At 40.3% G+C, this 108,204-nt stretch overlaps 6 protein-coding genes across 12 annotated transcripts; 3 read left to right on the forward strand and 3 right to left on the reverse strand.

The window, feature by feature from the left end:
- Positions 1-16,631: 16,631 nt before the first annotated feature.
- cpsf2 (cleavage and polyadenylation specific factor 2) lies at positions 16,632-27,109 on the reverse strand. Of its 2 annotated transcripts, none has more exons than XM_037751371.1 (15): positions 26,923-27,109; positions 25,512-25,679; positions 24,536-24,695; positions 24,327-24,432; positions 23,791-23,920; positions 23,584-23,699; positions 23,025-23,212; positions 21,920-22,210; positions 21,645-21,745; positions 21,147-21,350; positions 20,910-21,062; positions 19,928-20,150; positions 19,364-19,684; positions 18,534-18,668; positions 16,632-17,129 (listed from the first exon to the last, which is right to left on the reverse strand). In XM_037751371.1, the coding sequence occupies exons 2-15, from the start codon at positions 25,658-25,660 to the stop codon at positions 17,037-17,039; spliced, it is 2,370 nt and encodes a 789-aa protein (XP_037607299.1). In that variant the 5' UTR covers positions 25,661-25,679; positions 26,923-27,109; the 3' UTR covers positions 16,632-17,036. The 2 variants fall into 2 exon arrangements, with proteins under 2 accessions (XP_037607299.1, XP_037607300.1); XM_037751372.1 differs by lacking the exon at positions 26,923-27,109 and adding an exon at positions 26,652-26,799.
- A 1,325-nt stretch (positions 27,110-28,434) lies between these two features.
- On the forward strand, positions 28,435-30,253 carry LOC119477351 (NADH dehydrogenase [ubiquinone] 1 beta subcomplex subunit 1-like). Its single transcript, XM_037751399.1, has 3 exons — positions 28,435-28,516; positions 29,484-29,628; positions 30,090-30,253. The coding sequence occupies exons 2-3, from the start codon at positions 29,489-29,491 to the stop codon at positions 30,124-30,126; spliced, it is 177 nt and encodes a 58-aa protein (XP_037607327.1). The 5' UTR covers positions 28,435-28,516; positions 29,484-29,488; the 3' UTR covers positions 30,127-30,253.
- Positions 30,254-30,297: 44 nt separating this feature from the next.
- Positions 30,298-36,306, reverse strand: riox1 (ribosomal oxygenase 1). The gene is made up of 15 exons (XM_037751397.1): positions 36,128-36,306; positions 34,985-35,134; positions 34,596-34,735; positions 34,254-34,353; positions 33,783-33,896; positions 33,356-33,462; positions 33,157-33,264; positions 32,839-32,873; positions 32,237-32,415; positions 31,804-31,908; positions 31,542-31,683; positions 31,281-31,401; positions 31,087-31,186; positions 30,815-30,901; positions 30,298-30,552 (listed from the first exon to the last, which is right to left on the reverse strand). Exons 1-15 carry the CDS (start codon positions 36,212-36,214, stop codon positions 30,493-30,495), a joined length of 1,635 nt encoding a protein of 544 aa, XP_037607325.1. The 5' UTR covers positions 36,215-36,306; the 3' UTR covers positions 30,298-30,492.
- Positions 36,307-37,965: 1,659 nt separating this feature from the next.
- Positions 37,966-74,289, forward strand: extl3 (exostosin-like glycosyltransferase 3). 3 transcript variants are annotated; one of them, XM_037750983.1, is made up of 6 exons: positions 37,966-38,189; positions 65,378-68,002; positions 68,741-68,868; positions 71,147-71,291; positions 71,405-71,533; positions 73,371-74,289. In XM_037750983.1, exons 2-6 carry the CDS (start codon positions 65,867-65,869, stop codon positions 73,578-73,580), a joined length of 2,748 nt encoding a protein of 915 aa, XP_037606911.1. In that variant the 5' UTR covers positions 37,966-38,189; positions 65,378-65,866; the 3' UTR covers positions 73,581-74,289. The 3 variants fall into 3 exon arrangements, with proteins under 3 accessions (XP_037606911.1, XP_037606913.1, XP_037606914.1); XM_037750985.1 differs by lacking the exon at positions 37,966-38,189 and adding an exon at positions 62,165-62,416; XM_037750986.1 differs by lacking the exon at positions 37,966-38,189 and adding an exon at positions 64,119-64,129.
- Positions 74,290-79,068: 4,779 nt separating this feature from the next.
- syt14b (synaptotagmin XIVb) lies at positions 79,069-96,082 on the reverse strand. Of its 4 annotated transcripts, none has more exons than XM_037750955.1 (10): positions 95,927-96,082; positions 92,592-92,639; positions 87,980-88,047; positions 86,400-87,314; positions 86,039-86,179; positions 84,725-84,993; positions 82,827-83,264; positions 82,468-82,648; positions 82,057-82,113; positions 79,069-80,567 (listed from the first exon to the last, which is right to left on the reverse strand). In XM_037750955.1, the coding sequence occupies exons 4-10, from the start codon at positions 87,256-87,258 to the stop codon at positions 80,251-80,253; spliced, it is 2,262 nt and encodes a 753-aa protein (XP_037606883.1). In that variant the 5' UTR covers positions 87,259-87,314; positions 87,980-88,047; positions 92,592-92,639; positions 95,927-96,082; the 3' UTR covers positions 79,069-80,250. The 4 variants fall into 4 exon arrangements, with proteins under 4 accessions (XP_037606883.1, XP_037606882.1, XP_037606885.1 ...); XM_037750954.1 differs by having other exon boundaries at positions 87,980-88,126; XM_037750957.1 differs by lacking the exon at positions 82,057-82,113 and having other exon boundaries at positions 87,980-88,126; positions 95,927-96,078.
- A 1,291-nt stretch (positions 96,083-97,373) lies between these two features.
- On the forward strand, positions 97,374-105,377 carry LOC119477086 (cytosolic 5'-nucleotidase 1A-like). Its single transcript, XM_037750948.1, has 6 exons — positions 97,374-97,600; positions 97,692-97,859; positions 99,642-99,771; positions 99,960-100,082; positions 102,401-102,585; positions 102,960-105,377. The coding sequence occupies exons 1-6, from the start codon at positions 97,496-97,498 to the stop codon at positions 103,320-103,322; spliced, it is 1,074 nt and encodes a 357-aa protein (XP_037606876.1). The 5' UTR covers positions 97,374-97,495; the 3' UTR covers positions 103,323-105,377.
- Positions 105,378-108,204: the final 2,827 nt, after the last annotated feature.

A 108,204-nucleotide genomic window follows, 5' to 3' on the forward strand; every position in this document is an offset into this window, starting at 1 on the left:
AAAATCTGCTATCTCTCCACTGTCCACCTTAAACAAATCTGCTATCTTAAAAAAATCTGCTATCTCTCTCCACTGTCCACCTTAAAAAAGTCCACCTTAAAACAATCTGCTATCTCTCTCCACTGTCCACCTTAAAAAAATCTGCTATCTCTCTCCACTGTCCACCTTAAAAAAGTCCACCTTAAAACAATCTGCTATCTCTCTCCACTGTCCACCTTTAAAAAATCTGCTATCTCTCTCCACTGTCCACTTTTAAAAAAGTCCACCTTAAACAAATCTGCTATCTCTCTCCACTATCCACCTTAAAAAAATCTGCTATCTCTCTCCACTGTCCACCTTAAAAAAATCTGCTATCTCTCTCCACTGTCCACCTTAAAAAAGTCCACCTTAAAACAATCTGCTATCTCTCTCCACTGTCCACCTTAAAAAAATCTGCTATCTCTCTCCACTGTCCACCTTAAAAAAGTCCACCTTAAAACAATCTGCTATCTCTCTCCACTGTCCACCTTTAAAAAATCTGCTATCTCTCTCCACTGTCCACTTTTAAAAAAGTCCACCTTAAACAAATCTGCTATCTCTCTCCACTATCCACCTTAAAAAAATCTGCTATCTCTCCACTGTCCACCTTAAACAAATCTGCTATCTTAAAAAAAATCTACTATCTCTCTCCACTGTCCACCTTAAAAAAATCTGCCATCTCTCTCCACTGTCCACCTTAAAAAAGTCCACCTTAAAACAATCTGCTATCTCTCTCCACTGTCCACCTTAAACAAATCTGCTATCTGTCTCCACTATCCACCTTAAAAAAAAATCTGCTATCTCTCCACTGTCCACCTTAAACAAATCTGCTATCTTAAAACAATCTGCTATCTCTCCACACTGTCCACCTTTAAAAAATCTGCTATCTCTCCACTGTCCACCTTAAACAAATCTGCTATCTTAAAACAATCTGCTATCTCTCCACACTGTCCACCTTTAAAAAATCTGCTATCTCTCTCCACTGTCCACCGTAAGGTGGACTTTTTTCATTGGTGGGGCTGTGCCACATCCAATCAATTTCAGCAAACATCCCGGTATGATTTAATGCAAAAAAAAGTGAAGGTATCAAAAACACATTACTACTTTGCAGTTAAATAATTAACAATTATTTTATTCCAACAGGAAGAGTAAACAATGCTTTTAAAAAACACAACAGTATAAAATGTACTCAGTGGTGGAATGTAACTAAGTACTTAAATACAATTTTGAGGTACTTCTACTTTACTTGAGTATTTCCATGTTCTGCTACTTTCTACTTTCTACTCAACTACATCTCAGAGGGAAATATTAGACTTTTTTACTCCACTACATTTATCTGACAACTTTAGTTACTTTACAGATTCAGATTATTAATACAAAATATAATCACATTACAATCAAATTACACATATTACTGGGTGCATTCCATATTTAAAACACAAATATTGACAATTTATATAATTTTTATTATTATTATTAGTAGTAGTAGTAGTAGTAATGTTTTTTTGTGTGTGACTCCCTAGCGCCCTCTATTGGCCGGCCGCCACTGCCTACGAGACAGGGCCCCTTTAACTTTCCCGAGGACTGCATGTGCACAAAAAAAATAATCTGCTATATCTCTCCACACTGTCCACCTTGAACCCCCCTCCACAGTGCACATCGATCACCTCCTGAAATCTTATTTGCGCGTCACCGTGAGATCACAGGTTGGATGGTTGCACCATCTCACCACCATCTCTGCTGCTGCTGCTGCTGCAACTGCTGTTATGAAATCCAATATCTTTCTGGGTCCCTTTAATAACTGGCCTCCAACTCACCTGCCCTCCTCATTTTGATATCAAGCTGAATAATTGAGGTCATAGATCTTCAAGCTCACAGGCATCTCCTCCTTTCCAAACCACGGAATAATCCCTCTTTGCCTAAAGGTTTATTATAATGGTCCTTCCAGAAAATAGCTTCACACAAACAGCTGCACATAATGTAATGGGGAACTAATATTAATACACTGAATGTAAAATACATTTGTCTGTGCAATATATCGTTGATGCAATATACACCTCAAGTGCAACTACCTTTGTTTACATTTATTTATTTATTACATCTATCCTACCTGTTTTACAATTACCTCTGTTTACATTACATCTATTTTTATATGTTATACTTCTAGTGTAACACTTCTGTTTATATTTATTTATTACATCTACTTTTCTGTTTTTATGTGCTTTATAACTGTGTGTGTTTTACCTGTTATATGTTTTATCTGCCTCGTTTAGTCTTGTCAAGTATTTGTTTTAAAGCACTGACCAGAAGTGGCAACTGTGAATCTCGCTGTATTTAATACGATGACAAAAAAACTTTCTATTCTATTTATGTCAGTGTGGTAAATTAAATGAGGGTAAAATCAGATCAAACAATTATTATATGGAAGAAAAAAAATCAATTCTGCTGTGTATTGAGAAAAAAGCCTCACTTTTTATGTGCCATGAATTTTCCACAAATGTATATGTCAGCTTAAAAATGCTGAGTGGAGCTGGCTTTAGCCGCCACTACACCCCTAATTAGTGTTTCATAGTTGGCAGCCCAGCAAATGTGTCACCCATACAGGGCCAGACGAGGACTCGGTGGAGTCCTGGAGGCTCCGTGTGATTGCTGAAGCTCAGGTGTCGTTGCTCACCTATTATTTGGTGTTATAGCTGTTGTCACCTGGAGCTGTCACTTCCAGTTACACAAAATAATTGGACACCCTGTGGACTCCAAAAAATCTGTGGAAAGATCCAGTATGGACTTTGATACAAGTTATTATGATAATTTAGGAAAATGCACCACAAACAGACTGGGTATTCCCAAGATATTATCTCTTTTATCCACAGTTTCCTCCCTCAACACACAGACGGGAGAGATCCACAGTTGTTTGTTTGTAAAATTTTGTGTTGGTAAGAAAAGCCCCGCCGCCGCCGCCGCCGCCGCCGCCGCCCCGCTGTTTGCTCTAATGCAGATCTCCTCTGTTATTACCCAGCTGTATTTATAGACCGCTCACGGAATAATTAAGTCGCTTCCCCATTACTGAACTTTTATTAGTTTGGCCCGTGCAATTAAAAGCAGATGATGTTTCCACTTGCAAGAACTTTAATGAAATGGTTCCACATTTTGGGAAATAGGCTTAGAGAGTTACCGAGAGTTAGATGAGAAGACGCTCGTGTCTGTCACTTTAAATGTAAAGTCGGTTAGCGTAGCTTAGCATAAAGACTGGAAACAGAGGGAAACAGCTAGCCTGGCTCTGTCCGGAGGTAACAAAATACACCTACCCAGCCCGTTCTCATTCCCAGGGCGTCAAATACCGAGGCTTTGTCACGGCCGTCGGCGTTAGATACCAACGATTAAAGCACCCTTTAGCGTCGGCTAGTTTTTTGTTTAATTCACCACATTAAGCTTGAGTTTACTGCGACCAAAAAGTGACGCCAAGGGGTCTGATAAAGCGTCAGTATGACGAGTTAGGATGAGAACGCGTTGATCTACCAGTACTTCTAAAGCTTATTTGTTTAATCCGTACAAAACCCAGTGTAAAAATGACAATTTGTTGTTTTACGGGGGGTCATGTGCTGGACTATTTCTTGGCCGGTCTTTATAATATAATAATGTGTTTATTAGGGCGCTTTAGAGGGGCTTGTAGGTCGACGTCGGCATCCTTTTGCCGACTCTGGTAAAGACAAAGCTAAAGTAAATGATCAAAACGATAGAAAGGTAAGAAATTAGACTTTAGTTTTACACCATTAAATTAACAGAAACCGTTACACAATCATTTATATTTATATATATATATATTTATATGCCAAAAAGTCTCTGAACCAGGAAACAGTTCCGTTAATTCTCAGCAAGAACGTGAATAAGCATATTTCCCAAAATGTCAAACTATTCCTTTAACACTTAAATGCGATCTGTCTTGAAATTACAAACATCACACACACACGTGTCGGGCTGCAGAGCAGAAGCTGCTCTCGCTGCCTCCAGGCCGGCTGCGGGTCACCTTAACTGTCCATCTACACACACACACACAGGTTGACAAGGCTGAAACAGCATGTCAACTTTCACAGCCGCCGCCGCCGCTGCCCACTTAAGCAAAAAGCGAGCAGCATGTAAGGGTCAAAGGCCTCGCGCTCCGACGCAATCTCCCGCAGACCGAGGTTATGTAAGATCAGGGCTGTCCCTGTCGGTACAGTACCGAGGCAGACCTCCAAAAACCCGTCATCTCCGAGGAGCGTCCAAGACTTTGTGTGAAGGCTGCTAGTTTAAGGCGTTGCAGGTTATTAGTCGGGGCTTTCTGCTGAATCTGTCGCCAGGTCTTCATCCTGCAGCTTGGGTCACACACACACACACACATACACAGACATACACATCAACATGTGTGACCCATGCCCATGCCAAGGGATTAGTCCCCTCCAGGCCCCGGCCCACACAGCAGGCAGGCAATTGGGGAGCATTGCCAGGGCCTGCTTACAGAGATTTAGCCACTGCTTTACACTCCCTGGCTCGGTCAAACATACATACATGGCCTCCTTTGCCTCCTGCAGGACCCGGTGAATGCAGCCGAGATGACAACGTGTGTGTGAACTGTGGTTTTAAGCTGCCGGGAGACGGCAAAAGATTGGCATTGTGGGAGTGTTTTGAATGTGGGCAGATGTAAAAAGGAGCAGTCGGTGTAATGTAAATGTGTTGTTTGATATAAATGCCAAGCATGTGTCACGTCCTCGCGCCGCAGATCACTAATGACTTGATGTCAAGGGTGTTAACAATGAACCGTGTGAGTGTTGCACAACAATTGACTCAGCGCCGCTCGTGTCGGCTTCCAACTCCATTATTGCTGCGATGATTCATGTGGTTTACTCACTGGTTTAACGCAGCGATTAAGATCCGGCAGAAACGTGGCACAGTTTAGATCGTGTTTTTGTTATTGTGGAGATAATTTTTTTCAATGCAACATCTACTGTGTAGGCTTTTGAATCAAGTGCTGACAATATGTTAAACAATGCACTGTAGATGGGTTTTCTCAATGCTGTCAGAGGTTTGTGTACAATGGTTATATACAGAATGAAGCCGAGTCTATGCCACCAGATAGTGAATGATTATCAACTGCTATAACACACAACTACATTTTAAATGCTTTCGATCACATCACCTATCTTCATCTTCCATCAGCAAATGTATTTTTTCCAGTTGTCATGAAATTGCAGATGTTGAAATTTCCATTTTTCTGAGCACTTTAAAAAAAGACTATGTAACATTTGATAGATGACATAATACAACCTCCGAGATTTTGACGTCATTTGGTGCCAGAGTCTGCACAGTAGTAATCGGGGGGGCTGGAGGGCCGCGGTATCCAGGTCTCGCCCACACACCTGCCTGAGCCAATCACGAGCTGAGCATGGCTGCAGCTTGCTAGTGTATGCCACCTAGCTGCTACGTTAGCACCAGTAACCATAATATCTCCATAATATCTCTATAACTACATTTATGATCGAATTGACACATGTTATATTAAACAGTCAGAGTCTTGACGGTTATGGAAAGTTAAAGTTACATCTCCTCTCTCGTTCAATTCCCGAGGATCTGGCTCCGCGACTACTTCACTCAGAGCAGCTGCCAATCATGACGTTTCACCCTTTTTATAGCATCAAATAACTAATTAAACCAAACTTATCATGAAAATGAACCCTTGAACACACATCAACGTGATAAGAACTACCTAAAATGACAGAAAACCATTTTTGGGAAAAAATATGTGACATGTATTTTGACTTTTGAGTTTGACCCATGTCCCATCTGCTAACATGGAGGAGGCGGGATTTATGACCTATACTGCAGCCAGCCACCACGGGGCGATCCAGATGTTTTGTCTTCACCTTTGGGGAGCTGTCATGTCATCATCTTTACATACAGTCTATGGTCTGGTATGACCTGTATCCTTTGGTCGCTAATGGTCGCAAACTTTAGATAAACATAGCTGCTGTGCAAGTCACATTACTCAGTCAACGTTGCTGTCTTTATGACTCTTCTCTATTTGTGTTACTGTTACACAACATCTCAGCATGTCACAGGTTTTAACGTTACAGTGGTTTTATTACGAAAGAAAAACAGGAAGTTGTGGTGTCATCATTCTCATTTAGGTCGCCTGATGATGATGTCTTCAAAGTGACTGACTCATGAGTGTCTTGGGAAAAGACAGCTGTTCATTTCCCGTTTCTAACCGACAGACAAATGATGTTGTCGTATGTCTTTTTGTTTAATTTGAAGGATTTGTACTAAATGGGCCTCGTGACAAGATTGTTTTGTCTCTCATATCAAAAAAGATATTTTACCTCAAGCCTTCAAGGACTTTGTAATTAAAATAACATTTTGAAAACTCTGATGTAACTCTGAATACAGCTTTATTTTTTTCTCTCTGTTTTTCTGTTGATATGATACAAAGGGGAGAAAAGGGCAACTGGAATACAGTATGCCCTTTCGCAGTGTTTGCATGTATTAGTTGGGGCTGATTGTGCTGAGGTGTGTTTGTGGTGGATAGAGGTGACACCGAGCCAAAGAGGGAAGCGTGACACCTTCAATTAATGCACTGCTGGCATTGTAACTCATATTTTACTAATTATCTGAAGTAAACAGATGGAGGGAGAGCTCTGAACCACTTTTTTTTTCTCTCAACATGCCAGCTATTGCAGGGCCTACTTCAGCCACCGGCTGGTACTAATAGTACAGTACAGGCTCGGTGTACATGCACACACACACACGCACACACAGGAAGTGTCTCTGGAGACCTGCTGATTTTTTACTCCTTGCATAAGCTCCTCAGTCGGCTGCAGGAAAAATAAAATATTAATAGTGAATGTTGAGCATTCTGTGGCAGCACTGCAGGTTTATTTGTATGCCTGCTCAGGTGTGAAGAGTAAACAGGGCTGAGAGGAGCAGCAACACGGAGTCTAATCTGTGTGTTCTGGAGGCATCTCCTGTACCGCTCTCTTCATCTTCCAGGACATGAAAACTCACCCATACAGCTGTCGTCAACATAAGGCAACTCAGTCAAGCCGAGGAAGCCGGCATCTGTACCAAACATTATGATTCATACGACTGAGATACAGGTTTTATATGCTTCAGAAAACAGCACATCTGTATACGTGTGTTTCATTCACTCTGATTTATGTCTTTATCTCTCATAACACATGATAAGTGACAGAGTGGTGACCAGTAGGTGACTGCCTTTACTAGAGGGGGAAAAAACTTGGTGTGCATGATGCAACCCAATACAGTAGCCATGCAATTAATGTTACCTTTTTGTCCTATCTGCTGAGGAGGTCCGTGAGGTGTGGGTTGAAAGCTCCAGAAACAGCAAGTAAGTGGACCTTGATTTAACGTTTTGTCTAACTACCGTTTCAAGGGTAAGAATGTACTTCCATGTTCAATCTGAGGCTGTAGTTTGTGGTGTTGCATTGGACCGCTTTATACTGCAGGGTGTTCATGTTTTTTGTCCACCCTCTTTACATGACAAATGCTAATGCGGACCTTATATATAAATATGCTTTTGCTACTGTAGAAGAAATGTCTCTGATGAAATATCTCAGCATGTCACTCGTTATTTACTTTACGTTAGTAACTTTTATGTTAAAGTAATAATCTCAAAGATTTTCATTTAAAGAGGACCTTTTATTATGTTTTTTTGTGCTTTTTCCCTTTCTTTTAGTGTGTTGTATAGTTTTTTGTGCATGTAAAAGATCTGAAAAGTTACAAAGCCCAAAGTCCACGCCAAAGTTAGTTACTATCCCCCACAGAAACACTGAAACACTGCTCCTGAATTGCCTGAAACGCCTCGCTTGAAGTCCCGCCTTTTCTTCCGTAATGTGGTGATGTCACCAAGTAACACATTTGCATAATACCTGCCTAGTGGCTAGTTTGGCACGCCCTCAAACAAAGCTAGTTAGAGTCAACACGTTCTCATCCCAACTCATCCCACACCTCCGTCCTTGGCGTCACTTTAGGATTAGGTAACAAAACCACTGTAGTTAGGTTTAGGGAAGAACTACATGGTTGGGCTTAAAACTACTACGTTTGTACAGTGAAAATGACACTGAACGCTGTGAACACGGGACACGAACAAACAGCTGATTGTAACGTGACGCACGGGACATGAACAGCGGTCTCCTGCCTGCCTATTGTGTGTCTTTAAACTACGTCACCACACTCCAGGCGCACTTTCTCAGAGTGTTCACTGTTGCCGCGGATGAGTTTACATTATAGTTAACGGAACGCCCGGTGCGTTTCACACCAGCACTAAAGCGTGCCGTGTGCAGCGGTACTGAACGCTGGCGGCCGTGACCGTTTTTGAACATTAAATGAACATTAAAGCATGTAAACATGTTCAAGTAGAAACCCATAGTACAAGAATTCAACTGAAAATTAGCATAATATGTCCTCTTTAAATAAATGTCTGTTAAGTTACTATCTATCGCCGACTGAGGTAACACAACGGTGACTGAGCCTATGGCTGCACTTACTGGGTGTCTGTGGCGACAATAAGGCAACACTGTTTGGATCTCTGGAAAATTAGATCGAAAAACACACCTGCAATTATTGGTAATCGCCAGAGGTGCCGCCAAGGAGAACGAAACAGAGATCTTCAAGACTGCAACTTTAAACTGTGACTTCTTTGTCATTATTCTGGTGACAGACCATTAAAAGTTCTGCCAAACCTGCTTATTCTCCACTTTTCTTACTTCCCTTCTACAAAACTGCAGTTCACCTATCAAAAGCTCACCGTCATCCACTGGGCCCAAGACTTCTGTTTGACTTTTTGAGAATGGTTTTATTCATTTGAGCATGATGAGCATCAGGACTGTGTGAAATTGGATGAAGGTTTTACTGTTTGTTGCGCTCCGCTGCCTAACAACGGGCACTGGCTTTGAGGAAAACGAGTGGCTGTATCTGAGAGAGCCTTTTGTAATGAGCTGCACATAAATAACTTCATTATTCTTTTGTCTGAGCAGAAAAGGAAGTGAAGGCAAGCAAAGAGCAACCTTTTCCCCACCTCGCAAAGAACCGGAGGAGAGTCCCATTCAAACTGACCACAGAGGTTATGCCAGCAGAAACATGCAGCCCATTCATTCTGGGAAGATAGCATCAGAGTTGGAGACGCAGCCTACAAAGTCTATATTAATGCAGTGCTGTGAAACAGAGGGCAAGTGAGGGTGAGTTCATTCAGTTGGAGCTGGAGGTGGAGGGGTGTGCAATAAAGCCAGCGAGCCAGTAGATTTCCCTGCTGTGTGATTTCATCACCCTGCACACCTCCATACTGGACACAAAAGTTATAGGCACTGTGTAGTAGTAGGAGGAGGACGAGTAGGAGTTGTTAATGTCATAGTCTAATTATTCATAAGCAGGCACGAGGACTGGAACGTGATTTTTGATGGAGAAGTGATCAGAAATGTTTGTTAAAGTGGCACTCCATCATTTTTACACGTGAAGATGAGTAAGCTTGTCATGAAGAGTAGCAGATGGTTCATTTCTTCTGTGGCTCTGAAGGGAGTTAAACCAATTTGTGCACAAAGACTATATGATAAGTTAACGCCATAATAACACTTTAACAAATTAACACAACTTGAGATTTTTAGGGGGTGTAGCGGGCTCAGTTTTAAAACTAGAGGGAAGATACTGGAATCATTTGAAAGGAATCCATTGGTACCAACCATGTCATACTAGCTTGTCGCAAAGGAGGCTAAATAACGCTCCAAAGTTATGCTAAATTCTGGCGAGGAGAAACTGATATTTGATATTCAACTTGTTATGAGTTCATAGATACCAAATACTTGATCGTGCTCCTTGTAGTTTCTGAGATACAGACATTTTCTTACCATAATGTATCTAGTATATGGGAACATGGGACTTCTGTTTTTTTCCTAAAATATAATGATGTCTATTGCAAAAACATTATTCCCATCATGTGCCCGAAGAGGATAAGAAAATCTCACTTTTCAGCTAAACGATTTGATCGATTTTTAAAATGTCTTCACATTTGTGCTTAAACAAGAGAACTCTTCCACGAAAAGTTGCGGGCACAAATGGGTTGAAGTAGAGAAAAAAAACCTGACGTAGAGCGAGACGTAAGCAAGACACAAGCTGTTGTTTAATTGATTTTATTTCCCCGTCCACCGTGGCGAGTTAGGGGAATCCATGATCAATCAATGTAGATACGGTTAATAAGTTTAAAACACACATACAGCATACAGAAGGATATTTAATTGATTTAAACAGCTGTCAATACATATTGTGCTTCACTAAAGGCGAGAAAAATAGATTTTGAAGCGTCTCCGTCAGACGCACGTCTCACAGAAAAATGGAAGTGTATCTGTTCCTGGAAACACACGAGTGACGGACGTCAAAAACGCTTCTAAAAACGGGAACATTTTTAAAAGAAGAGTTACAGATTTGGGGAAGGAATTTGAAAGATTTGTGCATTTACCAGAACTACAGGGTCAAACCAAAGATGCTACTGAATTGTGGGAATTGTAGGAACCAGTGGTTTTGAAGTTTGACCCAAACTAGACACTAAAGGTCTCAAGTTAATCAAGACACGTCCAATTCATGTGTTAAAGGAACAGTGTGTTAGATCTGAAGGTATCTGGCGGTGAGGTTGCAGATTAGAACTTCTTCCGTGTGCGAAGCGTGTAGGAGAGCTACGGTGGCAGACGCGAAAATGCAAAAGCCCCTCTCTAGAGCCAGTTGTTGTAATGGTACGTGTCCACAGCCTCCGTCCATTCCTCGCTTCCCGTTCATTGCAATGCCATGCAATGCATTCTGGTAGCGTGGCATCTACTGTAGAAACATGGCGGACTCCGTGAAGGGGGAACCCGCTCTCTATGTAGATATAAACGTCTCATTCTAAGGTAACGAAAACACAACGACTCTTATTTTCAGGTGATTATACACTAAAGAAAACACACTTATTAATATTATATTCCATTTTTATTCCAAGTCTTAAGTCAAAAGTCACAAGTCTGTCATGTGAATAATTGCCATTAAAGTCATACAGCATTCGATCATGTTCCCTTCAGAGCTGTGTTATTAGCATGTGTGGCAAGGTAATCTCAACTCAATGGTCCTTTTATGCTTCATCTCATGGCCGTCATCAGTGAATGGAGCTGACTCAGGTTTCATCAAGTGACCGAAGGGAAGAACAAAGGCTGGATTAACAGCCATCACTGGGGCCTAAACTCAGGGGGTCTGAAGGCTCCGGGGTCACCATGTGATGTCTGTGGTAGTTTGAATGATTGCAAATGTGTTTGGTAATACAGTAGTGCAGCACTAAAAGCACCCCTCAAGGGTTAATAGGGCCCTGATTGGAGCCGTGGTCGTATATGGGAGGGGAGGATCATAGCGACTGTCTGGGTTCTGCATTTGCTGATCAAGACTGTGAGATGTGGTTCAAAACAAAGCTAATAGTTGAATCTTTAAATTTATATTATTTTATCACATATACGCTCTTGTTCCGGCGTTAAAACGGAGCGTTTCAGACAGAGGGTGAATACAGGTATAATCAGACAGATAGCATGAGAAAAATAATGTGTTTTTTGAACATTAAAACATATAAACATGTTCTAGTAGAAACCCAAAATACAAGTATGAACCTGAAAATGAGCATGATATGTCCTCTTTAAGTCACTGTTTTGTGACCTAAATCTGACTCAAGTCTCAGGTCTACAGCTCTTGAACTTATCAGCATGAGATGGCTTGCGTCAAAAGAGAAAGTGAGTGACAGAAAGCATTGAAAGAAAACTTCCATGTGATTGGACACTATGATATGATTGTCGGGTGCAGCTCACTTATGTTGCGCTGCAAGTTAAAGCAAGCAGAATAATTTGGACGTCCTGTTTGACCGAGGTCTGCAGGCCTCGCGTAAAACTGAACTGCACGAAGATAAACAGTTGTAGTTGCTGAGTCACTTCTCTGGATTCACACTCCTCGGCCAGGCCTCCGCTCGTTCTCACATCGACATCATTCACCGCGGATGATTCAGCCTTATCACACGGGCCCGTGTCATGACAGGGAGTCATGCTGAGTTTAGGAGAGACGTCTGCAGGGGTAAACACAGGGAGCGAATCCTCATCGCGAGCTTGAATTAATCATCGGGAGGGTCTCTTCGTAGCTCTCAAGGTGGTGTCAGCCATGCCACATCAGATAAGGCCGGCTCCCTCTGATGTGCTGAGCAGAAAGAGCCGGCCGGCCGGGGTGCATTCTGCTGACTGGCTGGAACCACATGTCGGCCTGAATGCAGTTTGCTAAGAGGCCGACACTGCCCTCATCCAAGAACGTGTCTCCTGATCCTACTGCCCATGCATCGCCTCAAGTTACGGACAGCCAACTGGTCAGGTTTGTTTTGCTCCGGGAGGAGAAGAATGCGCTGTTTGCACACAAGCCAAGCAAAACAATCTCATGTGATCTGTCCTAAATATCCAGTCACATACACATGATCGCTAAGTCATCCAAACGTCTCTGCCAGAGAGCCGGCCGGGATGAGTCCCAGCCCTGAATGCGCCCCAACAAAACGCATTGTTTCATCAAAAAGGAGACATGGCAGCTGCAGTATTGTGGACTGTGGATAATCTGGCAGCAAGTGCCTTTCGTGGATTTGTGCTCGTGAGCATCCCCGCTTTGTGGACGGGTGTGAAGAGCAGGTTGCATAAGAGGATCACCTCCGTAATGTTGTAATTCAGGATTCCTGCTCAACACATCCCTTTTTTATGTGTGTCTTAAAGAGAGGGTGGTTCTCTTTACTGAGGGACCATTACCACGGCAAGATGCTGGCACATGGGGATTACCCGCAGAGGCAGGAATTAGGGAAGAGATGGAGGAAAAGGCAAGCGAGGGCCTAGAGGGGAATTAAGATGTGTGGAGTGGGAAAGAAAATGAACAGACTGATAACAGGAAGGGGAACGAATAGTATACAAAAACCTTCTAAAAACTACTTTTAGCTTCTAAATATTGTTTACAGGGCAGTTCCACATAAACAGATTTTAAGAGAAATAGTCGCCAGTGACATTATATTTAGCTGCAACTGCCAACGATGGTGGCTATGCAACCGCTGCACCCGATTCAACTGTTATCAGCTCATTAAATCTGCGTTATCAGTCGTCATAAGCCTCATAGATGTGGGTCAGTAGGGGCCTACTACACCTACTATGTTGTAAAAGTGAAAGCGAAACTTTAAAGCAACACGTTCTAATACGTAAAATCAACCCAGCATCGGATACCGACGCACAGAGGCGCCTTTTAGTGACTATATGTGACAAACCAGGCTTTCAACTAGTCTAATGTAAATCCACTCGCACCTTTATTCGACGTAGTATTTATAGCGGGAGAGTCCAGCTAAGGGCAGACAAGGAGGGGTGGATGGGTCAAACAAACTCAAGACTTTTAACCAGGAGACTGCTGTTTGTGTACCGTGTGAAACTAAAAGTAACGTGGAAGTGATGTTTGAAGCCTCGAGTTTGGCATTTTGGCCGTCACCATCTTGGTTATTTGCAATCAGAAGTGACACGAGAGAGTTTAGGTGACCAAAAATGTTACAATTAACTTTCATGAAGTGAAAACACACTGTGAAAGGGTTAAAGTTGTAAGATGAAAACACAGACAACTCCCAGACCAGACAACGCCGTGGTAGCGACCTGTCAATCACAAGGTAGCCACGCCCTAAAGCATCCCCTGCTTTATGGTCTATTTGACTCTAAATGGGACCATAATTTACTAAATGAACATCATGCTGTATTGAAGAAGACTTGAAACTAGCGATTGAGACCATAAACTCATGTTTATAATGTTTACTGAGGTAATAAATCAAGTGAGAAGTAGGCTCATTTTCTCATAGACTTCTTTACAACCAGACTTCTTTTTGCAACCAGAGGAGTCGCCCCCTGCTGGCTGTTAGAGAGAATGCAAGTTTAAGGCACTTCAGCTTTGGCTTCACTTTTCAGACCCGGAGATGCCCACGTTTAATGACCTGATAACAGTCTAACCGGCTGACAATTTACAGATTGTTGACAATTCTGTAGTTCTTATAAATTCCAGATATTTCAGACTCGAAATTACAACTAAGAGGCATGAATGTTGACATCTTCTCTAATTTGATTGTTAAACTATTGCATAGTCGTATGATGTAATTATTTTTGCATTTTGAGATAAAAGCATGACAATGGTATAACGTTTTACAAAAGTGTGGAGGCACGGCTCTAAACATTTAGCAACTGTCATCCTGTCAAAAGAACTGCTTTGTATTCATTTACAACCTGCGCTTAAGCTCGTAAAACAACCGTAATAAAGCTTTCAACGTGATGTCCATTTGGGCAGAGTGACAAGTTCCATTTTTAGAGCAGGGTATCATGGGATTTTCGTGCCTTATGCTATGTTTGAATATTGCAAGGTTTCATAGAAACTCGTCCCCTTTTCACATTATTACATTGATGTCATTGGCATTAAGTGGTCTGCTTAGTGAGTGAGTAGACCGGGAATTCAAAAGGGATTAAATTCATTCATCCTCCAATCCATGCAGATGAATGGATGTTCAAGACCAAGATGGTCTTTTTTTTTTTATTTGAGTACAGCTTGCTGCCAGGGAGTACAGGGGTGGTCGGCGCCTGGAGCCAGGGTTTTATGAATTTGACGAGGTCTGACAGATCGGCAGGGCACTTGTTGAGTTGAGGGCAGATCTCTCGCCGGCCTCCAGGCGGCAGAGCGGGCCTCAGCGCCCCAGAGAGAGAGTCTGTGCTCTGGGCTTAGCTGCTCGTTACATTAAAACAGGGGCTTCTGTGACAGAGTCAGCATTATGAAAGCTAAGAGGATTAGCTGATGGACATTTCTGGCGTTGCCGGTCAATTATCAAAATGAAAAGCAGTGACTGGGCAGGGCTGGCATGCTCTGTGGCACAGAAGAGCTCCTCTCTCTCTCTCCTCCTCATCTCTAACCCTCTACTCAGCTGCTGTCTGTCACAGGTTACTGAGGTTCAGAGAGGGGAGGGAGGGTTGGGGGGGAAGAAATAAATAAAAGGCACCATTGATGCGTTTCTGAACATGAAAGTTTTGTGTGTGAGCCACGGATTAAAAAAGAGCATTTAAATTTTAATGTTTCTAAAGTGCAAAACTGTATGTTATGCAACTGTGTAAAAAACAGGCCTGCACGTCAGCCAGCCATCCGTGCTCAAGTCTAACTCCTCCAGCCGTGTGCATGATCTCCCCCCCCCACCGCCACACTGCTTGTGTGCGTGCCCCCCCCTGTGATTGCTTAACAGCGTAGGAGGAGTCTCCACCACTATGATGCATTCTGGCTGATGAAGAGGAGTTGTGGGGAGGCAGGGAGCAGAATGAGGAGGAGGAGGAGGAGGAGGGTGTTGTGGTATATCCATAAAAGTGGCATTCCACAGCTGCCTGTGTTAAAGATCGACCCCGGGGATTCACACAACGCTGCAAACGTAATCAGCCGACTCAATGTGCCACCACGAGCTGCGGCGAACACATCTCCCCGGCAATGACACCCTCCCTCCCTCCATCCTCGACACCCCCTCTTATCACCCCCAACTTTCTAATACACCGGTTAGACCTCACTGGAGCACAGCAGAGGTGAGGCTGTGTATATATATATATATATATATATATATATATATATCCATGTGTGCCCGAAAAAGATAAGAAAACAAACTGCTGAACCGTTTCATTAGTTTTTACCCTGTCACAGGGAGGTAAACAGGGTTTTTTTTTGCAGCAAGAGACATGTTGCGAAGAGAAAAGCAGTAATCCTGGCTCACTATACGTAGCAGGATGAATTATATTCAATCCCAGTTATCACTTCTGGGACAATGTCATCTCACCACTGTATTATAGATGGTCCTGCTGCATGGGCACATTTGATATGGGCATTCAGAGGCCGGTTAGATGCAGCTGCAAAATGTCTCCATCTGGTGTTACTGCAGTAACTAGTTCACCTAATAGGCAGTAAATGGTGTGTGGTGATAATACAAAAAGCACATGCAAAAATCCCATCTAATATGGATATCTAGCTTGGTATCATTTTGGTACAGTTTCAGCACCAAAATGTGTACTGTTCAATACATTAACTTTTGGGAATATTCACTTTTCATTCAGCAAAATGCACCAGTTTTACACATGAAGATTGGTTTACTTGTCATGAGGACTATTTAGCCTCAGTTGTCTCCTGTGGGTCTGGAGGAAATTTGTTAATTTTTAAGAAAATGACTCTGATGATGTCATAAGGATTAGCTCAGTTTGGTCTTGAGCACAGACTGTATATAAGACGTAGTCACAGTGACGTCACCCATTGGTTTGTGGACTGCTGTTTTGAAGCCATTTTTGGCCGTCGCCATCTTGGTATCTTTGCAACCAAACGTGACACGAGAGGGTGGCGCTAAGTACAACCGAACGCTGAATAAGACATGTTTTAGGCGGTGTTTAATAATATAGAGCCAGGAATAAGATTTTTGATACCTGATGCTTCGGTCATATTTTACTCAAAGAGTATTGAGGTTTAATACTCGGCCCTAACTGTGGACGAACATTTAACAGTGAACCATATTTGAAAAAAAAAAAGAAGACTGTTTTTAATGACAGAATCAGAGGGGAAACACATCCTTTAGTCCATCCAGTGCATCAGGATGTTACTGTACAGAGGGAGTCTGTTCACACACAGAGAGGTCAGTCCGTGGGGGAAAGCATCCACTTCTCTTTTTGTTGAGGTAAACTAACAATTACAAAAAACACTATCTGGAAAACAAAATTATAAAAGGGGGAAATGTACAACAGGATTCGCAGTGAAACAGCTGTAGCTGCCCATGAAGGAGAGTGTTGTGCACTCTTCTCCTCTGGGTAAAGTCCTTGTAAAGGATTGTCTCTGTATTGCCGTGGTATGCTCTTCTGCAGCGTGTCCTCCTCCTCCTCCTCCTCCTCCTCCTCCTCTTCCTCCTGCTGCTGCTGCTGCTGCTATACGACGGCGTACTGCTGATACAGCAGCTCCCGGATCTTATAGTAGTCGTCACACAGGCAGCCTTCCAGGCCGATGCGTCCGGTCTCCGTCTGGACAAAGAGTACAGAGATGCACAGGTCATACGGGTCCATTCATTAACACTCTGCACAACATGGTTTCAACTTTAAACAGAGATGTACGGTCCCACAGACGTTCACAGACTCGGGATTTGAATGTCTAATGAAGCGATCCACTTCAAGTTTTCCCATTTAAACAGCACACACAGTCCTTTAAAAGTCTCATTTCTCTTTGATCTCATTTTCTGGGTTGAGTCTATTTTAGGTTCTTGACAATTATGCGTTTTGTTGTTGGTATCCTGGCTCACTCCTACTTTTCCTTCAGTTGTTAAAAGTCCTGCCTGTGATTCTTTTTCTTGTGCGTTTCTTCTGAGATGAGATGTTTTCATATGCCACTGGGGGTTTTATATCCTACTCACACCTCGGCTGTGTTTGTTTCTCTTTGTGTTTAATGTGCCAGCACTGCTATCTTATTTTATAGTGTGTAATAGGGCTGGGCGTTATTGCCAAAAAATATCACGATACAACGATATATATCGCATTATTTTCAAATATCCTCAAAGCACTTCATAAATGCTCGATTTAACCCTTTGATGCATACAACTTACGGCGTTGCGATGTACTGTAGGTGTTTACAGCGGCCGTGATTTCTTTGCATTTTGCACTATTTTTGTCATATGGGATTGCTTTGGAAAGCGAGGAAGCCAGAGTCATTTGCTTCTGGGCCGGTTCTGGTTGCTTTGGTCGTGTTCTCTCTACCCTACTCGCTATAATATATAAATCAATGCACCGGCGTTGGGAATAATACCAGTTAACACATAGAAATACATTCTTATACAATATCCACCTCTACCCTTGTTTTTCTAGACTCCAGACTCACCTGCTGTATTTCTTACACCATCTAAAACAACTTGTACTGATCAGCGCTGCGTGATCACGTCAACCAATCATCAAACAAAAGGGAGAAGTGCCTCACTGCTTTACAACAATATTATTTCTTATGGGGACAATTTTCAGGGTGCATCGCTACTTCTGCTGGCTCACAGTCAACAGAATCTAAGGCAATAAATACAGAAGTTTTTGAAGGTTACAAACAGGAGATGTGAAAGGATATATTTTTTGCGACGAGCCAAAAACCTTTTAAGTTCTTTAAATTTGTTGGACACTTAATTATTTTAAGTGTTTTGTACAGTTCCTTTAATTCTACAAGCTTTTCATTTCATTAAAATACTGGCTATATATCAACCAGGCAACTCCTTTTCAGATCTAAATATGAATCAATTTGGAATAAAAGCTCAACATTTTCATTGCGTGCTTTTGGGTGAAAAACAGGCCTGTGTCATATGTCTTGTGTGCTCGCCACTTTCCCTGTTGGGGGCTCGTGGTGACTATCTGATGGATAGCACACTCGCTGTGCCGGTGGGAAGGACAACTCACCCTGCGGACGGCCACCATGTTGTTGCACACCAGCACTCCTCCCACAAACTCGGCCTGGATGCCCTCTCTCAGCAGGACCTGCTTGAAGTCAGACAGGCGAGGCTCGTTGATGAACACCGACTGATGCCCTGGAATCTGGAGGGAGGACGGGAGAGAGAGCGCCAATCAGACGGAGGGCTGTCTGAATTGCTTATATGCCCTTGTGGACAAACACTAGTGGAATATCATTATAATGCCTTCTCAATCAGAGTCCCATGGCTATCTGTTCAGTGATTAACTCGTCTCTGCCGACTCACCTTGGGCAAACTGTCTCCAGACGTCTTTCCTGACAACATGAAAATAACGAGTTTTTGTCCACTGGCTGCAGCAGCTGATGGAACCTAAAAGTCATCTGTTGCTTGCACTATTTCATTAGCCATTAGTCATAAGGTGATCTGTTTTGTTCGCTGTTGCGTCATTTAGATGTTTGACCTTCGCTCTGTAGAATGATTTATATGCACAGTTTGACACTAGAAGGCTGCTTTCACATTCATCTACTGAAGGGGAAAGTTTCTCTGTGCTCACCTTAAATCTGACTTTAAAGGGATAGTTTGGGTGTTTTGAAGTGGGTTTGTACGAGGTACTTATTGATAGTCAGTGTATTACCTACAGTAGACGGTCGGCACGCCCCCAGTTTGGAGAAGCAGACAGGAGTTACCGTAGGGCAGTAAAGCAATGTGTTGCCAGCCTTAAATTATTATTCCAAACACGGTGGATAGAATCTTTAAGCAAGAAACATTTCTCAAAACCCTTAAACTCATATTCAGAAATATTGAAAATAAAGATCTTACCTCGAATGGAGGCAGTGGCTCCAGCGTGGGAATGACATCACTCTCCTCAGACACCTCCTTCTCGTCCTCCCCGAACAGGCTCTTCAAGGCGCGCTGCGCTGCCACCGCCGTGGCGTTAACGTCGACCTCGGGTTCAGGGGCGACCTCCATGGCCTGCTCGGTGTCCTCGACCTCCTCTTTCTCTTTCGCGCCCTCCTCAAGCATCACGCCCGTGTCCACCTTCACTACGCGCATGTCCAGCACGCCGTCGATCCAGGCGAGCTCCGTGTCCTTGGCCTTGCAGAACTGCAGGGAGCTCACCAACGAGTCTTTCAACCGTACCTTCGCCACGAGAAGATGAGACATGAGTCATGCAAGGTTGCTTTTATGCTTTTCTAAAGAAATCAACCCTGGAGCAGTTAACTTCTTGGCTCAATTTTACTATTTCACAGCAGAATACTTTAGCTTTATGAATCTATTAAACACATTTAAGGGACAACATGAAAGACGTACATACAACAATTCTGTATATCCAATCAGAACAATATTCCCTCTAATAAGAAGCAGGCGTTTACTGAGGCTGACCTGGTAGATGTGTGTTTCACTGGTGGCGTCTATAGTCTCCTGCAGTTTGGGCGTATAGACTTTGATGTCCTTGCTGAACGCCTTACAGAACTTTGCCAGGTCCAGACTGGCTTCTGGCGGCCCGTGAACGATCACCAGCTGTCTGGGCTTCATCTGTTTAATAATCTTCTTGATGGAGTCACCATCGGATCGACCTTCATAGTCTATGTACGTTATCCTCGCTCTGTAAGAAGAAGAATGGAGGCAGGATGAAGCTTTTTAAGACCGCTGAGTTGTCAAACATTATTTCATACCGGCACAGATAAGATTTCTTGATAGACTTGTTATTTATCCAGGAGAGGTTTGCTGAGTAGACGTAACAGTTTTTTTCCAACAACACTGAGCCTAAACAGTAACATTCCATCACAATCACAGCTGGAGGCCATCCAGCGAGCACAACACAGCAGTACCGCTGGCAACTTATCAGCTCTAGTGGTAGTTTAAAAGGGAGATGAGAAACATCGGGTAACTTTGGTATTTTTCAACCCTATTTTCTCCATGTTTTTGTGTCTTGGGGCTTTTCCGCTCTGAGTTGAATTTCTTTAACTCGAGGCGTTTCCCTGTGCTCCTGTAAAAACACGAGGCGCACAGAGTGGATAAACGCGAGGCGCTCGGCAACGCAAAAGCAGTGCGCAAAACGCTTCAGTCTCATTGAAAAAACGCACTCTGTCTGATCGAGGCCTTATAATAACAATCAGAGACAAAAAACAAAACAAGCAATTCTAGTGGACGTAAATGACGGTGCCAGATTGCCCCAATAGCACCATATTGCAGTGTGTGAGCAGCTGCCGTCTACAGCGCTTTCCCTCAATACTGGACCAATTTCAGAAACTGTTAGTCAGTTAGACAAAAAACATGAGAAAATAGGGTCCAGGTTGAAAAATACAGAAGTAAACCTTTAGAGTTTTGTCACAGAGGAAGACAGATTTAAAGGATCACTGACCTGATTTCAAGATTTTCTACACTGGAGATGCATTTGGTGGGAACGACGGAGAGATCCTGGTCCATGGGCTCATCACCGTTGGTCAACCCAGAATCCAGTTTGTTCTTCTCCTCCTCTGTGGCTTGTAGTTCAGGAACCAGAAACTCTTCTAGCCTGTGACAGAACAATAATGGCTTATTGATGATGGCAGCAAATAGTGGAAATTCTCTGTATCCATCTTTCTATAATCTGATGTACCTGATGATTTCCCCGTACTCGTCCCATTTGATTCTCTCTTCGTGCGTGGGAAACATTGGATAAGACTTTTTGGCTTGTTTGAAGAAGCTGCCTTTGCGGCTCCCCTCGCTCTTCATCATCAGGTCGTGGTGTTTAGTCTTCACTGCGGCCGGCTGATCCAGATCGTCGTCCATATCGCTCTCGTCACTCGAGTCGACATCCACCCTGCAAATTACATGAAATAAACATTAGCTGTGTACATACGAGTCTCATTTATTCCAAGGACAAACAACACATTTCTTTTCAGTTTGTTGTCTCAAAGTGTCATGACTCATCTCCCATTTACAGATTTCCATTTAAATGGCCTGTTTTGAATTTGCAATCTGGAGCACCATTTGCATTTCTGTTGGCTTTTTACATAATTTCCTGTTTCAGCGGTTAAAAGACAGTAAAATTGTATGAGACAAAAGACATCTAACCCTCAAGCTCCCGGTCGACCCCGTGTCTATTTCTACTCACTCTTTTGCTTGTTCGAGTTTTTTAGCTGCCTCTTTCTTCGCTTTATCCTTTTCAAGGTATTCCTCCAGCTCCTTGCCTTCCAGCTTCACTCTTTTCCTCACCTGTCATAGTGAGAAGGGTGAAAGATGGATATTGTGCAAATGATAGAATGACACATTTTGTTGTTTCCTCAGCTGGGTTTGAATGTGAGAGATGGGAGCTCCCCATGGGGCAAATGCTGCGGGAAGAGATAAACCCTTCATCGTGATAATGAGCATCGTGACTGCTGGTCTCACCTCCAGATCCAGCATCTTCTCTCCGGGGTTGTCAATGAGGTAGCGGGCTAGCGTTCCAGGTGTAGTGCGGTAGGTCAGGATGACGGAGTTTTTGGCGTCTTGGCACCACTGGATGAAGAGCTCTCTGGAAAAGCCAGACTCGAGGTCGGGCTGGCTGCACAGCACCACCTTGGGACTGGGCACTCGGGCCAGGTCTGCCAGACTGTGGCATAGTGTCAGGTGACGAAACTGGAACGGGTTGTTTCTCTTGTCTTCAAAACACCTCATGAGCTTGTCGCTCATCCACTCCACCTACAGAAAGACAGGAGATTGAGTTCATGTCATTGTGTACATCTATTTGGCAAATAAAATCATTCTGAATCTGAACAACTATCCAGGTCTGTGTCCGAAATCATTCACTCCATCACTACTCCCTACTCACTATCCAAGGAGTTCTATATAGAGGACTATATAATAAGCTTTCGGACACTACTCGGGTTGTTTTCTCAGCGCCGTTAATTACGTCATTGCTGTCACACAATTAAAACGTGCCAGATCAACGTCTGCTTCTGCTGGTAGACCGTCCATAATAAAAACTGACATGTATTTTTGTGATAAATACATACTGTAAGCTATTTTGTTGGGTTGTCTCTTAGCGAAATGCTCTGAGTGAATCTAAGTTCCCCCCTGATAAGCAATGATGCAGCGATGTCTAGGGCTTTTATTGTGAAAGGTAAGATTTAACAGATATTGTGAATGTGGGAGCAATAAGCGTATTTTCCCAATTTAATAAATGCAAAGTACTTTGTGGCCATTTGTGTTGTGATGCAGCTACTAAATATATTATCCATTTTTTCCTTCAGCGCAATGCATGATGGTATATAGTGCTCGGTTAGTGACCATCGTTGTATACTACTTTTCCCGATGCATTGTGGGATACTTTGAGTCCACTATATAGGGTATAAGAATTCTCACTATACATTCGGACAGCACTACTAAAATAGCGAACTCGCTATATAGTCCACTATGTAGTGAGTAGCGAGTGATTTCGGACACAGCCCTGATAAATTCACAAGAAAGGAAAGAGTACAAAATCCTCTAAAGTGTGAACATCAGTGATTGATACCTGGGACTTCGAGAACTCCACCACGTTATAGCTGACATTGTTCAGCAGAGCTAGTGGGTAGACTCCCAGCCCAGCATCCCTTGACCTCCAAATCTGGTCCAGGAGCTGAGCCAGCTCCAACACACGGCCAGCTGTGTCAACGGCAATAAGGACATTACCGTCGCCACGAAGGGTCTCCATTACATTGGCTGTGGGTAAAAAAGATATAAAGAAAATAAACTGCATTTTTCTCCCATTGTATTAATTTTAAATTGAGCAGTTTCACAGGAGGAATAGATGAAGGGGCTGAGAAGAACAAAACATGCAGTTTCATCCTTGTTCAACAGAAGTGCTGCTACTACACACCACACACATTATCCTGGTAATTTTCACACAGTAAACGAAACAAATACTGGACAGAAAGAGATTTGCTCCTTTGAATTACCTGCAGGATTACATGGTTCATTTGTAAGACCACTGGGACATGTTATAATAGGATTGCAATACTTCTCAAATGATTATTAATTTAATTAAATAAATACATACATTACTACTATAGAGTCTTGTGAAGATTACTTACTAAGGAGCAGCTCATCTCTTTCTTTGCGACGTAGCTGTACATATGTAGCATTGAAGGAATCTGTGATGAGTAACGAAGGACGACTGATGCTCTCCAACGAGCAGCCGTTGAGATGTCTAGAATAGAGAAACAGAGTTAAAATGGGCATGAGCGAACAGCCAAAACTAAAAACAAATCCCATTTCCTATCAATGTTTTTTGTGCTCACATTTCTCTCTTGTGGTTGAAGTCCACAGCATAAATAATCTCCTCCTCTCCATCCTTCACAATTTTCCAAATAGTGCCTCCAATCATGTGACCGGCTGGGAGGGGGGTGATGGAGAGACCATGCCCTTTCCCTGTCAGGTGAAAAGAAAGATATGAAACACTTTATGTATCTGCGGTGATTCCTGTCCTGACCTGTAGCACTGCTCCCAGTATACTGCACACACCAAAAAACTGACAATTCATTCATTCATTCACTCACTCACTCACTCACTCGTTCATGTGCTATATCAATGTATACTGCTGTGCAATATCAACATTTTATATTCATATGTGCAATAATGTGAACCCAAACACTCATCGTCTATTTTTTTATATCCTGTTTTCTACTGTTTACTTACTTACTATATCTTGCTTATTTATTTTTTACTGATGTCTCTTGTTTTTTGCACTATCCCCTTTGCTGCTGTAATCCTGCAAATTTCCCCCTCATGGGAAAGTTTTATCTTATCTTATCTTAAGGGTCTGCAACTAACTCACCTTTCAGATTGACAATCTGAGAGTATTTCAGCTGCTGGATTTTGTCAAAAGCAGAGTCCACGTCATCGAGGGTGAACAGTGTGAAATCTTCACTGTTGTTTCGAGACTAAAAGGAAGGAAATGATTCATAAATCAATGGTAATCGTGCAATCAAGGTGTGTAAATGAATCACTTTAGATGCATGACATTTCCCCACATCCTTATCTTACCTGATATTGATCATACATGAACATCTGACCCATCTTGTAGACAGGGATTGTAGCATATATAGTGCAGTTTAGACCCAGTTTCCCCACAGCGTATGGCAGGGCTCCCAGGTGTATGGGGTCAGGGTGGGAGAGGAGCACAGCATCCACCTGATGAACATACCTGGAGGGGGGAAAGGACATCACACAATTGTTTTAATACGCAGAAATTAAATAATAATAATAATAATAATAACTTGGATTTATATAGCGCCTTTCAAGAAACCCAAGGATGCTTAACATAGACATAAATATACACAACAAACGGAACATAGCAGTAGCTACAGGCCATAGACCTTGTTGAAGAGGTGGGTTTTAAGAAGTCTTTCGAAGCTGTCCAGAGATGGGGCGTTGCAGAGCTCTATGGGGAGAGAGTTCCAGAGGGTGGGGGCTGTCACACTGAAAGCTCTGTCCCCAAGAGTTTGCAGGTTTGTGTGGGGGAAGGAGAGCTGACCAGTGCCTGAGGATCTCAGGTTCCGGGACTGTGTGTATTGGTGGAGGAGGTCAGATAGGTACTGAGGAGCCAGGGCATTGAGCGATTTGTAGGTGAGGAGGATTTTGTAGGTGATGCGGGACTTGACAGGGAGCCAATGGAGGTGGATGAGGGTGAGGGTGATGTGCTGCCAGGGCTTGGTGCGGGTGAGAACCCTGGCAGCTGAGTTCTGCACATACTGGAGCCTGTCCAGGGCTTTGCTGGGAACACCGGACAGAACTCCATTGCAGTAGTCCCAACGGGAGGTGACGAAGGCATGGATGAGGGTTTCTGCCACAGAGTCAGAGAGTGATTGCCGGAGACGAGAGATGTTTTTTAGGAGGAAGAAAGCGGATTTGGTGATGAACTTGATGTGAGACTGGAATGAGAGAGTTGGGTCATGACACCCAACTCCGTGGGGAATACTGGGGAAAACTGATGTAAGTAGAAGATGGATACCATAATTACCGTTTCATAGCATCAATGATGTCCATTGAGAAGGTCTCATCCCAGCCACAGTCCAGCAGGAAGCGGAATTCATCCACCTGCAGCAGGTAGCAGAGGGCCGACTCCTCCTGAACACCTGACACCGCTGTCAGCTTGATAATGGATGTCATTTCTCTTCAGTTGTGCACGCTGAAAAGTACAGTTAACATCAAGTTATGCTTCAGGGGGACAGACAAAGGAGGACTGTCTTCAGGACAGATAATAATGCACACAGTGCACTTAAGACTAAGCTACTGGAGTTACCCTGCACTATACTCATTTTTAACAGTTTTCTTCATCTTCTTGTATTTTTGTATCTGGTATTTTTTTTTGTACTTTGCACTACTAGCTTTTTTTTTACTGCCTTTTTACCAACATGTTTCGCACTATGGAACTGTGATGCTGGAAACTTGAATTTCCCTCTGGATCAATAAAGTTACTATCTATATATATATATATATCTATCTATCTATCTATCTATCTAACCAACTACCTACCTACCTGACTGACTGACTATCTATCTAATTGACTATCTATCTATCTGACTGACTAACTATCTAACTATCTACATGTCTATCTATCTACATATCTATCTATCTACATATATATCTTTATATCTATCTATCTGTCTATCTATCTAACTAACTAACCAACTACCTACCTGACTGACTGTATGACTGACTGACTATCTATCTAATTGACTATCTATCTATCTGACTGACTGACTATCTAACTATCTATCTATCTATCTACATGTCTATCTATCTACATATCTATCTATCTATCTACATATCTATCTATCTATCTATCTAACTAACTAACCAACTACCTACCTACCTGACTAACTGTATGACTGACTGACTATCTATCTAATTGACTATCTATCTATCTGACTGACTAACTATCTATCTATCTATCTACATGTATATCTATCTATCTACCTATCTACATGTATATCTATCTATCTACCTATCTATCCATCTACATATCTACATATCTATCCATCTATCCATCTAATAAACAAATCAATATCACTTTAAGCTGTGTGGCCCTCTGTGACTTCCATTACACCAGATCACTCATTCAATACAATCAATTTAACATAACAAAACAAACACAAACCTGCTTCAACAGTCAAATAAAATAGTACATAACAATAGTATAATGTTGCTTTAAAGTTCGGCTTTTTAAAAATGTAGCTAGCTAGTCGAAGAATAAGTAAATTAAAGGTAAACAGTTTGGTTGCTAGCTAACAGCTAGCTAGTTTAGCAATGCTAACAAAGTACCCGGCAAACTCTGTCTAGTTAGCATGCTAGCTAGCATGCTAGCTGGCTACATGTAGCTGGTGGATGTAAATGACTTGGCTCGACAACAAAAAGAGGGTGTAACATACCACTAAATATGAGGTAATTTAAATTTGCTCCGGTTGAAATAGAAACACAATAAGTTAATTGTCTATAATTCCAACACTAAGTCATTTTGTTTATCGTTGTTAGCACACACTGGACTAGCGGACATGTTGGCCGCTGCGTCATGTGTCAAAGGTAGTGATGTGTAGGTCGCGAACGAGCCGGTTCAAAGAGCCGACTCTTTTAAGTGAATCATAAGAGCCGGATCCCTTCCGAGAGCCGTTTTTTTTTTCTTTCTTTAACCCTCCTATTATCTTTGGGGTCAATTTGACCCCATTCAATGTTTAACATCTAATAAATGATTGACCACATCATTTTTTTTGCTTCATATTTAATGACTTTTCCTAATTTAATGGGGACAACTGGGTAAACATAAAATTAAAATGATAATATGTTTTCAATGTCCTGTATACATGCTGTACGCATCGGTGTTCTTTGGGGTCAATTTGACCCCAGACTGTTTTAGCTGTATAAAACATATAAAAAATATCAACATTTTACACACATTTGTTTTGGATGATATTGAGGTCACTATAACATGCAGCTTTATAATCTTCAAAAAGCTTTAGGGCCCTAACCTAACATAACCATAACTGTAGTAGTGCGAGAACCACTGATAGTTCACACGACATGGGGGAGGGGAAACATCATTCTCGCGAAAACCTTGATATTTCCCCACGTTTTGGGGGCGGCAAAATATGGTTCCCGTGAAGATATTGATTTTATTTAAAGGGCTATTTAGGTAGTCAACAAACAAACATAAAGTACCTGACATAAACTCGGGTAACAATTTGAATTATAATCATTTTCTGGAGGTTTAAATTGCTGGGGTCAAATTGACCCCAAGGACAAAAGATGTTAGTAAATTTGAAGGTAACAGGAGAGTTAAAGGGACTATTTGTAACTTTCAGAAATGCTTGTTAACAGCGACACCTGTGGCCGTTAAGTCAACGAAAGTCAGCGCCGGGCTCGCGCTTGCTCGCTCTACATAGACATGAACGAGCAGACAAGATGAGTGAGAGTCGGAAACAAAGCAGCATGTAAAATTATGGTATTCTGGAAATTATAAGGTTTAGTATAATTATATTTAATAATTTAAGAGATATATGTGCATGCATACTAATCATAGGTCAAAACAGCTAAAGCTAAATTTGGCTGAATTATAAAAGGCAGAAGTGAAGTAAAAACGAAGAGCCGTTTAGGAGCCGAAAGAGCCGGCTTTTCTTTGGTGAGCTGAGCCAAATGATCTGGCTCACCAAGAAGAGTCGAAATTCCCATCACTGGTGTGAAAGGGTAAAGGAGCGTACCAAGTATGGAGGTGTTAACACAAATATTTTATTATGACAAAAAACACTGAATGCTCATTTTATCTGACTATATTTTAATTAATGTGCGTTACTATTTCCCATTCATAAGTTGCAACTGATATCATAACAAAATAAGGGTCATTATAATAATATATTTTTTTAAATTGTTGAAATAATACTGTCGCATTTGCGCAGTTGGTAGAGTCCGATGTCCTCTGCTTGCTGAGTGAAGAGCTAAAGGCTAAAGGCTACAGTTTGGTGTAAACAGAAGGTAATATTTCACTTATTACAGCATTGTGTCTCTTTAATATTTGACTCATTATACTCTAACATGTTAACCTTGCTAAACACAAAGTAATTACATTAATTGAGAAACCATTCTCAACGAAAACCTGCCACATATTGCTCATGCTAACTGCACTAGCTAACAGATTAGCTGGTGTCTGTGGTGCAGTTGGTGTTGAAGTGTGAAAGCTACAACAAGGATTACTTTAAACCATATATGAGGTAGCTGTCATTAATTAATAAGGTTTAGAGATTACTCACACTTAACATGCATTAGCTCAGAGCTTGCCTGACAAACATTAGCAGTATAGTTAATCCAAAAGTTCAATATTACACAGTCAAACTAACAACAGTGTGTTTCTAAATGTATTCCTGCTGTGTGTGTAAATGTGCTACATCATTGCTGTTTTGTTTAGTGTCACACTAGTTTTGTGGAGGTCCTGCAAATAAAGATGGACATGGAGAAAGATAGTATTCCTGTCTCTTATGTTTAGGTCCACAGATGTAGATGCAGATGTGATGGGGTTAAGCATTTCAGCATAGCAGATCCAGAATACCACTTTTTGCAAAGAATTATAGTCATTTTCTGATTTCAGTGTCTCCTAAGTCCTTTCAAAATGCATTGATCTTCATTTAGTGGCTGGCAGAGCAATCTACCAGATATGACTTTTCAGCAAATACAGTAGTACAATTTGTTATTGTAAGTAGCCATGTGTCATGTGGGTACTTCAATGTATGCAGTATTCCTTCCATACTATGTACATCTTGCACTGGTTTGTTACAATGGGCATGACGTGTAATGGCAGTTTTTAGATTAACTGGAATGATTCTGTCAGTTTTAAGAAAGCATAAGTCCCTCTATCGAACCTCAAATGCAAGTATAGTATATAATAATGTATATATAATCAGTGCCACATGATTTAGGTTAATGTGTCTTCTGCTTATTTCTGAAGGAACCATGGTGAACTTCATAGGACTTGCCCGTGAGCATTGGGTGAACATACTGGTGCCCATGGGCTTTGTAATCGGATGGTACCTTGACAAACAACAGGACCAGAAGCTGATGGCTTTCAGGAACAAAAGTGTTTTGTTCAGCAGGTAAGAATAAAAAGCAATTTCCCACCTTAATTTGTTTAAAAAGTAAAACAGGTTGTCAGTGGATCAGGTGATATTTATTTCAAAGTTGTGTGATGATGATTCTTGCTACTACTGCATACACACTTACCCCCAGTTTGAACTAATTACTATGCATACACGTCAGCAGAATGCTCAGTGATAAAGATAAACCATGAAATTAATTTCAAACAAAACACAACAGCTATATCCAATATACAGTAACAATATATTTACGGTATGGCACCCAAAAGCCTCTAGTTTTATGTGTCTACCACGTCCATTTTTCACTCCACGTTCAACACAAAATGTGAGATACCATACACTATTTTGATTGATTGTGACGGTAAGCATTTCAAAACTTGCCCTACATAAAGCAGGTCATTTAACGACAATGTTGCTCTGGGTGTAAGCTTATGCAACTTTCTGTCTTCTGTTGTCTTTAGGGAGCTGAAGCCTGGCGAGGAGGTGACCTGGAAGTAGACTGCCCCTACCTGGAATGTGTCCTGTCCCCTGTGGTGTGAATGACTGATGAGAATGTTTAAGAAGACTTCTGTATCTCTGTATTTTAGTTGTATCAACCGATAATAAACATGCCCTTTCTCATCAACATCATTTGGTACATGTTGGTGATTTTGGTTGCATAACATATTATTCATTCTTTTTTAAAAACTGGTTTATTTGATGCAGAACAGAGAGCAGATTCATAAATGGGTTGTTCACCGTGACCATTCCAGTAGAGCTAATGAAGACTACTTGGGGCAAGAAAATGGTTTTGCATTGTATTGTAGAGAAGCAAATCTATTCATGCAGTCAGCATGACTGAAAAAGAAGAAGAATCTGTGGCCACTACAGAGGTTCTGAAGTGTGGATGATCTCCCTCTCAAAAAGCAGCTCAGCCAAATTGATCTGGGGAGAAAATGAAAAACCATATGAGAAACAACTAATTTCACAAAAACAGAGGCTCAAATATTAATAATTTACAATAAATATCTATGTAAAATGGGATGTTTTAATAAGTCCATGAACGTTTAAGAATGGGGTGAGAACGACAGGCCTATTAACTAAAGTAATAAATTGTCAAATGCAAGACCCCTTCCTCCACAACACGACCGTACACAGAACAGAAACAATGCCTGAACGTACAGTAGCATCACTTAAAACAACATACCTTCTCTTCTGCAGAACCACATGGCAAACTTCCTACTGTCACAAATTTGGGATACGAATGGATCAGAAACTCAACGGCATCTGTGTGCTGAAAGAAAAAAAAACGATAATTAGGTGGTGACCAGCAGGGTTATTATAGTAAACTATAACGAAAATAAGCTGTGGAAAATATTTTTAGTAAACTGAATCTAAATAAAAACGATATCCTTTCAGAAAAACTTTACTGAACGATATTGTTTCAAGAGTTTTACACAGAAAGATCTTCCAATCTACCTCTACTTTTATTTCGAAACTCTTGAGCTCCTCTTTGTGGTAAACTCTGGAGTTTTCTGTTGTGTAGTAAAGATGAACAGCTTCTCCATCACTGCATAACCTGGGGGAGACAGAAAAGTTATTTTATTTCTGTTTTAATGGATCATTGAATCAGGTGTTGATCTGCTGTGAAATGCAATAAAAAGTTGGATTACCTGGCACATCCAGCACGGAGAACTCGGACTCGGGTCTGCGTTGTGATTTGTGCTCCTGCATCCATAACTTGCCCACGTTCCCACCTGGCAGACGCTCCTTGCACACTGCTGGCCAGCTCCTCTGTGGGAGATAGCATGAAATAATTAAAAACAGAAGCATTATGTATCTCAGGCTGTCCTGTTCTATTTAAAAAACTTTAATGTAATAGTAGAAGTCTCTTAAGTGAGTTAACTCCCAGACCTGATGCATCCAACTTATACCTGGTGTGAGCATGGGAGGAAGGCAGTCATGGAGGAAGCTTCTGGCTTTCTGATCCACGGCAGCGTCGACCGGGGCGTATGTTGTCAGCTTCTTCATCAGACTCTCAATTCGTGAGAAGAATTTTGTCCTGCGTGGGTCGTCCTTCACACACACACATTCATGAGGGGGGACTCATTAGTGGTTAATTGGTGAAAAGCCAAGGATAGTGATGGTGATGTTGATAGGAAGTGACAAATAAATACTAAATAAGTGATGAACTACCTCGTCAGAGTTCTGTACTCCCATGTATGTCAGGTAATCCAGAGGTAAACCCTGTCTGAACTCCACATCCTCTTCCATCGCTATTTCCAACGCTGCTGGAACCACCTGGAAAAAGGGCAGTTCAAAAGTGGAAAGACCTTCAATAAATATAAAAATATAACCTGGTTAAAGTGATTAACTGTATTGTTTAACCATTACACTATTTTTTATCCAGAATCAATACTGGAATACTACACACTAGAAATGATTAGAACCATCTTTCTCCGATTTTATTTCCCTGGATTGTTTAACCTTGTGTGTTGCGACGGCTCATAAAAAGAACGTACTGTAAAAGCCTTCATAAAGTGTCAGTTAAACCACATAAGTACCATAGGGGAAATGCTATCGGTTATTACATTATACCTGTAATGCTTCATCAATAAATGAGTATCACCTTGTGGAGGAGATCCCCCCAGCTGTTCTTCTGGTAAGAGGAGATGGTGATGTGGAGGGAGTGAGTGTCTGGGAGGCAGTCGCCCTGGTGGATGAATCCTCGGGGGAAGTAAAGGAGATCGCCGGCTTCTAGCACCACCTCCAGGATCGGCTTCCCAATGTCGGCTTGATCGAAGTTTACTGGAGAGGAAACGCAGTTTTAGAAATTCTTACACCTTTGTGCAATGAGCTATCTTTCTCCTTTCTCTGTCTGCTATACCTAGAATAAATTATAAATCAGCTCATGGGGCCTTCTGTCATTATGGTCCTACTCTCTGGAACTCTCTACCACATGAACTAAGGTCTGCAACAACGGTGTCTTCTTTTAAAAGCAGACTAAAAACATATCCGTTTGTCATGTATGATCTTTGCTTGTTTTCATTTTTTATTTTGAAGCACATCGAGTCTTCGCCTGTTGAATGAAATGTGCTATATAAATAAAACTTGACTGATTGATTGATAGATAGGTGTGTGTAAATCAAGTTTCCAACCAAATTGAGGGAAATGGCTTTCACTACAAGAAAAAAAAAAAAATACAAATAAAATAAACATTTTTTTACTCACCACTTGAAAGCACAGGCAAGACCTCCTCGTCTGTCCTACAAAAAAGTCAGAAAAACAACTTCAAAGTATGTTTCTTGGCATCAATCTCTCACTTACTAACTTGATATCAAACTACAAGGAAAACATTTAAGTGTATCATGAGCCACGTATGTTAAATGTAGAGTATAAAAACTGGATCAGCTACCAATTGCAAAGGATTAGTGCAAATGACTTGGTGTTCTATCTCAAAATGTTGAACTGATCTACAAGTTTCCGCATTGTTAATGTAGCAAAGACTTGACGCTGTCACTTTAAAAAGGCTCCCTATCTGTAGCTCACCTCGGGCTGTACACTCTCCAGTGTTTCTTCCCCTCCAGTTGAACCACAAACGCCTCAATGTCGTCATAATGTGGAGCGAAGCCTTGTGTTCCAGGTGGTGTCAAGTATCTGGTTTAAAAGGATTAAAAAAACACACATTTAACAGTAACCGATAGCATCCGACATGGTTTCCAGGACAATCACTGTCCCACATACTTACACGTTGGCTCCTGCCATGCTGCCAAACTGCTCTTGGAGGATGGACAGCACATTCCACACTGTGGAGGAGAAAGCCTGAGGATTCAGCATGCGGAGGGAGCAGCCACTCTGGGAAACGGGAGACACCGTGATGATTACTAATCTGCGATGAGTGCAGCGTGCAGATGGTGCACTGATACTTTTAATGCACTTAAAATGACTTCTAGCTTGCAGCACAGAAAATATTAAAATGAACACACATCTAACTGCTTTTTAATGAAGGAAAATTTCAAAGTGAGAAGAAAATGTAATAAATACAGACAGCTGGTGCAGCTAACATGCTGCAAAGGGACCAATTATAAGGAATGTAAAAAATGCAGAATCACAGTAATGTTGCATTGGTAATAATCACATACTGTATACAAATCATCAGTGAGGCCTTATATTACCCCGTAGAAGTCCCACACAGTGAATGGCAGAGCTCTGCCCGGAGGATTGTGTGTCTCCCTCTTGCCGTTAGTGTAGCTCGTGACATCCAGGTTGACTCCATACTGAACGTCCTCCTTAAATTAAACAACGCAGACAAGTCGTTCAGTTACAGATCTTCATTATCTATCAAAGAGCAGAATGCAATACAAGACAGTGTTGCGGTGGCGGAGAACAATCCTCATAAAGCTGCCAGTGCTTGTCCAACTTTTGGCAGTAGAGACCTGTCTCCTAATTAACACAACTTTTGTGTTGTCGATTATGCAACCAGACTTTTGATCATGTTTCCAAAAAGGAAAAACAATCCCACATTGTATAACTTCATAGTGTATAAAAGATCCATCTTGACGATAACATAACCAATGATTTCCAAAACAGATGGGGGAAATTATAGATAAAGTAAGTATGGATGAGTTGATGTTTTAGATCCTTACCTGTCTTAATATGCGATCAAACTCTGCTGTGGAGAACAGTCCCTTGTAGTAATCTGGATTCTTACGCTGAACAAGAATGGGCTTCTTTTCCCACGTTTCCCTTCGGAGAGAGGAAAAAATATTAGCCGGCAAATGCTTTTGATTATTTCATCAAGACATTTCTTATGGTACAGTTTTACATACACACATATATAGTATATATGGCAATCAAAGAGGTGAATGAAGAGGAATCTTCATGTGTTGTTTGGGTGTGTTTTTATGGGAATGCGGATCTTTCAGACGCACTCTTGGTTTAGGTGGCTCTCTTGGCTACAACACTGATGCAAACACACTCATCTGTACCTGAAGAAGGCCTTGGAAAGAACGGGGCTGATGAGCCACTGGAACAGTTTGCTCGCTCTCTCCCTGCTGTTGTTGACTTTAGCAAGGTCGGCCAGCAAAGCATCCAGAGCCTCACCATCTCCATTGACACACTCCTCGACCTGCGTTAGAGGCATAAAGAATATCTATGAACCACAACTCAACAGTATGGTCAAAAGAAAAACTACTATTAATACTTTAGGGGTAAGAAAACAACGTTAACATTCAGAATAACAGATCAGAACATTTCATGGATGTGGAAATAGCATTTATCTTTTAACAGGAGAGACTTCAGAGACCAGGCGCGAAGCACACTGGAGCACACCGATATAAGGCAAAAGAAACTCTCTTTGCAGCAGGTACACACTTACTTCTTTAATTCCCTTCATATTCTCCTCTCTTTGTGCAGACTTCTGGAGCTTCTTTCGCATGTTCTTCCTCTGTGGCTTTAATTGAGCTTTAACTGTGTTGACCTTACTGACGCCATTCTCCTTCGTTCTTTTCTTCTTCTTCTCTGCCACCTAGAACACAACACAAGTTGACATAAGTGAAGATATATATATATATTTTTAATAATATTTTATTTCAAAATTTCAATACAATATATTTGCATGTTCAGATGCTTCATTACAGTTCTGCAAAAATACCTTACAGTATAAAAATAATATAAATATAAATTGTAAAATATACAACAAATAAACTGTAAGGAAAATAAAATAAAAAACAAACAAATAAACAAAAAACATTCGGGGCCTGCTAAACAAATGGAATAAATTAGAAATTTTTAACAATTTAATAGTTTTGGTCAATTTAGAATTTTTGAGTTTAAAGTTTTTCATCATAGTCAAATATGTTTTAAAATCAGTATTCTTTAAACAAATAAAAAGGAGGGTATTCTTTTAAACCATATAATTTATGTAGATAATATTTAGCTAGGATAATAATCAAATTAATTATGTAAATCTCATCTGCCGAAAAACTGGGATTGCTGACAGTGAATAATATCTCAATCTGTGTTAGAATAATAATGTGATTATATGATATCCTCTGCAAATGAACCAAAAAGAAGTGGCATGAAAACAATCTACAAACACATGTTCAATAGTCTCCCCTTCACAATTACAAAAAGTGCATCTATTGTTAACAGTTACAAAGAATTTCCTAATCTTATCTTTAACAGGTTAGTATCTGTGTGTACAATCTTAAATAGAAACTCCTTGATTTGATTTGTAATTATAGATTTATGAGGTAACAGAAATATATAGTTCCATTGTAATCTATTTAAACATACCCACCTTTATGTTTGCATATGGGAGTAGTGATATGTTCAAGATGATTTCACAAGTGAAGATATATACATATTTAGTGTGGATAAATGAGGAGCAGATAACAGGGTTTAATAGCTATGCATGGTTTCAGCACCTCCTGCAGCAGCTCTAAATATATCACAGAGAACAACACCAGAAACCAGAAACTAAACCAGCTTTATACTAAATTATTTTAATAATATTTACCTGCAGGGAAGACTTCTTAGCAGGAGGAGAAACGTCTGTTGACAGAGTTTGATACAAGGCAAAAGCTGACATGTGTTTTCTCTCCATTTTCCAGAAACTACCTCATCACCCTGCGACTGACTGCGAGGAGATTCTTCCTCTTCTTCTTCTACGGCTATTTCTTCGACGGACTCACTGCTGCCACCTACAGAGTCGTACTACAAGGTGCAGCCCACTTAGGACTGAAAGAAAAACTATGCACATCTTTAAAAAATACAAATGTATTTATTGAATTTTCCAAAAATAGTCAACAAATACATGAAGAAAGAAAGAAGAAAATAACAAGAAAATACATACAAAAAAATATACACACAGTGGTGGAGGAAGTATTACTACTATTAGTACTATTACTTTTACTTGAGTAAAAGTAGCAATACTACAGTTTAAAAACACTCTGTTACAAGTAAAAGCCCTGCATTCAAAATATTAAATTAAGTAAAAGTACAAAAGTATTAACATCAAAATATACTTAAAGTACCAAAAGTAAACACATTTAATTATATATATATATATTTTAATATTATTAATATTATTATTATTATTATTATTATTATTATTATTATTATTATTTATATATATATATATTCATGTTTCTTATGAAAACAGTGCTGCAAAATTATTGGTTGTGTATATCTGTACATTTACAACATCCTTGTTTATGTTCTTTGCTGTGCTGTTTTGCTTTTTGTTTTTTCATTCATTATAAACAATTTGTAAAAATTAAACAAATAAACCACCAAACGTACCCTGAAGATGCAAATGTCCTTGCCATCTGTAAGAGTTTTATTATATTTATTATTATTTATATATATGATCAAATCAAATCAGCAACAAACACATAACATAAACAAACAATAACATCAAGTAATAAATAATACAAAATAACCAATTCTCATTGAAAGATGATGAGTTCTTGCTTAAAAATGCAACATTTTTTATTGAATGCTGTACTTAAAAATGTTTTTTTTCTTTATTAACTTATTTGTTTAATTAATTTATTATTATTACTATCTTTTCTTTGTATTAACATTATTATTATTTTTAATTATATATATATTTTTCAACTATTATTATTATTATTATTTTTTCTTTTCTTCATTTTATTTCAATTTTGAATGCTGAAGTTGTTTTCCCTAGTGTACTACTTGTGTTCGTCTTTAAGCTTGACTACTTAAAAAATTGGTTTATAAACTATTGTAATTACGAACTGTAAATTGCATATATGAAAACACCTTAAAAAAAGGGGAAAAAATAAAGTATGACATTTTTATTTTTATTTTATACGATATGATGCGATCCGATACAACTTTATTGTCAGTTTGCACTGAAATTCATTTTGCATCCGTGGGCAGCTCAGTTTGAGGAAAAAGTACACATACAATAGACATACTGTTACCACAGACAGACAGACAAGTAAGACCCACCAGACAAAAAACAAAACACATCATAATTATTCATACATAACCCATTAAAAAAGTGCCATCTGTCCTCTGGATTTACATGTCTTTAGCAGCACATTAATTATTTAACCTCGGAAGTATGAAAAAAAAAAATATTTTTTATGAAAATATTATAAAATATTTATAAATAAAATATTTGTATGAATAAAATAAATAATCATATGACATTATTATTTTATTATTATAAATAAAAATATATATTATCACATAAAAAAACCATTTATCTCCTTAACAAGTGTCACTACATAGCACCCACTTTGACCACTAGGTGGAGCATTGCCCCAATATTTCATGAACGACACGGTATAATGAACACCATTTCCCAGAATGCTTTGCTTTGTGCTGTGTCGGTGCTGTTTGTCCAGCCGTTGCTCTCCAACAATGCAGCTTTTAATGGAGCTGTGAAGCTGAAGCGCTGCAACACCGCAGGCTGGTCCGGTGACGAGGAGTAGTCGGTTCAAATCCAACGGTAACCGGGATTTTAACGGTTTGACCAACCAATGTAGTCTGCTGTGACTCAGTTTGTTTTATTAGAGACATCCTGGACTCTTCTTCTGCTGGAGGTGAGTAGCTAACTGAAGCTAACGGTGGTCTGTGTGTGTAGTTGATGCTAGCAGGCTAATTAACCAGATGAGACATATGTCCTCTTGTGTCTGTCCAGCAAACCTCCCTCTGTCCATATTCAGCTAATACTATAGCCGAATTTTCACTTGTCGTATGTGTGTTGTAGATGCGGGATTTCTAACTGTTTAGTCAGAGTTAAATATAAAAGATTGGTAGTTTTTATAAAGACTTTTTGAGTCGTTGCAAGTCGTGAGTCTGTTTTGCTTTGATCTCTGCTACGTCAACCAAACTGCTGCTTTGCCCCAATGTAAGTAGTCTTAAACGTTATATTACTGACTAACATGTTAATATATGAACACATTTTTATTATTTGAACCCCCTTTTTAATTGTGAAACCCACCAAACCCCCAAAACATGCCACTCTTTAAAAAAAAAATGTCACGCCAAACTCCATTCAAAAAACTAGCAATTTAGTGTCGACATTCAAGATTCAAGATAATTGGCCAGATGAGACAAAAGTCCCCTTGTGTCTGTCCACAGCAAACCCCCCTCTGTCCATATTTGGATAATACTATAGCCGAATTTTCACTTGTCTTTAGTGTGAACTAGATGCGGGATTTCTAAGGTTTTAGTTAACGTTATATATAAAAGATTTGTAGTTTTGTATAAAGACTTTTTTAGGCAGTTGCAAGTCGTGAGTCTGTTTTGCTTTGATCTCTGCTACGTCAACCAAACTGCTGCTTTACCCCAATGTAAGTAGTCTGTTATGTTATATGAGTGATTCAAATGTTAAGCATCTAACAAATTTTATTATTTGAACCCCCCTTTTTAATTGTGAAACCCACAAACCCCCAAAACATGCCTTTTTAGTAGGAGTAAAATGTCACGCCAAACTCCATTAAAAAAACTAGCAATTTAGTGTCGCCATTCAAGATTAAAGATAATTGGCCAGATGAGACATATGTCCCCTTGTGTCTGTCCCCAGCAAATCTCCCTCTGTCCATATTTAGCTAATACCATAGCCGAATTTTCACTTGTCTTTAGTGTGATCTAGATGCAGGGTTTCAAACTGTTTAGTTAGAGTTAAATATAAAAGATTTGTAGTTTTGTATAAAGACTTTTTTAGGCAGTTGAGTCATTGCAAGTCGTGAGTGTGTTTTGCTTTGATCTCTGCTACGTCAACCAAACTGCTGCTTCACCTGCGATGTAACTAGTCTATAACATTATATGACTGACTAAAAAGTTAGGTATCTAAACACATTTTATTATTTGAACCCCCCTTTTAATTGTGAAACCCTTAAACCCCCAAAACATGCCTTTTTAGTACGAGTAAAAATGTCACGCCAAACTCCATTCAAAAAACTAGCAATTTAAAGTCGAACGCTCAGTGTGCACGCATACATAACTGGCATGATAATGTATGGTGATTTGTGAAACCATAATGAGCTTCTGGTTAAATCAACATGCTTTAATGAGCCGATGACGAGTGTTTCTGCGACTCATTGATTATACAGTATATTAACACACAAACTTATTACTGCTATTATTATTATTGACGAACACGTTATAAAATTAAGGATTTGTATATGGAAGTTCTGGGTTAAGGGTTGTGTTGAAATCTTGCTCTGTGAGTCATGTTTCCTTTGCCATTGAGCAAGATAACTGTAATAATTGTGACCTGCTCGTCAAAGAGGATGTTTTGTTCTATTATAAAGTATCAATTCCATATGATATAGTCTAAATTAAACAAGAATATGTTCTTGCTAAATGTTTTGTCCTTTTTTTGACTAAATTGTTGATTACACTCAGTTGCCATCCCAACTGTACAAATTAGGGTAGACAAAAAATTAGAAACACCCAACATCTGACCATTTACAACCTACATGAAGGTAGTATTCATTGCAGGACTGTATTAGACTGTATTAATCTAGTTGTACCTAATAAACTGGAAACTGAGTGCAGATGTTGTGTAATTTGTATTGTGGTAATCTACCAATGCCTGATGAGCAGCTTAGCAGAGTTTAATGACGGGAGCCACTTGTAGTTTGGGAAATGTATCCCAGTATAGCCTCTATTAAGGCTGGTGTTACACTGAAATCTGTGACCGCAGAGAGCCAGCAACATATAAGGTCATCATTTCTGACAGTCGGTCTTCAGAAAATGTGACCCCACTATACCTATCTTTTACTTTTCTTTTAGAATTTTGTGAATATATCTTTAAATTAAAAAGATACCCATAGAACCCATTTTCATTCACATATCTTGAGGTCAGAGGTGAAGGGACCCCTTTGAAAATGGCCATGACAGTTTTTCCTCGCCAAAATTTAGCGCAAGTTTGGAGCGTTATTTACCCTCCTTTGCGGCAAGCTAGTATGACATGGTTGGTACCAATGGATTCATTAGGTTTTCTAGTTTCATGTCACCCAATTACCCAATACCCCACACAATTTAATTTTGTGTATTTTCTGTCACCTATTTGCTTCATTTATTATACAGGTACAGTGGGGTCTCATTTTCTGACAACGGTCATCAGAAATGGTGAGCTCATGAGTTGCATTGGCTTAGCATGTTTGTGGAAGCACTGAGGTTACTACCAGGGACACTCCTTTTAAAACATGTTTCAGTAACAAGTACATCAGTTTCACTCCGATTTCTAAGCTCAAAGTTGATCTCTTAATAGTAGAGTTGTTGGCGTAGAGCTTTGTGGTCAGATTATTTGTGGCTGTGTGCATCATCAGAGCATGACTTTGTGCATTTTTACCTGACAGGAGGATGCTTTTGTCAAATCACTCAATAATGAATCGAATATCTGAGTCAGGTTTCATTATATGTTGTTATTTAGGCCTCTGACTGTCTGAAACTTGGTGGGAAAACAAAGCTGCTGAGCATGAACATATGCAGTGTCCTCCTGAATGTGATGATGTAGAGAAAACTAAAAAGAGTATTGCAGAGAATTGGTAATGTGAAACACAAAATATTCACCTGATGTATAGCTTAGAGGCAGCCAAAGTTATAGTCAGATTTCACTGTCTGGACTGCATGTTGTTTCCTCACTTCTAAACCAATATTGATCATTTTTTGGTTATATTATTCTATATATTTGTCATGTATTATTAGATTTCTAAGTGTCTGTGTGAGGTGTTGACGACTGGGCGGCAGACAGAGATGTAGATTGTAGTTTTTGTAGGTCAGTTGCCTCTCACCATATCCGTGTTGGTTACAGATGGGGGGTTTTATTTGGAGGCATTCTTCTCTCTCTCATATTTATTTTCTGTGCTGGGATATAAACAACAGAAGTATGCTATTTCAGTGTTTGTAAACGGTGAACTAAACAGGATGTGATCGAACACAAACTCTGTCAGAATAAATGTTGATGTCCAAAACTATGATTGCCGAATGGATTTTATCTGTGATCATCACTTTATATAAAAAACCCATCAAGCAGCCTGTTGTATGATTTGATCTCCCCCTCTGTTATGGTTATATTGGACCACAACATGCATTAATATGGACTATATGAGGCACTGTGTGTATCCCATTGTGGATGATGATATTGATCTTGTTCTCATAGGGGCGTGATTACCACGCTGCCTGTGAGTGATTGTTTTTTTTCCCTGTGGTCACTAGTAATCAACAAATACCACAATGCAGAATAATGGCAAAATCAGCATTTCATTATGGGACAAGGCGCTGCCCTCATTAAATACTTGGATGCTCCAATTTTTCTGAAATGTTAACATGTGTAGAGGCCATTCTAGTGGCATAATTAGTAGTGATTGATCAAAGTTGAATATTTTGCCTGTGACAGATGTTGATAATTGGAATTTAAAAAAAAGAAATCCTATTGAGCTGCTACATAGAATTTGAAAGACAGTTTCTTGCAAATTAAACCTCAAATTTGGTTGCTGATGATGAAATACAAACAAGCACACATTTTTTAAAGTAGCTATAATTGATATTTTTATAATAATGCATCAAATGACAATGAGAAGACAATGTGAAAGGGGTCGCTCATAGTGATGAAGTTACAGAGAATTATCTGCAGCTCCCCTCGGCTTTAAAGAGCTTTTAAAGGGAGTTTTATAGTCCTTGTTTAGCTGTCCGGCCTAGGGCTGAACAATTTTGAAAAAATATTTAATTGAGATTATTTCGACAAAGGACAGAGATGTTTTCTTAAGTCTGTAGAATATTATGTGTAGGCCAGGACATCTCTGCAGCACCACAATATTTGATTTAAAATGGTATTTTGACACACATTTCGTCTTAACAAATATTGTGCTTCCTGCGACTTGAAAATTGCAGTAGGACATATTGCGAGTCGATACAATTTTCGATTAACTGTGCAGCCCTAGTTCAGTCTGAACTTTACTGTTCCACTTCACTCTCACTGCTCTCATATGGTCGTTTTCAGCCACAGCAGGTAGCTGTTTGCAGCAAAAAAAGCTCTACAAACCCACTGTATAGTGAACGCTACTTGCTCAGCACTAAACAGCAGATTTGTGTCCGCTGCCCACAAGTCAAAAGATCAGTTAGTGCAGGTTTAAATGAAGTGCAGACATCATTACTGTTACTAGATACACCTGACTATAGTAGACCTTTCTCACGGAAGATATTTTTAATTTTCATAGCAGGAAGAGCAGAGATGTAACTGATAACATTATTGATGCGCCTATTGAATTGTCCCAGTAACCCATGCCCACTGAACCCGCATGCAAAACAATACCAATGCCCTGGGACTGTGACATCTTTTTCCGTCATATGACATGTCAAACATGTAAAAATGTCTGCAGGGGAAAAAGGTTTATTGAGCTAAATAGGATAAAAAAAAGTCCACACCTCTTCCATCTGTTGTAAAAGGCAACTGATAGATAGTGTATAGTGTCAGTTAGATGATTAACAGTTGACCTAATTCTCATTGTTGCTTGTAAAAAGTAAGCACTAATGTGTTTTTTCTGTGTTTATTACTAGTAGAGGTCGACCGATAGTGGATTTTTAAAGGCCGAAACAATAATAATGATAGTTTGGAGCATGAAAAAGTCGATAGCAGTTTAATCGGGCGAACGATTTTGTGGGGAGAAATAAACTGAAAACAGGTTGTTTGTCTGTTGTTGTCTGTTTTGCATTTATGACTGGAGTAAGTCTCATGGGGTCTTTAACAGTTGTTTTTAGCAGGAGTTAATCACATACACACAGAGTTTTTCAGCAAATTGGCCCTCATGATGTGTACGAAGTCTTCATGCAAAACAGTGATGTACATCCCAGAATGACTGGGGGCGGCTGCGCAGCCATCAGCCGCTATCGGAGCCCAGTTCTGCTGATAACGATATGTAAAACGTCCTATAATCGTTCTGGTGGTGGCTGTGGCTCAGAGGGTAGAGCAGGTTGTCCACCAATCGGAAGGTCGGTGGTTCCATCCCCGGCTGCTCGGGGTCACATGTCTATGTGTCCTTAGGCAAGACTCTTAAACCCAAATTGCTCCCAAAGGCTGAGCCATCAGTGTGTGAATGAGTATTTAGATTAGATCCTGATGGGCAAAGTTGACACCTTAGCCTCTTCCATCAGTGTATGAATGTGTGTGTGAATGGGTGAATGCTGACATGTAGTGTAAAGCTCTTTGACTGGTTTGGAAGACTAGAAAAGCGCTATATAAGTAATGCATAAGTAATGCATAAGTAATGCAAGTCCATTTACCATTTACCATTAATCGGCCGACCTCTAATTACTAGGTGGTTTAAACAGTCAAAACTGCACTAATATCAGGGATGGAGTATAGTTCCTTATTGCAGCGGCTGATTTGTGGTGTTAGTCAGTTAGATTTTCACAGTCCAGAGTGAGAGATTTTGGCTGTGGTGTTGAACATTGAGTCTCGGGCATTAATCGCCATGTCCTTGAAATGGGGGTCTGGATGAATCACCAAATGGAGCGGCTGACTCCTGACTTGCTTTCTGTCAAAGTGTCCAAAGTGCAGAGGTTTAACTCTCCTTGAATAGCTGAGTGTTCCCGAGCTCTTCTACTCTAATGAACATCTGCTTTAAGAGGCAGGCAGAGTTCGGCTGCATTAACCGAGGACAGCTTGTTCTGTATGTTTATTGAATAACAGCAGGATGTGTTTTTTTTTTTTTTCTATTATTGCGCTAGGCACCAGAGAAATGAATGGCGTGAATAGAAGTTCGGACTGGAACAGATGTGGCAGCTCGGAGCAGTGAGAGCAGAAAAATGCTGGCAAAAGAGCGAGATGGCAGGACTAGTTTTACTTTTGGCACCGTAAGCAAACAGCAGCTCCCCGTGGCCGTGCCATGCCTGCTAGTCAAGCAGGAGGATTTCTCGGCTAATTCGTTTTTTTCCAAGCAGCAATAATATTTCCTCAAATAGAAGCACCGTTTGCCTCCCTCCAGTGGACCTTAGTTAGCGTATGTCACTGTCGAGATCAAGGTAAGTGAAGCGGTTAAAAATAAACTTTGCTGCGAGGCAAAAGTGAATATTTGATTGTCAGTCCTTTCCTTTAAAACACACCACATAACAGAATATGTCCTGTGAAAAGGGTGCAATCACTGTCACTTTTTTAGTTCCCCGATTCTTTTTTTTTCACTCTAGACAGTGACTTGTTTGATCAGCGCCCACACACAATGCTGCCACTTGTTGTTGACGAGTCCAAAAGGCCGAACGGACATTAACAACATGACCCAAAGTAGTGTGTGAATGCCCTACGTTGACACTCAGGTGCAATCTCTTTTGGGGTGGTACATTGCAATAATTCTCCCATGTCAGGGGCTAATCACCCTGGCTCCCTCCCACAATCCATCAGTGTCTGGAGAACGAGGCTTGCGGGGTTCTGGCAGCTGTTGTCGGGCTGAGTCAATCTGCTGTGGTCTACGCCAGCATGCGCAGGAGGGGGAGAGGAAGAGCTCTCGGGAGGACACAGCGAGCGAGGCTGCTGCCACTGCTGTGGAAAGATAACAAGAGGATTTATTTGTTAGGAGGGCAGGATTTCAGTGCTTGTGTGTTAATTTTGCTGTGTTACCCACTGAAATATGTGCAGGGGAAAGCCAGGTTGAAGGAGGAAGGATTTTATACACACAATATTACTATAAAACTAATTAGAGCTGCAAAGATTCAAATTATTTACCAGCTATTTTAATAATCGATTAATCAGTTTGAGTATTTTTAAGGGGAAAAAAGTAAAAATTCTCTTAAATGTGAATATTCTCTGATTTCTTTACTCCTCTATGACAGTAAACTGAATATCTTTGAGACATTTGACGACGTCATCTTGGGCTTTGGGAAACACTAACCGACATTTTTCACCATTTTCCGACATTTTATAGACCAAACAACTAATCGATTATTCGACAGATTAATTAACAATGACAATAATCGATACTTGTAGCTCTAAAACTAATGCTAGTGGAGCCAAAAGAATCAGTTGATGGACAAAAAAATGTAGGATTAGCTGCTTTTCCCTGTTTTATATCTTTATAAATTGAATATCTTTTATTGTTTTTTGCTGTTGGTTGGACAAAACAAAACATTTGACATCACCTTGCACCTCTGATGGACATTTTTTGTCACTATTTTCTAACATTTCATAGACTTAACATTATAACGATTAATTGCAAAAGTATTCAGTCGATTATCCCTTTAAATATGGACCTCCCGCGCTTTGGATAATCCTGTTTAAGTCGATCTAAAATAAAAAACATTATAGCTAGGCCATTATTTGTTTTTGCAGTGGAAAGCCAAGGCTTCTGTCTTTCGTGTCATCACGTTGCCTGCTCGCGCTGACGTTACATTACATGCGGTAAAAAATGCTGTGGTAAAAAATGCTGTGGCAACACGCGGTGGAACAGACTTCCTCGGGGGAGATCACTGTTCTCAAAACCCATAAAAGCTAGAGCATACATTCTATCTGCAGCAGAAAGCTAAGACTTCTGTATTTTGCGTCATCACGTTGTACGCTCGTGATGATGTCATTAAGTTATGTTATGTGTGGAACGTAACAAAACAATCAAAACGCCTTTGCACTCAATCTTCTCATAAAAACGAGCATATCACAAAAACTAAATAATGTGCACAGTTCAAATAACTTATGGAGTGTTAAGAAATATTTGATCCATGTTTCTACATTTAGAAATCTGTTGGATCAATATGTTTTGTGTGTTTATTTAGTAACATTTTATGTAAAAACATGTCCAATTTTTTATATTTGAGACAATTTCAATACTTTTGTTAACTATTATAGTTTATTGACTTATGTAACCTTTTAGCTTAGGTTATACAGATTTTAGACATATGAAGACTTTAAAGATACTCCAAGAAATGATATATGATATGATAATTAAAAACAATTGCTAGTTGCAGTCATAAATGATAGAAAAAATACTAGTTAGTTCACTATGCCTAGCTCATGTCCATGTAAGCTGTTAGCTGCATGTTTTATACTGTGCCAATAATTTCTCGTTTTTGAACTCAAATCCATAGTCGGTCTTTTCAAAACAGTTCTATATCTACAAAGTGACTTTTAACATATTTGCTATAACAGCATCAAAGGGGTATCATGTTTAAATTGGCCTTGCTATTGAATGAGGACAGTTCTCGGTGGATTTGAATCACTTTTGAGCGCTATCCAGACATAGGCTATTTTTCTATGTGATTATCGTGGCTTACAAACTAGTCTTATGGATTTAGCCAAATTGCTGATATTGCGGGGCTGGCAGGGCGTGGTTGTTGATGCTCGGAGAGGGAGTTGGCAGAGACCCCCAGAATTAGATTCAGTCGTCAAGGCAAATATTTGGAGCCATACTTCCATTTGCTGACTGAAGAGAGTGTGCACGGCTGTTCACAAGTTTTTTTGAGGGCAGGCGGAGGAGAAAGGCACAATAACTTAATTTTTTGACATTTGTAGATATAATACCAAACTGTGAAAATGTCAAAACTAAGTGAGGGAGGTGCTGCCTACAAACCAGCAGGTGTACTTGAAGACATACTGGTGGTTTCGGCTCTAAATCGGCCTTTTTCACAGGGGACCTTCTGACTAATTATAGCAGGAAAAACACAGGTGTACGTAATGACATTAATGATGACTCTCTTCCACTTAGATGTGCCAGTAAGTCATGTAAAATGCACGATGCCAGGACCCTGACACACTGATGTTATTTCCTACACCTGTGTTTGACGCGTCAGAGAGTCTGCTCCTGAAAAAGACCAATAAATGTTTGTCAAGATGGTGAGTGTAGATCGTGTGTGATAACAGGTGACAGCAGCTGTTATTCCCTCTCGTATGTAGACAGTTGTTCACCACTACAAAGAGATTTGTTATATTTGTCCACAGTTGTCCAATGTGTTCACAGTTATATTAAACCACTTCATGTACTGGTATGTTCATCTTTGAAGTATTATATCGGTCAAGAGAGAAGTCATTCTGGCTGGTACTTTACCTCACATTGCTCTCCCTTCCTCCCTGGACATATCCCATCCAATAACATTATCTGGTGCATACAGTGTAGCATTGACTTGTTTATTTGATTAGCGGAAACCCCACTGTGTGTTTTTTGAGTTGAATAAGTTTTCATATTTTTAACAAATTAGAGGAAAATTGCATATAAAATGTTTCAAATTTGAATCATAAAAATTAAGGTATCACGGGAACATGAAGGTGTTCTTATTTTTCTATTTAACCCTCCTCTAAACTTCACTCTCCTCCTCCTTCTAACATTTGTTGAATTGTTTTTTGCGTTCTTCTTTAATGATTCATCATCTGCACTGGGTTTGGGCAACATAACGATAAGAAAATCATAGATAGGGATGCAAATTTTAAGCAATGTCTTTAACCATTAGTCGGGCGTCTTAACAATCTGTTAATCATTAATAATTTATGAAAAATGTTGGATTTCTTTTCCATTAGAAAATTATTTTAACCAAGATTACACGACTAAAGCTGCAGCGATTAATTGATTAATCGATTAATTGTCAACTATTAAATGAATCAACTATTTTGATACTCGATTAATCGGTTTGAGTAATTTTTTAAGAAAAAAAGTAAAAATTCTGATTCCAGCTTCATAACTGTGAATATTTTTCTGGTTTCTTTACTCCTCTATGAGAGTTAACTGAATATCTTTGAGTTGTGGACAAAACAAGACATTTGAGGACGTCATCTTTGGCTTTGGGAAACACTGATCGTCATTTTTCGCCATTTTCTGACATTAGAAACCAAACATATAGACCAAACAACTAATCGACTAATCAAGAAAATAATCAACAGATTAATCGACAATGAAAATAATCGTTAGTTGCAGCCCTACATTTTTACTCACCACTTGAAAGCACAGGCAAGATCTCATCTTCTGTCCTACAAAAACGTCAGAAAAACAACTTCAATCTCTCACTTACTAACAGGGGCGTTAAGTAGGGGCCCACTTACTTCCCCCCCTACTTCGCTGCCCTTGCTCAGACCTCACCAATCTTCAGACTTCATTTTGATCTCAACTACACACCTGGGAAGCTTCGTGACGGTTGCGACACTATTGCGGTGACAAAATGTGTCCACAGACGCACACAAAGTACTCAAAACCACCCCTGTGGTAGTTCCCGCTACAGTCGGTGTCTCCAGGACCACATTTTGCCAAAATGATTTACACACAGACTCACAAGGTGAAAACAATACTAGCGTTGTTGTTGTCGCAGCTGGTAATAACGCAAAATAATGACTTCATTTAAAATTGCGGAGCGCCCATCTGTCGCCAGTCAACAACTGTATTAAAGTTGTGTTTCTGAAGTGTTACACGCAACAAACAGCTGCACAACTTCCAGCTTTATTAGAGGACATTAACTAGATCAGACTAGACGTGTTGGACATAATTAACATTTAATCAAAATTGCTGTAACCTTCAACATTCAATAACCTGTTATGTTATCGAATAAATGTAAAACATGCCACCCCAATCTCCCCACAACGGACTTCAGTCTGACTAGTTTTATATGAAATAATTTACATGATGGAGTGATATGTTGTTCACTGTAGCTACCGTTAGCCCGACTGCTGGAAACAGCTGCTCAGCTGGACGGATGTCCCTGGGACAAACAATACGGTCGCTCCAACTTTATCTGTCCATTTACTGCCACCGTTGTTTTATAGTTTGTGCGTCACCAAACACACGTATAAATCAATCTCATTAAAAAGTAAGAGGCTCGACATAGTGTTGCAACTGCATGCTACAGACAACATCTGGCGGTTACACCATCCGTCCTTCGTCTTCTGCATTATCGTTTAATACATTTTTAATCGGTTAAATTATTAACGGCAAATAACCGATAATCAGTTAATCATTGGCATTCCTAGTCTGAGATGTTGCCATATCATTTATACCTTGGCAGCTAGCCTATTAATATCTCTGCTTGTGTTAGGCCACGGCTGGACTGCTTTGTGGCAGTGTTGGATTGTTATTACATTTTTGTACCTAGCCTTTTCAGACGTTCATAGCTGGTTATTGTACCAATCAACAGTTTCTCATATGAATTTCCAGATAATTTATAATTATCTGTATTAATGTTGTAATATGAAATTACACCATGATACGTAACAAAAACTATTTAGGTTTAGGAAAAGATCGTGGTTTGGGTTAAAATAAGACCAGAAGTGGTGTAATCTAAAAAAGAGATGAGGAGGTTCAGTTGTTGCATCTATGATTTTCCATCCCCCATGATGTACTCTTCTTAACATGTAACCAACCTAAGACAGGATGTGGTGGACACTGAGCCTTTATCCGACTTCACCTTAGATGTTGCTTCACTGAGACAAAGAAAGAGGTTTCTTTTGAGCCTCGGCTGCAGTGAACTCGTTGATTCAATCACATGAAGCAGCTCCCACTCTGGAATACAAAAAGACTCTTCATGTTTTCCTCTGCCCTCATTCTTCTTCCTGTCTCAGACAAAGTGTTGTAACACTGAGCTGTTGAAGTTGCTGTACTTGTGACCTGATGGATTCACTTTGCTCCAGATAAAACACGATTATAGCCCGGGCAACTAATTAAGGTCGGCCCTGCCCTTCAATATTGTGACATTTCGGCTTGTGAAATGTCCCCAAGCCTCTTGATTAATGAAAGGAATTTAATTTAACTCTGCATAGCTGTAGCAAGACCTACTTGATATGCACCTGGTTAGAAAAATTCAGACAACCTACCCGTCTTATTTTGGCTGAAATCAGAATATAACTATGAAGCAATAAATGCGAACATGAAATCCACAATGTTTATCCTGCTGAAGGAGAGAAAGACGATCAATGATCAATGAGAGAAATTAGGATATCATTGCCTAAATCTTACACAATGAAACACAAAAGCAACCTGAGAAGTTGCTTGAATGTAAATGTCAAACAAATTGTAAAATTTATGGTAACACTTTCGTTTACCTCCATGTCTATAACACGTTATAACCTTCTTATAGCATTGTATAATTATAGTTATAAGCACTCATACATATTCATAATGATTTATGCCAATAATTATAATCAATAGTTATAATTCTTATAGTTTTAATAGATAATAATCTTTTTATAATCACATTATAATGCATTACAAACAGTAATTATAATGTATTACAACTATGAGAATTATAAAACACTATGATCCTTGCTTTAAAAATGTCTGCGAGTGACCAGCAATTATGAAGTATTATGATACTTGACCTTTTATAAAATGCTTTATATTGTGTTATGATTATTGTGATAAAGCATTATGAATTTGTATGATTGCTTATAAATATGATTATACGGTGTTATAAGTAAGGGATATTGTACAGCGAGCCGGTCTTTGATGTGAAAGAATCCCCGACAGGGTGATGCAGTTTCGCATAGCGGTACATTATTCCGCTTATTACACGGCTACTTACTTGAGAAATCAATATTTTGACACAAAAACGGTCCACCAGAGTCTGCGCCCGCAGAACGCCTTGACTGACCAATCAGAATCGAGTATTCAACACAGCTGTGTAATAAGAACATTATAACGCATATAAGTATGTTTATAATGCATTCCAGTGTGTCAAATGTGATGATATAAGTACTGTTTTTAGAATTTATTCACCAGGGGTTATAGGAGATTTAAGAGGTGAGATAAAAGTTCCATCAGTAGATACAGAGAGATCGGTATGTATGAAAATTAATTCACACATTAACATACTTGAGCTACAGAGCACACAACATGCTGGTAAACACAGCCACGTTCATCCTGAAATTGGTTTAGCTTCCATTTAACGTGACGCTTTACGTATTTCTGACAGGGTGGACAGTGTATGACAGTCCTGTTTGTAGCCTCAGACTCTTACGTACCTTTTCATCTCTGCCTAAAGTAATTATGTAGACGCGAATGGTTAAATGAGTACCGTGTGGCAGCCTGTAATTAAATTTTTGGTAATGAATGGGTCAAATCCCAGTCGCAGGCATTCGTGCACAGAAATTCCCTCTGAAGACGGGACTTCACAGTATAGTTGGTGCATCACAAGGAACATCATGCCCCATTACAGGACATGATAAACTTGTTTGAACTGCAGCGAGCCCAAAAATGTCTTGTTAGTGTTCCACATTTAAGAGACCTATAAAAACCTGTAAATTAAGCTCCGCACTGCTGCAGAGAAACAAGACTAGACAAGTCTAGTTTAGTCAGGCCACAGTTTGGACCTTTGGGAAATTTGGCCGCACACTATGTGTCCATAAAATGGTACTGGAACATTTTCATTGTAGGTTTCAAAAGATAATTCCTCCCTACATAAAGTTTGATAGTAATGTAGTTTATTCCCCCTGATATCAGCTCCAACATGACTGATTAATGCAGGAATCTCATCAGCACCGACTGTGCGGAGACTAATCAAGAAAGCTAGGTCAGGTTATTTATTTGTGTGATCATCAGAGCGTCAACTGCTACAACATGTGCACTCACAAATATTACAGAAGGTTACTGTTTGCGACCACACATTAGTAGCAAATTATCTTTTATCTTTTGTCTCTGCAGACGGGGATTTTCGTCTCTCTTTGTCACCCTGTCAGACATTTTCTGCACTGATTGGATGAAGTAAAAATGATTAAAAAACCAAATCAATAGTGGCAACAGCAAGTCAGAAGTATCCTCCGTCAGTCTATGCTTTAGTGCCACTGCAGTTCTCTTTACAGAGGTGGACGATATTATAGAATATGTAAGAAATACTCTCCACATAGACACTTTAGGGAGACATCTAACTCTCCAGGCATTAGGGATGCAACGATCCGACTTTTTCAGTCCCGATACCGATACAGAATACCGATCAGATACCAGTGTATAATTAATAAGCTGTATGCCTCACTGTGTGGAAGTGACTGGGATCATTCATTTATGTGTAAGGCAATATCAGGCTTGACTTAAACATTGCTTTCTTAACTTTGTAAAACAAAATGTAACAAATTAATACACTGATATAAATTTAGTGAATTGTTATTAATTATTAAAATAATAAATCGTACACCAGCAACTTGGTAGAAAAATCTTCAAAATTGACAGGAATTGCAATTCAAGTGTAAACCTTTTTAGTGCAGCAACAAATTGGTCAAAACTTAAACAGGAATTTAAATTCCAGTATATAATGTATATAGTATATAAACATAGAATTGAATTTAATAGATCGGCCTCATTGATCCAGCTATTTGAGTCAGTATCGGCCTGATATCTGATCTGATATCGGTGCATCCCTAGAATAAATCCCATGTACTTCAACAACTGGATTTATTTAAGTTTCTATAAGATTACATTTGATTACATCATGATAACGTTAGAATTTACCTTCGTGCTCATTTTACTGAATAGAGCCTGAATGCATCATACTGTAGCTCTCCTGATGGTGAACTGGGGACTCAGTTGTCTATTGTACTCATACACTGCAGTTGGCACACCGCTGCATGCGAGGCATAATCTTGTCGGTTAACGGTTAATAATCGGTTAACAAGGGTCGGTTATCGGTTACGATTTTTTTTCAAATTTGTCATCCTTATTCTCATGACATCCAGCAATCCAGCTCATATGTAAATACAATTTGCAAAGATAAATCTGTGACCAGACCGTGCAGGAAGTGGAAAAGCCAAGGAAATAGTCAAATGCTGCTTTTCACACCACATCAAGAACAATTGGTTATGCATCTTGCCTAGAGTCTGCTCATTTATCTGCGTTTGAACAATGCAGATTCAGTCTGCAACACATTCACTTCTCTTTCCTGTCCTCCTCTGTGGACTAGTCATTCTGGGGCAGACTTTAATTGTTGTTTTAAAAAAAACAAAACATTAAAATAGACAAATTTTGACTTCACTTTGGTTCAAAAACATTTAGTCCCACATCAATTATATTTAACTTAAGAAAAGACACAAGTAAAACCATAATTAAAGGAAAGAGGGAACACCAGCTGCTAGCTGCTAACCCTGTCCTTTGTTTTTAGGGAGGAGCAAAGTAACAACGCTAACGAACCGTTTTTGGGAAAACCGAAGGACACATAATTAAATTTTAGCCTACTGTGTGAGTTTCTGGCAAAGACGAAGCAAGTAGAAATTAAAAATGTATCCCCTTTAGAGGTTTTCTAGAAGTTGGAGCTCATTAGACAAATGTGCGAGCTGTTGAAATGGGGGAGGCCTGGGTGTCTGTACGTCTGCTCTGACTCTAATTGGCTGTCACATTTTCAATTCTCACCAACGCAGCGAGTCTCTCCTCGCCTCGCCCCTGTGGGGGCAGCTCATGCCACAGCAGTTTTACAGCGGAGGCTTCGGTGACAGATTAGCGCTCGCTGCAAAGTCAGTGTGATGCATTTTGCTCATCACTCTCCCAGCTCTTACGAACGCAGAGCCTCTCGTCTCTGACGATGCCCACAGATTGGTCGCCAGAAGAATATTTTTGGATGCGTTTGTCTTTCCTTGGATTGTCTTTTAAAAGTTGTGTCATCCCGCAAGGACACCTTTTTTTGTGAATTGCTCTCCTGTGTAATCTTTGTCATATTGCAGGAGCTTTGGAGGTTGGGAGGCACCCAGGCCCATCTGTCATTATGAACTCATTCCTTCTCTCCCTGGTTATCTCTCTCTCCGTCTCTGCCGTGCAAAATGGTTTTCAGCAAAGTTATAAATACGACTCAACAGACGAGTCTTGTGATGTTTGTTTCCAAACAACAGGGCAGTGAAAAGTGGGTTTCCTGTCTGCCTCCGTTTGTCCTCTCTCACTGTTTAATGCACACTCCGAGAGACAAAGGTGAACACGCTCATATATTTTGCGCTGAGTAGGAGGCGGTCCACGTGGAGGGCGACCGTAATTGCTCCTGCGTCGGGTCATCGCCAACACCAATACTCCTGACGATCATAACGTCCTCGCTGTCATCTCTTCAGCGTTATTAGATAATAAAGGCACCAGCAGCATCACTGGAAAGTCTTCACTGCTGATGGAGGGTGTGCTACTTAAAGTTTAATGCCGTTATTAAACTTAACAAAATCTCTTTAATTAGGCCTATAAGTATTTCAATAAATCACAAAAACTGGCATTTGATGATCCGAATTATCGAAATTGTTTCGGCACTAAATCAGATCACATCAGTCGTTCTTATATCTTAATGCAGTACTGTTTGATTCGCAGATCTACAAAGTCTTACATGTTCTGACTTTTCATTCCCTTTCTGAGAACCACTCTGCAGCCCTACAGGCACTTCTGTAATTTACTAGTGAAAAAAAGGTCCTTGAGATGGCTCAGTCAGCCGTCTGCAGATGAGCTGTGATCCATGGCTGCAACAGCTGCTCCCTCACACAGACTGTGCTTTCCCCTGCAGCTGCCTCCGAATCTCTCCCCTCTCCACCCCCATCACCTCCACAGGGAGCGCCCTACCTCGATCCTCTCCATGAAATCACAATTAATTATTTGAAGGGTTGTCTGCAAGCACAATGAGCCAGAGCCCCCTTAAGGGGAGAAATGCATCAGGATAACCTGGAGTCCCAGAAGAAGCCATGATGAGTTTCTGAAGTGCAGCAACATCACCTCCGGAGGCCTCGGCTCACTGCTGCAGTCAGCTAGAATTGTGTATATTTGGATTTACAACATTCCCATGCTTCAGTTTTTACTAGTATCTCTTTTTTTTATCCTGAAAGTACAGCTCAGGGCTGCAACTAAAGTAGTGAAAAATGTGATAATTGCCGAAAGCCGGAGGTGAAGTCTTCGAATGTCTTCTGGTTCTGTCCAACCAACAGTTGAAGCCCCAAAGATATTCAGTTTAAATGATATAAAAACAGCAAATCCACACATTAGAGAAGCAGTGTGTGGCATTTTGCTAGAATTAAATGATAATTTTCTATCTGTCAACTAATCGCCAGCTCTAGTTCAGCTCCATCTTATGAATGGAGTGGTTAAAAAGACATTTATTATGACTGTATGCGGTATCACACCTCTGACCAGCTGAGAAAACCCATTAGAAAAGGTTAAAATAAACAAAAGATAAACACTCTCAGTGCCCCTCAGCACCTTCTGTAATGTAATACATGTGCAGAACATTTATTTATGGAGAAAGAAAAAACAGTTTTTTATTGATTTCACTGCATTTACGATAAGTGGTCCCAGACCTGCAGTACATATAACCTTCCTACTGCTGCCGTTGAAGTGCTAAGTGGCTGACGATAGAGAAATACCCAGGTATTAATGTGTGTAACATTAACACTGCAGAAAGAGTCCTTCCTTTGTCCTTGGACAGTTTTCTTTCAGACCAGTATGGTTTGGATATACTGTAAGTTGTGGGGAATATGGGCACAGCTGTTTTGTGTCACAGATACATGAATGAACAGTGAGAATGTTAGCAGCATTGTTCTAGGGATGGAGATGTTGGCTGTTTGGTCGGTCCACCACTTTGTGCCGGGCTGACATCTCAACAACTATTGAATACATTGCCATAATTGTACATCCTACTGACTTTGGTGATCCCCTGACTTTTCCTCTAGTGCCACCACAATTGTGAAGTTTTTGTTTTTCATTGAAATATCTTAGCAATCAAAAAAACATGCACATCTGTCTTATCCAGTTGCAGTCCAAACATTGTGTGGGGATTTCTGCTTCCCAAAGACCTGATGAAGAGCCTATTTGGGCTTGAAACATTGTACTGTTACTAAATCTAGAAAAGTGAAAAGAAATATATATTCAAAGGGAGCATTCTACAGTGTTGTGAGTCTTTGGGAAGCAGAAATCATAGCTCCTGACTTTTCATATAGCGCCATGATCAGGTTAAAATTTCTGTTTTTCCAGTACTTTGGTTTATGACAAAATAGTACCTGCAAAACTAATGATATTCCCATCAGCCTCAGCTGTAGTTTGTACTACAACAAACAACTTTTTTCAGCGCTTCAATGACGTGGTGAAGTGTCAATCAATCATATGTTGTCAAAAAAATGGCATTAGCCAGTTGCCAGTGCTATTTCATGTTATAACTACATCAATGAGCGCTTGAGCAACACTTCAACAGCTACTTGCTAACAATGTAGCTGGCCTCGCTGACCGTTTTGTTGCTTTTGTCACTGGTAGTGTGAACGTAGCATAAGGCTACGTTCCAGATCGCATATCTTTTCTTTTTTACTTTTAATACATACTGCAGCTGCCCTTATAAAGTACGCACTGTGCAGTATGCATACAGTTGGGACGTACTACTTCGTCATAGCATTGCCCCTTGAACGTTGACCCTCTTGCTCATATATCTGCTGTGCAGAGGATTGTGGGTCAGAATAACCAGAAAAACATGCTGGCTTGCATGCAATCGGATGTAGTAGAACATCCTGGTATTTTTGGGCATACTGCATTTGACACACTGAATCTTTTTCTGGCATATCAAATAGTACGGTAGTGTGGGTATTGGAACGCACAGTATGATGAACATAAATAAACATTACAATGTTAACATGAGGATGTGAGCATGTTGTGCCTAATACAGTCTCACAGAGATGTAGACTCTCAGTCTTGTTCCCATTTAAAAAGAGAAGATTCAGTGTTTGGCACCAGAAGCCCGACCAGACTAATTGATTACGAAGGAGGCTGTCTGACAAATTACAGATTGCGTTTTGACAGTATGTCTTGGTTTATTATTTATTTTCAGATTGATTTAGCAGTGAGTCATACATAAAGCAGTGGAAGAGAGAGCGAGAGAGAGCGCACATGAAGTGGTGTGGAAAAATCACTGTCATTCTCATCATTAGAAGTTAGCTATTTCTTCTTGAGACATTAAAAGAAAAAAAATCAAAGATCCATCTTCTTAATATTTCAGTCGTTGCAGTGCCTACCTCTTGGAGCCTTGCTACCCGGGGCCTTATTAAAAATACAAGCTGTGTGATCTTCCTGTCAGCCCTTAAATCCCTCAGTTCCTCTCACTATCTGTCAAAAGCTCAGTCAGATGCCTCAAGGACAGCCGGAAAAATAAACACTCGCTCTCAGTTTTGTTGCAAGATATGTCACCACTCATTCACAAGCTGCCTTTTCCCCCCCGTCTTCCCCCACGTGAGACCCTCGCGTTGAGTTGATCGTGGTCACTAAAAAACCTGTTATAGTTGGACGTCGATTCTGTCTGTGCTTCCTGTTTCTTCATAGAGGAATTCCAGGGCTGTCTCGGTGTGCAGAGAGGCTGTTCAAACATTTATACAAGCGCTCGCCCTCAAATGTCTGGGAACTTGAAAGCAGCGTCCCACTTTTTCATTTCAGAGCTCAGAGCTCGGCACCTGCTGCTGTTATTCTTTAGACTTCAGATGAAGATATTATGCCGGGATCATATTAATCACAACATGATGCATCCCTGCAGGCGTTACATGAGCTTTCACGCTCTCTTAACTCGGCGTGAGCCAAGAACCTGATCTTGATTGATGCTAAAAACTGTGTTAAATGCATCTCGTCAGTTTTCCATACCTCTAAATCAAATTAACAGTCTGCTAGACTAATGCAGTCTGCGGTATTCATAGGCCTGACCAGTAATTTGCTGACTAAGTCATTGCTTGCTCAGTGCTGCTGCTGCTGCTGCTCGCCATGTGGAGTTTTTTTTTTTATTTGGGTCATCGGCGAGGCGGCGGCGCTGCTTTAGCTTCTCCTCTCCCCTGAGAAGACCCCGTGATTTGAACGTGTTGCAGGATTTAACCTCCTGAAAAAAAAGGGGCTGGATTGTATATCATATTAGTATTGATTTACAGTGTGAGTAATGGAATATTTACACTGTGATATACAGAGATTAGTCATCATCTGCAAGGAAGTGATTCAACATGGCAAAATCTATAAAAATAATAGTATAATGTGTTTCTTGTAGGGCTGGGCAATATATCAATATTATATCAATATCGTGATGTGAGACTCGATATCTTATATGTTGGATATTGTAATATGGCACAAGTCTTATCCTGGTTTTAAAGGCTGCATTACAGTAAAGTGATATCAACTTGTTTATCTGTTCTATTATTTGTCTTTACACACTTAGTAATTATATCCATATTACTGATGATTATTTATCAAAAATCTCATTGTCTTAATATTTTGTAAAAGCCCCAGTAGTCAACCCTACAATATCGTCGCCATATCGATATCGAGGTATTTGGTCAAAAATATGGTAATATTTGATTTCCTCCATGTCACCCAGCCCGAGTTACTTGTTCCCTTCAGCCATAGAGTGACTATTGCACAGTGGGTAACACTGATGGTTAATTTAACTTTAGTTAATAGTTATTTTACTGTTAACAAATAATACTAATTATTAATAATGCTATATCATTTATGTAATTTTATCTTTAGTTGTGTGTAATGTGAAATAAATACGTTGTAAATTATTGTATCATAGCTGATAAGAGACAATTAGTTAACAGTTAATTTTAACAGTTTATTATTGCACACATTATAACATTTTACATACTATATTAAGTATTTGTTAATGATTACTAAATTATTTGTAAACCTTGAAGAAATATTTAATCACGATTAATTGCGTAATTGTCCATAGTTAATCGTGATTAATCACGCATTTTTTATCTGCTCTAAATGTGCCTTTAAGGGAGATTTGCCAAGTATTTAATATGCATAAATATATATAGTTATAACTGCAGTCCCTTTGAAGGTTTCTGGACAATATTTGTCATTGTTTTGTGTTGTTAATTGATTTCCAATAATAAATATATACATATATTTGAATAAAGCAAACATATTTGTCCACTCCCATGTTGATAAGAGTATTAAATACTTGACAAATCTCCCTTTAAGGTACATTTTGAACAGATAAAAAATATGCGATTAATTTGTGACTTATCGTGATTAACTATTGTAATCGATTGACAGCCCTACTAATAATGAATTATTTCATTGTTTGTTAAATTTAACATTTATTAATGATGGTTATTCTAAAGTGTTAGCACCCAGTGGCTTCGTGTGATGTTGTAGCTGCAGACTGTGTTGTATAAGGTGAAGGCGAAGACGGGCATGTCCGTATCTCTCTGTGAGTATAGATATATTTTATAGCTCACTCTTAATCTCGTGCCGCCGTGTCTGCCTAAAAGCCTACAAGTGGAAATGGCTGCAACGGGCAGCCCTTTAGGTGCTTAACACCAAACCGTCTCGCAGCTCAGCGGTGGGTAATGATGGCGTTATCATTGATCCCCGCAGAGTAAAATCCAGAGCGATCGATGCCTTCCTGTGTGTTTTTTCCATGCAGACAGCAGTCAGATTAAGCTGACTGCAGTGGAGAGGAGACTTTCTGCAGATTAGAAAGCTACAATTGAAGAGATTGAGATTTAGCTTCTATCTGCTGCGAGTTGCTCCGTGTTCCCAGAAGCAGCCGCGGGCAAAGCTTTAAAACCGGCATGTTTTTTTGGCTCCAGATTAGGCCTAGCTAGAGCATTTGCCAACATCTGTCTGCCATTACCCCTGTGACACTGGCAGTCATGCAGCAATTAATCAGACTGTTGTGATAGTCGCCGCTCGGTCACCCTGCACCTCGGGCGCATCGCTGAGCAGCAGGATGAGGGTCAGCGTTCAAAGGGTCGTCTGTCCTGAGAGTTTCTACTGTACATGTTCCCTCCTAACTACACCAAAGACCACTGACCTGTAGTTACTGTGTAGGACCAGAGCATCTCATCTAATGTTAACCTGGATTACTCTGCTTCCTCATTTAACTGTTGCTGCACCTTTGCAGCCAATAATATATACTGCACATTCACTTCTGTATTTAATAAACACATACTGATGCTCTGTAATTGCTGCTTAAGATGCCCTTTGGAAAAGTCAGTCTCTGGTCAGTAGCTTGGTAATGCTGTGGTAGTAAGAGCTGCAATTAATTGATTAGTTAATAGACAGAAAACGAATTGCAAACTATTTTGATAATCGATAAATATTTAAAGTAAGTTTTCATGCAAAAAATGCTGTTTTCAGCCTCTCAAATATGGACATTTCTGGATTTTGTCTGTTTTATATAATGTTAAACTGAATATCTTTGGGTTTTGGACTGACAAAACAAGACATTTAAAGACATCACCTTTGACTTTGAGAGACTGGAATGGACATTTTTCACTATTTTCTGACATTTTATTATAAACCAAATGATTAATCGATTAATCTAGAAAATAATCAGCATAAGTATCCAGGTAATGCCGAAGGTATCCAGGCTTAGTGCTGCCAGAAAATGCAACTGTATTATGATTTGAATCAGAAATAAATAAATTTCAGTTGTTCTATAAAGTATTCTTGGGTGGCACTGAATTTTTGCAATTTTCAGCTTCTCAAATATGAAGATTTGCTGCTTTTTTCTGTTTTCTATCGCCCTAAATAGAATATATTTGGGGTTTTGGACATTTGAAGATGTCACATTGGGTTCTTCTCATCCGTGACAGCCTTGGCCGAACGTTTTCGGGTTGTCGAGGTCACCGGGACTTCATGTCCATCCCATTTCTCGTGATATCTCAGGAACACCTGGAGGGAATTTCTTCAAATTTGGCACAAACGTCCACTTGGACTCGAGGACAATCTGATTAGATTTCGGTGGTTAAAAGTCACTGTGACCTCACGTCCGTCCCATTCTCGTGAAAACGATATCTCAGGAACGCCTTCAGCGAATTTCTTCAAATTTGGCAAAAACATCCACTATGACTCAAGGACTCAAGGTCAAAACACGTTTTTGACCATAACTCAAGAATTCATATGCAAATTATGACAATTTTACACAAATATCTAACACAATATCTACAAAATGATGACATTTTGGACAGTCATGGATGTAAACTGCAACTTCACTAGTTGGCGGAGGCGTACAAGCGCAAGGCGGTAATTCAAGTTCACATTTTTAAGACTAAATGATTCACCATAAAAGAAATATTCTTGTTATTCAGCCCTAACTGAAACTATTAGTCAATTAATCAATTGATCAAACAGAAAATGAATAGCCAACTATTTTGATATTCGACTATTCGTTTCAATCATTTGTCAAGCAGAAATGTCGAACATGATCTGATCTCAGCTTCTCAAATGTGAAGATTTGCTATTTTTTTCTGTTTCATATCATTGTAGATTTAATATGGATTATTTGTTGGACAAAATGTGAAGCCCTTGGGGTAATTAATTGCCAGTCTTTTTCTGACAAATCGATCCATGAATCGAGACAATAATCAGGAAATAAACAGATAATGAAAATCATTGTTAGTTGCAGTCCTATTGATGAAAAGAAAAATATGTTTAAATTAAGTTACAAGTCATAAATACATTTTTTTTTGTCAGCAGCATATGGTTTATGGTTTGGCGTCATGCAGCCTGATGGTATGTGAGGTAGGTGCATTCAGACATGCAGCTACGAGGAGGCAAGTAGCAGCAGGATGTCGGTCATTTTAGGTAAGATGAAGTCACGTGCCTGTCATGTGATTGGCCGGTACCTTTCCTCATTCCTCTCCTTGACACACACAGACACACACACGCCAGCTGTGTTGCAAGATGCTGTTTTGCAGTAGAGTCGGGAGTGGGTGGGGGGGTAGAAGTAATCTCTAAACATCAGAAATGCCCGTCACACGGAGGCAGCACGGAGAAATGATTACTTGACTCAGACAGAATGAAAGATGGCTTTTTTTCCCCTGTGTTTATTTTTAAGATGCTATCTGTCTACGTTGTGATCTAACTAGGCAGTAATGAAAACCGTTGGTTTTGAATTCACCATTCGTGGGAATAATAATCCTTATCGAGAGGAGCTGTTATGTCGGCAAAAGGTAAACACCACCTGCGTTCCTTTTTCGTCTGTGTGACTGTGTGTCGCTCTGAACCGGACTGCTTTATCGAGGCTCAGTGTTGTGGGTTTAAGACCGTATTTGATAAGACTTGTTTGGCACTTGGCCGATCAGTTGACATCATCGGGGCTTGTGTTGCGGTGTGATATAGCTGTAGAGCTCAGAAAGCAGACGGCCTGCTGCTGCTTGTGGAAGGAAACAATCTGTGCTGATATTTAGATTATGCTCATGATGATGTAAGAATCTTTCAGAGACGTTTGCGCCTGTCTAAGGGGACCTGATATTACTTCTAGTTTTGCTGTGGATTTTAGCCGAGAGCTAAACATCTGCACACTGAAAATGCAGCTCCTGAGGTCCTGAATTTTACTTGAAGGCACTTGAATCTCCCAATTCAATACTATCACGATACTTGGGTGCATATTCGATATGTATTGCGATTCGATAATACGATTTATTGCGTTGAGTTAAGTTGAATCATACACTTCTAGGGACTTTTACTTTGAGAAATATCTAAATTAATACGGTAAAAATATTTGATTTTCAGCATGTATGTAGTCAGAGATGTCCTGAAGTCAAATATATCAGTCATTGTCAGGAATTATTGATTACATTTTTTTGGAGCAACCCAAAAATCTAAGAATAAAGACATTTCCCTTACAAATTAGTGGTATTTCCTTTTTAATTTATAAGGAACATGTAATGTTTTATACTTCCGTTGAATATAATCCAATCAATCTCATTTCCATATATGTATTTTGTATATACAGTTCCCTTTGTTAACACATTGTTTTGAAAACAACCGTCTCTAGCTCTCTGTCAGCTCCGTTCTCTTTATCCATCCATGGTCAGCTCCATCGGGGTCGTTTGAATGCATTTAACATAAATGTCAGTATATGGGTTCTCTACAGTTGTAGCGTCGGCCCATTTGACCACAGAGATGAGAGTGACGGCCGGCTTGACCGCACGTTACCGCAATACGATAACATTTCCTGTCCATGACAGAGTTAGCATGCAACTTTATTCGTGATGTCTAGCTCTGCTTTTCCTGCAATGTATGAAACCCAAAGTGTTTCCATACTTTACTGGATGTGTTGGGTTTACCACTTTAGATTTAATATGTGAGGGAGCAGGTCGTATCCACGCGGATCCTCCGCTGTTTTCTATTTTCTGTGGTTTGTTTTGATTGACAGATACAGAACAAATATGACGTCACGTTACTCAGACTACAAAAATAAAAGCGGTAATGTCCTTCTACCTCCGCACAGACTCAAATGAAACAAATATATAGATTCTGGCATTAAATAATTGATTTAAAAATCGTAAAAACAAATCAGGATACATAGGTGAATCGATTGTTTTCCCACCCCTACTAAACAGGGTGAAATGAGCTAAAGAGGAAGATGTATTTGTGGATATTCTTGCATTGATGTTAAGATAACTCACAACCCATTACATCATGAAACCAGCGGGAACATCTTGAAAACTTTGAAATGAAACTGGCAAGAGTATAATAGTCTGCATCACAAAGTGCAGCTGGTTTCCTTCTTTGTTTGTGAAAGCCCTTTTCTCCTCTGAGCCAGTGAAGACAAATCCCCATCACTTTCTAAGATGGACTGTTATCAGGGATGCTCAGTAATTTGAGTCGGTGATGAGGCCGGGATGCAGGAGGAGGCCTTTAATGGGATTTTGCTGGAGGTGCTGGTGGTGTTTGCTCGCCTATTGGGTTTAGTTTACCACCAGTGATGGCTCTCCTCTGTTTTGTGCTCTTTTCTGTGCGACTCGGAAAGAGAAGAAATTGAAAGAAAAAGATATACCCCCTGGTATTCTGCAGCACACTGATGATTTATTTTTTCCTAGTCGATGCAATCATGCACATAATGCAGTAGGAAAAAAAGTACGAGCTGCATAGGCTTGCTTTATAAAGAAACATTTGCAGTGGCTGACTATAGAAATCTTGACTATAAATAAATGTTACCGTGTGTCTACTTTACCTCAGAGCTCTGCAGCATTTCACAAACAAGACTAGTGTCCTTATTAATGCAAAAGAAAAAGTGTCCAACCTCTTGGTATTAGGGCTGTCAAAGTTAACGCGATAATAACCCTGTTAACGCAAATTCATTTTAACACCACTAATTTCTTTCAATGTATTAAAACAAATTGCGAATTTTTAGGTTGTAACGGGCTCAGTCTTAAAGCTAGAGTGAAGATACTGGCATCATATGAAACTAAAAAACCTAAGGAATCCATTGATACCAACCATGTCATACTAGCTTGTCATGAAGGAGGTTAAATAATGCTCCAAACTTACGCTAAATTTTGGCGAGGAAAAACTGTCATGGCCATTTTCAAAGGGGTCCCTTGACCTCTGACCTCAAGATATGTGAATGAAAATGGGTTCTATGGGTACCCACGAGTCTCCCCTTTACAGACATGCCCACTTTATGATAATCACATGCAGTTTGGGGCAAGTCATAGTCAAGTCAGCACACTGACACACTGACAGCTGTTGTTGCCTGTTAGGCTGCAGTTTGTTATGATTTGAACATATTTTTTATGCTAAATGCAGTACCTGTGAGGGTTTCGGGACAATATCTGTCATTGTTTTGTGTTGTTAATTGATTTCCAATAATAAATATATACATACATTTGCATAAAGCGGCATATTTTCCCACTCCCATGTTGATGAGAGTATTAAATAATTGACAAATCTCCCTTTTAAGGTTCATTTTGAACATAAAAAATGTGTGATTAATCGCAATTAAATATTTTAAGCGATTGACAACCCTACTTGCTATCTAATGAGTTTGCTTTACTAAATGCAGCTTCTCAGTCATACGTTTTGAGAGGTGCATGAAGAATATTAGATATTTTCACTTTAATCTTGCTAAGGATTATTATTTAATCATTATCACTCATTGTTTTTTGTCTGTTATTCTCTCCCAGGTTCCTGTTTTGAGGAGGAGAAGATTTCAGATTCTCCATCTCCAGAGGAATTACTGACAAGGGGCCAGAAAATGAGCACAACCCGGATAGAAGCAACCGGCCCACCCAGCTATCTCACTGACCTGTGAGCAGCCATGGCCTCCCTGCATCACCCATCGAGGGGAACCCCTCTCCACGTGCGGGACTGTTTTCTCACATAGATTTGGAAAGAATAGCTGAACCTCACAATAGAAATGGCATTAGTTGGTGTGGGCTATAACGCATCAGAGTACATATTAGAATACAGGTGAGGCTGACCTGCAGCCACAGGACACTTGAGAGGAGGTAAACAGCCTCACATGACCTTTACACAAGGACAGAGCTACAGCCCAGCTTTGATGATTTAGTGTCCATCCCACTGCCTTGCTGACAAGGTCGTATCATGGCTGCTGCTGATCCCCATAGCAACGGTTCCTTGGTGGGGCGAGGAGCAGACTGAGAGAGTCAACAATGCAGCGTAACGGTGGTGGGGTGGGTGCCGGCGGCCAGCCGTGGGTGCTACGCCGCGTGCGTCTCACCTGGCTCAGTTTCATGCTCTTCTTCATCCTGGTCTTCTTCCCGCTCATCGCCCACTACTACCTCACGACCATCGACGAAGCCGGGGGTCCCGATAAGCGCATCTTCGGGCCGCGGCCCGGCGGCGAGCTGTGCGAGGCGAAGCACGTGCAGGACCTGTGCCGAATCCGCGAGTCGGTCAGCGAGGAGCTGCTGCAGCTGGAGGCTAAAAGGCAGGAGCTCAACGGGGAGATCGCCCGACTCAACCTGCGCATCGAGGCGTGCAAGCGCAGCATCGACAGCGCCAAGCAGGACCTGCTGCAGCTGAAGAACGTTATCAGCCAGACGGAGCATTCCTATAAAGAGCTAATGGCTCAGAACCAGCCCAAGCTATCACTGCCGGTCAGGCTGCTTCCAGACAAGGAGGACCCTGGACTGCCACCGCCCAAGTCTGCGCGCTCCTGCCGCCTACGCTCCTGCTTCGACTATGCTCGCTGCCCTCTCACGTCTGGGTTTCCTGTGTACGTCTACGACACTGCCTCGTATCCATGGGCGGACTATCTTGACCCCCTGGTGAAGCAGGCGTTTGCAGCGTCCGTTAAAACCAACATTTATATAACTGATAACCCCAGCATCGCCTGTCTGTACTTGGTGCTGGTAGGGGAGCTACAGGAGTCCTCCTCCCCACCGCCGCCTCCTTCAGAGCTGGAGAAGCAACTCAAAGCTCTCCCTTACTGGAGGTCTGACGGACACAATCATGTACTGGTGCATCTCTCTAGAAAGTCCATGACGCAGAACTTCCTGTATAATGTGAGCACAGGACGGGCGGCGGTCGCTCAGTCCACCTTCCTGGAGCAGCAGTACCGCGAGGGCTTTGACTTGGTCGTGTCCCCGCTGGTTCACGCCCTCTCAGAGCCAAACTTTTTGGAAGTGCCCCCTCAAGTTCCCGTAAAGAGGAAATACCTGTTCACCTTCCAGGGGGAGCGGGTGGAGTCGCTGAGGAGCAGCTTACAGGAGGCGCCCCCTCAGTCCTTCGAGGAGGAAATGGAAGGCGACCCACCAGCCGACTACGACGACCGCATCATCGGCACCTTAAAGGCGGTGCAGGACAGCCACTTGGATCAGGTGCTGGTGGAGTTCACCTGCAAGAACCCGCGGCCAAGTTTGCCGACTGAGTGGGCTCTTTGTGGGGAGAGGGAGGACCGGCTGGAGGTGCTCAAGGCTTCGACGTTTGGCTTGGTGATCGCTCCGGGGGACGGACAACTGGTGGCCTCGGCAGGCTGCGGGATGAGGCTCTTTGAGGCCCTGGAGGTGGGGACCATCCCAGTCGTATTGGGGGACCACTCCAGACTACCATATCACCAGTTTATTCGATGGAGCGAAGCTGCCATTATCGTCCCCAAGCCTCGCGTCACGGAGCTACACTTCCTGCTGCGCAGCCTATCGGATAATGACATGCTGGCTATGAGGCGGCAGGGCCGCTTCCTGTGGGAGACCTACTTCTCCACCTCGGAGAACGTTCTTAACACCCTCCTGGCCAGCATCAGGACCAGCATCCAGGTTCCCGCTGCACCCATCAAAGAAGAGCCCGCCCACGAGATTCCCCACAAAGCCGGGAAGCTGGCGGGAACTGATGCCAACCTGGCCGACAACGGGGATCTGGATCTGGGTCCCGTCGAGACGGAGCCCCCCTACGCATCGCCACGCTTTCTCCGCAACTTCACATACACAGCTTCAGACACCTACAGAGCGTGGAACCGGGCCCCGGGGCCTTTCCATCTGTTTCCTCACACGCCTCTGGACCCCGTGCTGCCCTCTGAAGCTAAATTCCTTGGCTCAGGTACTGGTTTCAGGCCGATCGGTGGAGGTACGGGAGGCTCCGGGAAGGAGTTTCAGGCAGCTCTAGGAGGCAACGTGCCCCGAGAACAATTCACCGTGGTCATGCTGACCTACGAGAGGGAGGAGGTGCTGATGAACTCCCTGGAGAGGCTGAATGGATTGCCATACCTCAACAAGGTTGTGGTGGTGTGGAACTCACCCAAACCTCCTTCAGATGACCTGCTGTGGCCAGACATCGGCCTGCCCATTGTGGTGAGTGCTCCTTCAGAAAAATCCTCTAATTCAAAAAAGAAAGTACACATCTAAAAGATGTTGGTTTCTTTTGTGAGGAATACGTCTCTGTCTCTCTGAAGTGCAAAAATAAAAAGTAACCTGTAACATCTCTGATGTGTCAGAGGTGGTGCAAAGTTTGTTGAAGCACATTTCATTGGGCTGTTTGGATCAGCGCTTCTTTGAAACTCTGCAGGAGTCCATACAAATTACCAGCAGCTTTACTAAAAAAGATGTGAAGAAGTCTGACATCCATGAATAATAAAATTTGTGCTTTTGAATTAAGTCTGAAAAAAATCAAATATTCATGCGCTTGGTATTCACACCATTAGTTTGTGACGGGGACGAGTCGTAAGCTGTGAAAGAGGAACGAGAGACTAGTGGAGTCTTTGGTGCCGCCTGGCACTGAGCTTATACAGGATGTTTACTGTTTCTATATGGCACACATAGATCGTATAACAACATAAATGTCTGGAACACTTCAGTGCTAAGCTGAATCTTACTGAAAAGTCAGTTTAATCATGAGTCATATGCAGTCTTAAAATCACAAACAATTTTAGGAGTAGAGATCAGTTAGTGAAGTTATATAGGTGTTCTGTATGTAGCAAAATGTACTCAACTATACTAACTAGAGTTGCTTTGAGTATTTAGAGTTCTTAAAAGTATCACTGCTCAGACAGGAACCTTTTTGCTAAGCAGTCTTGTGTTTTGCGTCTGCAGGTCGTCCGCACGGAAAAGAACAGCCTCAACAACCGCTTCCTTCCCTGGGACGCCGTGGAAACGGAGGCCATCCTGTCGATTGACGATGATGCTCATCTCCGCCACGATGAGATCATGTTCGGGTTCAGGTCAGTGATGGTGACATGATGCACAAGACTTGAGGCATTCATATACAGAGAAACACCCTATGGACACAATTTCCCATCACTTTGGGCTCTGGTAACATACAAGTGTTTGTCATTACTAGGGCTGTCACAGTTAACGCGGTAATAACGCGTTAATGCAAATTCGTTACTAGTAAACCTAATGAATCCATTGGTACCAACCATGTCATACTAGCTTGTAGTGAAGGGGGTTAAATAACACTCCAAACTAAATACTTGACAAATTTAAGGTACATTTTGAACAGATGAAAAAATGTGCGATTAATCGCGATTAAATATTTGAATCGATTGACAGAAACACTAGATATAACTGTTTCTTTCCTCTGGAGAAGTGCTTTAAAGAAAGTTGAAAAATGCAGTAAATTAGAAGGGAAAGCTGAGTGAGAAGTACAAAAGCAGAAGCATCACATTCCTGAAAACACTGAATTAGACACAAACTGAATCGACCACTTGAGACCGAACCAGAGAAAATAAAAGGGGAAGCGTGCTGCCGCTGCCTTGTAGTTATGATTCATTTGCTAATACTGCACTTAGATAAGCTGAGTGTGAAGGCCATGTTTAAACCAATTTAAAAGAGCATGTGGAGTTATTTTTGTGTACCTCCCCTCCCTCTCCCAGACTCAACTACAACTCTGCTGTAGCAGCTTGTCCAGGCACGAATCAGCTCTGTGTGTGTGTGTGTGTGTGTGTGTGTGTGTGTGTGTGTGTGTGTGTGTGTGTGTGTGTGTGTGTGTGTGTGTGTGTGTGTGTGTGTGTGTGTGTGTGTGTGTGTGTGTGTGTGTGTGTGTGTGTGTGTGTGTGTGTGTGTGTGTGTGTGTGTGTGTGTGTGTGTGTGTGGTCATTTGTCATGAATTATCTCAAACTCCCCCAGAATTACCGAGGAATGTTACGAGGAAACCTTACGCAGCAGCTGAGTGTGTTAGTGGTCTCACATGAGCTCATTTGAGACATTCGATTGCTTTTTTTTTTAGATCTCTTGCGCCAGTAGAAGGAATTCCAAATATCTAATCTGATCAACTTTCCTGCTGGGCTACAGTGTGTGTGTGTAAATATGAGCCAAGAGTGACATTTTGGGTTTTAGATATGCTAATAAAAGACGACAGAATGGTTACTTAATTGCTCCCAAGAGCCAAAGAGTTGTCACATTGCTGATATACAGTGAATGACAAGGAAACAGACGGATGTAAAAGGGTGGCATATGCACAGACAGACACTCGGAAAAACAAACTAATGAATGACCGTTAAAAAGGTGACAAATAACAATAATAAAAAAGTCATCCATAAAACATTGATTAATTCTGCCCAGTCAAGTCTTAATGAATTGATTTAACCCCTTAAAGCTTGGCGAATAGATCGCTAAATAACGCTATGAAGTTACGCTCAAGTTTGCCGCTGAAAAACTGGCACGGCCATTTACAAAGGGATGAATATTTCTGCATACTGGGGTCCCTAAGCTGTCTTGGAATTACATAAATTTGGTATCACTGTAAAGCTGAGACTCTTGTGGATCCAATGAGCCCAACTGTATTCATGTGTGATGATGTTAGTCCCCATAGGAGCCATTTCATTGTAGTGCGACCATTTTTTTTAAACTTGACCTCACTGTATAAAATGACCTGTGGTGACCTCTAGGATAATCACAGCCTCATGAAACTTTACAGTCACAAACTAAAGACCTAGAGCATTCAGAGGATGGATGGCTTTCCTAGCTAGATTGACAATAAGGGGCTTTCTGAGCAGTTTACAAAACAGAAGCGCTCGCCATCCAATTGCCAAAAAGGGCAATTCTAGCAGAAATCTCCAAATGTCAAAAGTTTTTGATCCCAAATCACAGCATGGTTTTTTCTATGGTGTTCCTCAAGGTCTTGGTGTCTTAATGTGGTATTTTGGAGGGATTATTGATCATTTTTATCAATTCTTAATGGATAAAAAATTTGGTTAGCACCAAATCTGTGTAACAACCCAAAAATTACTGCAACAACTTATAAGACATAATAGAGCATGGGAATGACCATCACAAACTCATATCATCTTATACACTTTCTCAATTTGTTTTAATGTTTATTTCTGATTTATGACTAGAGCAACTTGACACACAGTGCTGAGCTGCATCTCAAATTAATCTTCAGGTTCCCAGCTTTCAGATGATGTACACCACTTCTATGTGACATCTACTGTTGACTTTTATCTTCCCCTGGTAAGGGGTTAAACTTCTAACTTTGTGTTCGGCGGTGTCTCACAGAGTGTGGCGTGAGGCCAGAGATCGCATCGTGGGTTTCCCCGGGAGGTACCATGCGTGGGACGTGAACCATCAGTCCTGGCTTTACAACTCCAACTACTCCTGTGAGCTCTCCATGGTCCTGACAGGAGCTGCTTTCTTCCACAAGGTCAGACCTTACATTCATCATCCTCCTTAAACAATATTTAGTCTAATCAATCTTTTTGCTGTCTCATCATAGCTGCGGTTTATAATTAACTTGCGTGCTTTTTAATTTTGTAGTACTACGCCTACTTGTACTCCTACGTGATGCCCCAGGCCATCAGGGACATGGTGGACGAGTACATAAACTGCGAGGACATCGCCATGAACTTCCTGGTCTCTCACATCACCCGCAAACCGCCCATCAAGGTCAGTGACGGAGCGTGCAGCAGTCCGGCTCGGCTCGGCTCGGCACCCGCAAACTTTGTGTCTCCCTCAGGCCCGGTGTATTTATATTTTTTGCCCACTTAGCCTCGCCATTACTCAAACTGACACATCCAATATTCCACACAAATGATGAATCAAAAACACAAGATCGAATCGGCGCGCTCTGCCTGATTTTTCCACTGGATTTTTTTATCGGAAGGGCATTTATTACCGGAGTGCATATTTACGGCTAGACAAATAATTATAGCAATCAAGCCACGGAGGCTGCTGGAGCAGAAATGTTATTGCAGCCCTCAGTTTAAGTTCTTTTTGATTTAGTGGGGTGTTAATATTCAGGGGTATTTCAGAGGGGAATTAAGGACTGCTTTGATGGAGTGTTGCATGACGGCAATTCGCTGTTAGGAATAAGCCTTGTGAATAATGAATTTGGGGCAAGTTTGAACGTGGAACCCTAAATGGAGAGTGACTATATTTCTCTTTTATTCCAAATAAGACAAATACAACCGAAAGTAAATTGTTTCTATGCATCATTAGTGATGAATTAACAACATTCAAACCCCGTTTTAGGGTTATTTTTCCTTTTCTTCAACATTTCTGAAGTCTTAAAGGGTAACTACGGTATTTTTCCAACCTGATGCCTCATTACAGAAAAATGTTCTAACTGCTTGTCCTATGTTAAATTAAGTTTTAAAGATAGGAAAAAATCTTAATATTACAGGAGCAATTCCTAAATATTTTTTGAAACTGGTCCAATATTGAGCGGTAACGCTGCAGCTGGCAGCCGCTAAACGGGCTGCAATGTTATCGCTCGGTGGCAACTCCTCACCATCAATGTACGTCCACTAAAAGTGCTTGTTTTTGCCACTGACAGGCTCAGATTGTTATTATAAGTGTCTGGCAACATTATGGAAAGGACCGTACAGAGAAATAAAGCCTTTTTCTTATCTTCTTTGCTTAATGGGACTGCTGTGCCTTCTTACAGCTGCTAAGATATGATTGGACAGTTTCTGTTCAGTGGTTAGGTGAAAGGTTAATTCCTCAAACACTTTTCATCCTACTGCAGCATTGTGCTGTGAAGTAGCACATTGCACAGATTACATACAGACCATAGACTGTATATAAGAAGTGGAAGTAGTCACCGTGACGTCACCCATTGATTAATGGACTGATGTTTTGAAGCCTCAAGTTCGGCATTTTGTCCGTTGCCATCTTGGTTATTTGCAACCAGAAGTGTCACGAGAGTGTAGCGCTCAGTACAACCGAACGCTAAATAAGACATTTTTAGGTGACCAAAAAGGTTATAATTAATTTTCATGAACTGAAAACACACTATGAAAGGGACGCCCTAAAGCATCCCCTGCTTTATGGTCTATCTGACTCTAAATGGGACCATAATTTACTAAATGAACATCATGCTGTATTGAAGAAGACTTGAAACTTGTGATTGAGAACATAAACTCATGTTTACAATGTTTACTGAGGTAATAAATCAAGTGAGAAGTAGTCTCATTTTCTCATAGACTTCTATACAATCAGACTTCTTTTTGCAACCAGAGGAGTCGCCCCCTGCTGGCTGTTAGAAAGAATGCAAGTTTAAGACATTGGCTTCACTTTTCAGACCCCACAGTTGCCCTCTGTGGTTTACGTGTTTAACAACATTATGGAAAGGACCCTACAGAGAAATACAATGTTTTCTTACCTTCTTAGCTTAATGGGACTGCTGTGCCAAGTTACGGTTTTCATCCTACAGCAGCATTGTGCTGTGAAGTACCACATGCACACATGACAGACTGACCGTCTGTCTCTCTATCCATCTTAGGTAACATCACGTTGGACGTTCCGCTGTCCCGGCTGCCCTCAGGCCCTTTCGCACGACGACTCGCATTTCCACGAACGCCACAAGTGCATCAACTTCTTCGTCAAGGTGTACGGCTACATGCCGCTGCTGTACACGCAGTTCCGCGTGGACTCCGTGCTGTTTAAGACTCGCTTGCCCCACGACAAGACCAAGTGCTTCAAGTTCATCTAGCAGCGGTGGCTGTGTGGCCCAGCAAAGAGCCAGAAGCAGAGAGGACTGGGAAGTATTTAAAAGAAACAGCAGCTCCCACTGCGAGCAGTGATGAAGAGGGATGGATGGACTGCCAGATAAAAGCACGGGAGGAAAGTGTGGGGTTTTTGCCCGGAGGGGGAGAGACAAGTTAACCTTAAAAGCTGTTGGCTCGGAGGTCTAATCCACAACTCTACTGGAAATTTGAAGAGTGAAAGCTGAAAGGGACCACTGCCAACAAAATAAGCCTTTTCAGTGAACGTCACTCCTCCTTTTTCATGTTCTTCAATCATGCTCAATCATCAACCACTACAGATGTCATTTGCACCTCTTAACGGCCTGCTGAGGAAACAGGACGGTTGTACACAGTGTACAGAAACTCTCCCACGATAAACTCTACCTGACAATGGAGCTATCAGTTACTGAATCACACTGACAGACTGATGTCAGGCTGCGTTCGGCCCGGCAGTCTGTTGACAGATTCAGCTGCTGCGCTTTATTTTTTTTTTCTTTTCCATTTTACAGTTACAAACTGTACTTCTTGTACATGTACGTGAGAGAAGCACTGATGGTCAGAAGTATTTTATTGAACAATCTATCTTTTTTTTTTTTTTTTTTAATAATGTCTAAATGTTGAACGAACATTTTTCCAGAACCTCAGCCTGTGGTGAGATCAGACACCGACACAGGACCAAGACTGAAGAGTTAAAACAGGTCGGCCCAATCATGTTTCAATCCTGTTCAAGAAGGAATTCACTTCAGCGGTCACCATAATGCCTCAAATTTGTCATGAGAACCAGCCACCATTTTGTCATTTTTGTTATGCTTACATGACCCGCAGTCTTTGATGAGTGTTTTTTATGCTATAGGGCGTTTAATAATGTTTGTAAAACTGGTCCGAGGTTGAAGTAGTTTAAATGTAATAATATTTAACCAATCAACGGTTGCGATGTCCCCCACTGTGGTGCGACAAAGTCAAGAATCACAGCTGCCAAAATCAACAAAAAATAAGTTATGGTTGTAATTATAAAGAAGGTTAAATGTACTATTAGAATTATGGTAAAAGAAAACAAATGTTTAAAGGGAATAGTTTTAGGAAATAAACTCATTTGCTTAGTGCCGGAGAGTTTGGGGCCGGACACATGCCGCGTCTAAAAGCAGGTGGAAAGCGCTGCTTTTTTTCTTTCTAATGTGCTTGGTTAGGTTGCGCTCCTATCACGCCTGCCGTTACTAAGCAACCAAAACTTGCGCGCTGCGATGATGATGAATTTGCGGTAGTTTAGCAGGAGTCAATAAATTTATCTGTGTAAATTTGGCTGACCTTTCAAACGGATGTTGTGACGTCCTCGGTCAGAAAGGGTGAAGCCAGGACAATAGTCTGTGGGACAGATCGTAAAGCTCTGGGTAGTCCTGCACTAAAATGATTAACTTCTCCTCCATATATGTACCGTAGACTGATATTTACGGAAGAAAGAAAAGATATCTGCCAGCTGTGATTGGTTGTTCCTCGTCACATGACATGCGGCGCACGCTGCAGCGTTCCTTTATATCGCGGCCCGAGAAAATAGGCGCTTGGAAACGCTTGCACACCGCTATGGTGTCACTCTCGTGTTTGAGCGCACCTGCAACGCGTCTACATTGATAACAATGTATTTTGAGCGTACAAAAGATGCAGCATGTGTACGGCCCCTTAGATGAAAAAAATCTATTCCTCTCAAATCTGTCCAGTTAGCTTAGCTTAGCATAAAGACTGGAAACGGGGGGAAACAGCTAGCCTTGCTCTGTCTAAAGGTACAAAAATCTACCCGTCAGAACCTCTGAAGCTCACTACTTAACATCTTGTTTGTTTAATCTGTACAAAACAAACAAGGTGTAAAAATGACAAGGTGTTTCCCCGTTTCCAGTCTTTGTGCTAAGCTAAGCTAACTGACCTCAGGCTGTAACGGTTAGCCTTTATATTTAACGACTAGATATTCTCATCTAACTCTCCACCAGAGAGCAAATAAGCAAGTTTGCCAACTATTCTTTTTAATATATTGCCAGTTCTGTTGTAGAGCGCTCCGGGGATGACGTATTTCTGTAGGCCAACCAGGAAGTTAGCATCGCTCTGGTTCCCTCGACAAAAAGCCAACGGGATCTTTCCATGGGGTTTTGGATTATTGCAGAAAATAAGCTCTGTGGCAAACACACATTTAATGATACTTACACGTTTTGTTCAGCAAGATTATCTGCACAAATGAACACCACTTTTATGATTTTTGAAGTATGAATGCGATCACCAGAAGTAAAAACGTTAGGCTATAAACAAACTACACCACGGTCGTATGAGCACGAGTATACACAACGAAGCGAGGAGGACAAGTCGGCGTGATGACGTTAAGTAGTCTCATCTAGCCACTTGTTTGCAACCGACTTTTTTAAGACACATAAAAGCTTTAAAATTCACAAGGGGGATATTTACAAAAAAAAAAGTTTCACTAATAACCCATTGACTTCCAGACGAGGAACCAGAAGTGCTAAAATGCTATCTCATGTCCAGGTTTTAGGACTCATTCCTGCAGCACTCTATTGAGACAGAAGTATTAAATATGTCCCGCCATGTTCATGTCACTCTCCTGTATAGAACTTAATCCCAGCTCAGACAGAAACGTCACTTTACAGTGTCGCCATATTGGTTTCACTTTGTTGTTTTTGTTTTTTTACCATTGCTTGATGAATGTTTTCTTTGCCAAATAGGTACGATATCTGTTGCTTTTACAGCACAACTTGCAGGGTTCACACACACAGTGTGTGTGGTTGCTAACGGGAGGCAGTCTGGTACACCCATATCCACTCTGCATGGTACGATCCATTTACGAGCCCTTTTCCTCATCATGTATTATAAATCCAAAGTCCTTTATTTGACCACTTAATTACTGTAATCTGAAGAAAAGATCCCTTTATATAAAAAAGAAAGTTTTTTCCCCCAAAATAAGGTTCTAACTGTGAGGATGCTTTTATGAAACAAACTCTCATATGTTCATGGTTCCTGTATATTTATTGAATATATTATTAAAAAAAAAGATTTTTTTAAAACTGATAATGACACATTCAATAAAATGACAAGATTATTCCTTATCGCAAAGAGGTTCCAACTTGATTGAGCTCATTTCATTGCCAAGGAACACTAGCTTGTGCCACTGAATGCTTGAGGGAGGATTTAACCGACCTGAGAGCAGCACTTTGTGTTTTATAGAAGATGACCCGGTCGTTGAGGAAGGTCGACCTGTAACGGAACGTCATAAACTGTCTGCAACAGCCAGTGGGTGCGCTGTAAAGCGTCTTTGAAGCCAAAAGTCTACCTGCTCCAGGTGGCCCCTCCGGTGAAATGTACAAATATTGTGATTGGGCATGTTTAGCTAAATTGGATAAACAAAGAGCCAGATTCATAATAACACTGGTGTGAAATGACAATACAGCTAAAACAATCTAAATGTACACTCCTGCTGCACCAGACTTGAAAAACCAGCCTAACCTGGTCACACCTGAACACTTTTATCAGCGCTCTAGGGCCTCATAATTACCTGGCTGACTAAACCTGTCCTGAGGCGTAAATAGGGTCAGCTGGTATTTTAGAAGTCAAAACCTCCTCCAGCAGTCCCCTCCTTCCTCTAGGATTAGTGGCACAGCTGGTTTTCCACGGCCCCGAGCAGGATAATACCCCCTGGAAGGGGAAGGCCGCGGTCACTCTGCTCGGTGTCAGGAGTTGTGAAACTATGTGCTCCTGGGTCTGATCCACGACGACCGTGGGCGCGGCTCCAGCCACCTGCATCGTTGCTCGCGCTGCTGTGCCAGGCTGATGATGATGACGACAGCGTTAAACAGACCGTTGAAGGCCAGATTAATGGAAATAAAAACTGTCAACATTGTTAAAACATTATCTGACTTATGGCTTCATTCTTTTCTCCATCTTTACAAAACACACTTTAACTATTTGATAATGTCTTAAGATAAGAAATTGTTTGACCTTTTGGGAAATGGGTTTATTTGCTTTCTTGTCAAGAAATAAGTTAGTAGCATAAAGACTTGAAACATGGGTTGCTTCCGAAATTCCTTAATAACATGCTATTTAGTACGCTAAAACAGTATGTGAGATGTGTGTGTCCGAAACCTTAGTATGAAACCAATAGTACATGAATGCATACCATTTCTGGTGAAATATTACAGTATGTAACGCTGGACACTACGGCTTCATCCAAAATCACATGCTATGCACTACATACTCAACAGGTGTGCTATCGTTCATCATACTTGTGTGAATAAACAGTAGTATATATCTTTTCTGACACTGAGCTGTAACTGACGTCACTTCCTGAGAGCCTCCTTGGCGGTTGGAGACGTGTAACCATGGTAACTCCCGCCAACCTCATGTGACCAAAACGACAGTTTGTGAGAATCAAAGTCTGAATTCATTTAAAATATATATATTATACCTAACAAAGTGAAATTGTAAACTTACAGTTAAATTGAAGCGTTAATGTTGTTACAGAGCTGTCTGCTAATGTCTGTTATGTACATTGTCGTCACTACCGCATTGCATTGTGAGATATTTATGTCGCCGTAGTGTCCGGTGTTGCATACTGTAATATTTAACCAGAAATAGTATGCATTTCACATATTATTGGTTTCATACTAAGGTTTCGGACATACTGAAATATCTCACATACTTTTACTTAACTGTTAACCATGGGCTGTTAACTCCACGTACAACGACCAAAATGTAAAAACGACAAAACAATATACAATATGTTACTTAGTGAGCTTTAGATGTGCTAGTAGCTGAGTTTTGGTACATTTTGGCAGAGCCAGATTAGCTGTTTACTCCTGTTTCCTGTCAGTGAGCTAACTAACTGTTAGCTTCATATTTATCCTACAGACTGAGAGTCAGTCTTCTCATTTAACACTAAATAGTTTATTTCCCCAAATGTCTAACTATTCCTCCAATGGCTGCAAATGCACAAACTGTGCTTAGAACAAAAACTCAAGCCAAACTGATGATAAAAGCACTCCAGTGGCTGTTACTCCCTTTTCTGCAATCAAAAGCCAATTTTTAATCCGTCAGGAATGCTCGACATCTGGGTTGTATTCATCTTGTAATGAGTTCAATTTGACTTTGTAGAGATTTGGCCCTGCAGGAGAACTGACAGGGCGAGGTGTGACTGCAGCACCCCAAAACAAACCCAGAGGAGGGGTTCACATGTGACATCACTGGGATAAGAGGGAAGAAGAATGTACCCCACACCCCTTAGCTTCAGTCAGCAGAGAGAAAGAAAAGAGGGTTTCATTCTTTATACTGGGACACGGGGTGGGGCTTCTTCACTAGTCTTTTTGAGGGGATTTTCTGACTCATAGTTTTTATTTTCTGATGATGAGGGTTAAAGATTGGCTTCATTCCAGATGAGAACAACGCAGGTAAAACCTCACACTTCTGGACAATGTTTTCATTTACTTTATTCAATAATCCATCTTCCATTCACTTGTAATCAGAAAATACGATTTACTTTTTTTTTTGCTGTAATTTCATTTGCGCCACTCACAACTCGCTTCGCAGCCGACATCATCGGCTCTGCCTCACAGCCCTCAGAGAAACAGCCAGGTTTATTGGGAGGAGGAATTGGCTTTTTTTTTTCTTTTTCTTTTTTGCATATTCCTCCTCAGCGGGAAGCACCGTGTTTCTACATGAATGAACATGGCTGAGTTGTCAGAAGGCTGAATGGTGAAACAGGCTCAATCTGTGTTACACAGGAAAGGAAGCTGCTCTTTGATACCAGTAGGCATGCGGAGCTGTGTCCAATTCTCTCCAGAGACAGAATTTCATTCCTCTCGTTTAAAGTGGCGTCAGATGCATAGTGTACCGAGTTATGTAAGACCACAAAAGAAAAGTTGTCTTTGTGTAGCGCATACCCCCCAGAGAGACACCCATAAATCTGGTAAACCATTTGACTGATAATCCAAAAGCATAAATTGGGGTGGGGGGAACCAATGAATGGATCTTGCATAATGTCATGTGCATGTAAACAAACTGTACAAAGCATAGCTTGTAAGCATAGTTGCAGCATGTTGTAGGCCCTTTTTTTGTAACAGTCTTTTTCATCGCCGTCTCTTCTGTCAATGGCTATGACTGATAGAGAGAAATGTCTGGTATGCTGGTGGCAGCTGAAGTCCAGAGAAGACACGGGGAGGAGTCTGCTAGTCGTGTGGACCGAGCTCTTTGGTCCCAGATTCAGAGACGGGAAATGTTTGGAAGTGTCCTGTAAACAGTGTACATGCAGATCTCGCTGTAGGCAGAAATTACTGGAAAAAAAACGCTGGCCCTTTTTGTGTCAATAAAAAAAGGCTGGCGCTGGAGCTTCCACCTCCACCTCCACCTCCACCTCCACCTCCCACCCCCAATAAAGTCTGTCTGCCTCGGAGAGAAGTGGCAGATTAAAGGGTATTCATGCAGTCTCTGGCAGTGAAGACCGGGAACCCGTGCCCGCCCTCACACCTGTATGCAGCACACACACACGTCACACATCTCACAAGGTGCCTCCTGCTCACCCCCACCACCACCATCACCACCACCATCGCTCTCTGGGAATGTTGTCAATGTCAGTCTTTATAAATCGTCCTCCTATGTGTCGCCGAGTGTGTGCCAGTGGCAGACCTGCTGTCCCTCGGCCTCCTTCATCTCTGTCCAGTGGGCCTGCTGCTCCTCGCCGGTGCTGTTGAGGCCCAGGGAGACCCAGCCCAGCCGCTCCCTGGGCCTCATGCTGCTCCGCCGGCAGAACACCGACAGCACCAGGGACACCTCGGACAGCTGGAAGAGCGCCACCTGGAACAGGAAGGTCTCCTTGTAGGTGGGGTTGGGCTGGCCGCGGCACACCGCCGTCTTGCACTTGGACATCTCTTTCCCCTTGGAGTCCAGCATGGTCAGCTTCACGTAGGTGTCTAAAAGGAGAGCGGTGAGAGAGGGACATCAAGTGGCGGGATATCAGTACTGCAACAAACTGCAGCAGAGGTTTTAAATGGGCACACTTCTTTTTCTAGGGCTGCAACTAATGATTATTTTCATTGTCGATTATTTTTTGGATTAATCGATTAGTTGTTTGATCTATAAAATGTCAGAAAATGTCGATCAGTGTGTCCCAAAGCCCAAGGTGACGTCCTCAAATGTCTTGTTTTGTCCACAACTCAAAGATATTCAGTTTACTGTCGTAGAGTAAAGAAACCAGAAAATATTCACATTTAAGAAGCTGGAATCAGAATTTTGACTTTTTTTCTTGAACAATTCTTGAAAATTACTCAAACTGATTAATCGATTATAAAAATAGTTGGTGATTAATTTAATAGTTGACAACCAATCGATTAATCATTGCAGTTCTACATTTTTTCTCTCGTGCTCTAATCAAATAACAATTTAAACCCTGAAAAGAAAGTCAGTGTATGGAAGTAAACCAGAACATCCGGATTGAAGACTAGTGCTGTACATAAATATAATGTTAATATAATGAGTTTTTAAACGGTCAGTTCACCAAAACAAATCAAAAGTAGGCCTATTTATTTTCTAAATTACACCTATTAGTATCTATATCTATGAAGATAGTTTCAGGTTTTTCAGATATCTGTCTCTGAGATTTTCTGTTTCATTTGTGGTGCTTACAGCATTAAAAACAACATTTAAAAACTTTACTCTAATAATCCACAGACATCACTGTGGACAGTTTTCAAGACAGAAGTAACAAAAGTTGCGTGCTGTAAACGATAAATGTCAGCTGGGTGTTGTGAATGATGAATTGTCGACAGTTGATTATCAGAGCAACTCTGTTTTAAATAAAATGTCAATCAAGTTTATCAAATCAATTAACAATTTAACACTCTATTTTTCAATTTACATACATTTTCATTCATGGCCATTATTAATTCATATGCATTTGCATCACTTTCCTTAAATTATAAATGGCAATTTTGTGTTGTGAATGATGAATGAAAGATGGGGATAATGATGAACCATGGCTCTGTTTTCATCATATCACGACTGTTTTAGTCAAATCGGCTTTAAATTAATGAAATCACTTGATAATTTATCACTCAATTTTTGAATTCACATGCATTTTCATCACCTCCATTCTGATCAATTCATTTTTGATTTAATGCTTCAACCCCTCATACTTTTTCAGTGCTGAGAGCACCAAAACAAGACAAAGAAAACCAAAACTAGATACAAGAGGTGAGAAAATAAGTTGCTCTGAAATTTGGATGAAACACCCAAAAATCTATACATGCTAGGAGTGTTTTATTGTTTATTTACGCACTGATAGAAGTTCAACCAATGAACCAAATATGTGGCATTTTTGGCCAAAACTTAAAAATATCATCTACACATGATTCAAATATTCCGAACCCTGATTACATTACAAGTAATTCCCTGCTGACTTACCTCTCATGATATAAAGCTGGCCCCCTACAAAGTGTTTTATACAACAGAACAAACCGTCTGCGGCAGCACACACACACCACAGCACACAAAGTAGGAAAGAAGAAAGACAGGAAACAGTTTAAAGATTATGATACACGCACCAGAAGGTCAGATTTCATGGGAACTCTGATAACTCTGATAAGCAGAAATTGCTTTAGCTTTATGGCTTGAATCATTATTAAAAAGCTTTGTTTTTGTTGCATCCTGCTGGAAGTCTTGCCCATCTGTCTTGCCAAAACAATTGCTTCGTGTATCAGCAATATTAAAAGGGAGAATTTTACTGAAAGGAAAATTTACATCTCAACACCGCATTCCCAACTGGCACAAAACCCAAGAATTAAATGATTTTATATGGAAGCTTTTTGTACGTACTGACGGGTTTTTCAGACGCTGGGGTTTTGAAGTGGCTTCCCTGGATGACCTCAGCAGATAACTGTCCCGTGGCAGAGTTGTAGAGGAGACCCACGAGGATCTCTGGCAGAGAAGAGTCCTCAGTGGAGCGATAAGACAGAGCTCCAGCGCTGCGAGACACGCTCACCACAGAGCCACAACCCTGGCAAGATGAAACAAACAGAAAGAAGAGGGGGGGTTTTTTTACAGTATGTGCAAGGTCTTCTTTGGACTTTGAAGCTTTAATAGGAAATGAAATGTGTCCTTAGTTGAAACCCAGGACTAATCTGCTGCTTCAGATGAAACTCTGCTCTAGACAGAAATTGACAAAGTGTTCTCACTGTGAGCTCGGAGCCCGGCTCCAGGGTGACAGGCAGAGCGATCTTGCCCTGCAGGTTGAGTTTAGTCAGGTAGAACACCTTCTCTCCCAGGACCTTCTCCTTTTTCATCCGCCTGATGCTGTACAGGCGGAAGCGAACGGCATAGTCCCCCAGGGCGTCCTGTTCCACCCTGGAAAACTTGAATGTCTCCGTGAAGACGGGACAGGGGCCCTTCTGCACGCCCGTCTTGGCCCGTTGCTTCTTGGTGGGCAGCAGGACCAGGTGGACCTGCCACGCGATGTTGCCCGTCTGTTTTAGGGCGGGGATGTCTGTCGCCGCGGTGACCGTGACGGCCAACCACTGCTCGCCGGAGTCGTACTCGAAGGCGACGTCCAGCGTGCCGTATTTGGCGAGGGGCTCTGGCTCGTAGGCTGTAGGGAGCTGAGGACCGGAGCCGTCCTGCAGGGAGGAAAGAGAGAATCAGAGGAGGAGTGAAGGAAGGATGAGTTTAAAAGAGGTGTTAGAGGGACATCATCAACTTCCTCCTGTTGCTGAATACAAGGTCAACTAATTTACTAATGTTCCCAACAGACTTGGGTCAAATATGAGGTGATAAGTAAGTCAGTTCTCTGTATTACAAGTTTGAAATGAAATGTTATATTTAAATATGCAAATGAGGCATCATCTTATTAAATACGTGCTAATTTGCAGCAATTTCCAGAACAGAAATTCTTTCAAGGTTCAAAATTCTTGTTTCATTTTGTTGACATATACAGAGGGGATTTTGGATATCTTTTTTTTTTTTATCACTCCATTAATCAAAAAATACTGTCAACAGCCATAAAAAACAAAATCCATTTTCAACATGTTTTTATGAATAAAATGTTCTATAAATCAGGCTATGAATGATATATGAACAAACCCCTCTGTGAAAACCTTCAGAATATAGATAGGAATGAAACTGGAAAGTGTGATGGATGTAAGTGTTGCTGAAGTGGAGATTTCTGGCTCAGAGTCTGAGAGAAAACGCATTTTGAGAAAACAGCCTTTAAAGATATAGATCGTAAAATTATTTTGAAGACACTACAGGTGAATAGGGTACAAAAATTAACTAATAAATGTCACCGTGAAATTTCCCCCGTTGATTACTCACATTAAGACAATTATTCTTTGTATTACGTTGTATAAGTTGTATGTTTAAATATGCAAGTGAGGCATAGAGACGGAAAAGAGACAGAAATCTACACACGCAAATCTACAAAGTAGTAAAATAAACACCTAAATGTGTGTTTTAGACGTTTTCTCTCCACTCGTCTGAAAGAAGACAAGTTATGGAAGCAAAATAGCCAAAAATCTCAAAATCAACCAGTGCATGAAAAACAATGTTTTTGCCTGGATTGTCGCCGCTAAAAAGTAAGTTTAAAATCGTTTTTACCCACATTTTATGTCCCAACACATTCAACAGTTGTGTTCTCTGCTGCAAAAATATTTGTTCAGATCTTGTTGTGACAAGGACAGGTCAAAATGTTAATTGATAAAACAATCCTTTATCAAGTTACAGGGCAAATTGTATTTTTAGAGTCAGATTTTACCTGTTTTTTAATGTTCAAAATAATCACCCAATAAATTCCCAGATGTGTTATTGAAAAATAAACAAATATAATGATCTTTGGGAGTTATACTTCTGGGGTCTGGGTCAGATTTAATATCAAGATATTCTGTAGAAAACTGCAACAATGCTGATCAATTTGTTTTCCTTCTTTGTTCCACCACCCATCTCCCTGTCTCCTCGTGTTAAGATGACCTAAACTGTAACTGACACTGTAACCAAAGTCATCTAATTACAGTAGTGGTCTTAACATAAATATATAATTAATAGGTAAAAGGGAGGAGTTTCTATACTATTGTTGTGATCTGACCTCTGGTCCCAGCACAGCGGTGCTGTCACTGGGAATGTCCTCCTCACAGCCCTTGTTGAGGTAGCTCTCAGTGTCCTGGTCCACGCTGGCCTCACTGGAGCAGTGGGGGCTGTCGCAGCGCTGCGGGGACGACCCCCTCCTGACCCCGCGCTCCGAGTGGGAGCGAGAGGTCACCCGCGCCGCCGCTGAGCTCTCGTCCTGGTACGGAGGAGGCTGGGTCTCGCTGAGGGAGGAGTTCTTCTTCTTTATTCTCTGGATGCTGTTGATTGCTGACAGAGAGGGACACAGAGGGAGTAATGTGATACCAGAGGTGTATTACTGGAGACCTACTGTGATCTGCAGAAATACTCATTATGTAGTCAGACATACGGTCGACCACAGAGTCACGTTAACCTCTTAAACTGTGACAGACCCACAGCTGAGGTCATCCTTTCAAACTAAAACAGCCTCACAGAATTTTATATTAAATCAAAATGAAATATCTAATTCTTATCTGTCATTTCATGTAATGATGCAGCCACATCAATACATGAATATTTGACTCTGTGTCATGTAGGTCCAATGAAGTGTTGGAAAAAGGCACGCAGAGAATAAGTTACTGTGTAGTGTTGTACAATGTACTTATTTTAAAGACAATTAAAGGAATAGTTCGACAAACTCAATACCACACATGACAAGAGAGGTATCAGTCTTCTCATCTAACTCTCTGCAGGAATACTTATAATTCAGAGACCAATATTGTACTTTTTACTTTACTTTAGTTACTTTGCAGATTCACATTAATAACCCAAAATTATAATCAACAGATAAATGACGATGTATTATTATGGATGAAGATTTAACTTCTAAATGGCAGTGTATATAGTAAAAAAATAGCCCCAAATTTACCAGCTTCAAAATTAAAGAAATGTAGACATTGATGCAATAATAATTATAATCCAAAAATATAATATATAAACATTATTCTGAAACGGACTGTTCTGCATAATGAGTACTTTTACTTTTTGTACTTTAAGTATATTTTGATGCTTATACTTTTATACTTTTACTTCAGGAAGATGGTGAATGCAGGACTTTTACTTGTAACTACTACTTCTATTTTTATCTGATTACTTCTTCCACACTGATTATTGCTGTTATTTTATTAATCTTATCCTTTTATGTTTTATGTGTTTTGTGATCCTTAATTAATTTTCTCACATTTTATCTAATTAATTATGAGTGGGTCTTGTATGTTTTGTTATGTTTTATATTCTACAGTGAAGGCTATGTGTCGCTCCTGTCACTCCTCCTGGTTAAATAAAGTTTTCTCACCCCGTTCGCTGGAGGCTTCGCTGCTGTAGCCTCCCTGCTCACCGGACGGTTTGCGTTTGTTGCTCCACGCTGAAGTTGTGTTCTGCTGAGCCACCGCCTCGGGCCCTTTGTCCTCCTCGCTGTCTGATAAAACTCCCTCTGCTGCACAAAATAACACAGAGACTCCAGTTCAAACATTACATTTATCTCACAAAACATAATAATGTGCAGCAGGAGGCAAGAACAAAGAAGCAGATGCTGAAACTGGCACTCTGAGAGTTGAGAAGTGAAATTCATGGTAAGAAATTCAGGTTATGAATTCAAATGAGAGACGAAGAAGAAGAGATCCAGGTGGTGAAATTGAAGCAGCACACCATCTAACCTTTTTTTCCTTTCTTTTTCTTCTTGCTCTTCTTCCCTTTCTCCTTCTTTTTCTCCCCATCCGAAACTTCTTCGGATTTCTTCGACCCCTCCTTTGCTCCTTTCTTCTTCTTCTTGTCCGACTTTTTCTTTTTCACCGTTGAGGAAGATCTAGCAAGATCAGCCTCTTCCTCGTCATCTCCCTCTCTCTCAGGGCTGTCCGCCACCTCTTCCTCTGCTTCTCCCTCTTCTTTCTGCTTTGACGACCTGCTCTCAGTCTCAGGACCAGGTGATGGAGGAGGTTCGTCGCCATCATCGCCTCTTTGCTGAGCGGTGGAGTGGTCGCCGCTGTCATCTGTTTTCTCAACAGCATCAGCATTCTCTTCATGCTCTCCATCTTCCTCTTTGTTCTTCTGTGCCTCGGCTTCTTTCTCCAGCTGCTTTTCCCTCCTTTCTTTCCTCCTCTGCTCTTTCTTCTCCTGCAGCTCCTTCTCCTCCTTCTTCTTCTTCTCTTCCTCTGCCAACTCGGCTTCTGTTTTTTTAACTCGCCAGCATCCGTCCCTCCATTCCCACTCCAGCTGGCTCTGAGCGCTCTCAGCCTCGTTGGCATCACTGGACTGGTTGGTCTTTGAGGCTGCGTTGCTGGCCTTGCTTCCTCCTTCCTGTGCCGTGGAAGTCTGACCAGACTCCTGGCCACTGTTCTCCCCATCCTCCACCTTGTTGATGATAGTGGTGACCTGCTCGGTCAGCTGGTCGCTGACGGCGTACGTGGCGTCGCTGACGGCGTTGGCCAGGTCGTCCACTCGGCTGGTGACCGAGTCCAAGAGGGAGGAAATGTTGACAGATGGGAGGTTCTGCTGGAAGCTCTTGAAGAAGGCCATCTCTCAGCCGGGGATCCCGTCAGCACGCTGGCTGCTAGATTAGCTCATCAGAGGCACTGACACGGACATGTGGTGGTTAGCAGCGAGTGGTGCCAGCGTCACAGTGTGTGCTGAGACCAACACGTGTGTACAAACCAATATGGTGATTGTAAAGATCATAATACAGGTTTTGTAACAAGAGATCTCTCACAGTGTTATTGCATTCAACTATTTGTATGTCTCAGACATTATAATAGGGTTTTAGTAAAAAAAATACAAGAAAATCTAAGTGTGTGGTGTAAGTATGGTCTCAGCTTTGTCACGAGTTTTACACATTCATCCTCTGTGTTCTAAAAGTAGAGGGTAATAGTTGAAATAGTTAGCTAAAAGTTAGCTAAAAGCAATGGACATACAGTTGAAATAGTTAGCCAAAAGTTAGTTAAAAGTAGTGGATAAATAGTTGAAATAGTTAACTAAAAGTGATGGATAATCAGTTGAAACACTTAGGTAGGGGGACACAACAACAACACTTGTGGTGCTCTGATAATATTTTGCTGAAATGTGTCAGGATAAGAAATAAAATGGTAAACCGAGGCCATATGATGAGACATGTTTTTGTTCATAAGCTGCATAAGAACACCCATTTGAGGAAGTGCACATTTTGCACTGAATAAGCCAATAATCCTCCTAATGTGTGTGTGTGTAAATGACACTGTAATAGATCTATATGTGTGTGGAGTACCTGGCTGGTTGTTCTTATAGCCACTGAGTTGTGACAGATCGGCAGGACTCTCCACTGACAGCTTGTTGCTGAGGTAAAGAAAAAACAGAGCCATCAACGCCATGAAGGCTGCAATGGAAGACAGGACACCCAGAAGCTCAGGAGAGACTGAGGAAGAGAAGAACGGGAATAAAGAGGGAGGGAGGGAAGAAGAGAGAGACGGGGGAGGAAAAAGAAAGACAGACAGAAAATAAATTAGACCAAATATAATACTGATCATGGAGGATTGTAACAGTTAAGTTTCCAAACCAAGTCTTTTATTTTGAAGGAAAAAAAAATGCTATAAATAAAAACAGATGACTGCAAGCTAAAAAAAACATCTATTTGATGATTTTATTTTGGATCAAACTCCTCAAATGTTGCCTTGTCCGGGTAGCTATTGTGCTTTTGAACAGTCAGTAGTTGTTCCACTTCAAAGGCACACCAGATACAATCTACAGCAGTGTATGTAGGCCAACCATACTTCATGTAACCATGCAGCTCTGCGCTGCTGATGTGCTATTTTTATGAGAGCCTCAAAGGGGGCTGTATCTAACTGAAACGTAGACTCTGTAAACCAGCCAAACCGCACTGGGCCTGCACTTAATACGCTACAACGCAGAAACACCTCAGGGTATAATAGCTGAAGTAAAGGGGGGGAAGTTCGTGGACAATGAAGCATGAGTGGTATTTCTAAAGATCACAGTTGAAAGGGCAGCTTGTAAAATGAAGCACACTGCAAGCGAAGCTCTGGGAGATGCGGTGTGTGGATTTTAAGTTTAAGTACTTCTTGAGCCACATAATAGAGTTTCTGGATCCCACAATTATATGGATATATTCCACAATTAATCCCTTAGTATTTCACTAATCTTAAAGGCTTTGCACACCCACACAGGTGTTTTCTATTGACTGATCACTAAACCCCGCCCCTGAGCGGCTATTGTCCAATCGTAGCTTAGCAACCGTAGAAAGGCTGTGGATTTCTCCACATGTTGAGGCGGTGAGTGTGGTGCTGGAGAGCAATACTAAAGAGTTTGGAGGGTGATGTCTTTTTTTAGCCTTTCTAAAACCCAAACGACAAGAACCAAACGGTAAGGAATGGATTAAAGTGAGTGTTTGTTTGCTCTACCATATGCTGCAAAAGTTATCACCCGCAACAATAACCTACTTCCAAGGCCAAGAGTTGGCAGAGCTACATTAGTTTGTGTGGTTACAGGTTAGGCCCTATGTTAGAAGTATTTTCTCACTGTGTCCTAGATGCTATCAGGCTTGCTCTGTATTGGATTTGGGAAAGTTCACACTACAGCAACCCTAGCCTACATTAGTCCTCACCCTAAAAGACTTTTTCCTCTTGCAACCAAGCACTCATGTGGAGTCGTGTTTCCGGCCACCCCAATGAATGTGTGTACAATATTCAGTCTCCTTAGAAGGTGCTAAATACGGGATAGGGAACATTTCTATTGCCTCTAAACGGCTCTCAACATGCCGACGGCTAGCAGGTGGCTCGCAGCTAATCGTTTTAGTCATTTTTTCAAGCGAAAATACCAAATATTGCCAAGTCCCAGCTTCTTCACTGGGAGGAGTTGCTGTCTTTCTTTCTCTTATGTGATAGAAACTTGATAATTACAGGTTTTAGGCTGTTAAAGGAACAGTGTGTAACATTTTGGGAGATCTATTAGCAGAAATGGAATATAATATTCATAACTATGTTTTTATTTGTGTTTAATCACCTGAAACTAAAAATCGTGTTTTCGTTAGCTTAAAATGAGCCCTTCATATCTACATAGGGAGTTGGTCCTCCTCATGGAATCCGCCATGTTTTTACAGTAGCCAAGAACGGACAAACCAAACACTGGCTCTAGAGAAAGCCTTTCACATATTTACGTTATCTGAAGGCCACCGTAGTTCTCCAACAGGCTTGTTAAACTGTGGTAACGTGAGCCGAGAGTGCTAAACCGTGGTACCGCCAGCCGCCGCCTGACTTCCATTGCTCCTAAAGTAGTGTTAATATGGTGAGGATGACCTCTGAGCAAGGCGAATGGCGTTACGACGGTTTTGCACTCTGCGGCTCACGTTACCTCAGTCTTAGGACGGGAGGAGTGAGCGGAGGGGTACTCAGTTGGTTGCCATCTGCAACCACACCACTAGATGCCGCCAAATCCTACACACTGCACCTTTAATGAAAGCTATTTGAAGACCTCACCTTGGTTTTAGGGGTATTTTTCACCATTTTCTTACATTTTATAGATTAATCGATAATCAAAATACATGTTCGTTGCAGTACTAATAAAATAAATAAATAAATAAATAAAATGGTGGTACATTTCAGGCCAATGTGTCTGCAGGTGCTCACTTCAGAAACAACCATCACCTGTCACTGATTAAATGGTTCAGCAGCGTGAAAACTGGTATCTCCCGGAGAGCACAAATGAGCGAGGAGGAGAGAAAAACAGAGGCATAATAGTTTCTCAACCCTCCTGACTACAGACTGAACTTATGGACAGACTTGTTTCACCATGGCAACAGGCAAAGACCACTGCAGCCTGACAACTATAGCGCTGCTGCAGACTGCCAAAGTGATGAATGCTAAACTCCCAAGAATGGCAAGAGAAGTAGGAGAGCGATAAGAGAGGTGGCAGAGGCTTACCTTCTCTAAATGAATATCCTCTTTAAAGCCAGCTGTTCCCCAAAAAGCACTATCAGTGCTCCTGCTGCTATAAATGATCTAAGAAGAGGGGGGAAAACAAAGTTGTCCTGCTCTGAAGTAATCCGACATGTAATAAATAAATCCCAGTCTGGGCCAAGCTCTTGCCAGGCTTACGTATCAACTGTCACTGTGTTGATTGTGCCAGAATGACCTCTGCAGCCGTCGGGCAGCCAGCCGCCTGTCCAAATGAACAGCTTACGGCCCTGTTCACTTCATACATGGCCCTGCTCTGTAAATGTCAACGACAACTGAATAATTTAGACACCTGAGGTAACCTGATGCCTCTGTCGATGTACACTGGAAAGTGGAGCAACCCGGCCTTTGAAACAGCTCACCCTGCTGTCAGTTATTTTCTTTTTAATATAATACCCATCATTCTCAGAAAAGCCTGATATTTCTCTTAACAGCAGAGCAGATTAAAGTGCTTCTCAGCCACTTCCCTTTCTCTTTCTCTGCCCTTTTTCACCCCCATCCTCTCAGAGTGTGTGCATGTACAGAATAAACAACAAAACATAACCGAATAAATCTGTTTTTTTAACAGCGTGTGAACTGGCTCTAAACTGAGCCTCAGGATTCAATCTGTGTTTTTTATTTTCCAGGTAATGACTCCAGTAAGCTTGACTAATAAAACATGAAAACACAGCCACTGAACCATTCCATGTGCAAACAGAAAAATGAATAATAACCTCAGAGAAAATGTGAGCTCATTTAGATGAAATGTTTTTGTGACACAAAAACATGGGAAACAAATTATTCTGTCATGTTTCTACAACAAATTATGCCAAATATCCTCATTTTATTACACAGCTTTTGTTGAATACTCAATTCTGATTGGTCAATAACGGCGTTCTATGGTCTGTTACTTCAACAGACCATTGCTATGGGCGAAGTTCTGATGTTGGACTCTGGCGGACCGTTTTTGAGTCAAATTATTGATTTCTTAAGTAAGTTGCCGTGTAATAAGTGGGATAATGTTCAGCGAGCTGGTCATTGTTGTGAAATAAACCCCTTCAGGGGGATGCAGACCTAAATGTCTGTTTATTAATTCTTTAAATGTCAGATATCATCCACCTCTGATATGATGGAGGTTCATCATTGGCTTATTAAGTAATGGGTAATGTACAGCAAGCTGATCATTGTTGTGAAATAAACCCCGAGCTGAAGGGGTTTATTTCACAACAATGACCCGCTAGCTGTACGTAGAACGCTGTGATTGACCAATCAGAATCAAGTATTAAACAAAGCCGTGTAATATTATTACAAATAATTGATTTCTTAAGTAAGTAGCTGTGTAATAAACGGGATAATATACAGCTAGTGGGTCACTGTTGTGAAATAAACCACTTCAGGGCAACAATGACCGGCTCGCTGTACATTATCCCTTATGTGGATGTTAACTTTCACTAATTTATTAATGTAATAAGCTTTTAGACCAGCGCATACTTAACTTGGCTGTCGTTTATAGGACATGCTTGTTTAAAAAGTAGGTAGGCAATCTGGAAATGTTGCTTACACATGGACTTCTGATACGAAACAAAACCTCGGCGCTGAATAAATCATGAACGCACAGCTGCCTTCTTTTGCTGAAGTGAACCAAAACTTGATACGCCATGCATAATTCACACGCAGACATTATGCTTTCTGAAGTCTATATAGAGACACTTTTCTGTACACCAAACTTCAGGGAAAATTCACATGGATTAAGGGATGAATCACAAAAATAAGGGAGGTTGAGAGCTAAATATTAGTAGCAATCTTTTAAAGTGATGTAGTGGAGCGCAGCCAAGCATGACTGCCATTATGCTCAGGATGAAAACAGAAAAATATGCTATTATGCTAATGCAGACACACAAGTGCAGCGCTCGGTTGGTTGTAACATGGCCTTACCTCGTCTGGCACAGATGAGCTCATGAACACCACAGTTCCTCCCCCCTCCTGGGAGAAAGAGAGAGAGAGAGAGATGAAAAGTTGTGTGTCAGAGGTTATAAATATGATTCAATGTACTGTAGAAACATATGTTCATGCCTCAGGTTAGAGAAGCTAGCAGATGGTTACGCCAACAAATATAAAAACTGATTAGCTGGAACCAACTGAGAAAAACACTCACATATAAATGGTTAATTTGTTAACATAAATGTGCCATAAAAGGGAGGTATTTGAGAGAAAAATTATTGTAGAATATCTGTGTATATCTGTTTTATGTGAAGGACCCTTCATGGCTGTGTTAATTAGCTTTAGAGGTGCTTGTAGGTATTTTTTTAACCTTTGAAAAGAGCCAGGCTAGCTGTTTCCTACTACTTCCTGTCATTATGCTAAGCTAAGCTAAGCTAACCATCTCCTGGTTCCAGCTGCGTACACATTTATTAACAGCAATAAAAACTGTGCTAAAGCCCATTAATGTGATAAATTATTCATAATTAAATGCAGTGATGATTACTTCAATGCATCTTTCATAAGGTCTAAAGTAATAATTCAGTAATAATTGTGTTGAAGGTCAAAATGCTCTCTGAATACTGAAATACTAAATGCTTTATTTATGTATTTATTGGTCTAAAAGTAGTCAAATTTAATTATAAAGAGTCTAAAAACTGAAATCATCCTATAAAATACCCTCCCCTTGTTGCTAAAAAAACATTAAATTCCTAGATTAAAATAACCGAGGTCATGAACTCTGTGACCTCAGTGCGTAAACCAGTTGGGACATTTTCAGCATGAAAATATCAAGTTTCACCTAATCATCACCAATTAGTATGATATTTTTACATCATCTGGAAATATGTGAAGGTTTTTACTATTTTCACTCCACACTTTCCTTCACAATCCCCCCCGAGGCTTAATTTAACGAAGGATGCTGACACCCTGACACACACATTCACACACCCACAGGCTTATGCACATTACATTCACACATTATCTCTCTTGGCTCGTCACCTCAGTACTTAATGATTCAGGTATCTACAGCTCTGTAACAGTCGGAATTTGGGTCTTAATTACAAAATTGTGTCAGCGTCTTAGGAAGCGATATCTTTCTCCCCTGAACTCTACTTGTAGAATTTAAACAAATCATCCGTGGACGCTGGATTGGACGCCGAAATGGTCTAAAGTGACGACTCAAAGCCAGAGCGAAGAGAAAGCTCTGAGGCCGACTTGTCTTCTGTCACACTGCAGACAGACGCTCTATAGTCTGGACCAATTCACTTAATGTTAGAGACTCTCTCTGTTGGCTGTTCTAGACAAAAAGCTTGCCAAAATTTTGCAATCAATAATACACCGGTCACTGATATCCTTAATATAAAAGGTATTCTTATAAGAGGGGCTTTTTACAGTAATAGGATAAGAAGATATTTTGAGTGTCTTTTTCTTTATATTTATTTGCTCTTCTGTTTAATTTTCCCATTTATTTATTGATGTATTTATTTTAATTAATTTTTAAATTAATTTATTTTTGCATTTATTTTTTATTTATCTTTTTATTTATTTTTTTATTTATTTTATATTTATTTTTAAATGTGTACATTTATTTATGTATTTATGCTTACTGTTACACTCTTACTTACAGTTGGTAGGATGTGGGTTAAAGATGTTTTAAAGATCCCATATTGTAAAAAGTGGGATTTTCATGTCTTTTATATCATAAAGCAGGTTAAAGTGATATATAAATACTGTGAAAGTATCAAAACACTCAATCCATGGAGAAATACACACAGCTCGTATTTAGAAACTGAATTTGAAACAAGCTGTCAGGATTTCTGTCCATTTCTGATGTCACAAATATACAATTTTTAGACCATTTACACAGTTTTCAAACATAAACATTCTAATTGTGTCCCAGTTTATTTTTCCTATTGCAGTGTATGTAATTAACATCAGCTGACACGAAGTAAACATGGACCCAAATTGTTGCCTAGCAACATAATTCCATTACAATTCCGTTGAAATGCACTAAAACGGAGCGTTTCAGACAGAGGGTAAATACAGGTATATTCAGGCAAACAGTACGAGGAAGACAAAGTGTTTTTTTTAACATTAAAGCATGTAAACATGTTCTACTAGAAACACAAAATACAAGTATGAACCTGAAAATGAGCATAATATGGGACCTTTAATTAATTTCTAAATGTATTTATTTTTTATTTATTTATTTTTTGCATTTATTTTTAATTTATTTATTTTTGCATTTGTTTTTTATTTATTTATTTATTTTTGCATTTATTTTTAATTTATTTTATATTACTTTTTAATGTGTATATTTATTTATGTATTTATGCTTACTGCTACACTCTTACTTACAGTTGGTAGGATGTGGGTTAAAGATGTTTTAAAACATATTGTACTCTGATTGGAATATTTTTAATGATAATATATATATTTTGACTTTTAAGAATGAACCATTGCTGCATGGATGAATATCATTTAAGATCACTTGAGTATTTGTGTAAATTAAATATGAATTGCAGATATATATTGCTTGTACAACTGGTGAGTCACTGCTGATCTCTCTTTCTCTCTATATCAGGTGTCGTGTTATCAACACAACACTGCACGTATGGCTGCACGTGACACAATAAAGAAGAACAGTGACGGGACGGGGGCACGCGCCTACTTCTCATCCCTCGGTGTCATGGTGATGAGTGTTTCCGGTCACTTTCACTAAAACCTTGAAGGAAGAGGACACGTATATCCCATAATGTACACATTACCCATGGAGCTTAGCGCGGCAATATAAACTAGCACGTGCATCCACAAAAATAACGGCTGGTTTTTCGAACTCAAAACCGTTATTTTTTTTAAATCGATATTCATCCGCCAGTTGATGTAGTTCTTTAACTAAAGTAGTTCATGTGATGCTGAGTAGCAGCTTACTGTGATTTTAGGTTAAAAATAAATAAATATTTTACATTTAATCGCTTTCACAGGGATATTTGACTCAAACGTGACTAAAATCACTATCTGTATCCGTGTCCACAACATCCCCGCATCACCTCTCAGCATCATCAGCCGTTAGCTGTCCCAACCGTCCGGAGCACTGCGGTATACTCCCGGTAACGGCATTCAAAACACACACTGATTGCTGGTGGTTACAGAATAACAACACTTCTGCTGAATATAATATATATGTATGTTTTTATATATATATATAAAAGCAGCGGACTACTCATTCCGTCCCGGGCAAAGTTTCACCCGAGTCCCCGCAGGACACCTGAGAGAGACCGAGTACTTACCGTCTATCGCCATGATGCTCCGGCCGGACTGTACCAACTGTAGGGGGGTGATGGAGGAGGAGGAGGAGGAGGTCATTCATGAGCCAGCGGACGGTGTGTGCGCGTGTGTGTGTGCGTGTGTGTTTGTGTGTGTGTGTGTGTGTGTGACAGAGAGAGAGAGAGGTTGTATAAGCATTTCAATAACAGGGGTACTATGTAAGATATATACATTTTTTTTTTTTAGGATAAGATAAGATGAGGCCAAATTCAGTAGTTGCAGCAGCACAAGGAGGTGCTGCTAAAAAATATCATATATATATACATATATATATATATATATATAAAGTTAATAATAACAATTAAAAATGCTAAAAAAATAAAAAAAATAAAATAAAAAAAGTAATAATAAAAAAATTTAAAACATATCATATATATATGATATGTTTTTAATTTTTAAATAAAAAAGTAATAATAAAAAAATTAAAAACATAATATTATATGTTTTTAATTTTTGTATTATTAGTGTTTCTTAATTTACTTTAAAATTTTTAAAAATGTTTAACATTTACATTTTTTTTTTTATTATTTACTTTTATACATACATATATATAGAAATATATATATACATATATATATACTTGATATTTTTTAGCAGCACCTCCTTGTGCTGCTGCAACTAACAAATTAAAAACATATAATATATATATATATATTATGTTTTTTATTTTTTTATTATTACTTTTTTTTATTTACTTTTCAGATTAAGCGTTTACACTTAAAAAATGTAAGGCTTTTTGTCTTGTGACTTCTTACACAGAATCTGTGTTGAGTTTCAGATTTCCATGAGTTGTTTAATTTAGGTAACTGTTCAAATTGTTCAATATTTCACAAGAAAAAGCAAAAACTAAACAAAGAAATCAGAGAAAAGTAAAAAAAAAAAAAATGTATACAAATTTGTGTATCAGAACTTTTTTTTGTAACATTATCTTGTATTGGTCAGGAACCAAGCTAACTTAACAATATAGCACCATCTTACCCATTGTTAAAAACAACAACAAAAAAGTAATAATAAAAAAATAAAAACATATATAAATATATATAATATAGACTTATATTTATATATTTGATATATATACATAATAAATAATAATAATAATAAATAACAACATAATTAGTGTAAATGTACATGTACTTGTACTTAATAATACAACCTAATAATAAAAAATTAAATGTATATGTATAAAATATATAAATATATATATATATAAATATATATATATTAATATTTTAATATTTATATAAATATATAAATTGATATATTTGTGTATATAAACATTTGATATATTTTTTATTTATTTTTTTATTATAAAGTTTTATCATTAAGTACAAGTGCATGTACATTTACACTAATTATGTTCCAGCCAATCAACTGCAAGTGATGCTCAGACCTGCCTACGTCACTGACTGATGACACGCCCACTAGGCGTCTTTTCACACATTTCCGCAAAGTTTCCAATCTGCTGCTGCTGCTTCCTCCCATTGAACCGGGACTTCTGTAAGTGTTAGGACGTAGAAAACTTTATTATAACAATGAGTGATATTAAACCAAACGACTCAGCTCCAGCTGAAGACGAGAAAGACTGGGCTGCAGCCAAAGCTTTCTTTGAAAACCTCAAAACAAACAAACCCAGACCTGTGAGTATTCTGCTGAAAGGTTTTATGAGCTTGTGTGCTAGCTGCACAGACTTTCTTGCATGTTTATTTTCTCCTCTCCATCCACTTCCAGCCCAAACCCCAGTATGCGGTCACCGTGGCCGTGTCGTCTCGGACCCTCTTCAACATGGTGGCAGAGAGGAAGATCTATGAGGAGGAGGGACTAGAGAAGTACGTGGCTTATCAGGTGGAGCACGAAAACGAGCCTCTGATGCCCGGAGCTTCTTTCCCCTTCGTCAAGGTAGGTACAGTAGGGCCTGTTTGAACCATGCATTGAACTACCTGCATGTCTGTCTCTGTCTGCAGGGCGTGGTACCTGAAGAGCCTGTTGCTTCACCAATAAATGCCAGATTGGTGTCTGATAACACACTGCAGGAGTCAGAGCTTAACCTCTCCTTGATCCACAACTAGAATCCAGTTTTAGTGCTCACAGACTCACACCTCAAGCCACACCTCAGTCAGGTATTTGGATTTTGGCACAGATCCAGTCATTAAACTGTGAAAGTGAAAAAATGTCTATGAAAGACACAATTTATCTCCCAATTTTCATATTTCTTAAATGTCTGTTTATTAATTCTTTAAAGGTCCCATATTGTAAAAAAGTGAGATTTTCATGTATTTGATATTATAAAGCAGGTTTAAGTGCTCTATAAATACTGTTAAACTATCAAAACGATCAATATACGGAGAAATACACACAGCCCGTATTCAGAAATTGTGCGTTTGAAACAAGCTGTTAGGATTTATGTCCATTTGTGATGTCACAAATATACAATATATAGATTATTACACGGTTTTAAACACAAACATTCTAAATGTGTCCCAGTTTATTTCCTGTTGCAGTGTATGTGAATGATATCAGCTGACAGGAAGTAAACATGGACCCAAACTGTTGCCTAGCAACGCAATTCCGTTGAAATGCACTAAAACTGTTGCTATGTATAACGGACTGTTGCTATGTATAACGGACCGTTGCTATGTATAACGAACCGTTGCTATGGGCGCAGTTCTGATGTCGGACTCTGGCAGACCGTTTTTGTGTCAAATTGTTGATTTCTTAAGTAAGTAGCTGTGTAATAAACGGGATAATGTACAGCTAGCGGGTCATTGTTGTGAAATAAACCACAACAGGGCTATGCAGCACCCCTGATGCAAATTTCACAACAATGTTGTACATTATCCCTTACTTAAAGACAAAATAATCCAGACTTCCCCCTGCTGATTATTATGTACAGTGCCAGGAGACAAAATACGGGAAATCCTTATCAAACAATCTTTGCTTTCAAAACTGATTTGCTCTTCTTGAAATGCAGTCACACAGGTCATGAAGTCACACCATTCTTCAGCCAGAAAATCAACATTTTTAGGATTTTTTTTTAAAGGATGAAGGAGTCATTGATCACTTTATATCTAACATCCAGGCAGGTTTACATTCGGTAACAGGTCTGTGTCCTTTTGTTACTGAGTAATTAGATAACAGCCGACGAATACAAGATTATTTTACAGTGACAGGGTGCAATCACTCTTCTCTGGATGTTCCTCTATTATTCCAATTTGCTGAACACTTTCAAGAGTGGTCTGATGAACACCAGGCCTGCACAATCACAGGCTCTGACTGGACATCAATCCACCTTTATAGACCTTTTCATTGCCAGTCTGTTGCAAGGGAAACAGCTTTGGTCCAACTACTGCATTAATATACATTGCAACAGGAAATACAACATTTAGAATGTTTATGCTGATAAAATTTTGGCCTATATATACTGTAGATATATATATACTGTATATATACTGTGTGTATATATATATATATATATACATATATATATATATATGCAGGCGTTTGTGGTTTATACAGCACATTCCTCTGTTTCATTGTTGTTTTAATGCCTTGATGTTCTCTTTTAAAAGCTTAACTGAAAGAAAGCTTTGGTTTTATGTTGTAATGTTTGTTTTGTAACGTCACTCTTGACGCAACATCCTGTCTTTTGATGTAATAAAAGCAATCCGTCCTCTCACACAGGCGTTGATGACTGTCAACGCTCGACTGAGGGAGCTCTACCCGGACAGCGAGGAGCTGTTTGACATCGTCTTAATGACTAACAACCATGCCCAAGTGGGAGTGCGCCTCATAAACAGCATTAATCACTACGGTACGCTGCGTCTTAATCCAGACATTGTTGATTGGTTAGCACGGCGGCGGTGGCTGCGGCTCGCCTGCTGCAGCAACAAGCATAATCAGTCTAGTAATTACACACTAGAAGTGAAGAGGAACTGTTATAGTGTAATTAAAATGGGACTTCTTTCTTTGCACACCTCCAACTTGCTTTTCTACTTTCAGATTTGACCATAGAGAGATTCTGTATGACCGGAGGGAAAAGTCCCATAGGCTACCTGAAGGCCTACATGACCAACCTGTACCTCTCCAAGAATGCAGAGAAAGTCACAGAGGCCATAGAGGAAGGTGAGTGATGCTGCTGCTGGATTATATAACCCTCATTTCTATCACACACACACACACACATACACACACACACATACACACACACACACACACACACACGCACACACACACACACACACACACACACACACACACACACTTGCATGTTGACTCATTCACGCTGTTGAGGGAAACCTCGACCCCTCGCTGTGCAGCAAGACGGAGCTGGTTGGAGACAGCCTGTGATTTATGGCTCCCTGTCGTCCAAATGCACACAAAACAAACAAAATATGAAACACTGGCTTTCAGATGTAAAGCTGGAATTAAGAAAAGTTTGATAATCGATTAAACTCGCTTATCAAGCAAGGTTTCTAATCATTTGCAGGTTCTAAATGTGAGGATTTGCTGCTTTTCTCTGTTTTGTATCACTGTGAATTGAATATCTGTGGGGTTTCAGACTATTGGTCGGTCAAAACAAAAACTTTTGGCTCTGAGAAATTGTGACGGGAAGGTGTATGATGTATTCTATGTAAGGGATAATACATGTAGGGGTTCTACTTTGGTAGGTTTTGGTTATTAGCAAATTAATTAATAAATAATAATATAATTATTAATATTAATAAAGATTATCAATAAACATTAATAATAAACGGGGCACCACCCTGGAATCAGGGACCAATGACCAAAACGTTAATATAGTCTCATTATATATGCTAAACTATCAATTTGGAACGTTGATTAATAATTAAATTAATAACTATAACCAAAATAGATAGTAAAGGTTGAAGGATATCGGAGTTCTTGACATAGCAGAGGTTGGCATTATTCACTCTTGTGCAACATTAAACAGACCAGCATGTATATTCCACAAACATTTATTTACAAGATAATAAAGGTTCAAAACACAATATTAATCTAACTAAATAACTAAACTAAACAAACCAAACAAAGTGTGTGTGTGTGTGTGTGTGTGTGTGTGTGTGTGTGTGAGAGAGAGAGAGGGGGGGGGAAACAAGATGGGTTCTTGTCTCAAAATGTCTGTATGGCCTACAAACAAAATGGCGGGCACTGTAAAACTACAAAGATGGCTGAATCAAAGATGGCTGAATCAAAGATGGCGGAATCAAAGATGGCGGAATCGAAGATGGCGGAATCAAAGATGGCCATCAGCATGTCACCACATGACCTCTTTGTTCTTCTGAGAAGAAGGACAGAGAGGGGGGTGATGTGGGGTTAAGATTATCTGAAGCTGTATGTTTATGTTTAACTAATTCACAGTTTCTGTATGTGATCTTTATGTGTGTTAGATATGCAGTGGGTTAGAAAAGATGGTTAGTTGCATGCAAGACCTTGTCTATGTGAAGCATAAACTAAACACATCAGATGTGGCGAAGCCAGTTACCCAGATATCAAATACAGATAAATCAACACAGTCAAACTCAATGAATAACATTAAACCAAATCAATACAAGTACTTTCTAGAAATCAAAGTTGGACAATCTTGCTCAGCCCTGTGCGATTGCTAATGCTAAGGCCCAGTACGTTACCAATCCATGGAAGAAAAGGGTTTGTGATTCCATGTGTTGAAGTTGTGGTTCCAAGTCAAAGAGGTCGTCTTTGCTGTTAGTTTGGTGCTTTCTTTGCTTGATAGCTTGAAGTTAGCTGGTGGAAAGGGCAGAGCACTCGCGTCGTCTGCCGTTTGGTTCCTTGGTTGCAATGGCTGTTTCCCAACAGGCCATTGATCAGAACCAGAACTGTTTTGCAAGTTCTGGACTTGAGAGCCGTTCACCTCAACCAGGTCAGCCTGGGTTGAGGAGATGAAGAGCAGAGAGAGCGCAGCAGCTCACCTCTGGCACGTCAGGAGAGATGAGCAGATGAGAAGAAAGAGGCGAAAGAGAAGGAACAAAGAACATTCCTCTGGTTTTGTTCTGTGTGAATTTCACACCTAGGTGTGAAATGTTACTGTAGCCAATGAGGACTGAGATGAGTCCTGTGGTCAAGGATCAGGTTACTGAGGTCATGAGGTCACTTGAAACCAGCCAGATGCTGGGTCCCTACATACATATAGTACAGCGAGCCGGTCATTGTTGTGAAATAAACCCCGACCAGTTGATGCGGCGATGGACCCCAATGGGAAGGGGTTTATTTCACAACAATGACCCGCTAGTTGTACATTTGAATCTCTTCATTGAAAGACAGAGTAATCAAACCTAACATAGAAGTTAAAACAATGTAAATAAAACAAGAAGTTGAAAATGCCTGCAGCTGTGAGGTATCAAATTTTCTCCATGAAACATAGCGATGAAAGCATATTTAACCCTTTCCCTCCCCTCCTTCAGGCATCGCTGCAGCCACAGTGTTTTGCGCAGAGAAGGAGACCGACTTGAGCGACACTGAGCTGAGAGTGGCATTTGATGGCGATGCTGTCCTCTTCTCTGACGAGTCGGAGATCATCGTAAAGCAACACGGCCTGGACACTTTCTTTGAGCACGAGAAGGAGTTTGAGAACAAACCTCTCGCTCAGGTAACTGATGGTTGTTTCTGTGTACTTAAACATCTCTGTGTGCAGACTGTTTATACAGAATATACCATATACAAAAATAGCCTTATATTGATCTTCATGTTTATAAGGAAGTTGTTATCCAATGCTGGTCTTTCCTCTCTAATCACAGCTATGATCAAGCAATCAGGTCCTAACCTTAATTACCATGGTTACCAAACAGTTAAGATAGGATATACAAGTTAAGTTTCTGTAATACGGCCCCTGCTCTGCTGGCATCGGGCATCATTTTTGTCCTTGTGCGCCCTTGTGTGTTTGTGGGCATTTTGTTTTTCTCTACTTATCTGTCCCTGTGTTCCTTTTTTCAAACCATGTTAAATTAACTTTGTCTCTTTCAGGGTCCCTTAAAGTGTTTCCTGGAGGCTCTGGGGAAGCTCCAGAGAAAATTCTACGCCAAGAACCAGCGCATAAACTGTCCCATCCGAACCTTCCTGGTGACGGCCCGCAGCGCCGCCAGCTCCGGGGCTCGCGTCCTGAAGACTCTCCGCACCTGGGGCCTGGAGATCGATGAGGCGCTCTTCCTGGCCGGCGCTCCCAAAGGGCCGCTGCTGCAGAAAATAAAGCCGCACATCTACTTCGACGACCAGATGTTCCACATCGAGGGGGCCAAAGAAATGGGAACCGTATCTGCTCACGTCCCCTACGGGATCGGACAGAAGTACCACAAGGGGAAACTCATCGAGCAGCCCGAGAAAAAGTAACAACCTTAAACTGGTTAAAATGTGAAACATACACTACGTTGTCCCCTGCATAGGAAGAGATTTCTCATGAATGCAATATTTTATTTTGGAGCAAAATGATCTGTTAAAAGAATAACAGCAAATTTAGAGGACTTAAGTAAATAATTGGTAATGCCGTCTACAAAACGTCCTACTTTTTGGGGTTTTATAAAATATTTCTACGGTTTCCATTAGGATGGGGTGTTATTGATGAGTGGGGGAAACAAGAGTTACACTAGGTGCCACACACCGTTTCACTTAATAATGTTCTGGAAGAGAAACACCTGGTTCATTAATCTATCGGGGCCTTTTAACCGTACTATCTATGCACCTGTTTACCTTTTGAGAGGGCTATTTTTTCTCATTTGCATTTGGGTTTATGTCATTTTCTTTACACTTTTATACATCACCTGTTTATTTTATTTATCTTAGATAGGGAACAGGAATCACGGAGCATTCTGGGGCACTTTGCCATTTTTGGAGGGAAGCGTACAGAGCTGCGGTAGCTGTTCGATTTGTCCCGTTTACAAACGGGTGTGTGTATGACATTAAGATCTACAAGCCAAATGCCAACTACACAACCATCTGGACAAAGATAAGTTAATGTTATGCTAACTGAATACTAACAAAACGTCGGCTAATACTGCATATTTAATCTACCGGTATCTTGCAAAATGCAACCCGTAACGTTAGCCAACCTTTGTGTCCGACTGTGTTCTGTATATACTACAATTCGGCTTTTGAATCTTATTCACAGTGCAGTGTTTCGTTTCATCTTTTGACACTGTGCAGTAAACAGCCAGCAGATGGACCTCTTATGGTACGTGTCCACAGCCTCCGTCCTTTCCACGCTTCCCATTCATTGTCTATGTCAGCAGCCGTGCATGGTGCGCGCGATTCGAGAGACGGGGCGTCTCGTTGGCCGCTCCTCATTTGCATAAAGTTGAGGTCTAGGCTACTTTATGCAAAACACGTGCAACCTCTGGAAATTTTAAACTAAGCTTTGTCGCTCCAAAATAAAGACAGATTTACCAACTGCATGGCTTATTTTGAAATGTTTTCAGAAACACATTTCGGTGAACTATTTTCGTCGTATAAGAGAAGAAAGTTTCCTAAAGGAGCCGCCATGTTGGTTCCGGTTTGAAAGCTGGGAGCAGCAGCCCACGAGGGAAAGCCTTCGTCCAATCAGGTGCCGAGTATCTAGTGGCAGCCCATCAAGCGTCCAATGCTGGGAAGCGAGGCGTTCCCTCGCGATAAAAAACGCCCCTGTGGACACGTACCATCACCCTTTAACCTCCAAAAATGTCCGACTTGCTGTCGGTGTTGTCACATTCCCATTCCCTATCAGTCCTTGGCATATTGACCAGAGTGGGAGAATGTATCTGCTGTAGTAGCTGTTTTTTTTTGCATTGGCTCTTTTAGAGACTTGAAATTCACCAGCCAGGTAAAAATGGGCAATTCCAACTCAATATTCCCAACATTTTGCTGTCTGGTATAAATTTAACACATTTAATGGAACATATTAAAATCAGCTATTAGTTTTAAAGGGACATTTATAAGGATTGAATGTCTGTGGCTTATAGGAAACACTGATGCTGTTTTACTTTGTTAGTCTTTGTTGTTGATGCGCACAAACGTCATAAAACTTTTTATATTTTTCTTCAAACTTTTATACTCATGACTTGTTTATGCTTTTACACTGTATCCGGATATCAGGTAGCACACTGTAACCACACCTTTCTGTCACATTATAGTGTTTTTACATAGGAATGAATACCTATAATGCGTATGTTTGCAGATTGCATTTTATGTATTTCATATTGCAAAATTATGTTTAAGTTACACTTGTTTGTAAATTTTCATATCATATCTGGTAACATATCCTCAGTGCCAGATCATGTGATGTTTTGCATTGATTGTACTCATGTTCACAATAACATGTTTGCACCATTTTTCACTTTTCTATACTCTGATTTATATCTAATATCTTTAAGTGTTGAGTGCAAAGGAATAAAGGAGCGTGGAGGAACCACAGTGGCTGTCAGTGGTGGAAAGTAATTGAGTAAATTTACTCACAGTTTTGAGGTGCTTCTACTTTGCTTGAGTATTTCCATTTTACGCTACTTAATACTTCTAATATGCTATATTTCAGAGGGAAATATGGTAATGTTTAAGAGCTACATTAAACCTGCAGTGGGTAGAGATGGAGCAAATATGATTTAAAAAAGTTATTTTTATAAAACGGTCATTATATCCTGACATTAGTGCACGATACAGATAAACTAAAAAAAATCACGTGCCTCTGTGTCCTGGCATCTGCAAGATTTCACAGACCGGAGGAAAACAACCAATCAGAGCCGAGCTGGAGCCTTGTTGTCTATATATAATAATATATATCAGTCACAGGAGACACTTTACTTTTCATATGTTATGCATTTGGCTGATAATGCTTCTCTACTTTTTAATTTTGAATGCGGGTCTTTTACTTTTATAATGTTGTATTGATACTTTTACTTAAGTAAAGGATCTGGGTACCACTGTTCTTTATACATCTCTGCAGTAGATGGTGCTGTTTTGCTGTAATTGTCCACCTGCTCCATCGCCCTACAGCCTGTTGTTTGGCAAGGGCTCACTTCCCTTGAAAGTAAACCAGCTGAGGTCAAAGTTCAGCAAAAAGAGTGGAGCAACCACCAAAGAAAGCCCACTTTTACATTTTCTATATTAATAATATCTGAGGTTTATCCTTCTTGGACTAAAATTAATTATATAAGTTAGCCTATATAGGCCTATAGCAGAAATAGAATATTTTTTATGAAGGAGTATTAAGTAGGCTATGTTAAGTAAGTAGGGTTTTTTAACAGACTGTCAGATCCTTTACTTGAGTAGTAAGGATGCCATACTGTGCTTCATTAGACTACAAGTAAAAAGTCTTGCATTGAAAATGTTACTTAAAAGAGTACTCCACATATATATTAATATTGCACTCTTAGGCTATAACTTTGTCAGACTAGTGATAAATAGTTTTTAAAAAGTATCAAAATCTAGAACAGAACCTGATTCCTTTCTTGACAAAACTTAGCGCCTACAATACCCACGATGCAACTCAACCGACAACAAGGTTGTGTCTAGAAGGTTACCCGCAATATTAATAATATAAATAATATTAACCATATTAACCATATAAATATTATTAATAATATTAATATATTAAATATAATATTAATATATTATTATAATATCATATTAACATAATATTAATATTAATAAAATTAATAATATCATTATAAATAATAAATAATTATTATATTAATTGCGAGATTTCATCTGAGATCTGCAATAACTTGCAAAAACTCTCGTGAGACTCGAGATAAATGCCTATCCTAACCTTACCCATCTTGCTAGAGTTTTCCCAGCTTGCAGGTTCTCTTCTAAACACTACCCTCCAACAGTTGGAGTAGTGGCTAGAGCAGGGGTCAGCAACCTTTACCATAAAAAGAGCCATTTTAGGCAAAAAAAAAAAAGAAAATTTGTCTGGAGCCGCAAAACATTTGAGCATTGTGATGAAGGTAACACAGTTTATAGTCTAAGTATATAGTATATGAGTCTAATGCAGTGATGGCCAAAGTGCAAATGTACTACGGAGTATTAGGGCCACATTGAGGGAAATAAAATCTGAGATTATGAGAATAAAGTCGTAATTTAACGAGAATAAAGTCATAATTTTACGAGAAAAAAAGTCGTAATTTTACGAAAATAAAGTCATAACTTTACAATAAAAAAAGTTGTTATTTACGAGAATAAAGTCATAACTTTACAAGAAAAAAGTCGGAATTTAACAAGAAAAAAAGTTGTAATTTATGAGAATAAAGTCATAACAAAGAAAAAAAGAAAATAACAAGTAAAATTACTATTTTATAATACTACGACTTTTTTTCTCATAAATTTATGACTTTATTTTCATAATATTATGACTTTATTTCGAAATCTCAGATTTATTTTGTTTTCCTCAATGTGGCCCTAATGCTCCGTCGTACCATAGACCTACAACGATGATAAATAAAAATGAAAATGTAAACAAAGAAACAGTTATAGATTTCCATTTTTATAAATCCACAGGGAGCCACTGGAGAGGAGCTGAAGAGCTGCAGGTTGCTTAGAGACCAGTGGGCTAGAAGGGAGCCCTTAAACTTGGGAAAGTCTCGTGAGATTGTTAAGGTTATGCATTGATCTCGATAGGTCGTCGGGCAGAGAGTATCGCGACAGTTTAAACACGTTTTGGTCAGTTGGCACTGGCTCTCATCTCGGGTGTTTAGGTGTGTTATGCTAGCAGCTAGCTAATGTAGCTGGGAGCAGCTAGCCTCAAGCAGAGATGAGGAGCTACAGAAGTATGGTAAGGTCACTTTTTTAACTCCAACACTATATTTGTTTGTTTTTCAAACTTGTAGTCTTCAAACCCAACAAATTATGACTCAACTGACATCATTTGAGGCAATTAATTATGAAGTCTGGCGCAGCTAACGTTAGCTAGCTAGTGGCTACATACAGTAGCTAACATTACTCCCCAAGTCCCCCCTTTTAAAATGTAAAGTTTTATCAGCAAAATGTACTTAAAGCATCAAAAGTACTATATTTCCCACTAAAATGTGCTGGAGATACTTTATGTCCATTTTATACTTCTGCTCCTCTACACTACATTTCAGAGGGAAATACTGTACTTTTCACTCAGCCACTATACCTTTTTGATTTTACATTCAAGAATGAGCTTATAAAATACATTTAAAGGGACTGTTTGTAACTTTTTAAGCTATAAATGTACCTGGTCGGGACACATGACCGCGCGCTCGCTTATGCGCGCGCCTGGGTG

This window comes from Sebastes umbrosus, chromosome 18 (assembly GCF_015220745.1).
Source record: "Sebastes umbrosus isolate fSebUmb1 chromosome 18, fSebUmb1.pri, whole genome shotgun sequence".
NCBI lineage: Eukaryota > Metazoa > Chordata > Actinopteri > Perciformes > Sebastidae > Sebastes > Sebastes umbrosus.

Bases quoted from the DNA above. Each gene is read 5' to 3' on its own strand.
- riox1 (XM_037751397.1), bottom strand. From the start codon at position 36,214: ATGGAGAGAAAACACATGTCAGCTTTTGCCTTGTATCAAACTCTGTCA. The intron at 31,402-31,541 runs GTATAAGTTGGA...TATCTCCCACAG, and splicing joins TCCTCCCATGCTCACACCAG to AGGAGCTGGCCAGCAGTGTG. The intron at 30,902-31,086 runs GTAGATTGGAAG...TTTTTCTTTCAG, and splicing joins GTTTCGAAATAAAAGTAGAG to CACACAGATGCCGTTGAGTT.
- syt14b (XM_037750955.1), bottom strand. From the start codon at position 87,258: ATGGCCTTCTTCAAGAGCTTCCAGCAGAACCTCCCATCTGTCAACATT. The intron at 82,649-82,826 runs GTGAGAACACTT...TCATCTTGCCAG, and splicing joins AGCCGGGCTCCGAGCTCACA to GGTTGTGGCTCTGTGGTGAG. The intron at 82,114-82,467 runs GTACGTACAAAA...GTGCTGCCGCAG, and splicing joins AGCGTCTGAAAAACCCGTCA to ACGGTTTGTTCTGTTGTATA.
- extl3 (XM_037750983.1), top strand. From the start codon at position 65,867: ATGCAGCGTAACGGTGGTGGGGTGGGTGCCGGCGGCCAGCCGTGGGTG. The intron at 68,869-71,146 runs GTCAGTGATGGT...GGTGTCTCACAG, and splicing joins GAGATCATGTTCGGGTTCAG to AGTGTGGCGTGAGGCCAGAG. The intron at 71,292-71,404 runs GTCAGACCTTAC...TTAATTTTGTAG, and splicing joins GAGCTGCTTTCTTCCACAAG to TACTACGCCTACTTGTACTC.
- LOC119477351 (XM_037751399.1), top strand. From the start codon at position 29,489: ATGGTGAACTTCATAGGACTTGCCCGTGAGCATTGGGTGAACATACTG. The intron at 29,629-30,089 runs GTAAGAATAAAA...TGTTGTCTTTAG, and splicing joins AAAAGTGTTTTGTTCAGCAG to GGAGCTGAAGCCTGGCGAGG.
- LOC119477086 (XM_037750948.1), top strand. From the start codon at position 97,496: ATGAGTGATATTAAACCAAACGACTCAGCTCCAGCTGAAGACGAGAAA. The intron at 97,601-97,691 runs GTGAGTATTCTG...ATCCACTTCCAG, and splicing joins AAACAAACAAACCCAGACCT to CCCAAACCCCAGTATGCGGT. The intron at 102,586-102,959 runs GTAACTGATGGT...TGTCTCTTTCAG, and splicing joins AGAACAAACCTCTCGCTCAG to GGTCCCTTAAAGTGTTTCCT.
- cpsf2 (XM_037751371.1), bottom strand. From the start codon at position 25,660: ATGACATCCATTATCAAGCTGACAGCGGTGTCAGGTGTTCAGGAGGAG. The intron at 21,746-21,919 runs GTGAGACCAGCA...TCACTATGACAG, and splicing joins AGAAGATGCTGGATCTGGAG to GTGAGGAAAAGAGTGAAGCT. The intron at 21,063-21,146 runs GTACATCAGATT...GTTCTGTCACAG, and splicing joins GAGTACGGGGAAATCATCAG to GCTAGAAGAGTTTCTGGTTC.